Source organism: Dermochelys coriacea, chromosome 8, assembly GCF_009764565.3.
Source record: "Dermochelys coriacea isolate rDerCor1 chromosome 8, rDerCor1.pri.v4, whole genome shotgun sequence".
In the NCBI taxonomy this organism is placed as follows: Eukaryota; Metazoa; Chordata; order Testudines; family Dermochelyidae; genus Dermochelys; species Dermochelys coriacea.
Window position 1 is genome coordinate 97,702,029 of NC_050075.1, and position 144,179 is coordinate 97,846,207.

At 41.9% G+C, this 144,179-nt stretch overlaps 4 protein-coding genes and 1 long non-coding RNA gene across 10 annotated transcripts; 3 read left to right on the forward strand and 2 right to left on the reverse strand.

The window, feature by feature from the left end:
* Positions 1-895: 895 nt before the first annotated feature.
* On the forward strand, positions 896-13,995 carry ECHDC2 (enoyl-CoA hydratase domain containing 2). 2 transcript variants are annotated; one of them, XM_043520321.1, is made up of 10 exons: positions 896-1,636; positions 5,085-5,152; positions 6,530-6,617; positions 7,194-7,280; positions 8,550-8,642; positions 10,302-10,358; positions 10,774-10,961; positions 11,875-11,925; positions 12,293-12,340; positions 12,755-13,995. In XM_043520321.1, exons 1-10 carry the CDS (start codon positions 1,498-1,500, stop codon positions 12,770-12,772), a joined length of 837 nt encoding a protein of 278 aa, XP_043376256.1. In that variant the 5' UTR covers positions 896-1,497; the 3' UTR covers positions 12,773-13,995. The 2 variants fall into 2 exon arrangements, with proteins under 2 accessions (XP_043376256.1, XP_038270627.1); XM_038414699.2 differs by having other exon boundaries at positions 904-1,636; positions 13,319-13,995.
* Positions 13,996-15,298: 1,303 nt separating this feature from the next.
* LOC119860682 (protein zyg-11 homolog B-like) lies at positions 15,299-32,015 on the reverse strand. The gene is made up of 14 exons (XM_038414695.2): positions 31,597-32,015; positions 30,513-30,678; positions 27,236-27,990; positions 25,886-26,026; positions 24,713-24,889; positions 22,125-22,189; positions 20,863-20,962; positions 20,718-20,771; positions 20,334-20,495; positions 20,206-20,253; positions 19,353-19,550; positions 19,195-19,256; positions 16,785-16,882; positions 15,299-16,220 (listed from the first exon to the last, which is right to left on the reverse strand). Exons 1-14 carry the CDS (start codon positions 31,669-31,671, stop codon positions 16,030-16,032), a joined length of 2,292 nt encoding a protein of 763 aa, XP_038270623.1. The 5' UTR covers positions 31,672-32,015; the 3' UTR covers positions 15,299-16,029.
* A 6,877-nt stretch (positions 32,016-38,892) lies between these two features.
* Positions 38,893-81,437, reverse strand: LOC119860684 (protein zyg-11 homolog B). Of its 3 annotated transcripts, none has more exons than XM_043520322.1 (14): positions 81,348-81,437; positions 64,383-64,548; positions 61,499-62,253; positions 56,012-56,152; positions 54,391-54,567; positions 51,843-51,907; positions 50,748-50,847; positions 50,608-50,658; positions 48,626-48,787; positions 48,477-48,524; positions 46,882-47,079; positions 46,727-46,779; positions 45,552-45,649; positions 38,893-39,895 (listed from the first exon to the last, which is right to left on the reverse strand). In XM_043520322.1, exons 1-14 carry the CDS (start codon positions 81,420-81,422, stop codon positions 39,699-39,701), a joined length of 2,286 nt encoding a protein of 761 aa, XP_043376257.1. In that variant the 5' UTR covers positions 81,423-81,437; the 3' UTR covers positions 38,893-39,698. The 3 variants fall into 3 exon arrangements, with proteins under 3 accessions (XP_043376257.1, XP_038270630.1, XP_043376258.1); XM_038414702.2 differs by lacking the exon at positions 81,348-81,437 and adding an exon at positions 77,310-77,600; XM_043520323.1 differs by lacking the exon at positions 81,348-81,437 and adding an exon at positions 63,677-63,791 and having other exon boundaries at positions 64,383-64,542.
* Positions 77,312-78,967, forward strand: LOC122461273. Its single transcript, XR_006283158.1, has 3 exons — positions 77,312-77,782; positions 78,642-78,755; positions 78,956-78,967. It is a non-coding gene; the product is annotated as an uncharacterized LOC122461273 (long non-coding RNA).
* Positions 81,438-83,527: 2,090 nt separating the features above from the next.
* LOC119860686 (cytochrome c oxidase assembly factor 7) lies at positions 83,528-88,458 on the forward strand. Of its 3 annotated transcripts, XM_043520325.1 has the most exons (4): positions 83,528-84,046; positions 84,306-84,583; positions 85,156-85,296; positions 85,599-87,088. In XM_043520325.1, the coding sequence occupies exons 2-4, from the start codon at positions 84,364-84,366 to the stop codon at positions 85,832-85,834; spliced, it is 597 nt and encodes a 198-aa protein (XP_043376260.1). In that variant the 5' UTR covers positions 83,528-84,046; positions 84,306-84,363; the 3' UTR covers positions 85,835-87,088. The 3 variants fall into 3 exon arrangements, with proteins under 3 accessions (XP_043376260.1, XP_043376259.1, XP_038270638.1); XM_043520324.1 differs by lacking the exon at positions 83,528-84,046 and having other exon boundaries at positions 84,349-84,583; positions 87,037-88,458; XM_038414710.2 differs by lacking the exon at positions 83,528-84,046 and having other exon boundaries at positions 84,399-84,653; positions 87,037-88,458.
* Positions 88,459-144,179: the final 55,721 nt, after the last annotated feature.

The window sequence follows — 144,179 nt, forward strand, 5'->3', positions numbered from 1 at the left end:
GCACAAAGAGATTAAGTCTCAGACCCTTTGGGAGTTAGGTGCCTAAATACCGTTAAACAACTTGCCCAATGCCATTTGGAAAGTCTGTGGTAGAACGAGGAAACAAAGCCCCAATTCTTGTGTTATAGTCAGCAAAACCTTTCTTCTGCTCATACATTTCCCCGCCCCACTGAACTGGGCATGTCCCCCTCATTTTCCCATCACAGAAACTACATTTTTTAAAAATGAGAATTTATTTGTATACCATGGCTGGAGAACAGGGCCCATTCTCCCATGAATATATCACTTTTTATTTTTTCAGTAATAGCTATACCATGTCTATTGTCTGTCACAGTAAATATAATATTTTGGGATCAGATTCTTATAACACAAAATTACTATTTTATTTATAGCATTTTTTCAGATAAATCTTTTTGTTTCTCGTGTCAGCTAATCACTCCTTCCACCAAAAAAGTAATTAGTAGTTTAAGAATCGGGGGCCTTGCCTTGCTCAACGTTCTCAAAGTCCAGCCAAAAAAAAAAAAGCAACACATTGTCTGTAGAATATTAACATACAGCTTCTCCCTGTGTCATGCTGTTCTTGAAAGAAAACCGGCCTCAGAAGTGAGGTGCTGTAGCAAAGCCATTTCCAAAGTTTTCACTGGTGCAGAGCAGAAAGGGGACATGGGTTCTATTTCCAATACCCTATGCATTCTGTGAGGATGGGCATTAATTACTTCCCCATTTATTTACAGGCATTTCTATTGTGCTCATCACCTTCTCTGAGCTTCTCTTGAGTGAGAATGAATAGGTGTCCCATCATCACAGGATGTTGTGAAGTACCATTATCCCCATTTTACAGCTAGGGAAAACGAGGCAGAGAGGTGAATAGACTAAAATATATTTATAAAAATGTATAGATACAGTGGGGTTTTCCTTCTGGATTAACTTTCATAGCCTTTCTAAAATAAATTAATTCTGATCCCAAATGAGTTTTTTAGTACTTAATGACAAATGAGTTATTCAGTCCTTAATGAACCCCTGCAATGCTTAAAATTAAAGGGTTGGCAGGATCAAAGCCATAGATTGTGTAGATGGCAACTGCCTCTCATATAACCTGAGAGACAAGATGGGTGAGATGATATCTTTTAATAGATTAGTCTCTGTTGGTGAGAGAAAAGCTTTTGGGCTACATAACCTGTCACCTCTCCTTGCAGTCCCTCAGTATTTCCTGCCATTTCTGATCGTAGCTTCCCACCGTCATTTAAATAAATCAGCAACGTTTTCTGAGCCCCCTTTCTCCCAGCAGGACAGTGGGGTCTTGCCGCCTATTAAATCAGAACCAAGGCCAGTAGCAATTTTGCCGGAATGGTGGGTCCTACTTTCCCCAGCCCTCTGGAGGCTGCAGGGAGCGTTTCCGACCGTGGGTGGCGCAGCAGAGCTTCTCCCCAAACCTGGAGGTAGGTGGAGGAGGAAGCAGCCGCCGCTGTCGCTTTGAAAGCCTAGAAAGACAGCACAATGCTTCGGCTGGGGAGAGCTGCAGCTGGGTGCAGGGCGCTCGCTGCGCCGCACCCCGGCGGGGCCGGGGGCCACAGCAAGAGATCCTCGTCCGGGGGGAAGGAGATCCTGGTCAACGTGCACGGCGGGGAAAGCAGCGGTGAGTCCAGACCCGCCCCTCCCGTCCCATGGGAGGGAGAAGTAGAAAGTCCGGTGCTGGCCAGGCAACTTCCTCCTCTTGAATGGAGGTAGCGGCAGGGGGGAATCAGCTCTCATCCCCTCCCTTTCCCCCTGCTCTACTCAAGTCTTGGCCCACAAAAATGACTCCGTTTTCCGAGCTACACGAAATAACTCTGGAGAGGTGCTTTCTCTCCTCCCTACTCCAAAATCGCAGCTGGCAAATACCTTCCTGAAATGTGCAGACTGTGAAACTGCGGCTAACCTCCAGGGAAGTTGCAACAACCCGGAAACAGAGAAAGCCCCCGCCTACGCTACAGAGCACACAGTCCAGTTTACCAGCTGCTAATAATTATGTGCCCAATCATGATCTGACCCCGCTAGGTCAGGAGTAAACTGTACAACAGCCAGATAATAACAACGAGCATTAGGCCAGCTAGAGACTTGAGCCCTGGAATTTATTTTAAACCCACTTCTAATGCACTCTGGGCCTATCCACACCGTTCATATGGGCAGTATGTTGTTCTGTAACAAAGCAGAACCAGGAATATTGCACCAGAACTGTTCTCAAACTGTATGTATGTATGTAGTTATAGATAGCAGAGATGGGGCAAAAAACAACTCCTATCTACTGCCTGAAAAGCAACCATGTTGGAGGATCTCGTTACAGCTCTGATAGTGTGGCTGACGCATCGTCAAGGATCTACAATTATCCTGAAGGACGACCCATCACTCTCACAGATCTTGGGAGACAGGCCAGTCCTTGCTTACAGACAGCAACCTGTAAGCAAATACTCATCAGCAACCACACACCGCACAACAAAAGCACTACCCAGGAACCTATCCTTGCAACAAAGCCTGTTGCCAACTGTGTCCACGTATCTATTCAGGGGACACCATCATAGGCCCTAATCACATCAGCCACACAATCAGAGGCTCATTCCCCTGCGCATCTACCAATGTGATATATGCCAGCAATGCCCCTCTGCCATGTACATTGGCCAAACTGGACAGTCTCTACGTAAAAGAATAAATGGACACAAATCAGACATCAAGAATTATAACATTCAAAAACCAGTTGGAGAACACCTCAATCTCTTTGGTCACTCGATTACAGACCTAAAAGTGGCAATTCTTCAACAAAAAAAAAAAACTTCAAAAACAGATTTCAAAGAGAGACTGCTGAATTGGAATTAATTTGCAAACTGGATACAATTAACTTAGGCTTGAATAAAGACTGGGAGTGGATGTGTCATTACACAAAGTAAAACTATTTCCCCACGTTCATTTCCTCCCGCCCCCCTCACTGTTCGTCACACGTTCTTGTCAACTGCTGGAAACGGCCCACCTTGATTATCACTACAAAAGGTTCCCCTCCCCCACCCCTACTCTCCTGCTGGTAATAGCTCACCTTACCTGATCACTCTTGTTACAGTGTGTATGGTAACACCCATTGTTTCATGTTCTCTGTGTATATAAATCTCCCCACTGTATTTTCCACTGCATGCATCCGATGAAGTGAGCTATAGCTCACGAAAGCTTATGCTCAAATAAATGTTAGTCTCTAAGGTGCCACAAGTACTCCTGTTCTTTTTGCGGATACAGACTAACACGGCTGCTACTCTGAAACATGATAGGTTAGTTTTTCCATAGTGCAGCTGCAACACTAATGATTTGTGCTTGGGCTGAAACACCCTGCTAGGTGATTACTTAGGTTGCAAATTTCATAAAGTTTTCTATAATCTTTTTGTCCTACATGATGTCCTTTATTTGGTCCACATCTGGCTGACAGGTACAACTATAAAGACCCAAAACAGATGGGCACTAGGAAAAAGCTTTGCGGGAAGCATGCAATGAACTTGAATATAAATAATCTGTTCCCTAAATTCACTCTAATTTTTTTTCTGATGTCAGTAATGTACAGTAATAAAGGCAGGATAACCTTAGGGTTGGAGGAGAAGAGTTGCAGGTCAATTTGAGGATAAGGTAAGATTTCCACACAAGCTTTCAAGGAGGTTAACTTATTCTGGGATTTGCAAAACAGGTTCTCTAGCTTCTTCTGCAATTTTTTTTGGTTTTGTACAATTGTGCTAGTGCTAGCTCCCATTGTAGCCCTATGCCAGCTGTTGCATAAGTCTTTATTGCTAGTTGACTTTTCTCTTCCATTTGGTCGATGGTGATCCCTCACCAGCTAGCCAGTCACAAACCAGTGGTTTAAATGTAAAGATCTTCTAGCAGTAATAGAAAATACTAACATTGTATATTTTGTTGTGCATCTTCATGTACAACAGCAACAGGATCATAGAGCAAATTTGGAGCTGGACAGGACTAGAGAAATTAGGAGTAAGAGTCCAACCAGGAAAAAAGGAATTGTACATTCACAACTGTCAGTCACTGGGAACAGGAGATCTGGGTTCCATTTTTTGCTCTGCTACAAGTTTCCTGTATGACCTTGGGCAAGTCAATTCACCTCTCTGCCTCACTTTCCCTAGCTGTAAAATGGGAATACTTCACAACATCCTGTGATGACGGGACACCTATTCATTCTCACTCAAGAGAAGCTCAGAGAAGGTGATGAGCACAATAGAAATGCCTCTAAATAAATGGGGAAGTAATTAATACCCATCCTCACAGAATGCGTGGGGTATTGGAAATAGAATCCATGTCCCCTTTCTGCTCTGCACCAGTGAAAACTTTGGAAATGGCTTCACTACAGCACATTACTTCTGAGGCTGGTTTTCTTTCAAGAACAGCATGACACAGGGAGAAGCTGTATGTTAATATTCTACAGACAATATGTTTTTCTTTTTTTTTTTTTTGGCTGGACTTTGAGAACCTTGAGCAAGGCAAGGCCCCTGATTCTTAAACTAGTGATTACACAAAAGGCTTAGTTGTGAGAAATGGATTTGCAGTTTCCAGATGGCTCTAAACAGTGAATCATTACTGATGTTGTCCAGTTTGCACTGTTCTTCTCCTGTAAGCAGTCGGTATGGGAAGAAAGTTTTCTCCATTAAGGAAAATACCTGAACAGCTAATCCAAGCAGGAAGACCGTATGAGGAAAGCAAAACAGCATGCAAAATGGAACTGTTACATGGATCCATTCTGTTCTTAGGTTTAAAAAAATGCAAAGAACACCTGGAACTGCCAAGTTGGACAAGAGGTCCGCTTTTAAGTTAAAGGATTATTTATCTACATTTTTGCCGTGTTATGTAACCTCGCAATGACTTTCACAAATGTGGTCTGGTGTGTTCCATTTAAAACTCACTCACTTAAGCAGCCTAGTTTATATTTTAAAAAAATCTTTATACAAAGTCTCAAGAGAGAAGAGTTACAGTATTTGGGGCTATTGTTCCAAGAAGACTGGCCATGTCAAATATAAATTGTATCCTTAAACAAAATGTAACTGAAATTCTCTCTTTTTTTACTAAAGGAATTGCTGAAATCCTGATGAACAGAGCCCATGCCAAAAATTCACTGGGAAAAGTACTTGTTAATGAAGTAAGTATATCTGCTTCTCTAGGTCTAGACTGTAAACATTGTTTAGAATTGTGATCAGTATATAAATGTATCCTGTAGAAGTAAAATGGCCATAGTAATTGCAGAAGAGAAATCTTAAGCACCCAATCACTTTTATTTTGGCTTTATTTTATTTTTTTTAATGTGTTAGACTTTACACATACAAACTAATTCTCACCACCCTAAAGAGGCTGGAAAATAGGTTAAGTATAGTTGCTTCCATTTTAAAGATGGGGACACTGCTACATTTTTGTTGGATGTACCTTCCAGAGCTGCACTATCTCCTTTTCCCCTATCTTGGGGCACTAGTAGCTCCTGGCCATTCAAAATCTCAGATTTTCACTATCAAAGAGGAAAAACTTAGAGCATATTGTGTTGTCAGCTCGGGAAAATGAACTCACAGATCAGAGATGCACCAAAGAAAGAAGCAAGAATTTATTGTTGTTAATCTCCTAACAGAGGAGATCTTTGAACAATCAAAAATATTCTGGATAGGGAGCATGATTTGACTGGCTTTTATAACAACACTAAATGATTCCACTTAAAGAGATGCTGCTATGATTGTTACACACAAAAAATACATGCACCTTGAGAATGGTCCCATCTTGCTTACTTTCAGAAATCTCCCTGCTATTTACTTTTGGCAATCTAATCCTTGTTGTATCCAGTACATGATTTTAATCAAATTTATAATTTACTGTTAGTGAATGAACCTGTGTAAATTCATTGTTAGACTAACAAATGTGTTTGGTTTGCTTAATGTCCACCCTGCAGTAGGACTGGGTTTCAAAATCAACAAATGGAAGGGGTCTGGAAGGTATCAGATCTTCACCCCAAAGCAACTCTCCATGTAGATCCATCGTTTGGGCCTAACAACTTGGGCTGGGTTCAGCTTGATGGTCTAGGCCTACTGCAATGAGGTGCCATGTGTGAGATCCAAGTCTGAGACTAGAGCTATGTCCTTTGTTCCTAGGCCAGCAGGGGCTGGGAGTTGTCAAAAAGCAGCTTAGTCCCTGGGAAAGGGAGACTTTGTGTTGGGCATAAGCAGCCTCTATGGTTAAATTGGGGACTGACCTGCTCAATTCTGAAGAGGAAGGACAGTCGGGGATGCAGAAAAACCTCTGTGGATGGGATTGAGAAGAGGGGAATCCTAAGGGTTTCAGGAGGGGGTTGTAGAAACCATGTGTGGAGCATGGGCCATCCTTGAGGCTGGCTTTCTAAGAGATCCCTATGCCCACAGAGAAGGAAATGAAACTTTTACCAAAATATAGGAGTCTTCAGTCATTTAAACATGCATAGTAATTTATATTCTTGACACATTCAGTTTTTCTTAACTCCTCTTCTTGATTAAACTCTTAGCTATTCAGAGCTCTAGAAAGTCTCCGTTGTGATGAAAGGATCCGTGTGGTAGTTTTTAAAAGTGAAGTAAAAGGCGTGTTTTGTGCAGGTATGTAACAAATGTTCTGTCATTTGATATTAAAAATAGATACCTTCAAATTATGTTGTACAGATTAGACTATGCTGAGCAATAGATGTAAAAACAAACTTAAGAAACCAGTTTGACTTTGCAGGGGTAATAAGGAACAAACCATTCCCTTGTCCTGGCTAGGCATATGTAACTCCCTGCTTTAGAAATTGAGACCTCAGCAGGCAGAGCAAGCTACACCTGAAGGCTAGCCCTTCTCTCATTTTACCATGTCTTTCCACTTAGACCCATGGGCTGCTCACAGCAGAGTTCCACCCTGCAATTTTGAGATTTAACCTCCTTAGGCACAGAAATTGGTGCTGCTCTATGAACTATCTAACAAAGACCACAACAGAGCAGAGCACTCCACAACCATTCTTAAAGCCTGAATGCTTGAATTCCAGCGATGCTGCACCTAAGCTCTAGTAGTTTAGAGTTGGCATCCCAAGATTGCTTTTGAACTTGACTCTCCTGCATAGCCACGTCAAGCACTGCTGCTCAACTGCCTGTGTTACCTTTCTTCTATCATTGAATTCTTTGTTTTCCTCCACGCTTTAGGTGCTGACTTAAAGGAGCGGGCACAAATGAATGATACTGAAGTTGGACACTTTGTTCACAGGCTGAGAAGTTTAATGGATGAAATTGGTAAATGATGAGTTATAAAACATGTATATCTCTATATATGCCCACACCATGGGGGCAGTCAGTGGTGCTATATCAGGGAAACTTTATAAGGATACCTACCCTAAAAGGGTAAAACTCATCCATGCAAGAGATGGTTCTTGGGACCTGGTCCGAGACTGCGGAATGAACTTCTGTCTAAGGAACTAAGGACCATCACATACCTTCTAAGGACCACCTTCTGCTCCAAGTGCAAGGTGCACTTCTTAGAGCTACCTTGCTCTAGCAGAAATGAGCGCAGCAAATACACTCTTAAAAAAACCCAACACTTCATAGCACACACAATTCTCCCCCCCGGGAGAGGATATGGAAGAATGAACCATACATGATGGATGTTAGTCATGTCACTTAATGCGTGATACTGGAAGGTGCTCAGATACTACAGGGATGGGTGTGATACAAGAACCTATATAGAATAGTAAAGGGGCTTGGATCATTGAGTCAATTTCTAGTTGGACTAGCCTCTGAAGATTTTACCTCTTTTTAGGCAAGAAGTGTGGATTTGCACAATCAATTCTTTTCTTGTATTAATTAACTGTTCTGTTGTTCCTGGAGGGAGATATTTTAGCTAGATGTTTAAAAGACAAATGAAGCTGACTAGAATATCAATCAAAGTAACAGTAAGAAGATAAATGTATTATACAAAGTACGTGTACCCAAATGGGACTTTCTTGTTACAAAGCACCAAAGGATGTTTGAGGAAGTGTTGTTTAGTAGTTAGAGCCAGGAACTTCAAGATAACACTTCTGGATTCTGTTCCCAACTTTTCTATTCACTCAATGTGATTTGTTTGTTTTTTTCTTTGCAAGAGATGCTTGACAACTAGGTGCCTTGGTTTCCCCAACTTTAAAATGGGAGAGATACTCACCTAGCTCACAAGTGTAGGGAGGCTTATGTAATGTTCATAAACATACTAAATGCAGTATGTAATATTCAGCTGAATTGGATAGCAGTGGGGACTGACCATTTGTAGCCATATAAAATGGAACGTGGAGAGTGCCTCAACGTGTAGAATCTGTTCATTGACTGTTTCATTGTAACACATTAAATGTGAACATCCAATTATCTCCATTTTTAAAGAGGAGGAAGGAAAAAAAGCACAACTTTTTTTTATCATTTGAAATCATTGTAGCATCATACCAAACTTGGAACATTTGAGATGTAATTACATGAAACACTCACTGAAAAACCACTTCTGTAATTAAACTTTCAAATCTGTTTTGTCTTTAATAGCTGCACTGCCTGTGCCCACAATAGCTGCAATAGAAGGCTATGCATTGGGTGGGGGATTGGAATTGGCATTAGCATGTGATCTTCGAATAGCAGGTATGTGCACTGCCAAATATGGGATTTTTGAAGTAATCACTGGTTTTAGTTAAATAACATTTGAAAGTAAGCTAAAGGCTGTTTGGTTCCCTTTCTGATAAGCTAAGACAGGAACTTGTGTAATGTAGGAAATGAATAGACATTTGCCTGAAATTTTGGTGACATTTAACTAATTGAGAAAGCTGTATGTCTTTTGTTGAAAAGGGAAAACAATATGAGTGACACTAAAATTCTTTTTGAAGGGGTTAATCTCCGGTTGGTGGTAGGGGTATATGGCTAATGCCCACTAACAGCAGGTTTATTGGGCATTAATCATATACCCCTCATCAGCCCTGGTTTGGTCTAACCTACTTTTGGCAGTGAGGTCCCTGCACATTGATGAGAGAGAACAGACCCTTTAGAAAGTACATCAACAGAGGGACTGGCCATCCCTATGTACTTGTAACTTGCACAAGATCAGAGAGCTATTTCTTTTCAGAACAACTCCATTATCTCAGATCATGTGGCAAGCTGAATTATGACAGTTTTACTTTATCACCTAGTGACCTGGTGTGCACAAGTCTGATCTCAGGCTAATTCCAAGACAAAGTCAGAGAGAACCAAAACCTCCTCCCCACTTGCATCCATTTCAGGGGGAGTAAGAATCTCTTCTAGAGGCTCCCAGCCCAGTGAGGTACTGCAACTTCTTCAGTGCACCCTGCCTTTGGAATAAGTGTCCCCACATAACTCTCATAGTGCTACTGGATTTCCTCCTTATTGCTTAATATGAAAATGCTTAATATCTCTAGTAAACATGGCATATAAATTAATGGGTGAGGTTTTTAAAAAAGTTAGCAAAATGCTTTAATTCCTCCCTCCCTTCTGCATCTTCATATCACGCCCTTAGCTCCCTTTTTCCTGGGAAAATAATGCCAGATTTCCTGGAAGCAGTCAGCTACAAAGGATATTTAAGTCCAGGCTCATCTCCACCTAACTTGTAGTTGGGGTTGGTTGACCGTAGCACCCATCCTCTCTGGCTACCTGAAGATAATGTAGTAACCTGGCCCATTTTATTCCTGAAATCTCCCAAGATGGCAGTTTGCTAACTTAATGCTGCTTTAAAAGAGAAATGTTCTGACTGTACAACAGACACCTCAAAGCAATAAGAAATAATATTTGAGGCTGATCTTCATTTGAAAATGGAGTCTAGCTGCAAGATGCCCAGAATGAGGGAATGCTAAAGATCCACTTTGCACAGAGGTCACTTTCCAGCTGGTGCTAAGGTGGTAGATAAGCAGAAACACTTTTATTCAGCAAAAGCTGGAATCAATTTACCTTCTCTTTTTGTGGAACAAACCTGTGTGTCAGAAAAGCATTTATGCCAAGATCCGTAGCTCTAGTTTGCTTAGCAAATGGTATGCCCCAGTCATAAGCATGTCCACAGAAATCACAGAATGTGACTAATCACTGCAGTCAGACTCATTTTAGTTACATTTTTGATACCTTTCAATACAAAATGATGTATGTTTAGTGTGAAAGGAAGTTAGCCACTTTACACCATTGACTGTAGTGGGATTCATCCACTGGCATTCTTGGAGAGAAAATGATCTTGTAATGTTAACAGCTATCTTCTGTTGTGAGAAAATAACTTTTTTTTAAAAAAAAATTATTTAAAAATAGCTTCATCAGCTAAAATGGGCCTGATTGAGACCACGAGAGGACTTCTTCCTGGTGCAGGTAACCTAGTTTCATTAAATCTTCTAATATTTTTACAGCTAAATGTGAATTTTACTGTAGGGCTGTACTTGATGAAAATCCTTTTATAACAAAGGAAGTGTTATCTAGTAGTCAGAGCAAGGAGCTGGGAGTCTCAATTGCAGTTTGTCTGAGCTCTGCTACTGACTTCCTGTGATCTTAGATAGATTGTTTCACCCTTTTATTTTCCCCTTTATACAATGTGTGAATACTTGTTCACTCCACCAAGGTGCTGTGACCTAATGTGTAAAATCTTGAGCTTCTTAGATGACAGGGGCTATAGTGCATGTTACTACTAAAACACCATGTTTTTCACAAGTATAAACAGGTAAAATATATTTGAGTGGTTTTTGCTATTTGTTTCTCAGAAAAGCATAATGTGGTATATTGTCTTAAGGTGGAACCCAACGCCTGCCCCGCTGTATTGGAATAGGTCTTGCTAAGGAACTCATTTTCACTGGCAGACAGATTGATGGACAACAAGCACTCTCAATAGGATTAGTAAACCACACAGTGCCACAGAATGATGAAGGGGATGCTGCTTACCAGAGAGCATTAACCTTAGCTAAAGAAATTGTTCCTCAGGTCAGTATTGTTTATTTGGCTCATGTGTTTCATGTATAGAAGGTGTTTTGGCTACTTTGTGGGGCATAGCTGGCTTCTTAACTCTTTCCATGAAATATTGAAATCTTGGGGGACTTATTTTTCTTAAAGCATCTTCAGCCCACTCTCTCTCTCTTAGCAGATTCAATTCAGTGCAAGTGCAAATGATGCAATGTAGACATTTACTAGTTGACTTGTGGGCACAATCAGACCTCTAGGTGTCATCGCTTACAGCAGCAAAAAGGAGGCAAGCTTTGAAAATCAGACCTTTGAAATTCAGTGCGAGAAACAGAACTTATTTTTGTTTCCTCTTCATGAATGGGATCTGAATGACTACATCAAAATAGCCTTAATGTTCTCCCACTGCATTAGCTGTTGTATTTTATTTCTATAAGGAATGGTAGGAGATATAGCTAATGGTTCCTTAGCATTAGGACATAGAACAGTATTGTTCTGTGCATCAAACACGTATGACCATCATACACTGTTTTAAATAAGTGTACAGGGACTACTCTCTCTGAAGTGGTGGCACTGTACACATCCAACCCTAAAAGTGATAACTTTCAATCTGCTGATTTTTGTCTTACTAGTTTGTCTTGCAGTGGTACTTAGCACTACTGCTGTTTCAGTGCAAGCTGTGGGTGCTCAGCACCTCTGAAAATCAGGCCATGTATTTAGGCAAGAATGCATATTTAGGCACTCAAGTCTGAAAACTTTGGCTTGAATACTTAAAAGTACATTCTATTATGAACTGTAGACAGTCTTAGCTTTTTTGGCTATATATACTATTAGCTTTACTGCAAACTCCTGAAGACAAGAGACTGCTTTTGGAAAAAGCTGGGTGAATAACTGACTTTTCAGTTTGTTGACTTCAGTTATCTTTTTTGTTTTAAAGGCTCCCATAGCTGTGAAAATGGGTAAACGGGCAATAAACAGAGGGATAGAGGTAACTTTTTTTTTTTGGCCAAGAGAATGTTTATGAAATATTCAATGAAGCAAAAAATTTAAGAGCCATTCATAAAACTGCAATAAAAATGTTTAGAACAGTCGAAGAAAGTTCTGTAAACAGATTCTAATCACTGTTTTCAATAAGGGATCAGTGTCTTTGTAAGATTGGCTCCTGAGGCATGAACAAAATTAACAGTGTGGTAGAGCAGGATTCAGACTCTGTGTTCACTGTAAATACTAGAACAATAATGCTAGGGTTACAGTTAGTAATTTAATACTAACTCTGACATTTAATCATGGAAAATACTCAAAAGTGTACTGCAGTTTGAATGCTGTGTACTTCAGAGATCACTTCTTCCCTTCAGGTGGATATTGCATCGGGGATGGCTATTGAGGGAATGTGTTATGCACAGGTATGTTGTGTTTTTTGTTTTTTTTTTTTTTAAATCACACTGTATGTTTCCTAAGTACTGTAATAGCCTCTCAACTTCCATGAGATAAGAAGTTTAATGGCTAAAACTCATACAAACATTTGAAAACTTATTGAAGTCCTTTAGCGCTTGTCTATATTGTAGCTATTGCAGAATAACTTTCCTGCAATAACCTCATCTATGGACACTCTTACTCTGAATCAGTTCAACTAATTCAGAAGTGGATTAATCTTAAATCACAAAAAGGCACACACTTACTCTGGAATAAGAGTGTCCACACAGTCTTTGCAGAACAACCGTTCTGTTTTAAATTAACACCCTGACTTATTCCACAATAACTTTCTTGTATAGGCAAGACCTTAAACATGGATCTAAGTTTTACCTTCCTATTAACAGGATTCCTATGAATGCTAGATGGACTCCTGCACCTACCTTAGACCCTAACTTGGTCATCTTACTGAATAAGAATTGCATGTTTTACTAAATTTAGCTATATGTACCCACATACGCAAGTTCTAGCATAGGCCCTTGCATTGTGATGGTTTGGGGCTGGTTGAGTTGGACACTAGATTGCTGTTGCGCTGTATGTATTTTCTGGTTAGGTTGAAAAAAATATTTCAGGAGCATGCAAGACCTTCTCTTCCAGTGGAATATTTTCCTTGTATCCTCAGTTATTTTGGGCTTATGGATCTTACTATACGTCATGGAGGACAGGTCCCTTAAATTCAATGGCATTGTCCAGTGGACTGCATCTGGTACTCATGTGCTGGGCCCTACACTGAATGTTATTTAACCTTTTACCTTTTCCTCTCTGTAAGATGTGGCAGTTGACATCCTTACTTCTGAGATGTTGATTTAATATCCATAAAAGCTTTTACATCTAAGTATATTGACAGTGATTTTAATTCAGTATTGGCTGCCTAACTTTACAAAAGAAACTGCTTTTTTATTTTAATGCAGAATATTCCTACAAGAGACCGCCAGGAAGGGATGGCTGCATTCAGAGAGAAACGTCCACCCCAGTTTATTGGGGAATAGCCCTCCAAGGATTTCCTTATTCCAGGGCATGATTCTTTAGGAAGTAAAATGGAGATGCAGAACCGTAAACTTATTGAAATTGTTAAATATTGAATTCTATAAGCTTAATTCTTTGCCATGGTCACTGCTACATTCCTGGACACTCCATAGGAGACAGTTTTACAAGGATAATTAAGGTATTGAATAGTTTCATTAACAAAAAAAACAAGGCTTTTTAGACTGGTAAGGCTATGAATGACTAAAGTCATATGAAAACTGGGATTGTACACTAAGCTGTCAGGAGAGAGAGCCCTTTGCTACAGGTCCAAATCCAAAAACAGGTTCACAGTGAATGAAAGACCAGTACAATGGTCCAGCTGAAAGAATTTGATCTCTGTTCATTTGAAGTGGGCACTATATCTGCTTGTAATTACAACAGAAACTTATTTGGCCTAGTACATGTAGGTGTTCAGGCCTGAAAGGGAAAGCATATACTGTTATTCATCATGGGATCTTGCCTAAATTAATTTCAGAACTCATTATCAATTTTTGGAATGCAAAGTTATTTTATGTTTCCTCTTTTTGTATTGTATGTAAACCACAAATAAACTCTGTGCCTTAATTCTTTGTGTGGTTTGCTGTGACGTACTTGGTGCTGGCAAGGACCAGTAACTTGCTGTAATATTATAACCAGAAGTTTCCATGTAAATACTTCCCTTTTTAAAAAAAACAAAACAAAAACAGAAAATATTTTCACTAACATTTTTCTACTTTAAAAATATTAACTTGGCAGGAACAGGAGTAGTACCTGAAACTACTTTACTCAGTTTGAAGTTGCCAACGAGAAATATAGCGTACACCCATGTCACTAAATTCTAGGAATATGAGATGATCTGGAATACATAGTTAATAATAGGCAGCTAGCTACACTGCTTTAAAAAAAGAGTTCACAAATTGATAGTTCCCTGGTTCCTAGCTAGGTGTTTGAAATTGCTACAGTAGCTTCTAGGAGCAGAGCTCCGGAATTTTAAAAACCGTGCCCCCAAATAAATTTAATTAAAGTCTCTTAACAATTGAAAGACTTAAATCATTTCAATTAAACCAGTTAAAGAATGTCCTATACTACTAATGCTGTAATACTTAGATTTCTAACACTCTGAAAATGAAAGTTGACTCACCTGAAATATAAACAGTGGTACAAGTATATCTGATAAAATTCACTTAACTACCTTGGATAAAGATAAATATGTAGAACATCCAGCATCACCATGTAAGTGTGATGGATTTTTACTGTACTTTGATGTGAATTAAAAAAAAGGGGGGGGAGTGGTGAGTTGATTAAGGGAAGGGAAACCACACTGGAATTCCCAGTACTCAGACAGTGCAGAGCAACCTCTCAGGGGCCCTCACCCACATATTCTTTCCAGAAAGTTGACACTTATGGAACAATGAAACAATAGAAACCTGAATTCATGGCACCATTTACTTCAACAATTACACTTTAATCAAGACTCTTGCATGTTGCACAGTCTCCATTTCTTTCAACATAACTAAGTGCTATTCTTAGACCTGCTTTTTATATTATTATATGAAAACTTAAAGCCTTTGGAAGACTCCCATTATAGTTAAGTTTTAAAATTTACAATTTCATAGCAATGAGATTTACACAGAACGTTGGTGATATTTTGGACTATAATTCTTTGGGGATATAATTCACTGCACAACACAGTCAAATTCTATCCTCCCATGACCTGTATTTCACTCCCACTAAAGTCAGTGGGAAAGTGTGCACTGCTGAAGACAGAATTTGGAAACACTAAAGCAATCGTTAGCCTGCCTGTAAGGAGACCAAATATTCTGTGTACTATATTGGAAACAGGTAGTCTCAGGTATTTTCTTACCACTGAGTTTCATGTTTGGTTTGTTTTTGGTGGGAGTGAAGGTGTGCAGAAGCTCTCTACTCCTAACTTTTGATTAATTTTTAAAGTTTTCTCCTGCCGTTCTTATTGCATACCTCTAGTGGAGCTGATCCAGTTATTCCTTTCTACACCACAAATATCATTTCAAACATTGTTGATGCGGCATGGAAAGAATAGGATAGTGGTCCAGTGTTGGCAAGACTAGAAAAGGGACACAGCTTACAAGAAACAGAACAAGTGACTTCGAAGATTCAGTTGGGGATGGCCCTTGGCACACTTTGGTCACAGTGAGAAGTGAGCACAAAGACTTGAGTGTAAAAATGCTGACTTGCAAGCACATAGCATTCTGTTCAAGCCCTGCCTGACTAACCAAATGGGAGCAGTTTCCAAACAATAACTGAAGGGTGTGAAGGGCCAGATTTACAAATGTATTTAGGTAACTGAGGATGCAGATAAGCATCTGGTGGGATTTTCAGAAGAATCTACACACCTATCTACATCTTTAGGCACCTAAATACCTTTAAAAATCTATCCCAAAGCCTCATGTCCCACCTCAAAAGTCAAGTCACAAAATGAGCCATTCCTAGAGGATTCTGGCAGTACAAGCCCTCCTCAATGCAAGCAGCAGTACTCTTATAGGAATGCCCATCTTAAGCAGTGATCAACAGTACCAGATATTCTCAGTACAGTTTGTGAAGGATTTTAACAAAGGAAAAATTAGATTTATACCTACAGCTATCCATTTGATTTGGTTTGTGGCTTCTTTAAACATTTAGGTCTCCCATAGTACATCATGTGTGTCTCTACAGTGTCTAGTATCTCACTGTTGATTCGCAGGACATCTGGATCAGTCTGATTGTTTTCTTTGATGTCATACAAGTGCTGCAAGCCACCTTCTTCAATTAACATGCTACAGTACCTGGCAGCTGAAATGAAAGAGAGAGTGCATCTTTATTAGGGACTTTGCCAAGAGTGTCAAAATGACAACTTATATTAGGAGAAAGTATTAACTAATCCAGTTATCCTGCCTCTGTCTTCAGCCAATATTTAGACTACATAATTAGTGATGCAGTTAAATTGACATGCACAATATTAGATAGGATTTTAAATAGTACTCAGTATTGGATTGACTGTTCCCATTTATGATGACTTTAATGAGGGCAGAATAATGCTAACACTAAGTGCTTTTGGAAATACCACCCTTAGAGTAATAACATTGTTAAGTATAGAGACAAGCATCAACATTTCTCAGATTACTTGGAACAGGATTTTGAATCAAACTAGTTTTATTAAAAACAGCTTGTTACAATGTTTTGAGTCATTGAATGTAATGGGACTACTGTTTAATATCCAAAATAAACCCTATATGAATAAGAGATCAGCAAAGAATGACTTAAAACTTTGATGTACTTATCCAACAGGCTTATGAGTGAATATGAGAACCATCCAATTTCATATTAAAAGATTAAACTGTAAAGTTGAATACATACGAGTTTTACAGCAGACATGCTGCATGGCCCACACTGCCCACAGCTGAACCCCTGATATCGTGAAGCAGTCAAGTAATGGATAGAAAGGACTAAGGGATCTATGGGTTAAAAAGAGAAATATATTTGGCAAAGTCATGGTGATACTGGATACCTTTATTTCAGAGTAACTATGCTGTCTCTGCACATTAAGCTTCAGGTATTCTCATACACATTGTTGGATTCTGCATTAAATATTAAACACCCCAGAAATCAAGTGTGGCAGTCAAAAAAGTGACTAAAGAGGGAGGCTGTGTATCAAAAGGGATAGGAAAGTACTACTGAAGATACTGTAATACCATTATGGAAGTCAATGGTAGACCCTCCTCTGGAATACTGTGGCTAGTTCTAGTCACTCTCTAATAGCAGCAGCAATAAAAGTATTTCATAAGCAATTATCTTCCAGAACTCATGGAGGATGGGTGAGGACCCAGGGAATTACAGAACAGTTAGCCTAACTTTGACACCTGGAAAGATACTGGAATTAATTATTAAACAATAGATTTGTAAGCACAGAGAGAACAACAGGGTAAGTAAATGCCAACATGGATTTGACAAGAACAAATTGTGCCAAACCAATCTAATTTCCCTGTTTGACATAATTTCTGGTGTAGCGGATGTAGGGGGAAGCAGACGTGATACATCTGATTTTATATTAAGGCTTTTGACACATTCCCATGTGACATTCTCATAAAAAAAGCTAAGGAAATGTGATCTAGATGTGGTCACAGTTGCAAAAAAGACTAATATTCTGGGCTGAATTAATAGAAGTGTCACACAGACTCAGACTTTAAGGCCAGAAGGGATCATCATGATCATCTAGTCTGACCTCCTGCAGGCCACAGAACCTCACCCATTCACTCCTGTAATAGACTTCTAACCTCTGGCTGAGTTACTGAAGTCTTCAAATCATGAGGTAAAGACCGATTTACAAGAACGTAGACCATATGTAGGACACAGGGAGGTAACTGTCCTATTACACTTAGGGTAAGGTAAGGCCTCAGCTGCAGTACTGTGTTCAGTTTTAGGCACCACACTTTAGAAAGATATGGACTATTTGGAGAGTGTCAAGAGAAGAGCAACAAAAATTATGTAAGGTTTAGAAAATCTGACCTATGAGGAAAGGTTAAAAAAAACTGGACATATTTAGTCTTGAGAAAAGAAGACAGAGGAGGGACCTGAGAAGTCTTCAAATATGTTATAATGAGAATGGTGATCAATTGTTCTACATGTCCAAGAAGGTAGGACAATAAGTAATGGACTTAATCTACAGTAAAGGAGATTTAGGTTAGATAGGAAAAACTTGGATAGTTCAAGCTCTGGAATAGGCTTCCAAGGGAGGTTGTAGAATCCCCCCTCATCAGAGGTCTTTAAGAACAGATTAGACAAACACCTGTTGGGGTGGTCTAGTTTACTTGGTCCTACCTCAGCACATGGGGCACGACTAGATGACCACTCAAGGTCCCTTCTAGCCATACATTTATATGGATTCTATAAATAGATAAGAAGCGATGAGAGGCACGGAAAGACTTCCATACAGAAAGAGATTACGATTGTTTAGTTTAGATCATAGATGAACAAGAAGGGATAAAGATATATAAAATAATTAATAGCATATGGGGAAAAAAAATCACGTTCCCATATATACTCTAAATAAGAAAAAAGGGGACAAAACTGAAAGCCATTAAGTTTAATACTAATTCAAGGAAAATTTAAAAAAAAACACCTCAACAAGAGTTACCTATGGAACTCATTCATGAGAGGCTAACGCCTTGGCAGGATTTATAAAGCTTTAAGACAGCCATATGGCTAATGGGAGCAGCCACGATTACATTAGGTTGTGGTTGTTTTTATTATTTTAAAAAGAGAAAGCCACATGCTTCAGCATTTAAGCCAATTTCTAACTGACGGAAGTTAGGCAAAAACATTCTTTAACAGCCCAATTATTCTATAAATTTTCAGCTCTGGGGTATCTTGCAACTTCTTCTAAAACATCTGGAAGTACTGGGCACTCTCACAGAGGATACTAGACTATAAACCACAGAGTAATGCAGCATAGCAATTTATATGCTCCTAAAAAAAGGCTTGGGATGTTGAAGTCATAGGTGCAGGACCCAAATCTGGTTCCAGTGAATGGTATTTGTTATTTTAGCTGGTTAGAACTGCTCAGAACGGTATTTCAGCAGGCTCCAAAATGGCTTTTCTCCCCTACACAAACGTTTCCAAGAGATCTGCTACAAAAGCAGTGTTCCATACAGGAGAACATTTAGGGTGAAGAGGTTGGCGGCAGCAGCAGGAGGAATACAATAAGTACACAAACTTCAGAAACAGTACAAGAGTTAATATCGTCCAGACATTATTTCAAATTCATTACCTGTAGGCAACCAATGCCACCATCTTACATTTTGGTGCTGGCCACTTCAAAATGGTTGAATGCTGTAAAGAGACAAAACTAAATATTATAATATTTACAGTAAACAGCACAAGCACTGTACTAGAATAAAAGTAGGGTATCAGTTTTAGCCAGCGTACCAGTTGTTCAATCAGAGATTTTCTTTGGGTTTGACTCAGTGTCCAGGCCTGCTCTCCTCTAGATAGTAAATTAGCAATAATCCCAGCTGAAAAGAAACTGACTTCTATCTCAGCACTACTCAATAATTCACTAAGACAGTCTATGAAGTCCTTCCACATTAGTTTAGACTGAAGCTCTCTCACTTCTGCTACATTGTTCTGTAAGACAGAATAGGTGAAAAAAATCAGTATGCACAAGATAAACAGCATATACAACGTTAATAAGCATTATGGTAAGTAAATAAATTTTTTCTGAAGGATGATGGGCCTTATACCTCCCATTTTCTATCACAACACAGTTGTTTCTCTGAAAGCTTCAATACCTAAAAATCAATCTGAAGCAAAAAAAAAAAAAAAAAAAACCACATACCACCAAACCCTGACCTACAGTTCATATTTTGTTACATTACTTAATTTTGAGTCCAATCCAGAATTTAACAAGAGTTTTGCCATCAAGTTCAGCAGTAGCAGAATTGGACCTTTATATTCTTTTGAGTACTTGTACTCATTTCACTTGCTCCCCTAACCTCTGAGGAAGTATCGAGGGAAACGCCTTGACTACTAAATGGTTATTCCTATTTTAATTCATGTACTATAAACTGGTTTTCAGAAAATCATCAGTGTAATGTAAAAGTGATGCTGAGAAACTTAGTGCCTAAGGATACAAGCTGATACTCTTAAGTTTTAAGGGAGAAAATCTCTTTTTACTAAACCAAGTTAACATGCCCTCCAGGTATTTCCTAACTATGTTAAATAGAAGAAAGCAATAGAAAACTAATGTTTCTTTTGAAACAGAACTTGATTTTGATCTTACCAGAAGGCCAAGAACTTTATGTTGTATAGCTGAATCAGATGGAAAACACTGTTAAGACAAACAAAGGTAATCATTAAATAGAGTTTCAGTGTATGCTAACAATCTATCACAATCAGTCACACCCTCACCTCCAAAACTCTCATGAAGAGTTCTAACCCTTGGTTGTCAATGAAGTGCCTACACGTGGTAGGTGATTCATCTGTGAGATTCCAAAGCGCACTAAGGGTAAACATGAAAGTAGTATCTACTTCATTCAAATTTGTTTTCTGTTCAACTATTTCAAGAAGTTCCTGTAAAGGAAAAAGCAAAAAATGAGGTGTTAGATTTTGGCTTTGAGTCTCATTGCAGACATTAGTAATAATTCGTTTCGATATTGTGAAAGCACCAAAAGACCTTAAGCCCCATCACGCTCTGTGCTGTACAAACGTGGGTTGCTCAGAACTGAGTCATTTCTCACATGATGTTGGTTTAATACCTGGTAATAAAGAATGTCACAGAGATGTGCAACTCACCCCCACAACGACGTAGAGCTCTGCACTAAGTTGGGCTGTTTGCTCAGATGAAAGCTGCAAGTAAATAATGTCACATGAGTATCTGAAATATCTGTTGGAAATTAGAAAACGGAAGTTTTAACATTTCCAAATTTAAGTCACATACCTTCAAAGCTAGAATAGAGCTTATATTCACCGCCATTCTCTGCATATTTTGATTTTCATGGTTACACAGCCACTGCATAACAAGTTTGGCAGCTTCAAACCTACATTATGACAGCAGAGTGCAAGTTATACAAAATTTAAATTTCATCTTGCATCTCAGACTCTAGGGTTCTCATATTGATCTCTGGAAACCGAAGGAAACATGCTTAGTTTCCAAAGGATAGAAAAGCACAAGCCTGTTTCTTGCATATCCTCCCCCCACCCCCAAAAACGGGAAACAACAAAGACTAATTTAGAGCAGCCTTTGATCAGGCGAGAAGAAAGATGCTAAGAAGGATCCAATAGTTTTAAAAGGTTATCTAAAAAATGAGTAAGTGAGCAACAGTAAATAACTCATTATTAATGCATGAGTGAGGCCTTTTGTTACTAAGAGGAGAACTACCAGCAACCCCCCTCTCCCCATCTGAAGAAAGGTTTCCCTTTCTTCCTGTCAGAGAAAAGAATCCTCCACTTGCACCTTCTGCTTCCTTCACCCATTCCTCCCTCCAGGCAGTCAATTGCCAATGTCATCCATGGAGAGACAAGGTGGATGAAGTAATATCTTTTATAGGACCAACTTTTGTTGGTGAGAGAAAAAAGCTTTCAAGCTTCACAGAACTCTTCTTCAGGAAGACATGAGACAGAGCTCTGTGTAGTTTGAAAGCTAGTCTCTCGCGCCAACAGTTGTTCCAATAAAAGATATTACCTCGCTCACCTCGTCTCTCTACTGTCCTGGGACCGGCACGGCTACCAAAACGCTGCACACAACGTCATCAATAGTGTATTAACACCATTGCCAGATAAGAAAGATCACTGAAGTCAAATACAAGACAACTGCTTATCCCTCCAGCAGATGAACATGTCCAGGGAGCTAGAAACCTTGAAGTGTTGGCCCTTCCAAAGTCAACAGGAGTTTTGCCATTGACGTCAATTGGGCCTAGATTTTACTGCCAGTCTGATCTCCCACCAGCTTTGTACAAATGTAACACCATCAGCTTCAGTGGAGTTACTTGCAGTTTATGAGTCTGTAAGCAAAAATCAGGCCGTTGGAAGCAAATCTAAAATTTCTGAATGACAATTCAGAAGTCTAGTTAATTGAGGAGCCCCAAAAGAAAGTTTAAAGATGAAAGTTATGATAAAAAAAGAAGAGAAAATCGAAGTTTTGTTCCAAATATTTGATATGCTGCTTGACATCCTATTTCAATTTACGGGGTTGTCACTTACCTGTTAAATGGAACATCTTGAAGGATCCTGACACTAGATAGTAGAAGGAGGCAATTCTTCTGCAGCTGTTTGTGGGGGGAGAAAAAGATTCTATGAAGTTAAAGAAGCTCTCTCTTATATTTTATTTTATAATAATTTTGCAGTGCACTAATCGTTAGGGAACCATGTATTGTATTATTAGACACAAATAATTAAACAAGCAAAGGATGGACCTGAGATACCATAAACAAAATCTTAAACAATGTAAAGGTTCTGCAGTACAGATAATCCAATCTCCCCTACAAGTATGATATTAATGAGTCCAGTTTTGTTTCTTAACTTTATAGTATAAGGAGGTTTTTGGAGTGGGGAGGATGTTAATTATATCTTGCTGTGAGGTTTTTTTAATTCATATTCAAAGAAGTCTAAGCATTGGACCTCTTTGTAGAATCTCAATCCAAGTCCCCACTACCAGCCTTAACCTCTCTCCTCAAGGGTCAGGATCAGCTGCATGAATCAGTGTTGCAAGAAAGGCAGACTATTACCATCCTACAAGATTACAGTTGGCTGTATCACAGCTTTGGATCTAAAGCATTTCCTTAACAGCCTTTGCTATCAGCATGGACTGGATTCAAGGAAAGCACATGAATATTGCTGCCACTAACCATTACTTAGTGTGTCCTATCTCATAATAATGTAAGAGGGGCATACAGGTCAGACCAATTATCCATCTAGCCCAGCATCCTGTCTTCTGACAGTGGCCAATGCCAGTGGCTTCAAAGAGACAACAGAAAAAGCAATTATTGCGTGATCCATCCCCTTTCATCCAGTTCCAGCTTCTGGCAGTCAGAGGTTTAGGGATGGCAAGAGCATGAGGGTGTGACCATGATCATCTTGGCTAATAGCCAGTGACAGACTTATCCTCCATGGACTTATCGAATTCTTTTTTAACCCAATCAGACTTTTGGGTTTCACAATGTCCCCTGGCAATGAGTTCCACAGGTTGACCGTGTGTTATGTGAAGAAGTACTTCCATTTCTTTGTTTTAAAACTACTGCCTATTAATTCATTGGTTATGTGAAAGGGTAAATAATTCCCTATTCAAACCATTTATAGACCTCTACCATATCCCCTTTTAGTCATCTCTTTTCCAAGCTGAACAATCTCAGTCTTTTAAATTTCTCCTCATATGGAAGCTGTTTCTTACTCAATCATTTTTGTTCCCCCTTTCCACTTCTAATACAACTTTTTTTGAGATGGGGCAACCAGAACTGCACACAATACTCAAGGTGTGGGTGTACCATCGATTTATATTGTGGCATTATGATATTTGCTCTCTTATTAGCTATCCCTTTCCTAATGGTTACTAGCATTGTTAGCTTTTTTTTTTTTTGACTTCTGAGAGGATAGGAGTAAGTGGGAGATCTCAAGTCACCACCAATTCAGTTACCCACACAGAGTGCACTACCCAACAGTCCTGGATGTGGAATGACAAGTATTGGAAATTGCTATTTCTTGTCTCTGAATAGAAACTAAAAAAAAAATCAAATTGCTGTGGAGGAAATAATGACTGAATTTGTGCCAGACCAATTTCACCCGCTTGCTCAAAGACAAGCTTCTAATAATTCTCTTTAAGTTATGCCAATACTAAAATGCATCTCAGGCCTCATGACAGCAAGAATACTGCAAGACTCTTTATACAGCAAGAGAGATTTCTACATTGTACAGAGGACAGCTAACTTGAAAAGTAACTTCGATGAGTAAATATCTACTAATTATACCTGTTTCCAGTACAGTACTTAAAATGCCTGTCACGGCTTCAATATTTCCCTAGCTGTGAATGATGCCCATGTCTCAGTGAGAATTGAGATTTTAGTTATGATGTAGCTCCACATTTGATTGCATAGAAAAGCAGAAGACTTTCAGCGGTGATAAAAGCAGAGTTTTTTGTTGTTTGTTCTTCTTTAAAATTCAGGAGTAATTTTACGGCACTTTAGCATTTACACCAATTCACAAATATTGGTTAAGAATAATAGAACATCCTTTATAACACATCTGTCAGTATTCTGACTTTCCTAGGAGTCCAACCTGCATTTCCTGTATTTTCATACAAGCAAGGTGACAGTTTTCTATGCATTTCAGACTCCTTATTCTCGATTTACTCTTCTGTGTAATTAAGTGTACTCATTATACTATATTAAGTGACATATAAGAAGTCTGCTAATACAGAGCAAAGATGAAACATGACAAGGCAAGATTAACACTGTAGAAGAAAAATGTTAAAATTAATGGCATACATAATTTATAAATAGTAAAACAAAAAAGAAAATTGTTAAGCTGCACGAGAATAGAGAGAGCACCAGTCGTCCAACCTTAGTGTTGGCCTCTACTGATGCAAACCAGAAGAGAGAAATTAGGGGAAAAACCCCACAGATTCTACAAATCTGGTCTTTTCTGCTAATCATGGCATTTCATTTCATTTGAACAAAACCTTAGTTCATCAATACTGATGAAGCCCTCTCAGAGCAGAAACGTACTTGTTCTGTCTTTATATTATAGCTCTCCTTGTTAGGAAAAGCGAATTAAAATTGTGCTCCCTGCCCTTTTACCTGTTGTTGTTCAGGAAAGTTTTCCACAGCTTTGAGTAATAAATGGATCACATCGGACAGCAGACGAACAGGCATGCCAGCAGACAGACCCTGTCTAGTTAAGTTAAGAGAACACGCACTAGCAGTTAACTGCACTGCCAAGTCCAAGGGGTGATTTCTCATTCCAATAATCACAAGCTGAAATAGAAAAATTATGTTGATGTAATAAGATCTCATATTTCTAATTTTGTAAGCCAGTCACAATACTGCATTGTACAAGTTATGATGCACTTTTGATTCTGATTACTGAATCTTTTAAATGGCTTTTAACCAAAAGCAACAAGTATACGCAGCAGTGCACCCTCTTACCAGCACAGTAGGATTGTAATAGCAATCAACAATTTTATTCTGTAATCATACCATCTAGAGAAGAGTGTGAGTTTTTCCTATTTCATGATATGTCCTACTATCCACAGGATGTGAAAGGACAGTGACCCAAACTAAATTTGGGAGGGAGATGGAGGTGATATTATTGTGAACAGGGGGAACACTTTGGAGAAGAGGCAGAATCTATGACTGCACCTGATGGCATCTGACCTCCAATAGCCAATAGAGAATGAGTATTGGGGATGGCAAGAGGGCAGTCCTTCACTGCTTCTCCAGGACACCTAAGAAGTGGCCAGGAATGTCTTCTGTGATCTTTGATTAACCACAAAATTGCACCAGATGCAATCCCACCCATACTTTCATAGCTACCAGGCTGGACTAGTCAACATGTTCTATTTAGAATTGACTGAAAAAGCTACAGCCAGTCCATCATGTTGCAGTCACAATCCTAAATGGAGGAAACACACAAAGCGTGTCTTCATCAACTCCCCATTTAAATCCAAATCCACGTAAGGGTATTAGCCCTAATCTCTGAAGTTCTGGAAGGGAGAAGCGTGAACTCTCTTCAAATCCATCTCTTCCTTTGTTCCCTGCTGCGACAGTTATGATCAACAAGAAAGGAGATTATGGTACCTGGGTTACTCCTGCAAGTGTACTTCTGAAATAACCCCACTCAGCATACTAGCTAACTCAAGGGAAGGGAGAAGAGTCTGGGATGTGTACCTGATGAGTTACAGATTTTTATACACATATACCTAGATACAACAAATATGTTGATATTTACTCTCACCAGCAATTCATTTTTACCTTTAAGATTTCAGGCTTAGTTATTCTCATAAAACACGTCTGGGTGAAGAGACGAAAGAAAGCCTCCTTCACAAAGTATGACCGTTCACTGTAACGCTTCAAAGCTTCAGAAATCTGAATCTCATTTGCTCCTCCCGATACCTGGGGGCATAAAACAGTTAATACACTGATGTTTAATTGGAAAATTTCAAGTTACCTTTGACAAGTTGGATTTTTTGAAATGGTGCAAATAAATTAGTCTTATCCAAAACCCTTCAAAATATAATGTTACATTGAGCAAGCTGTCATCTAGCTATAACAGTGGTGGGCAAACTTTTTTGCCTGAGGGCCACATCTGGGTTCGGAGTGCGGGAGGGGGCTCCAGGCTGGATCAGGGGTTGAGGTGGAGAGGGGTGCAAGCTCTGGCTGGGGGTGCAGGCTCTGGGATGGGGATAGGGATGAGGGGTTTGGGGTGCATGAGGGTTTTCTGGGCTGGGACTGAGGGGTTCGGAGTGTGGGAGAGGGATCAGGGCTGGGGCAGGGGATTGAAACGCAGGCTCCGCGTGGCGCTTATCTCAAGCAGCTGGCACTTGGGGCAGGGGCAGCGTATGGAGTCCCTGGTTGCCCCTACACGTAGGAGATGGAGGGGGGACATGCCACTGCATCCAGGAGCTGTACAGAGCCTGGCTTCTGGGAGCCGCCCGGCGGGAGCTTGAAGGCCGGATTAAAAGATCCAATAGGCCATAGTTTGCCCACCCCCGAGCTATAACTCAAATGTAGTAATCTAAAAATATACTTCGAAAATTATCCAGATAAATTCTTTGCATTGTGACAATGCCTTCTGTTCAAAGCTCTGTCCAGAGCAAAGAAATAGTTCAGATACAACACAGCAGTTTGTTAGTGCTCCATATCAGTGATAAATGCATCTAGGCAAGACCACTAAATAAAACTGATCCCACCTCACCTCAGTTATCTGTCTCAATTGAATTTTTTGCTCATTTTAACTTCGGGTGGCAGAACAGAGCTGGGCAAACATTAGTAATATTAAACTACAACTTCTTTTGTCTTTTTCATTGAATTAATCAACTTTATTTTAATTTTTTTTCCCATCCCTGATATTCAACAAGCTCAACTGTTAACTGCACAAACTGTTTTGACCTTTATTAGATTTAGTCTCAAAGTTACTTTCATTAGGAGGACAGGATTAGTCAGAGAGAAGTGGGGCAAAGAAGAGCCAAATAACGTAACTTTTTCTTCACCCCAATGGGAGTAGGATTCAGAGTTCCTGGCTCTACTTCTTACACTCAACACAGTAGATCACAGTCCTTTTGCATGCAAATGTGTAATATATATATTTTTTTAAACTCAAACCTTCAAGTTTCCTTCTCCCGAAAGGAAATCAGAGTAGCCAGCATCAGTAGCAAGTAGTCCCACAAACTGCATTGCAGGTCGCTGTTTGACAAATGCTTCTACAGCTTCATCAGTAATGTATTTACTGCCAGAAATGTCCAAAGACACTAGGTGAGGTAGGATGTCTTTCTGCTCTAGTAGAGAGATTGGTATGTCAGATGTAAATTGCTGATCGTCCGAAATATCAAGGTGGTTCAAATACTTTAGTTCTCTAATGACATCCAAGACTTGGGGTGTAGTCATTGTTAAACACTTCAAATAGTGCATAGAGAGAGACTTAAGTCGATCCTTACAGGCAAGGAGTGGAGTTATGTCAGTGACAGAAGTGTTGGATATATCCAAACTTTCCAGCCTTGGAAGTGAAGCAATCTCCACTAAATCCTCATTGTGGAAGCGAACATTGGTAATGCTCAAAGTACGAAGACCAGACAAGCGATTGAAGCACCTTTCATATGGATTTGTCAGGGAAAGTCTTAAGGAGTCCAGTACAAGGCACTGAAGATTTTGCTGGATCCACTTATTGCTACCGAGTCCACTTACAATATCCGCAATAGAAATGTCTGCATTCATCCCTGTAGCATCAAGTTCTATTAGCTTATGATGGCAGAATGCTTTTCTGAAAGATAGTGCAGATATTTTTGCTTTCCGGATGCAAGCTTGTTTCAAGCGCATTTGGTTACCTCGGAAAATGCCCACAGTTCCATCATTCAGCAGCTCTATTGGGAAACAGCAATAAGTCTGTTACAGCAGACAGCAACATAATGGAACAATAGAAAGTGCTCCTATTTCATCCCTCATGTTCAGTACACTTTAGCCAGGAGGCGTACTCATACATGAGGAAATTGTAAGGATTATTCTTAGAGGGTTAGGAAACAATCTAGGAGAAGCTAACTGAGAAGAAAAAAGGGAAGAAATTGAGAACGTAAAACAATTTTGGAATCCCCACATACTGTACATACGAGCCTCAATTTAAAATTATGCAGCAAGTCCGTCACTACTGCCAGGACACTAGTGAGAACTGACCCAGCCTGTCCTAAATATAAAGCTGCAGTTGCCAGCTGTGCCCACTGCTGGTGGACTCTTTCTGCATTAGGATTTTGAAAGGAGTTGTTTCTCCTTCCTCACGTTTTTAATCCTCAAACAGGCTTATGGCGGTGAACTGATAAAGTGTTATAGCATTCCTCACAATAAACACACGTATTACATCCTGAACACGTATGTGGCAAGGAATACATTCTTTTACATTGGACGCAGGGCAGCTCACCTTTGTGGGCTTGGTGAAAACACTGTTATTAAATATATTAAAATGTGCTAAACTCTCTATTCTGACTAAAAATCTTCATTATGTTCTATACTGTTCATTATACAATAAGTATTTCAGAGTAAAAACATAATATAAACTTAAAGTACAAACTCCGTAATGCTCTACTTTCCCGTTAAATGGTATTTATATACACACTGATATTTCACCTTATTAGAGACCTAACAGAACCATAAAAATTCCCCCTTATAGGTCACAACTGCGTTACTTGTGAGAAGAGCAAGAGAAAGAGGAAAGAATAAGATAATGGTCCTTTAGCTGTCCCTCAAATTCAAGCATCCACTGGTGGTTAGCTTTTCAATCACATCTTTCCAAGAGTTCCTTTACAAATACAGCATATATAGATTTTCAACCCTATACTTATATCGTAGTAAATCAGGACACCATTTCTACAGGAAAACAGATTATGGGTACAGTCAGGACTATGTTAAAAATGTGAGAATCATCACGTGTGGTACATATTTTAACATGACCATTTTAAAACGATCAGGCAGCATTTAAATCCACAAGCCTCAATTATTTGTGAAAGGGGGGAAAGGTTTGTTAAGACTACTTTAAGTTGTTCTTTAAATTAGGAAGTATAGTATAACATTTAAACATTTGTTGGAATGCGTTTCTTATCATTTCAGCCATGGTGTGCACTTTATCCATGATGTTAACCAATGAAACATCAAGAAAAAACACAACCAGCAAGCAGAAGCAAAGATGAGACAGAATTCTCAGGGTTAGTCTGGAAGAGATGATGTTGGAATTTTTAGTTAGATTTGTTACGCAAATCCTACTTGATTAGAGTATAAACAGCTAAATACCAGAATGTTTTGTGCACTACTTTTTCCTAGTGCTTTCCTCAATCTAGCTTTAATTGTCCCAACTGAAGGGCCTTCCACCCTTAAGAGATGATTCCACATCCTATGTTTTCATTTTCTAATTTCATCCTATTACTTCTAAAGTATTTAATGTCAGAAAACCTATGACAAGAAGTACCTGGGAACTGTATGAAGGTTATTAAAGCATACAAAAAAAATCCCCGCATTGTCCTCCTTTTGTAAGATAATTGTCTTTCCTAAAACATCTAAACCAAAAATAATTTAACAGTCAAAAATCTCTATCTCAACCAGCAGGCTGACATACACTTTGAACAACGATGACAAGACTGAACCCTGTCGTACATTACACTTTTGTGCTACCTTAAGTAATTCCCTTCTATCCTTGGTAGCTGCTGTCTTTAGATGTGTACTGTGTCAGTCTGGGAGATAAAATGGAATGTACAATTTGACACAAACTTGTTTTGTAAACCCCAACTTGATTATAACCTCACAATAGCATTGTACATTGATAGGCCCAAAACCAAGGAGTATGGTTGAGAGACCCAGAGCTAGGAACAATGATCAGTTCCTACCCAAACCCAGAAGCCTTAGAAGCACATGGGACTCACTGGCTGGCTCCAGACACCATACACAGAGGTCTGTTCAGAGAGGAGGACTAGGCTAGCTTGTGACATATTTTACCTGAACTTTGCCAACAGGGAAAAATATACAAGCGTAACTATAAATTAGTTAACCTGAAATGAATCAGTTTACCAGTAAATCACAGAGTGACAACATAACTTGCTTTCCTTACTGTAGTCAATATATGATACTTAAATATACCAAATCTGGTAATTATTCCCAAGCTTTTATACATAAATCCTATTCCCACGACTTCTCATTCAAGAGAAATGAGTTCGGGGCAAGGTAAAAAGAACAAATTTTCTGAAGGTGGTGGTGATTAAATTGCCAGATGAAATATGAGGTGAAAAAGAAAGGGTGAGGTGGTATTATTCCAAGATTTCAGACGTTAAAAATACAACTTAAATGACTAAAGTGCCCGACATCCAGCTTTTCCACCAGATCTACACTTGCTGATCCCAAGTCTTACCATGAAATGCCATAGTCTGCAGCAATCGATCAGCTACTTCTTGGGGAAGTCTTTCAGATTCTTTCAAGCATAGTGTTCCATCTTGCCTCTCAGTACAAAACTTCTCTAGGTCAGCAGTCAGCGCTTTCAAAGAGATGTCAAGTAAAGAGTATGGAGATGCCTCAGCCTGTTATAAGCAAATAAAAAACCCTGCACACATTAATAAGACATTAATCAAATTACAACCAACCAAAACACTTTCACAATGATTAATTCAGGTTAAAGCAAAGTATTCCAGCCCCACTGTCAACTTGATATAGCTCAACACATATCAAAAGGGGTGAGCATTACAGAGATTGGGACAGCAACAAAAGCTTATGCTCTAATAAATTTGTTAGTCTCCCAGGTGCCACAAGTACTGCTTTTCTTTTTGCAACCTATTATGGTTAACCTCAGACTTCAAGGAACCAAACTGCAAGCCCTCCACACCTTGACATCAATAGAAATTTTATGAAAAGGTCCTGCAGCCTCAGACTCAAACAAAATTCTTTTGCTGCGTAACCATGAAAGCATCCGGTTAGGAGTACATTGTGATTATGGATGCTCCTCCAGATAAGTTGTCAGACAGAATAAACTGCATATTAATACAGGCCAGAGACATCCTCATTCCACCCCTATTTCAAATGCGTTGATCTCCCACCCTGAACAGTCTACTTCAACTTAGTTTTGTTTGATATGAATGTATAACATGCAGAAGTCAGGATTTAAAGGGACGGCTACCATGGGCACACGTGTAACAGCTCAAACTCACCCAACACTTTAAAAAAGGGAATCATTTACTCTGCTAAAGGGTGGCGATCAGTGCGGGGGTTTTAGTCCAGCTACGCCTCCGAATCTCTCAGAGGCCTGACTCCCAGGAGAGGAGTTTGATTCAGACGGAAACGGACCAGCCTTGACTCCCGGGCACGCCCATGCTCCAGAGCCCTACCCAGAGCGACGCCCGCGGGGATCCCTGGCCCCCTCTCCCCTCAGCGGCGGGACACGGACCCGAAGGGAGAGCGGCCCCCTCCCGCGGTGCCCCCCCGGCTCCAGGGCAGCCCCGCACCTGGACAGCGGGGCAGTCGCTGCAGATGGGCGGCGGCGCCCGCTGCCGGTTCTGGACGTGCAGGAACCGCACCATGGCGGGGCGGGGCGGGGCGGACCGGGCCGGGCCAGGCCAGGCAGGCGCCGCCCGCGAGGCGCTCGGGCCTGCGCAGCAGAGACACCCCCTCCCCCCAGCCCTCTTCGCGCCTCTTCCTCTGCCTAGCGGGGCGCTCGGGGCCGCCAGCCTCGCTACCGGGAAAGCCGGGAGCCCAGGCCGGCCACAGCGCAGGCGCCGGCCCGCTCGCTTCCGGGGCGGGGCTGCCCGAGCTCGGGCCAGGGAACAGGGGCGAGCTCAGAGCTACGGATGGGGCGAGCCCAGAATGGGCTGCGTGGCCCTAGGAACTCGCCTCTGCCGGGCCCTTCCCTTCCCCTGCCCACGCTGTTACGGGCCTTCTTGTGGGAGGAAGCAGGAGGGTTATGGGCTCCTTGAGTCCTAAGGCCCCGGGGCCTGTCTGCTCACTTACAGATGCAGAGAGGTTTCAGAGGAGCAGCCGTGTTAGTCTGTATTCGCAAAAAGAAAAGGAGGACTTGGGGCACCTTAGAGACTAACACATTTATTAGAGCATAAGCTTTCGTGAGCTACAGCTCACTTCATCGGATGCATTTACATCAGATGCAGAGAGGGGTCTTTACTGAGGGATAACTTCAAACCCCTAATGCCACAGTGTGCTAAAATACACCCTCCAAGCCTGTTAACTTTAGGACAGGTTTCAGAGTAGCAGCCCTGGCCGTCAGTATCCGCAAAAAGAAAAGGAGTACGGGGTAGCCTCTAAGGTGCCCCACGTACTCCTTTGCTTTGTGTTAACTTTATATTTCTTTCTCCGTGAGTTCTGTTTTTCCAACCTAATGAGCTCAACCTTGCCTACGCTCAGGATTTTGTCTTGATGCTCGTAATTACCATTTTCCTTAAAATGCCTCAGCGCCTAAAGCCAAGTAGATAGGTGAGGAGTTCAACTTTTAGTGTTAAAGAAAAGTAAGTTTTGAGCCTGTGTGACTGTAGAGAAAGCTTCAAAATGTGACCCTAGGGGCACAAGGACTCAAAAAGCAGAAGACAAATAAAAAGCACACACTATTTTACATAATCTTATGATTTTTAAAGCCCATTTCATGATTTTGGAGAGCTTGACTCATGATTTTTTAACATACGAAGAGCTTAATTTAAAATATAGTTTTATAACTACCACATCTACAAGGGAAGATGGATTCTGTACCTATAACACCTGCCCCATAAAAAGATTTTACAGATAAAATTATGCTCTTAGTGACTCATACATCCTCATTGCCTTGACGGGGTCTGGACTGGTACAAAGATAGAATTGTTTAGGAAGTTCTGTTGATAAAGCACATGAGGGAATAGAATTGAGCTCACTCTACCTTAGCTGTATCAGGTCTAGAGGGCTAAATAGGAATAAAAAGAAAAACTTAAAGTGACTAGATAAAAGTTTGATTACACACAAACAGTAGATGTAGTGGGCTCAAATTCTCCTCCCTCATCGGCTGGTGTAAAACAAAAGGTTACCATAAGCCCTTAGAATTAACAGTTTACAAAAAGGAAAAACTCCATTATAAAGAAGTAGAATCAAATCCACAGAATAAGAAATTCATAATCACTTACCACAGAGTCACACTTTAAATAAGCATACCTTTGGGCACCAGACTAAAAGCTAAGTATTTTGGGCATCTGAGAAGGGCGTATATGAAAACCACACAATCTAGAGCAGGGGTGGTTCTCAAACTTATTTGATTGGGGCCCCCTCTTCATGTCATCACTTTTCATAGCAAACAACACCCCATTGCCACCCTTATTTCTGCACTGCTGCTGCCACCCCAGGGCTGATAGCCAGAGCCCCACCACCTCCAAGTGAGGGATTGAGGGCAGGGAAGGAGAGCCTGAGCAGCAGGTCTCCAGCTGTCCCCATCTCCCAGCTGTGCGTGGCCTTTCTACACAAGCCCCAGCCACACAGGGCTGACAGCCAGAGCTCTTTAAAAAAAACCAAACAAAAAAACCCTACACAGCTCAGACCTCCCTTGACACATTCCCGCTCCTCCCTTGGAAACCACCCCCTAGTTTGAGAACCAGTGATCTAGAGCATATGGTTATTGTACTTGAAAAACAATTGTTGCAACATTTGGTTTAGGCTTTTATGGCATCAGCCCTCAGGGCACCTGGATGCAGAGGATAAACCAACAGATTCCAATCTGAGGTCCATATTAACATAGATTCTAAATGACTTTATGAAAATTGAAGACCAGCTGAAATTAGGCTTGCACAGGAAGTACGACCAGTCTCTTTACAATGATTCTGTTAAAAGAAAAGGAGTACTTGTGACACCTTAGAGACTAACAAATTTATTTGAGCATAAGCTTTCGCGAGCTACAGCTCACTTCATCGGATGCATGAAGAGAGCTGTAGCTCACGAAAGCTTATGCTCAAATAAATTTGTTAGTCTCTAAGGTGCCACAAGTACTCCTTTCCTTTTTGCGAATACAGACCAACACAGCTGCTACTCTGAAACCTGTCATAATGATTCTGTTGTGTCTGTCATCATCATCGTATTTAAGCACTATGAAAACCAAAGAGCATGACTTTGCTGTCACCCTAAGGTAAGTGAGTAGCCCCTCTGAAATCAGTCTGCCTATCACTGTACAAAGCTACTGAAAGATTAGAATCAGGCCCAAAGTGAGGAATACTGAGAAGGACTCAGTTCTCCATCATTCTTTAGGTATCACTGAAGTTTGAGTGTGAAGGAGGCTGTCCTTTTAGACCATTTCCCCTACATCAGAGCAGTTCTTCATTCAGTCTCCCGACAGTTGAGTCTCAGTAGAGAAGCTGAAGTTTTAAGTTGCTATTTAGTACAAATTGCAATGGCTTTTGGTAATGGACAAACTGGGGTGTAAGTTGTTCTGAGACCACAAAATTAATTACTCAAAGGCCATGGAGCCAGCCACCACATAGCAATACTTTGATTGCTATCAACCATACAAGTCAAGCTGTGAAAGGCTGGCTATATGTTCCATTGCCAAATACAAACCATCCACTGGGCTTACTCTGTTCATTAGTGTTTGTAAAGTATCTGTTTCTTAATCTGTATCAATTATTTTTTCCCCACCTCCTTTCCATATTCTATTTTATATATTACCACAGTGAGAACAAAAGAAACATGTTTTTTCATTTCTGCTTTAACCGATTTTTAAAAAGTTGGAAACTGAGCAATCTCCAGTTTAGATACACCTCTACCCCGATATATCGCGACCTGATATAACACGAATTTGGATATAACGCGGTAAAGCAATGCTCTGGGGGGGCAGGGCTGTATGCTCCGGTGGATCAAAGCAAGTTTGATATAAGGCAGTTTCACCTATAATGTGGTAAGATTTTTTGGCTCTCGAGGACAGCATTATATCGGGGTAGAGGTGTACTTCAATGTTCATAAGAAAACATGGAAAGAACTGTTACAGAAAGTTTTACTTGTCTAGAATCATTTTCCTGAAGAATCAAATTTAGTAAAATCAGAAAAAAAAAATCACAAAAGCAAGAGAAACATTAGTTAAAATTCCCCCTATGGAAGGAAATGGGTCAGGTAGCACATTTCTGGTCTAGTCCAAAGATTTGACAAGGATTATTATTCTGTTAATGGAAACAAAAAAGTTGTTGCCTCACATCATAATGTAAGATTGTAATGCACTTTGTTTTTCATTTTAAGACAGTCACACTGTCAAAGGGAAAAAAAGTGTTTTGCTACATTCATAGATGGTGGCAGCTTGTTTATCATTTTACTAGTAAATAATAATACACCTTTAAACAGATATATAGTCCATTTTGTACGGACTTGTTTTGGCTCAATGCAGCCTCTCCCATTTCTGTCAAACAGAATGGAACATATTCATTATTCTAAAAGAAAAAAAAAGTGTACATACACATTTATTTAGGCAAAGCCTATAGTTAACATACAACATTAATACCCAAATAAAGCATTGGTTAGAAATTTGTGTTACAATCCATATGCAGCATGCCCCACTCATCTGGACCCTGTGGGGAAATAGTGTTTTGAGTCTGGATAATTGAAAGTATCTTAAAAACACAACCATTACATTTACTGAACAATTTCTCACATTTTACAGAACAACTATGCTGCTGTATCACAGTTTAAACAGAAGAAAGGCGGATGATATTTGACACTTAGCATGTAGTTTAAAAAAAAACTATTTTCTGTTTAAAAGGTTGTAATACATGTAGGGAAACAATTATGGTTTCTTGGTAAACCTTGCCTAAGCTTTTGTGCAAGTAGTGTTGTCCTACTCTTTTCACTGTCCCACAGAATGCATGTTGCAATCTTATGTCCCCCTTTTCTACAGAAATTCAGACCATTGTGGCATAAGGACCTGTTGCTCTGTTACTTTGTCCATTACATAAGCCACCTGCTAACACAAATGCCAGATTTTAACAATAAAAATAATCACCTTTGTTCATAATTTGAATGAGAACTCAATTTTCCACAAATTAATTCTCATACAATAATCATCTGAGCTGCTGATCCCTATGGTTTGGTTTCGTTTTTTGTTATCAATCCATCAATGGATTTAGTGCACTGTCATTTAAGTCAGATTGTGCTATATGGCAACAATATATTTGCTTTGCAAAAAGGTGCCAAAAAACTAAACAGAAAGGCTTTGTAACAGGTTATTTGTGAAGAAGTTGAGTGGTCTCCCTCTTTTTAAAAACTACTGACAATCATTTCTCATTGCCTAACTTTGATCCAATAATTTAAGAATGCTTAAGAAGGAATGAATAGCATCATATAAATACACAAGTCTAAATGTACATAATTCATTTAATGAATATTAAAGGAAGTTTTCCTATATAAAACTCAACTCTGAATGAATACAGATCTGACACCATTCCCACATGGAACAGTTTTCCTGTTTAAGTACATTTAATCTTGAAAATTATAATAGTTGGTAAGTGTTGCTGGGGTAACATTCTGAAATTGTTCAGAAAGCTCTTAGGGACAAAGCTGTGCAATTAAAAGGTTACCTCTGTTTGTATACCATCCTAACAGCCCAGAACCGTCACACAGCAGGAGCCCAGCTGAAATACTGATAGCAAAGGAAAAGCCATGGAAATCATCATAGCTACAGGAAAAGATGGTTTTTAAAAACACAGCTCTTTGCATTCTACTCTTCAACTTAAACTTGGACATTTCAAAAAGAAAAAAAACAAACCAACAAAAAAACCTCACAAACAATAGTGACAGAAAATAAGTTTTGACTCACCAGTGATGTGAACTCCAGGCAGAATTTGGCCCAGGAGTTTCACAGACTAAACAAGGTAAATGTATAGCATGAGCTGTATCATTTCATTTAAAACAGAATACAGCAGAATATTTAAGTTATATAGCTTTCAAAACCTTTTTTAAAACAGTTAGAAAGCCTCATCTCACATGTTAGAGTAGGCATTAGTGATAAATGCTAAGTATAACTATCACCTTCCCATCACAGCAGTTTCAGATTATTATGAAATCCTATTAGATAGGCAGAGAAGCTAATGATTTGTCCTTTAGCTTCTAATAAAGGGTACTTAAAACAGTTGAATGCTGTCAGCTAAACCAGAAGTGGTTCCTCTATTAGAAGGAATGTATTTTTTGGTAAACACATTTTTATTTTGTTTTATGAATGTAGTTTATAAACTAATAAAACATCTATACTGGAATAAGGAGACACTTCCTCAGGAACAATCAGTCTGGGCAAAAAAACTCAGTTTCACTATTCTTTAGATTGCTTGAACTACTTAATTCTAAATCATCTCATTTAATTTCAATCAAGGTAACCTCACCAGTTCATACATTTACAGAAACATTTAAGTTAGAGTAGAGGCATTAACAGATTATTCATTCATAATATGGCAAATATCACAAGTGAAATAGACATCTTAGTGTTGTAATCACCTCCACAATCAATATACCATCAGTGACTTCTGAAGAGTAGCCTGGAATGGGCTATGTTAAAGATCATGAAAGACTGCATTAGTGGCAGCTCTGTGTGGCTGCATTATCCTTGTTCCATAATCTCATGAAGTGGTGTCCTAGCTAGCCAAACTGGTGCCCCAGTTTCCATTTTGGGTCATATACCGTTATAGACTTTGTATAGTTTAATCTAATGTGTTTAGAATAGCCATCTTACTGGGAGAAAACAGCATTCCAGATGGTTAAAATGTTCATTTAAAAACCTCTCAGTACCAAGTGATACAAAGTTTCCATAAACTCTGATATTGGTAGATTGTGTGTTCCATTTCCTGCAATGGACTTTTCACAGCAGAAGTCAAGACTTCTCTAGTCTAAAACGTAAAAATAACTGCCCATAAAACACAATTATTCTGAACTTTTTAAAAAAATAAATCCCATAATTTTACATTTCTGACAATTTTCACTTCTTTTTGGGTCAAGGAAACTATATACATTCAGATGTATGTAGAGGAATGAAGCTACCCCGATGATACCTCGAGTACAAAACAAAGCCTTATGCAATGTGGTAATGATAACATTACTGAAGCAGTCTGTTAATGTTTCTAACACACACACTGTAATGAAACTATTCCAGATTGTAGGTGGTGTGTTAACTCTATTATAGTGAAGTAAAGTGGTGTTGTGTCAGCAATCCCTTTCCCATAAGGTAAACAGTACAGTGATTTTCTCTTCAGGAATTGGAACTAAAATGCCAATAAAGTTCAACAATAGTCGAATCCTGTTCCATTGTTTGGCAGGAAGATGTGAAGACAGCCATTTGACAGTACAAGAAGGATTAGTAAACAATGCTTTGAAATAAAGGGAATTTGAGCTCACGTTGTAGCTTGCTTCCATCACTTGTATTTAATCAAGCATCTGTATGCTGTGGAATCTCCATTTCATTCAACACCTCTTTTAAACTCAAACAACAGGAAGAAATACGTTTTTACCACTGACAGCTTTATGTAAAATTTCACACTCCGCACAACAATGCAATTTACAAAGGACCTTATATATGATGGGTGATATTTTGTACTGTAATGCATTGTGAATACAAATCACTGCACAATACTGACAAAATATATACAAGAAATGGCAAGGCAATCAATAATCGGTTATAAAAAGATGACCAAATATCTTGGTTCTCCCATCAAGACGTGCACCTCCATGTGATGGGAAGGGCTACTCTACTTCAACTAACATTTTGAGCTCTGATGTGGAGCTCCCTCCTTCTCCTACCACTTCTTTTTAAAAAAAAACAAAAACAATTTAGTTTTAAGTTTTGAACCTCAAACTCAGTTTATCCTTTTAGTATTTCAAGCTTTCCCCTGCCCCCACTTCCACCTGTACCTATACTGCTTTCCTCCAGAGCAGCCAATTCAGCGTTTCTCATTTGCACCCAAGCAGTGCTGATCCTAACCTTGCTGAGGCGGCATAGATGAGTCAAGGGAAGTCAACAGCTGGAAAAGACAACAGTCTAGCGCTGGAGAGACAAAGGACAGAGGTTGCAGGTCCCAAGACGAGGTGTTTTGAAGACTCAGTTGGGCTTATGGAGGGCCCATAAACAATGGGACATTCTGGTTACCTTAGTTACAAGTGGTACAGTGTTTTTAATGTGTGCATGCGTGAATTTTTGTTTAAAGCTGTGATTGTGAGATTCACCACTCTTGCAGACAGTTCTATTCAAACACTGAGTTGGTAAACAGTTCTATATTCAACAATGACATGGATGAAACAAGCTTTCTGTCCCACAATTAAGTCACAAAACAAGATATTCCTAGAGGTTTGTTTTTGGATTTGCATTCCAAACTACCCAAGTCCCACCTTGCTGTAGTCATCAGTAATCCTATAGGTATGACTAGATCAAGCACTGATCATAGATCCCCTTAGAAGTTGTCATTAAAGTAGACGTTTGCCCAAGAGTTACCACAAGTGGTATCCAGTACCACAATTGTTAACAAATAACTTCACTGGTGACCGCTGTAGTACAAGTCACTCCAACTACACGTGTGATAAAGGATTATTACAGAGAGGATGGTTTACACACTTATACCTTCAGCTTTCAGTTTGGCTTGGCTTGGCTTGTGGCTGCTTTTTTACATGGAGGCGGTCTCCCATGACGTACAATATGTTTTTCTAAGCTATCTAGAATGGCAATCGCAATTCGCTGGACATCTGGATCAGTTTGGCCATTTTCCTTGATGTTGTATAAGTGCTGCAATCCACCTTCTTCAATTAACATGTTGCAATACCTGGCAGCTGAAATGAGATACAAGAAAAAAGTTAACTGTCTATAGAGAAGAAAACCAGTTGTGAAATACACTCAGGTGCTGGAGTTAACTCTGATCTATCCATTATTCCAGTCAACATTTAGGACATTTGAAAAAGTGTCTATAAAATTGCATTGTCATTCCATAACATTTTATTGTAATAGGAAAGAAGGTTCTTGTGGTTAAGATCTTTGACTAGGCCTCATATCATCTGGGTTCAATTCCCAGCTCTGCCGCTGACCTCCTGTGACACCCTATAAAATGTGGATAATACTTTTTTTCTCTCTCTTATTTGTGTGCAATGATACACTCTAATATTTTTGGCACTCACATGCCAATGTGATCTAAGTACATACCTAAACAGAAAAACTGCTGTAATTGGTGACTGCAGTATGTATCAGTTAGCATGACATGGTATCAGAGATATCACAATATTAATATTGCCCCATTCAGTGAACAGGAAAAAATTTCACAGAAACCCAATGCACTGACCATTGATAAATGTGACTTTTAAAAATGGTACATACTGTAAGTTGCCAGGAATGCACCCCTCCTCTTGATACAAAACTTCATATTTCTGAGCATTTGTATTATTGATTTAAAAAGATATGTAACACATATTTCAACTATACATGACTTCAGCACTCTTACATACAGGAGCACTGATCATATCTGGAGCCACATGTATAATGCAAAAATGCACAAATTAAACTGGAGCACAGCTTAGCTTGAGAATCTAAGTTTTCATTTTTAGAAAATTAAGTCTCTCATGGTTGTAAAGAAAGATTTCAAATCATGAGCCTAATGTAACTTAATGGAGTGATAGTTGTCTACAAATATCTGTCAACAAATCTATCCACAAATAACAGCTTGGAGACATTTGAACTGTCCCCATTTACCTCAGTGGGGGGACACTGAGGTTAACAATTTAAGCACGGACATTAAATATTTCACTGCTGATCAAATTTAGCAGAATGAAGTCAATATACTTAGTAGTCAATTTCGGATGTTGTGTGGGATATTGGAGCATGGTTCAGAGGGGCAGCTAGTTCTTATCAAGGGTTGTCAATGTGTGTGAGGGGGGAATGACAAAAGGAGAACACCTCCCACTCACAGGAATTTAAACCCTGCTCCTCCCAACCTTAAAGTTCTCTGTCTTTGCCCAACAGAGAGTTGGCGAGGAAATAAATGCCTCCCCTCCCTTGTACCAAGAGGCCGAACCCCTCCTGCATATCAATAACCAAAAGCTCCCCAACTGAACCGTCATGCTTAAGGGCACAGGGAAATCTCTAAATAATGTGGTAGGAAGATTCCCCTAAAAGAAGGTTACTCTATAGTGATCTACAATGGGGTTTCCTCACACCTTCCTCTGGGAGCATTTGATACTGGACACTGTTGGAGACAGCATAGAGGAACAGGTGGACCACTGGTCTGATCCTGTATGGTAATTCGAAGGTTTGTTACCTAGGTACCAATTTCTCTAGCTTTCCCCTATGCTGACAATTTCTATCAGGCCATTACTCATTGTCAATTCAAATATCTGCAGCACGTGTAACATTTAGAATTTAGGTCAGTATAACATATATACCAAAATTAATAAATTATATAACAGGCACTATACTGATCTGACAGTGGGGGGGGTCAGGTGAGGGAGAGGGAATACACAAAGGAGAAAAGGGCTTGGGATAGGCTGGAGTCCCTGCTGTGCAATTTCAGTTTAATGTTGCCACATAGTGGAGTGTATAACTAGGACACTGTAACCTATCTTTAGGCTGGTCAATAATACAGCTTTGTCAGCTCATCTCTCAATTTGGGAATGGTCACCGTGGACCTAGGACCAGTATACCCCTAGAAGAAAATCCCTGCAGAACATTTATACAGCACTACGCATATGCCCAAAAAGCTAAGAAATGGAGTGTTCCCTTCCTGTGGTAATCTGTTATGCACTGTTACTGCGTGCTGTTGTATACATGCATTTCTGTTGTGGAAGAAGTGATTTTGGCCCCGATATAAGCAGGCACAAAACCATTGCTGTCAATGGCATGACATACCAGCACTGAAAGTAACTCTTTGATCTCTGGAGGAAAGCTGCTATACACATACACTGTGGAGAGCAGTGAGGGCACTTGCACTTAAATCACGTGAGAAATAAGACACAATGAGCATTGAAAGTAGTGAATTTGTTCAGTCATGTTACATTTAGGTACTCTAAAAGGGAATTAATACTTTTCACTTACCGCACCTTTCATCAGATCTCAAAGGGGGCATTGAGATTAAGAAACCCACTTCATGTTACATAGCAAGTCATTGCAGAATGGAGATTAGAATAAAATGTTTAGCTATCTTTCATAATTTTTGTTCTTTGAGATGTGTTGCTGATGTCCGTTCTATTCTAGATGTGCGTGCACCCACGTGCACAGTCGGAGACTTTTGCCTTAGCAATATCCGTAGGGTCAGCTGCAGCACCCCTTTGAGTGCTGTGCTCATGAGTTGGTATTTCAGGAACTGCCAACCCTATGCTCTCAGTTCTTTCTTGCCGGCAACTCTGACAGGGGGCAGAAGGGCGGTAATGGAATGGGCATGAGCAACACATCTCGAAGAACAACCATTACAAAAGGGAGGTAACAGTTTTTTCTTCTTCGAGTGCTTGCTCATGTTGATTCCATTCTAGGTGAATCACAAATATCCTCAGACGTGAGCTTGGAGTTCACAGCCTACGGTACTGTTACAGTACTACTTGCAGTACTGTTCTACCGAAGCCAGCATCATCTCGGGCCTGCTGGGTAAGTGCGTAATAGGATGTGAACGTGCGGACAGACAACCAGGTGGCCGCCCTACAGATGTCCTGGATAGGCACTTGGGCTAGGAAAGCTGCTGAAGAGGCTTGCGCCCTGGTTGAGTAGGTGGCAACAATCACCGGAGGTGGCACCTTTGCCTGGTCTTAGCAGTAGCAAAGAAGGTGGTGATTCAAGAAGAAATTATTTGAGCAGAAACCAGATGACCTTTCATTCTGTCGGCCACTGCGACGAACAGCTGCGTAGATTTGCAGAATGGCTTGGTCTGTTCAATGTAGAAGGCTAGCACCCTTCTAACATCTAGGGAATGCAGCCAACACTGCTCCTCCAACTTATGGGGTTCCGAAAAAAGGCGGGCAGATAAATGTCCTGGCCCACATGAAACTGGGAGACCACGTTGAGCAGGAAGGCTGGGTGTAGACACAGTCGGACCTTTTCCTCATAAAAGCTGTATAGGGTGGGTCCGAAGTAAGTACCCTAATCTCAGAGACCCTGCGGGCCAAGGTTATTGCAACCAAGGACACGACCTTCCATGAAAGGAGGAGGAGAGAACAGGAAGCCAGAGGCTCGAAGGGCAGGGTAGGGTGCCATGAGCTGGGATAACATGAGATTTAGGTCCCACGGTGGTACTGGGTCCCTGATGTGCAGTTAGAGGCACTCAAGGCCCTTGACAGTCATGCCATAGGTGAAAACCAACCTGCCTTCTAATGGCAGGTGGAAAGCCGAAATAGCAGTCAGATGGACCTTAATGGATGACAGGGACAGGCCTTGGAGCTTGAGGTGCAGAAGGTAGTCCAGGATTAACTGCAGTGAAGCCTGATCAGGCCAAATGCCTTTATTAGAGGACCAGCACATAAACCACCTCCACTTGGCTGTGTAGGTCACTCTAGTGGAGGGCTTTCTGCTGCCCAGCAAGACTTACTGGACTCCAGCCAAGCACTCCTGCTCCTCCGCATTTAGCCATGCAGCAGCAAGCCATCAGGCGCAATGTTATCAGGTTTGGGTGCAGGAGAGTGCCAAGGTTTTGTGACAGCAAATCCATCCCGGAGCAGTAGCCGAAATGGAGCAGCCACCTAGGTGAGGGGCTGAACTCTCCCTCCATCTCGAGGACGACTGCCCTTCTGGCTACCAGGGCAGAGCCGTAGATGCCAGAGTCTGTCAGCTGACCCTTGTCAGCGACCGGTAAGGAAAGGGCGAGGAACAGTGTCTGCCTGAATAGTGGTATCGGGGAGTCGGAAATTGGTACCATGACTGGGAACGATCCTGCACCAAGAGGGATCAATACCATGAGGACTGCCTAGGTGATGAGGATCTGCACCGCAGTGATCTCTGGCCAGAGGCCTGGTGGTACCGCAGGTACAGGGATAGGCGTCGCAACTCGGAGATCACATGAGCTGGGATAACATGCTGCAGCACCGGGGCACTACTCCGTGGTGACAGGGATCAATGTCTGCAGTCCGGGGACCAGGGATGCTCCATTGCTTTGGAGGGAGGTCCCATAACTGGCTTGCCTTTAGAGGTCTGGACCTTAACTGGGTCCATCGCCTGGCTTAGCATCTGAGGTGCTGGCCGGCCTACTTGGTCCTTGACTGCCAGGGCTGCCTCAGGCACAGGTGGCACTACGAGGGGCCGGGATCCCCTGCTGCTCCCAGGAGTTGGAGGCGGATCCCTAGCTGGGCTTGGGGGTCCGACCACAGCAGCTCCGAGGCTGGCATGTGGCCTAGCACAGATCCTTTGCCCAAAGCCCCCTTGTCCTGCGATGCTGATGGGCCTTTGGGCTTCAGCCACTTCTTGGGCACTGGTGAAGGGGAATGGTGCCAGGCAGGTTCTGGTGCCGGCAGTGTGCTGCGCCCTGACACTGAAGTACTCGGCGTGGACTCCAACCAGGAGGGCTCCAAGCCAGGATGAAGTGCAGCCTCCATGAGGAGGTGCATCAAGCGGCTATCCCACTCCTTTTGAGTTCAAAGGTGAAAGTTCTTGCAGATCCTGCACTTGTCTTTTCTGTGCGATTCCCTCCAGCGCTTCAAACAGCTATCGTGGGGGTCACTGATAGGCATCGGCTTGGTACACGATGAACCTGGCTAAAAGCCTGGGGAACAGGACACGCCCTGCTCTGCAGCGAAGTCCCAGTCGGGACTCTAACTACTGGAACTATCTATCACTTAACTTAATGGTCAAACTAAAGTAACTAAAAAGGAGACAGAATAATGGGCTGAAAAAACCGCTAACACTCTTGCAATGCAAGACAAGGCACTCCGACCAACCATCATCGGCAGTAAGAAGGATCTGAGAGGACGTAGGGTCGGCGGCGCCTGACATACCACCACATGAGCGCGGCACTCAAGGGGGCACCACAGCCGACCCTCCGGATACCGCTAAGGCAAAAGACTCCAATGACTGTGCACATGGGCGTGCACACACTTAGAATGGAATTGACATGAACAAGCACTCGAAGAACCACCAGGATGACCCCAAAACCCCAGGAGATTACTGCTTGCTATACTCTTTGTTCTTCTTTAAATATAATGAGTATTTATGTTGTCCATAACTTTGTATTTTATTTATTGCTGAAATTTCTGAACAAAATGCATTTCTAGAAAGCCCAATACAGTATCTGTTTAACATGCATCTGTTTTTAATTAATGTGCATATCAAAAATAAAATCCATGTAGATAAAATAGTATAGTTTAAAAAAGAGTTTCTGCCCCTATTTTAAGCAAAACCTTAACATGCCTTTTCCCATCAGAATTAAGGATGAAGACCATGAGAACTTCCTAGATTCTTTTAGTTATCCTGGTAGACTATAGGTTGAGAGGTGAATTTAAATGTAGTTTTAATCTGAGTACATACGGTTTTTGCTGCAGACATGCTGCATGGCCCACACTGCCCATAGCTGAACCCCAGGTGTCATGAAGCAGCCAAGCAGGGGGAAAAAAGGATTGAAAGACCTACAGATAAACAGAAACAGATGCTCAGCAATTCATTTGGATACTGGATACCATAACTACTGAGACCATACCTTCACTACATATTTAGTTAAGGATATAGATAAGAAAAACAATTGTGATATGTTAGAGCAGGGGTTCTCAAACTTCATTGCACCACAACCCCCATCTGACAACAAAAATTACTATATGACCCCAGGAAGGGACACCAAAGCCTGAGCCCACCCAAACCCCACTGCCTGGGATGGGGAGCCAAAGTCCAAGCTCCACTGCCCAGGCGGGGGGCCAAAGCCTGAGCTTTGCTATGCAGGGCTGAAGCCCTCAGGCTTTGGCTTTGGCCCTGAGCAGTGGGGGTCAGGCCCTGGGCAGTGGGGCTCGGGCTTGGGATCCAGGTGTTGGGGCTCAGGCTTTGGCCCTGGGTCCCATCAAGTCTAACGCCAGCCTTGGCAACCCCATTAAAATGGGGTCCCAACCCACAGTTTGAGAACTGCTGTATTAGAGTCTTGGATGCAGTATTTGACTTTTGTTCCCAGTGCTTAAGATAGTTTACATATGTTATTTACCAGTAAATCACTCCTCTAAGCCATAGCATCTGGTGTCTCATATTACTTACAGGCAGGTGTACCTGGCCTGTGTTACAGAATAGGTCATATAAGATGATCTAATGGTCCCTTCCAGCCTTAAAACCCAGGAATCTATGGCATACAATACCACCCTATATTTCTGTAGTTCAATAACTAATATGCTGTTTAGTTTCTTCATATGATCTTTGAACATTAATCTGAAAGTCTACCTAAAGAGGTAAGGCTGGCTGTAGGAGGAGACAGGAAAAGAACAGCCCTATATCAGTCTCTGAAAGGAGACCCAGGCTGACTCGTTTCTCCCATCACTCCCAAAGGCCAATCCACCTTGTCCAAGGTAAGATACTAGAGGTTACAGTCCAGAAGCATGGTTTTGTTCATAGGGACAATGTTTGGCAAGCAGCCTACAATGCTTCAGGCAGAGACTTGTAATTTTTAGAGCAAGCTGAAGGGTGCTAGAGTTAGTATTTTCCAAACTTTAAATCAAGACAGTAGTTACCTGTAGGCAACCATCTCGCATTCTGGCGTTGGCCAATTCAAAATGGCTGAGTGCTGCAAGATAGAGAACCAAGTGCTGTAATTCTTAATGCTAATTACAGGCAATTAAAATTAATATAACACAAAAGCAGGGAATAAATTTAGCTATTTCTGTACCAGTTGTTCAAGAAGAGATGTCCTCTGAGTATGACTCAATGTCCAGGCCTGCTCTCCTCGAGATATCAAATGAGCAATTATCCCAGCTGCAAAGTAACTGACTTCTACCTCAGCACTGTGCAATAGTTTACTGATGTGGTCTATGAAGTCCTTCCACATTAGCTCAGAATGTAGCTCTTTCACTTCTGCTATGTTGTTCTGTAGAAAAACAGAATTGAGAAAATATCAATAGAAATAATGATGTATTAATGGGCATATAACTTCAACTCAGTCATATGTATGGATATTAGAGGCAAATTTCAAAGTCATAGATGGGAGCTAGGCATCTATTTTGCCTTTGAAAATTTCCCCGTTTTACTCTGAATTTGTCTAAAAGTTAACAGCGTTCACTTCCTACCTCAGCACATTCCCTTCCATGAAAGACTCCCTCAAACCATTAAGACATATATCACTAAGTTATTTACGCTCTTTTTTTAAAAAGAATAAAAACTTCTAAACAGATCCTTTTGAGAATTTACCCAGCGTGATGTAGGACCCTAAAGTCCCATTGACTTTTAACCTTTAACCTTCTTTTGAGTCCTTGAAGTCATTTGAGGACTTACTCCCTGCTCTTTCCTGAAGGCTCAGACTGTCCATAATAACTATTAAATAGCCACGCCTACATAAGGTCATGCTTTGGGAACACTGGCAATGTAGTTTAAAAATCATGTCGTCAAACGCATAGCTCCCAAGAACCCAATATGTAAGATTAAAGGTTAAGAAAATAAAGAATAATTCACAGTGTACCATCTAAGCAAGGGGTGGGCAAACTTTTTGGCCCAAGGGCCACATCTGGGTAGGGAAATTGTATGCAGGGCCATGAATGTAGGGCTGGAGGGCATGTGGGGAGGGGTGCAGTGTGCAGGAAGGGACTCAGGGCAAGGGGTTGCGGTGCAGGAGGGGTGCGGAATGCAGCAGGGGGCTCAGGGCAGGGCATTAGGGTGCAGGAGGGGGCTCAGAGCAGGGGGTTGAGGTGCAGGGGGGATTCGGGGTCCAGGCTCCAGCCTCGCACTGCTTACCTCAAGCGGCTCTGGGGTGGCAGCAGCACACAGTGGGGCTAGGCAGGCTCCCTGCCTGCCCTGGCCCTGCGCCACTCCTGGAAGTGGCCAGCATGTCCGGCAGTGGCTCCTGGGGGTGGGGTAGGGCAGGCAGCTCCACCACGTGCTGCCCTCGCCTGGGGGTACCAGCCCAGAAGCTCCCATTGGCCGTGGTTCCCCTTTCCCGGCCAATGGGAGCTCCAGGGGGTGGTGCCAGCAGGTGAGGGCGGTGCATGGAGTCCTCTGCTCTCCCACCCCCTCGGACTGCTGGGACATGGTGCCAGTCGCTTCCGGGAGCAGAGTGGGGCCAGGGCACGCAGGGAGCCTGCCTTAGCCCCACTGCGCCAGAGGCTGGCAATCCCGCGGGCCGAACTGAAAGCCCTGATGGGCCAGATCCAGACCGCGGGCATAGTTTGCCCTCCCCTGATCTAAGCCAATTCTCAAACAGAAATTAAATATGGACACAATTAAGAACAACTGGTATTTCTGTAAAAATTATAATTTTTCTATTCTTCTTACCAGAAGGCCAAGAACTTTCTGTTGGATAGATGACTCAGATGGGAAGGACTGTAAAGTGAAGTATAGCTTATGTAAGACACAAAATAATTGTTAATGATGAAATTTTAGAACCAAGGAATCAAATCCACTGCATAAACCATAGTTCTCACCTCTAAGACTCTCATGAAGAGTTCTAGCCCTTGATTTTCAATAAAGTGCCTACATGTGGTTGGAGATTCATCAGTGAGATTCCAAAGCGCACTCAGTGTAAACTTGAGTGTAGTATCCACTAGATTCTGATTTGTTTTCTGCTTAACTATTTGTAGAAGTTGCTGAAAAAGGAAGAACAAAAAGGAAAATTAACTTTGAAGTTGTGTGCACTATTCCTATATCATCTTCTTTGTTTACTTATGCACAGACTAGGACAATAAGTAACTGCATCTCTGATTAGAATGGAGATTAATATACTTAGCAATTAACACAGTCAGTTTTTCAGTACATTTCCACTAATTATTTTTCTATACACCCTCATGCTTGTATTCTTTTATAAGAGAGCAAGTATATTCATAGCATCATAGAAATGTAGGACTGAAAGATTTTGATAGGTCATCTAGTCCAGTTCCCTGTACTGAGACATGACTAAGTATTATCTAGACCATCACTGACATGTGTCTGTCCAACATGTTCTTAAATGAAAGAACATGTTAGATGATGAAAGAACATCTCCAATGATGGACATTCCACAACCTCTTAGGTAATTTTTTCCAGTGCTCAACTATCCTATCCTATTACTGTTAGAAGTTTTTCCTAATGTCTAACCTAAATTTCCTTTGCTGCAATTTAAGCCCATTGCTTCTTGTCCTGTCATCACTGGATAAGGAGAACAATTTATCACCCTCCTCTTTGTAACAACCTTTTACATACTCGAAGACTTATGTCCCCCCTCAATCTTCTTTTCTCCAGACTAAACAAACCTACTTTTTTTCCAATCTTTCCTTGTAGATCATGTTTTCTACACCTTTAATGATTTTCGTTGCTCTTCTCTGGACTTTTTCAAATTTGTTCAGATCTTTCCTAAAGTGTGGTCATAACTGGACATAATACTCCAGAGGAAGCCTTAGCAGTGCTGAGTAGAGTGGAAGAATTCCTTTCATGTCTTGCTTACAACACTTCTGCTAATATATCCCAAAATGAAGTTAGCGTTTTTGGCAATAGTATTACATTGTTGATTCTCATTTAGTTTGTGATCCACTATAACCCCCAGATCCTTTTCTACAATACTCCATCCTACGCAGTCATTTACCATTTTGTATTTATGCAATTGATTATTCCTTCCTAAAAGTAGTACTTTGGATTTGTCCTTATTGAATTCATCCTATTTCAGATCATTTTTCCAGTTTGCCAAGATCATTTTGAATTCTAATCCTGTCCTCCAAAGTGCTTGCAACCCCTCCCCACTTGGTATTGTCCGCAAACTTTGTAAGTGTACTTTCTATGCCATTATCCAAATCATTTATGAAGATATTGAATAGTACCAGACTCAGGACAGATCCCTGTGGGATCCCCACTCAATATGCCCTTCCAGCTTGACTATGGACCATTAATAACTACTCTGAGTTCACTTTTCCAACCACTTGTGCATCCACCTTATAGTAGGTTCATCTAGGGTATATATTTCCCTAGTTTGCTTATGAGACAGTATCAAAAAACCTTACTGAAGTAGAGATTCACATGTACTGCTTTCCTCCCCCATCCACCAGGCTTGCTACCCTGTCAAAAGTAGTATGTTAGGTTGGTTAGACATGATTTTTTTTTTTTTTTGACAAATCTATGTTGACCGTCACTTATCACCTTATTATCTTCTAGGTGCTTACAAGATAATTGTTTGATTATTTGCTCTATTATCTTTTCTGATACCAAAGATAAGATGACTGATCTATAATTCTATGGGTTGTCCTTATTTCCTTTTTTATAGTTAGGTACTATATGTTCCCTTTTCCAGTCTTCTGAATACAATAGCAGTACTGATGGAAGGTAAAATGTAACTGCTTATTTTTAGTTTGATAGAATACACCTAACTGTAGCCAATTTCAAAATGATTTAAAATAGGAGATCCAGGATAGCAATTTGTAACAGACAGCACTGGACTTACCCTAACAATGAAGAGCTCTGCACCAAGTTGAGCTGTTTGCTCAGTTGAAAGCTATAAACAAAAATATTAGGGAATATCAGAAAAATCATCAGGACCCAGGAAATTATACTTCAGCACTTCTACATTTATAAGTCTTGTACCTTTGCAGCTAGAATGGAGATTATAGCCACTGCCATCCTCTGCATATTTTGATCTTCATGGTTACACAGCCACTGCATAACAAGCTTGGCTGCTTCAAACCTGAAAGTTAACAGTTTTTATTTTTAGAACAGAAGTCACATAAGCCTTTAAAAAGGAAAATACACACCACACATCAGACCAGGATGCCCCCAGGCAGTCGAAATTGGAAGCACTGTGCTTTGTCCAAGATGGTGGAAGTGAACAGTGGAATTAAAAGCAGGCAAAGCTAGTCTCAAGCCCATTCAATGAGTGAAATTTACGGAGCAACACTCAGAAAAGTTTCAACATCAGATCTTACAACAACCGTTAGGTAAGCACAGGAGAACCACCAACAGAAATCTGTCTACTGAAAACATGAAGAGCTTATAGTCTGCCAGCCTGCTACAGAAAATATAAAATCTTCAGTCAGGCCAAGATCACAGGGATTACTCAGATTTCAGGATCTGCTCCCCCAGTGTCTTTTTTACTAGAGGTTTAATATATAAGCACAAGGTCCTCTTCTGTAAAGAGCTGAAGGAGAATTGGCCTAAAACCAGAGATAACCCTTCACTTTCTCTACCCTTCATCATCTAACCTAGGCATGTTGGATGCAAACCCTCCAAAGCCTTCCAAAGTTTTTAAATAAAGGGACCACTGCAAAATGACAAAACTCACTTCCACAATTCCAGAGAAACTCACTTCCACAATTCCTCAGCAAACTGGGGATTAAATTCTGATCTCTGTTACACCAGTGTAGAGCTAGAGTAATTTAACTGACGTCAATTGCCTTGTCTAGACAAGGATTTTTTCAGACCCATAAACCATATAATTGTGAATTATAGGCCCAAAAAATTCTCACGTATACACAAGTGAGTTACTATGGGATCCGAGATCAGAATCTAACCCTATGAATCAAAATCAGGTCTCCAAAATAGCAGAGTTCTTTTCCTGAGACTAGGCCAACAATTAGCATATTTCAAAGATAAACGCTACAATCCAGGAGATTAAAAAACAACAACCAAAACCCATCGATACATTATTCTACATCCCATTTTAATTAATAGGATTAAATTTACCGGTTAAATGGAACATCCTGAAGGATCCTGTCACTGCATAGTGAAAGAAGGCAGTTCTTCTGCAGCTGTAGGAGATCAAAAAAGTGTTCAGCAGAAAAATACAAAAATTTCAAAGTGTTTCCTTGTTACACCAGAATTGTTGAAGTCTGGTGGATCATGTACTGTACAATAAACGGTTATATTTCTAAACAAGAGAAGGGTCAAATCAAAAACACAAATAATTTTTCTAGAACAAAGCGAAGTCCTTTACATAAACAATAACACCCTCTTCACTACAGAACGTGCCATACCGTACAGGGGAGTCAAGTTTCACATGGTCTCTTTACCCAATACAAAGTATAAAGGCTTTTTTGGGGGAAAAGTGGTGTCAAGTTGTACAATGCCAATTTCTTATTGTTAATTAAGGTTTCTAGAATGACTATTAATAAATTGACCTTCAAATGGGTAGGGTCAACAACTTAATAAGAGCTGGTAGACATGGCTAAAAATATATAATTGGCTGGACTATAGTCTTGCACCTAGAACATTTCTTCCTCTTATTATTAAACTTAATGGTCCAATGAAGTGGGAGAAAGTTTTTAAAAATCCACAACCTTCTTCAAAGCTATATCCCAAAACACAGAGCACTCTAGGCCAGTTAGCCTATCACAATTAATGAAATCTGCAAATCATTCAGGATCTCTGAAATCCAGACTACAAAAATGATTAATTTGTTGCCAACAGAGGAAAATACTAGAAAACCTTTGGAAGTGGAGTTGGGTAAAGAAATACCCAAATATTTGGAATATTTGGAAAAACAGGTCTGAATCAAAACTGTCTAGACCTCAGTGGTTCAGGAGCCAAATTAGTGATCAACATTACGCAAAAGAGCCACAGTAGTGTGAATGACAGGAGAAATATATACATCAACTAAATATTATTCTGACAACAAATAAGTTAATAACTTAGTGCAAATTGATATTTTAATTAGTTAATAACATAGTAAAAGAATCCTGACTGAGTAATAATTAAATCAGAGAGTGTTTTAATATCATGTGCTACAAAGAGCCGCAGGAGACACATTAAAGAGCCAGTTGCGGCTTGAAAGCCAGCCTGATTATCACTGCTCTAGACCCATGGTGGAAGAGAAATACTGTACCAGATATAAAAAACAGGACTTATTTGCCCCCAGTACACAGTCTTTAAAGTTGACATTTTAGACTGAGAATTGCCCAAAATATACTGCTGAGAATGGCAGCCTCTTTCATTATATCAGGCATTTGCTAACTTTTGGGAAAAGGTAGGCATTCATTCCTCAGAGCCTGTGAAACGTGATATAACCCCCAAACCTTTCAACTAGCTTGACTTCTTTGAAACAACTCACAAGCTAATCCTGCCAGGCCTGCTGCTACTTTGCTGCTTTTCATCCAAAAGGAGTTTTGTAATTAGGGACTACACAAGAAGTTTCCACATTCCTCTTTGGAGGGAAGCTTTCCTCTAATACATTACATTAGTCATGTTTTACTGAGCAATAACCCAGACAACATGTAGAGAGACGTTGCACCCATATATCCAAAATTCTCTACCATAAACTTTAGGGCTGTTTTTGTAAAGGACAACATAATCAGTTCTGTACTTTTACTTAACTCAATCCTGCCTGGATAATGATAATATCATGGTGATAATCATTGGGACATAGCTGTCAGATATCTAATGGTGGTATCTCTCCTGTTTTGTGTCTCTTGTTTCTATTCTGGTTCTTTGTTTTTTGCTGTGAGAGGAAATGTTTAGCACAGTTACTGAGTTTTGTGCATACAATGGTTGATAGAGATGACAATAGGCATTATTCTTTTATTTACCTCTTATTGTCCTAGTTTGTTGATTAGTTTGATTTCAGTAAAATAAAGGCCTCAAAAAAAGCCATGTTAGAGGAACATTGCTTCTACAAACTGCACTCCTATGAGGCAAAGAGTTTAACAGGGAAGTGACTCCAGGGAATGCATAAATCAAGGACAGAAAGGCAACAGACATTCCTTGCCCATGTGTTTATCAGTAGGAAAATGCAGCTACTATTAGTGCTTGTTAGGTGGAATCTCACTATACAGTGATGCAGTTCATAGCAATAGTACAACCACAGATCCTTAACTCTACTAAGTTAACTATCAAACTGCATCTCTAAAAGTTTTGTCATGCATCATGATTATATTAATGTACTGCAATATAAGAATAAAACTATCACAAAGATGAGCCTTTCAAGTTACAATATATCAAGCGTGCATACTGTACACAACATATTTGGGTATATCTGTTCAAAGCCAACGTTGAGGTGGAGTCAAGACCTTGCCTCTTCTCTGTTAAATTCATATTGTTTTGCAATATCTACAGGGATGGTTAGATCCCCAGCAAGCTTACAAGACAGCTGAGGTTCTATTTAGCTTACAGTCAATACTTCATAACATTAAAATATTCTGAAAACAGAAGCACATCACAGCACCTGGGCTGTATTTCTATTATTAGGCCTCCTGTTAGGATGAGAAATCCATAGAAAAACAAAACCTAATAGTTTTACCTGTTGATGGTTCGGAAAATGTTCCATGGCCTTAAGGAGTAAGTGAGTGACACCAGCCAGTAGTCGAACAGGCATGCCTGCTGCTAAATCTTGCTTGGTTAAGTTAAATACACACGCACTTGCTGCTAACTGCACAGGCAAGTTCAGAGGGTGATTTCGCATTCCAATAACCACAAGCTGAAAGATAAAAAAAAAAAAAAATCATATTCACATTATGTATAAATCCACATACTGAAGAGCAACCCTGGATCCACTGGTGCCAGAAGCAGACGTGATTTGGTGCACCACAGTACCTCTCTACCTCTCACTCAATTCAGCAACCCAGTGAGTGACATTTCAGTATCCCGAAAGAGCCTCTCTGCTTTTGGAGTAGCAGCCGTGTTAGTCTGTATTCGCAAAAAGAAAAGGAGTACTTGTGGCACCTTAGAGACTAACAAATTTATTAGAGCATAAGCTTTGGTGAGCTACAGCTCACTTCATCGGATGCATTTGGTGGAAAAAACAGAGGAGAGATTTATATATACACACACACACACACACACACACACACACACACACACAGAGAACATGAAACAAAGCATTGTTTCCAGCAGTTAACAAGAATATCAGAGGAACAGTGGGGGGTGGGGGGGGGGGAGAAATACCATGGGGAAATAGTTTTACTTTGTGTAATGACTCATCCATTCCCAGTCTCTATTCAAGCCTAAGTTAATTGTATCCAGTTTGCAAATTAATTCCAGTTCAGCAGTCTCTTGTTGGAGTCTGTTTTTGAAGCTTTTTGGTAGAAGGATCGCCACTCTTAGGTCTGTGATCGAGTGACCAGAGAGATTGAAGTGTTCTCCAACTGGTTTTTGAATGTTATAATTCTTGACGTCTGATTTGTGTCCATTCATTCTTTTACGTAGAGACTGTCCAGTTTGGCCAATGTACATGGCAGAGGAGCACATGTGCCAGCAATGCCCCATGGTATTTCTCCCCCCCACCCCACCCCCCACTGTTCCTCTGATATTCTTGTTAACTGCTGGAATTAGCCTACCTTGCTTATCACCATGAAAGGTTTTCCTCCTTTTCCCCCCCCTGCTGCTGGTGATGGCTTATCTTAAGTGATCACTCTCCTTACAATTTTCAGAGTAGCAGCCGTGTTAGTCTGTATTCGCAAAAAGAAAAGGAGTACTTGTGGCACCTTAGAGACTAACAAATTTATTAGAGCATAAGCTTTCGTGAGATGAAGTGAGCTGTAGCTCACGAAAGCTTATGCTCTAATAAATTTGTTAGTCTCTAAGGTGCCACAAGTACTCCTTTTCTTTTCTCCTTACAATGTGTATGATAAACCTATTGTTTCATGTTCTCTGTGTGCGTGTATATAAATCTCTCCTCTGTTTTTTCCACCAAATGCATCCGATGAAGTGAGCTGTAGCTCACGAAAGCTTATGCTCTAATAAATGTGTTAGTCTCTAAGGTGCCACAAGTACTCCTTTTCTTTTTGTGAATACAGACTAACACGGCTGCTACTCTGAAACTAAGTTTTCAGTATATTATAAGCTTTCCAGATGTTCATCTGAAGTTAAATTTACAGAACAGAGCAAGATTTTCTCATCTGAAGTGTATTTTTTTTTTTTACCTTTAAAATTTCAGGCTTTGTTTTTTCCATAATGTGTGTAAGGCTGAATAGATGAAAGAGTGCTTCCCTCACAAAGAATGCCCGCTCACTGTACCGCTTCAGTGCTTCAGAAATTTGAGTTTCATTTGCTTCTCCAGACACCTTTGAACAGACAAAGAAGTTTATATTACCATTTTTTAAAAGCTGTCATTACTGTATTTCAGAATTTGATTTTTCTTAATTGTGCAAAACTGTTGTTCCAAAGCTAGCGGCATTTTATCCAAATCCCTGGTTTTTAACATTTCATCTACCTCATACATGATCTGCCTGCAGTAGCCGAGGACTAGACACAATTTAACATTCCCCATCGAAATAAAGTAACATTGTACAGTATAAATAGGGTCCTACCAAATTCACAGTCCATTTTGGTCAATTTCAGTCATAGGATTTTTAAAAATCATAAATTTCATTATTTCAGATATTTAAATCTGAAATTTCATGGTGTTGTAACTTTAGGGGTCCTGACCCAACTCTGAAGGCAGCAACGTGGAAGTAAGGGTGGCATTGTATGGTACTTTTTTCAGAGTAGCAGCCGTGTTAGTCTGTATTCACAAAAAGAAAAGGAGTACTCGTGGCACCTTAGAGATTAACAAATTTATTTGAGCATAAGCTTTCGTGAGCTACAGCTCACTTCATCGGATGCCACCCTTACTTCTACACTGCTTCTGGCGGCGTGCTTCCTTCAGAGCTGGGTGCCTGGCCAGGAGTCACCACTCTCCGGCCACCCAGCTCTGAAGGCGGCACAGAAATAAGGGTGGCAATACTGCATCCACCCTACAATAACCTTGTGACCCCACTCCACAGCCCTCTTTTGGGTCAGGACCCCAGTTTGAGAAACGCTGGTTTCCCCTGTGAAATCTGCATAGTACAGGGTAAAAGCACACAAGACCAGATTTCAAGGGGGAGACCAGATTTCACGATCTATGATGCATTTTTCATGGCTGTGAATTTGGTAAGGCCCTCAGTATAAACCAAAACTCAGCTTCAATCCAATCTTTGACCAGAGCTCCCTGTAACCAATCAGGCAGGAGGAGTGTCACTCCATAACCAATTAACGTTGCTTGTGTCAATTTTTGCCTTATAAGCAAGATTCGCAGCTGCATGATCCATCACAAATGGGCACACAGTGCTGCTGAAAGCAATATACTTGATGCAACATTCTCAGCTGGAGGAGGTGCTTTGATTTAGCCACACCCATGAGAGAAAGCTTCCCTGTTTTTTGCAAGTTACTAATTAGTTCAATCAGTAGCTCTAGCTTCCCAGAACTCTATTAACGAGAAGTATCATAGGTCCTATATTCACTTAAAAAAATGTATTCTTAAAGCCTAGACTAACTCAACTTGCTAACTCGTGTGAAAAATTAGGGTGGATAAAAATCAATGATTAAAAAAAAATCAGATGTTTTTATTTAAATTGGATTTTTTGGATAAAATGCTTTTTGAAGGAAAAAACCTATTAAGATACATTATAGCTCAAAGATATCTCATCATGGAATAGGGATTATAAATTCTAATTCTATAGTACGAGACAATATATTCATGTAATGTTTAAGAAAAGTTTAGTAAATGAGTTCCAAGAGTTCATGGATTAGGGACCCAATTTTATGGGGTTCCACAGGCTTCCGTACAGATTATTTAGGTTAATCTCTCTATCTACCCAATGGGACTCAGTGCTCAGCCTAGGAGATACCATCAGAGATGCTTAGTTTTTCAGTTCTCAAACTGTGGATTTGTGTCTCCAGAGGTAACGTGCTCGTTAACAGCAACAATATTTTTAAATAAATAAATATTTAGAGGTGAGAAATAACAGACCTCAACTCTATTGTCCCTCTGCAAATTTGTGTACACAGAGTCAATCCCTTACCTCTCTCTAAAAGTGCAAAGTTTCAAAAAGTTCAATGAATAGAAGATAGTTGGGGGCGGAATAGATCCGGACAAAGAAAAGTGTGGAGATAAATGTGAGAAGCTGGGTACATATGCTTTTTTGTTAAAATATTGTACGTTTGCTGTTGAAGAAAACAAATCCAGAATACCTAAAGTTGTTATTTTAGTTAAATAAAACAATTTAAATGTCTGTCTGATGATGTTCTCCTCCTAATACAGCATGGCAAGGAAATCCTCCAAATATTAATGATTAACCTGTTGAATTAGAGATAGTTCACCTCCCAATGATTTCATAAATATCTGCTACACCTCTACCCCGATATAACGCTATCCTCGGGAACCAAAAAATCTTACCGCGTTATATCGAATTTGCTTTGATCCACCAGAGCACACAGTCCCGCTCCCGCAGCGCTGCTTTACCGCGTTATATCCGAATTCATGTTATATTGGGTCGCGTTATATCGGGGTAGAGGTGTAGCTATAAAACTAATCTGAAAAGTTTTCAAAATAAATCACTGTTTAAAAATGTATCGTGTGTACCTTCTAAAAATGAAACCTTCATCTATCACTGAGTTGTGAAGAATATGTATTAAGGTTATAACAACCAAAAAGAATGCATTTTTATGTAGAAAACCATGATTAAATCAAGTCTTCCTGACTAGTGATTTAAATCATGATTTAAATCAATTTGATTTCAATCAAAGCCACTGTGTGAAAAATCACAATTGCCTTCACTAGAATTTACCTTGAGTTAATTAACTTAAGTACAGGAACAAATTGCCTCAGAAGGTTGTGGAATCTCTGTCATTGGAGGTTTTAAGAGCAGATTAGAAAAATATCTGTCAGGAATGGTTTAGTTCAGCCGTTCTCAAACTGTGGGTCGGGACCCCAAAGTGGGTTGTGATCCCATTTAATGGGATCACCAGGGCTAAAGTTAGACTTGCTGGGGCCGAGGGATGAAGCTCAGGATCCACCACCCAGGGCAGAAACCAAAGCCTGAGCCTCACTGCCCAGGGCCGAAGCCTGAGACCCAGCGCACAGGGCCAAAACTAAAGCCCAAGGGCTTCAGCCTGGATGACGGGGCTCAGGCTTTTGGTGGTGGAGCTCGGGCGGGCTCAGGCTTCGGTCCCCCTCCTGGGTTGTGTAGTAATTTTTGTTGTCAGAAGGGGGCTGCAGTGCAATGAAGTTTGAGAACCCCTGGTCTAGTTATTACTAAGTCCTACCTTGAGGGAAGGGGACTGGACTAGATGACCTGCTGAGATCCCTTCCAGTCCTACACTTCTATGAGTTCATAAAACTCAGGTTAAGAACACACTTTCTTCCCCCCCCCCCCCCAAGTCAAGACAAAAGAACTTAGGCTTTGGAGAGTACCTTTAAAAACTTACCCTTGCTCACGTGATATCTTTTTCACCCCTGTTACAGTGAGCACTCCCATTATCTAATGCCATTGCTTTTTAAATCTCTTTATTCGTAAGCAATATGCTATGGTACTTCATGTGTTTCCTAGGGGCAAGTAAATGGTTCACTGACTGCAGTTGGTGAATTGTTATACACATAAAAAAAAGTTAAGTTAATTCACCTCAGAATATCTGAAGGGATACATGTTGCCCAGAGACTTTGCATTTAATGTGTTTATCTAAAATAGTTTACAGCGAACAAGTCCACAGTCAATCAATGTTCTGCATACCGTATTGCTTGGGCCAAACTAATCTCTCATATCTTGCTGCCAGACCAGGAAATAATCTTTCATACTACACTGTTCTGAGAGATTCAGTTGTCATGTTTTTACTTGCCCTATTGATAAAATACAGTGTTGATTATCACTAAACTATGATGCATTTTGCGAGTAAAAAAACCCACACCATTTGGAACTCTTATGTCCAGCTTCACGTCTGTTTCACATGCTATATTACCTAGGGTTATCAGTTTATCTTCACAAGATATTTCATAGAGAAGTTTTGCTGGACTGTTATACAACTGTTCTGATCTCACAGGAAATTACTGTGGGTGCCTACTGTCAGCTGCTCACACATATTAGCAGACATTTCAATATAACTGAATTTGTATCTAAATTCATGGCAGAGCTAAAACCATTATGGAGCTGGTACAGCATAATATTGAAGAAAGCCAAGCTACACAAAAAGCATGGTATGACAAGAAGACAAGTGAAAGAGCTTTAATCTAGGTGTTTTGGTATTTGCCCCTACAAAAAGCATGAAATACTCTCATGGGAAGGTCCCTTTGAGGCGATAGAGAAACTAAATGAACTCACTTATCAAGTACGGAAACTCTATAGTCAGGATTTACCACAACTGTACATATTAACAGAGTGAAAGCTTACCATAACGGAGAGGCTATAGTAAACATGATATGCTATGCAGATGAGGAATGCAAAGTATTGCCTCTCTTAGACTTAATGTCTGAAAGTAATGGAAAGAACCCTTTAGAGAGCATTAATTAAGTTAAGAGCTAATCCCCGTAAAAAAAATAAAGGGAGAGAAGTAATGGCTGTGTTACAAAGTCAAAAAATGGTATTTTCTAAACAAACCTGGTTTCACCTACCAGAGAGACCACCACATTAACACCAGTGATGCACACCTAGTAAACAGAAGGGCTTACAGGACTATAGGGACAATGAGGAAAGAGATCAAGGGGGAGATGCACACCCATTTTGGCCAGTCCAGATTTTAATAAAGTATTTGAATTGAATTATCCAACATAGGCCTAGGAGATGTACTGATGCAGACCAGGAAGAAACACCCCATTGCAGTTCTGAGCAAAAACCTGTCTCTCACTGAACAGAATTACCCAGTAATAGAAAAGGAATGTTACGCTATTGTGTGGGGTGTAAAGCAGCTCAGATCCTTCCAACAGGTGGTTCAGGCTGTTAACGGATCACTCACCATTAATATGGTTCCAGAGAACAAAATGAACCAACTCCAGATTCTACACTGCAGCTTTGCAGGAGTATTAAACATATTCAGGGGTTTGAGATCAAGGTAGCCGATGCCCTATCCAGAAAAGAGGGGGCCGAGGTGAGGCTCACATCTGATGTAATAAAAGGGCTGGGTGACAGGCAGAAACATCAATCTGAAAAACAGATGTTGAGCTGGAGTACAAAATCAGTTCCTGAATATAAAGTTTTATTGCATCTACTGTGTTAAGTAGAACTGCTCAAAGTTGTATTCAAATGCCAATGCATCAATATGAATGAGGCTTTGAAATACTGATGCTTTATGCTAGAGGTCATGCCGAGGAACCAGAGTTTATTATGCCAATAAATAGTTTCAGACTATCCATTGCTAACATCCTGTTCCCATATGTTTGATATCTCAAAGCAGTGCTTCAAGACTCATTGACTGGTATGGAAAAATAGACAATTTTACACTAAATATGACCCAAATTTCGGCTCCAGGACAGTTACATGAAGGCCTAAGCCACAGTTATTAGCAATTGCCATTAATGGATAAAAATACTATGATGGGAGGTGAACCTATAATTTCATTCTGGAAGAACCACATTTGTTGTGACAACCTTAAATAGACTTAAACTTAAGAAGTCGAACCTTTAAGTTTCCTTCTCCTGTAAGGAATTCTGAGTAGCCAGCATCAGTAGCTAGCAGTCCCACAAACTGCATTGTTGGCCGTTGCTGAATAAATGCTTCTACAGCTTCATCTGTAACATGTTTTCTTCCAGAAACGTCCAAAGACACAAGGTTAGGTAGGATATCTTTCTGTTCTAGTAAACGAAGTGCTATATCTGATGTGAATTGTTTGTCATCTGAAATATCAAGATGATTCAGATATTTTAGTTCTCTTAGAACATCCAAAATCTGTGTGGTCGTCATTTTCAAGCACTTCAGGTGGTGCATGGTCAGAGACTTAAGTTGATCCTTGCAGGTGAGGAGTGCAGTTATGTCAGTGACAGAGGTATTGGATATATCTAGACTTTCTAACCTTGGAAGTGATGCAACATCTGCTAAGTCTTCATTGTAGAACAGAACATTGGTAATGCTCAAAGCACGAAGACCAGACAACTGACTGAAGCATCTTTCATATGGGTCTTCCAAGGAGAGAGTTAATGAGTTCAATACAAGGCATTGAAGGTTTTGTTGGATCCATTTATTGCTGCCAAGTCCACTTATGATGTCTGTGATTGTAATATCTGCATTCACCCCTGTAGCATCAAGTTCTACCAGCTTGTGATGGCAAAATGCTTTCCGGAAAGCCACTGCAGAGATTTTTGCTTTCCGAATACAAGCTCGTTTCAAGCGCATCTGGTTGTCTCGGAAGATGCCCACAGTTCCATCATTCAGCAGCCCTGTTGAAAAACAGCAATAAGTTTATGTTATATTACAGATTTTTTTGAAACCTATGGGGGAAAAACAACAAGGGTTAACAAGAATAACTGGTTAAGTTTACTGTTTGCAGTCAATGTAGTTATAATTAGGGATTTACCAAATGCACAGCCATGAAAATTGTCTCACGCACCTTGAAATCTGGTCTCCCCCATGAAATCTGGTCTCCGGCTGCCCACCTCTTAAGGCAGTGCTGTCGCAGCACAGAAGGAAGGATGGCATGCCACCCTTCTTTCTTCACTGTTGCTGGCAGGCAGCATTACCTTCAGAGCTGGACACCCGGCTAGCAGCCACCACTCTGCACTCTGCCTTCAGAGCTGGGTGGCGGGAGAGTGGCAGCTGCTGGCCAGGTGGCCAGCTCTGAAGGCAATGCTGCCTACCAGCAGCAACGGAGAAGTAAGAGTGGCATGGTATTTCCATCTCGCCACTCAGCTTCAGGAAGCACTGCTGCCAGCAGTAGTGAAGAAGTAAGAGTGGCAAAACTGCGACACCCTAACAGGCTTGTGACTGACCCCCTTTTGGGTCTGGGCCCCTAGTTTGAGAAACACTGCAGAGAAATCACATATTTTTCACGGATTGATCACGGCATAAATAGCAAATTTCACAGATGTGTAATGCGTAATTTTGCCGCAATTTAAGCAGACCCCTAGTTATAATACAACATATACAAAACCTAGTCTGCTTCGTATAAAGCTGAAAATTTCAACTGGTAATTAACCCGTCTTTAAAAAAACCTTGAATTATGTTTGAGGTGGACATTTTAGATTAAAACCTGCATTTACATGGACCTTTATATATATATATATATATATACACACACACACACACACACACACACACACACCACAAACTTATGAGAACTGGTTAGAAATTTGACAAAAATTCAAAACGTTTTGCTGAGATTCCCCCACCCTCCATTTCCTGGCCGGTCCATATTGAAGGCCTGGGGTCTGATTTTAGAAATTAAGAACCAGTTTCCAACCTGCTTTAACTATTTAAACAAAATAAAAAAACAAAACAGAAAAGCAGAACTTTGTTATTTTTGTAAGTGGGACCAATACACTAAACAAAGCAAACGAAGCTCTTTTATGCATTCCTCATGCTCAGAATGTAGCAGTTGCTCAGAAAGAGATTCAATGTGAAAAAGACATTAAAGAGACCTGTGGGAAATGAAGGGGGATATGGTGGGAGATGAGGAAGCGAAAGAACAACAAATTTGGTAGCATGTGCAGCGTAACATGGCAGTAAAAAGAATACATAAATAAAAAGGAAGAGGACAATCCAGTTTTGGACTACATATGCAGACATCGGAAGGCCACAGTCGCCTGCAACACCCTGGTGAGACCATAACCAAAATATCATGTTTACTTCAAGGGCCCTTATTACCTGAAATATATTGACTGATTGGAAGGAGTTCAGAGATTTCTTATTTGTATAATTCCAGAAGCATGCTTATTGCTTTACAGGAAGCTTTCAAGAGCTCAGTTCCATTCCATTAGACCTGCACTTAATATATAGTTAGAAGAAGAAAATAATGGTTTTGACAGTTTTTCGTAGTGCATTCCCTGGTTTGGTTTGTCTTTTCAGCAAGGAAATACATTTTACGTACATTGCTTACTGTGTAAAATGAAATAAATGAAGGTGTTATAGCCAGGTGATTTTAGATGCAATTATGCAGATGCAGGGTGGAACAGACAGACTTCAGTTAATTACTCCATGAAAGATTCTATTAACTTTCTAATTAAATATCTGAGTATCTCCAGAAAGAGAGAAGATTAAAGGAATCTGATGAACTGACAGAAATAAGAACCCCAGCGAAAAGTTCTGACATCTAATTGAAAAGAAACATTAAAATGAGGTCATAAACATGGGACAAAGGACATTTTATCCATGAGGGCAGCTATCTATCCATCCATGATGCATTCAGCAGAAGTTGTAACAAAGCCAGAAGAGCAAAAATCCTTCATGGAAGATTAAGGAAGAGGGTTCATGTGACTCCAGTGCCAGATTCTACTAGATTATAAAGTAGGGGCTGCAATGTAATATTCTAGTGGAAAACCTACAGCTACTGCCTTCAAAATAAAGCTTTTACCATGAAATGCCATAGTCTGCAGCAGTCGATCAGCCACTTCTTGTGGAAATATTCCAGGCTCCTGCAAGCACAGTGTTCCATCTTGCCTTTCTGTACAAAACTTCTCTAGGTCAGCAGTCAGAAAATTCAAGCAGATATCAAGTAAAGTATATGGAGATGCTTCCTCCTGTCATAAACAAAACACAACCAAATTACTGAGACATTAGAGTTAGATCAAAAATATTGGCCATGAATGATCAAGCCCATTTATAAACATAGTATTTTGGTACCAGTCAGTGTTTTGTTAGCACAATCCTCATCACTAAAGGAAAGTGTAGCATTATAAAATCTGCTGAGGGGACACCCTATTACAAGGGTGGCCAACCTGTGGCTCTGGAGTCACATGTGGCTCTTCAGAAGTTAATATGCGGCTCCTTGTATAGGCACCGACTCTGGGGCTGGAGCTACTGACACCAACTTTCCAATGTGCCTGGGGGTGCTCACTGCTTGACCCCTAGCTCTGCCACAGGCCCTGCCCCCATTCCACCCCTTTCTAACCCCTCCTCTGAACCTGTCGTGCCCTTGCTCCTCCCCCTCTCCCCCATAGCACACCACAAAACAGCTGATCAGGAGGTGGGGGAAGGGAGGGGGAGGTGTTGATCCGTGGGACTGCCGGTGGGTGGGAGGCACTGGGAGCGGGGGAGCTGATGGGGGGCTGCTGACGTATTATTGTGGCTCTTTGGCAATGTACATTGGTAAATTCTGGCTCCTTCTGAGGCTCAGGGTGGCCACCCCTGCCTTATCATCATACATTCAGTTTTAACTATTAAATCTCTCACTTTGCATCCAAAGAAAAACATCCTTTTAAATATAGTTAATATATTAAATATGATCCTACAGTAATTTAATGGAACAGCAACATCATCATAATGCAGTGTGTTTTCCCTATTCCAAACAAAAGAGAGGCTGTTTAAAAAGCATTATATTCAAAAGATACACCAAGCTCCCACCATGGTGGGAGTCTGGTGTAGAAACTTTGCTTTTGTTGGATACTGGCATATCATCTGCTGAAGTGCAAAGCTGAAGTGCTGATTAGTTTATAGCAAGGTGGATTAAAACAAAATAATTCATTTTTAAAAAATCAGATTTTTAATTTAAATATATTCTTTTTATAAATAAATCTGTTTAAATTTAAAATTTGAAATTATAACAACCAATGTTAATGCCTAAACATCATATAATCTTAAAATCATTTAAATAAGTGACAAAAAGTAATACACTGCAATAATGAGCTCTCTTCAAATTTTTAAAAAAAGAAAAGCAGTACTTGTGGCACCTTAGAGACTAACAAATTTATTAGAGCATAAGCTTTCGTGAGCAGACTAACACGGCTGCTACTATGAAACCGTTCAAATTTTTAATCAGTGTTGCTTTTTTAAAATATATACAAACTCGTGAGGAAAACATCTTTAACTGTGAAGGTCAACTCAAGTTTTATAAATGTGTCACAATTTCATGCACTCCATTAAGTATCGATATTATTCTCAATCTTTATAATGGAGCAAACGCTGACATTTCACAAATGCAAGTACTTTCAATTTCTGTTCTATACAAAAGCTTTTGCCTTCATCACTTAGTTTAGCAGCAGATACAGAGGGAATACTTTGTTAGTTTGGATTAGTTCATTCAAAGCTGAGAAACTACTTGGCATCTGAGAAAGCAGGAAAGCTTGTTTTCCTCTTCCAATATATAAATAAAAACCAGGTAGGAGACAATGAGATCTACTAATTCTAAAATCCGAAGGAGATTAGATGCCAAAATACCTTTGAAAATCTGACCCAAGGATGCAGATAATTCCCTAATTATAGTTAATACTTCTTTTGTTTTATAAGTCAGTTTGTTCTAAAAGAAAAATATGTATTGAGAAACTTGTTTCTTATGTAACCAGCATATTTAAGGCAGTTATATTTAACTAATACAAATAATTTTAAAATGTTTGTTTATTTTTAGTTTAATCCCAATTTCCATCCAAATGCAGCTTGACACAAACTAAGAGTAGAAAATTATCTAGTAAATAAGAAATGCATCATTCACCATTTCCTAATGTGATAAAAAATGTAAAAATTAAGATTCTGAATAATGTATGTGGAGCTAATCTATCTACGCATTAAAGCAGTTCGTGTGTCCTCCTGATTAGCAAAAATTTATTCAAAATTTAGAGTCAAGGCTATATTTAGATGCAAGTCAACATGTTTTAACAGTTTTACCAACCAATGAGGAAAACTACTAAAAAGTACAAATGCAAAACGAGATTAAAATAAATGCTTTAAAACAAGGTTTCCTGATTGCTGATTTAAATCAACCCAAGCTGCTTCAAATTTATGAGAAATGAAGAGCTGCAAGTTTAAAATAATCTCAAAATAAGGGGCAACATTCTATTAAAACTAAAACTGATAAATGACAAACGGTATTTAAGTACAAGATTAAAAAGGACTGAAGAAGATCTGTTCATTACTGTACAAAGCTGGGTCCCCAAGTGACAATTTTTATAGTCTTCTTTTAAATCATAGCCAACATTTTTTCACCTTGTATTGGAATTATTATTATTGCAGAGTATTACCATGACATTAATTTAACCCTAAATTCCTTTATTAAATCCAAAGGCCAAACGGTATTTATTCAATTGCTCTAAACATGCCTAAAAAGCCTAAATAATAAGCAATTTACTACATCCAAACAGTAGCAAAGTTTATAAGCATTTGATCAAGATACTTACAAACAGGCTAAACCTGGAATGCTTAGACCTATACTGGTTGGCTTCAACATGATCAGGCAGGTATTAACAAAGAACCCTTTAAGAGTTTACTTTTTATACCTTTCAACAAACAAGTGATATTATTGCCAGTTACTGACTTCAGCTAAAAACCAATTTAAAACAGTTCACCCTTATTTCCAGTCTTAATCCAGATAAGATTTACAACTGCCTTTCCTTTCAAGGCCTTTGCTCCCCTCCTTCTTGCTGACCAATGGTTTTTCCATTGCACCTTGGTTCCCAGAGGCTTCAATGCTGGTATGTGGGTTGGGAAGGGTCATGGTAACTCATTTTAAGACAGATTCTTTTTGTCTTATTTAAAACTACCCGCAGCCACCCCAGTTGTCAGAGGCTTTAAAAAAAAAAAAAAAAAAAAAAAGGTTTCCCTTATTTCATTAGTTATTCTTTGAACCAGACATTCTTCCTGCTTTATTCCTTCTGTCCTTACAACTCAATATTTTCAAGGTCTTCCTTCTACTCGCTAGTCAAGGCCCTTTTTACAACACACACACACACACACACACACACACCCTCTCTCTCTCTCTCTCTTCCTTAACCAAACTAGCCCTAACTCTTTAATTTTATATTTATCCTGCACGTAGTGCTACGGTATTGCAAAACATATACTTGGATATATCAGATACAAACGGCAAGAAAGGGAATAATCATGAGAAACCTCTGAACTTCTCTTAATACTACATAATCTTAATCTTTTAATATAGTTTTTCTGTTCAGTCTTCCAGTGCCTAATAACTGCCTACTGTTTTTAATCAACCAGATTCCATCATCATAAGGAGTGACTCTCAAACATTATGAATCATTCTCAACACTAACACCAAAAAATGCTGAGTGACTAGTACATGCTCTCCTATTCTATTTTGAAAATAATAGTGTCAATTTTTGATACATCTCAGACTCCAAAAGCAATGTTATTTTGCCTTTAAATTGAATGTTCTGGCTATATTTGTCTTTTATTTCTACTTTATGTGGCTTCCATTCTGTTACTTCATCTGCCTCATGTAATCCTCTTGGTTAAGTCATTAAGATGTATCTTTTTATAAACAAACTGTTCCATGTAACACTGCATACTTTAAGGAACTTCACCATACCTTTGTCCTATCTTTAACCAATCACATGTAGTCAGCTAAAAGATATTTTAGTTTAACACAGCTGAGAGTTGCAAGCACAGGGCTGGGAACCAGAAACTCCAAATTATAATTCCTACTCAGACAAACTTCTGCTACTACCTTTGATTAGTAACTCAAAATTCTCTGCCTCAGTTTCCACATCTGTAAAAGGAAGACAATTCTTACTTGCCTCACAGGGGACTTGCAGTGCTTAGAATTTACAAAAATACTTTGAAGTATTGTTATTGCACTTTATTGCTAATTAACTAGCTTTCTTCTAAGATTTGTTGGACATCACCAGTAAGCAGTAAATTTTGGCTACATCTGTACTCAAAGATATTGGAGGGGCGGGGGGGGAATGGGTTATCTAGACTCTTTTGCTTCTTTATGATATATAAAGGATGTCTGAAAGTCTTCTGAACAGAATTTTGGCTAATCAATTAAAAATCACTTCTCTTTAAAGGTAGAGGGGGAAGAAATTGTCTCTTTATCCTAAAATTACTTAACACATTGAAGAGCATATGAGGATTGTTGATTTTCAATCAAGAATCAGCATATCAACAGCATATGAAATCTACTCCCATTTAATATAATGTCCCTTGCTCATGTCAACTCCAGTGCTTGTAATTTGCTGCTTCAACATCTGACAGAGGCAAAATATTGGTGATATTAATTGCTTTTGGCACCTTTTCATTCTTTTTGCCAGAAAAGCTAAGTACTTCTGTGTATGAGTGATTAAAGTTCAATGATGTTATTAGGCTTTGCTGATGGACCAGTAACTGAAAAATTGGGAAGATAGGGGTGCAGATTAAAAAATAGTCTGTTTGTGATCAGAGATGAGCCCAGACCAATACCCTAGATCTAAACACCCCTGAATTTTAGGGAGGTTCAAATAAAAATATCAAAACTTCAGCCCATCTCTAGTCTGATTCCATTCAAAATGCTTATTCTTCATGCCAGAAGGGCATCCAACAATATCCATTAACTAGGATTAATTATACACACACACACACCAGTAACACCACACATCTTTCATGAACTTCATTGATTCCCGTAGTGGTAGGCATGAGGCTCTGTGCACTGCTTCTGTAAATCTGTGGCAAAAAGCCAGATGGGAGGGAGCGAGCTTGGGAAGGTTTTTGGCATAAACTGTACAGTGAAGCAGAATAGCTAGTAGAGACAATACTGTTTTCAGTGTTCTAATGAAGTTCCTCAATAAGTGTCAGGGGGAAAAAAAGTGACTCTTCCTGGAATTCTCTACTGCTGTAATGTGACAATGGGGACATGCCCTATAACTATTTTATCAGAGCTAGAAGCATTTCTAATCTTATAATATACTGTTCTTTTCCTTAAAAGGGACATGGACATATTCAAGATCTTATGCTAAAAAGTAATAGAGTCTTTACCTGTGTTTACAAACACATGAAGTTAGAAGTAAAAAAATTTTCAAAATTTCACTTTTCTATTTATGCTGTTAAGTTTTTGCATTTCTCTCAACTTGGAAGATGGAAATGAACTAGTTTCCCTTTTGTTGCTAATTAAGTTCACTTTCCAGCTCTCATGCATTAACATAGTGTTGCCATGTTCAAGTTGTAAACACTGCCTAGGACTGTTTAAATCTGAACAAAAGCTGTTTTATATAGAAATATACATAAACATTTTTATTGAAATGTGTGATTAGACTTTTGTATACACCACCTAAATTATCCATCTAAACTACTTGACAGAGTCCCTTCAATCTCAGTACTTTTCCATCCTGTCAAGTTCATATACATAAAAGTCACAAGGCAGGCAGTCAAAGAGATAAGCAGACCTCATCATCTGAAAGACTGATATATTTATTACCCAAGATACACAACAGCATTATACTGATGCAGCGAAGAGTGACTATAGTTTTGCCTTATAAAGTAGAATAGTTTTCTTTAGCTTTTTAAAAGCTTTTGTTTAAAAACAATGAATGACTATTTTAATAGATGTTTTATTAAGCATGAATAATTATGAAAAACTATGAAAAATTAAATTTTAAATAGTAGTATACGTTATAAGTTAATAAAATAAATGGCATAGATTTTAGCATCTAACAGCAACCTAATGAACGTGGCAGCCTGAAGCATAATGCCTCCTTCAATCCAAGTTCCTCTGATTATAAGCATGTAAATGAGTGTCTTGGGCAGGTTTGTCACACGCAGCAAAGAATTCTCTCCCCCACAGATAAAAATAAAAAAATTTTAAAAAGGAATATTTAAAACTTCTGCTTCCCCGCATCCTAATAACTTGTTGATTACAACGAGAAAATGTTTTGCCGCATATAAAATTTCAATATTTAGAGACAGTACAGTTTACAAAGGGCCACTTTGCATTCTTGAACTACAGAATCCTAAATCCAGCAAGTCCTGTATTAGTTTAAAATTAATGAAGAGGATTACTTTATCAAAAGCTTCAACCATGTTTTTCCTGAATTTCTTCTGAAACAGCATAATGTGAACTACAGTCACATACACCTATTTACTGTATACTAAACAAACAAGTATATCCGACATCTTCTGTCAGGCTGGTGTAGCCTACTCCAGCAGAAAAGCTAGCTTCACTATCCTCAATAATGACTTCATCTGCTCCTTTCCAAGGCCTCATATCTCAGACTTATTTAAAAGTAAAATCTTCTGCTCAAATGAAAAGTAGCCTTTGCTTAATTAGCTTTTATTTGATGAACCAGTGTAAAAGCTTTGAAGATTTTTCCAGAATATCGATAGCTCCTTATCTTTTCATTACACTCTTTCTGAGAAACCTATATCAACTTTGACAGCAAAATTTGTTTGTTCTGACCACAAATGCCCTATGACTGCTGCTTCGTTTTGGTCTCCATTACAGAAGGGGATATGCTCCATGTTTGTCATTTGTTATAAATATAAATAGCACAGTGGTTTTTAAAATAGAAGATACAAATGCCAACTTTCCAACACAGCAGAACCACCTTGATTCAGTACCGTTGATCCAAGGACAAAGATTTACTAAAAACCAAGTATTCCCTTCTTTGTTTTCAATGGCCATACTGTCAAAAACTTAAGAGCAGTCACAACTGTAACAGTAAAATTTTTTTCTTCCTAATAAGAGCTATGTACAGAGAACCTTGAGCATCCTATCTAAAAAGAGAAGAAGTTCTTTTCCTCTCCATTTCACATGAAAGGTGACCTTACATTTGGTTTCTTTAGGAGCTCTTGATGTGGGACTTGTGGGAGAGGAGGTGCGCCCTGATACATTCACATCAGAACATAGTTGCACCCGAAAGCAGAGTCTACATGCATAACTAGGTTGATGCAAGTGTACTTATCCAAACCTAACTTTGTAGTGTAGACCAGGCCTAAGTGAGGGCTTAATATCATGTTAATGTGCACTAGGGAACTTTGAGCATGCATCAGCAGGATCCACATGGGCTTGTAAGTGTGCAAAATGCTGGTGTGAACTAGAATCTACACCCCAGCTAATATGCACTAAAGCACCATGTAAACAAGCCCTGAAAGTCACCCAACATTTTAAAACAAGCGTTCTTAACAATCTGTATTTCTAACATAGAAACAAAGGGAAGTAAAGTATAACCATACATCTGAAATTGTGAACTAGAGCTACATTTTAACAGTACATTAGTTCTTTGACCACGGATCTAATTGTATTTTGCAGAGTTGGCAATTTAGGCCTAACACTATAACTAAATTACTCTTTATGAAGATTTAATTAAAAGATATTTAACTGTAAATTACAAGGATATTGGAAGCGGTCTCACTCCCAGTCCCCAAAAACTAGATTTTCATGTAAAAAATGCACTGCATTTTAAAACTCCCCCTACTCCAAATCATTTTAATACTAAGGTGTTTCTTTTAGCCTATAAAAGACTTAAGCTCTCCCAACATGATATACCCAGGCAGCTGAAGAAATGAAGTAGACAGACCTCTGGTATAACTGTAAGTGGACTGCTGGCAGAGTGTTTTCAGTGAATGACCCTCAATTTTGGAACCAATTTCCTACCTTGGTATAACAGAACCTGAATCTGTTAGCTTTCTGGACACTCTGCAAGGCCCATCTGTTTTCCCAGGCTTTCAAGATGATGAGCTAGAGAGAACGTATGGGGGGGGGGGAACCTTTATGCGACAGTTGTATTACTCCTGATGGGTTGGCAGGGAAAGAAGAGTCAGTAACTGGTTAATTTGTAAGATTTGTTATTGGTTTTGAATGTACAGAGCATTTAATAGGTGAATTTCCTCAGAACTACTTAAAAATTACATCTCAGCATGGCCATAAACATCATATGACCTATATTCATTACTTTCCTTAATTAATCCTGTTTATTATCTTCTAAATACATACTCTACCAAGTTAAAAGGCCAACACACACATTTTCCACTCCAGTCTCCAACTCCTGCTCTTAAAGGGCAAAAAGTGTGGTTACTTTATTTTTTTTTTTTAAATCTCAGACCAAACTCTTTGTCTACACTAATTTTTACCTTCAGTTAGTTGATTAACAGTTAATTTGAAGTATTAACGTATTTTTAAAGACTCTCCAAACATTCGTCCCAGTCTATAAACATTTGTATTGAAGGAAAGATCTCCACACAGGACAATTTTACTAATTATATTGGTATAATTCCCTGTGTGGTCACTCTTATTCCAAAATAAGAGGAACTTTTTAGGGGAAGTGGAAATTAATTTTAACCTCTTTCAAATGGATGAACTAAACTGAAAAAGTATACAACTTTCAGTTTAGAGACACCCCTTAGTCCATGACTACACCAGAAGATCTTTACCCATATAGGAATACTGTAATACTATACTTGCAAAGCATTCCTATTGTGGATCCATGTATACTGGCAAAACTGCACTTTTACTAGTAAAAAGAAAAGGAGTACTTGTGGCACCTGAGAGACTAACAAATTTATTTGAGCATAAGCTTTCATGAGCTACAGCTCACTTCATCGGATGCTCACGAAAGCTTATGCTCAAATAAATTTGTTAGTCTCTAAGGTGCCACAAGTACTCCTTTTCTTTTTGCGAATACAGACTAACACGGCTGCTACTCTGAAACTTTTACTAGTGTAACTTATTGCACCACACACCCCCAAGAGCAGAACAAACTATACCAGTAAAACTGCAGTTTTTGTCAATAAACCTGCACCTCCATTAGGGGCTTCTGCCAACTCAGCTATGTCAGTCAGGTGTCACACCTTTTCATACCACTGACCAACATAACTGTGCTGGCAGAAAACATGGCCTTATCTTATGCTGGTGTAACTTCCTTAGATTAATTGTGCACAACAAAACTAGCTCAAACAAGCATTAAGACTGTGATACTAATGATACTAACCAATAAATCTAAAGAATAATGATACTGCAATAGGATAGAAAATTCTTTCCTGGGTATCTGGCTGGTGAATCTTGCCCATATGCTCAGGGTTTAGCTGATTGCCATATTTGGGGTCGGGAAGGAATTTTCCTCCAGGGCAGATTGGAGAGGCCCTGGAGGTTTTTCGCCTTCCTCTGTAGCATGGGGTATGGTTGACTTGAGGGAGGCTTCTCTGCTCCTTGAAGTCTTTGAACCATGATTTAAGGACTTCAATAGCTCAGACATGGGTGAGGTTTTTCATAGGAGTGGGTGGGTGAGATTCTGTGGCCTGCGCTGTGCAGGAGGTCGGACTAGATGATCAGAATGGTCCCTTCTGACCTTAGTATCTATGAATCTATGAATTTAGACTCAGACTATAAAGCAAGAAAGGACCAATCCAGTCTAACCTCCTGCATAATAGCTTAACTCTTCCTGCATAAGAGTTAAGAAACAAAATATATCCAACCCCCTTGCCAGTTAAGATGGATCAATTCCTCCCCCCACCCCATCATGTTTTCACATAACAATGTATGTTTAAACCTTATCAAATATAAGGAGCAAAGCGTACAGTTTGGGGGTTTGTTTTAAAAAAAAACATAGTCATTCCCACCTGCGGGTGAATCATGATTCTTTACAAAGAGACAACAAGGTAACAAACAAAATGTATTTCTTTCCCAACCATCTCTCCCTCTGTAATGCGTTAGTAGTGACAGAGGGAATATGCCTCATCCTACTGTTAAATATCTGTAAAGCACTAATTAAGTGGGTCTCAAACTTTTGTACTGGTGATCCCTTTCACATCGCAAGCCCCCCCATATAAATTAAACACACTATTAAATATATTTATCACCATTATAAATGCTGGAGGCAAGCGGGGTTTGGAGTGGAGACTGACAGCTCATGACTCCCCATGTAATGACCTCATGACCCCCTCAGGGGTCCCAACCCCCAGTTTGAGAACCCTTGCACTAATTATTATTAGTGTAGCTGTTGCTGCTCTACAAAAGCTTGAGTCGGGGGATTCAAGATGCGGGGCTGTAGATGTTTAGGCTCAGGCTGGAGCCCAAGCTCTGAGACTCCACAAGGGGGAAGCGTCCCAGAACCCAAGCTCCAGCGCAAGCACCACAAGCCTTAGTCAGATGACCCAGACCAATCACAGGTCTTTTATTCTAGTGTCAACACCCTCAGAGACTGAGCTCCAACCTAAGCTCCAACCCAAGCTAGCATCGCAGAGCAAGCCAAAGTTAGAGTAGACTGAAGCCCTGAGGGTGTATCTACCCGGCATTCAAATATCAATGGCTGGCCCATGTCAGCTGACTTGGGCTCACCAGGTTAGAGCTGTGGGGCTATAAAAAAAATGCAGTGTAGTCATTTAGGCGCAGACTGGAGCCTGGACTCTAGGACCTGGTGCGTCTTTTTTGCAGTGTAGACATGAGTGACTCAAAAGCACAAGTCCCCCTGATTTTTTGACGGAACTTGTGCTCCTAAATTATATACGCCTATAGCAGCATTTGCCAGATGTTTTTGTAAAGCCCCTTGTTGCCCCTGCAACTGATTGACAGATAGGCACCTCCTACACACCCTAGCATACAACCGCACTATGTCCCTTGCACAATTGAGTTGTACTTTTGTTTTCCGTTCATATTCACTTTGCTACTGCATCCTCTTTTCAATATGGGGTTTCTGTTTCTTTCTGTTTTAGTTCTTCCTTTGCTCCACCAGCACCTGAACACTACATGTTGCAGCTGTGAGGGGGCTGGTGGCTCAATGGGGTCAGAACTGAATGCCACAAGAGGAAAGAAGTGAAGCATGGAATGTTGAGATGCTGCATAAGCCTGCAACCCTCTAAAAGTGAGCTGCTGGCCTTAAGAGTCACCTGGGAGCCAGGTGGCCTTTAAAGTAGCTATGGAAACAAAACACTCAATTTATCTACACCGCAATCTTTTTGCAGTCAGGAACGTCTGAGGTAATACAGCTCCTCTCCCACCCCTTCTACTGCTTCTGTCTTTCACTTCACATACACTCATCTAATACCCCACCAGGGAAAAAGCAGTCTCTAGTCAAATCCCTGCAATTTGCACTTGTTCACTCTTTTCATAGGACAAAAATCAGTTTCTTATCCATTGAGCGTTCCATTTTCAAAAGCATCAGTATGTCTAGGTTGAAAAAACAAAACAAAAACAACAACACAGCAGTGTGTCTCAGAGCCTAGGTCTACAGATTTGGGCTCAAGCTATAAGGCTAAAAATAGCAGTTTAGACATTCCCACTTGAGCTAGTACTTGGGCTATTAATCCCAGCCAGGTGGGTGGGTATCAGGGAACATCTACACAACAATTAAACACCTGCGGGTGGCCCGGGCTCGTGGGACTCAAGATGCGGGGTTGTAGATGTTTAGGCTCAGACTAGAGCCCAAGCTCTGGAACCCCGCAAGGGGGAAGGGTCCCAAAGCCCAGGCTCCAGCCCGAGCATCACAAACGTGAGTCAGATGATCCAGGCCAATCTCAGGAATTTTATTAGTGTCAACACACCCTCAGAACTCAAGCTCCATCCCAAACTCCAACCAAGCTAGCATCACAGAGTGAGACAAAGTCAGCGTAGACTGAAGCCCCGAGGGTGTATCTGTAACCCACACACCTTCTGGGTGTGGTGTTCTATCCCATCTAGTGGCACCAAGACCACTTAAAGAGAAAGATATAATGAGTCTGCTCTATAGCCTTAGCTAACAGCCAGGCCCAGTTGGCTTTCAGCTCATGCTCTTGTAGACGCTTATGCACTAAGCTCCAGAGGTCCCCGGTTCCGTTACATATCTACCCTGCAATCAAACATCAACGGCTAGCCCATGTCAGCTGACTTGGGCTCACTGGGCTAGAGTTGTGGGGCTATAAAAAAATGCAGTGTAGACTTCTGGGCTCAGGGATCTGGTGAATCTTTTTTGCAGTGTAGACAAGAGTGACTCCGAAGCACGAGTCCCCCCCCAGATTTTTTTTTTTTTTTGGCTCCTTAATTAGGTAGGCCTGATCGACACACAGGTTTTGTACCCGTTGAACTATTCCAGTTAAGAGCAGGGGTTTTCTTTCGACTGAAACCAAACTAGTTAAAGATCAGTACAACCCCTACAGCGGACACAGCTGGATTGGTAGAAGAAAGGTGCCTGGTACCAGCCGACCGTATTCCCGGGAAGGCAGGCGAACAGGCGACCCGGATCGAAGGGGCCGGGCCGGGCCGGGCCACCCCCTGTGCCAGCCGGGGACACGACACAGTTCGCCCGCCTAGCTAAGCCCCGGGGGCGGTTCCGAAAGGGGCACCCGACGTGGGTTGGTTTTGAAGCTTCCCACGGCGAGCGGCCGTCAGGGACCACAACTGGCCCTTACACGGCGCGGACCTGCCGCCCGGCTCCTGCAGCCTCGGTCCCTCTTTACGGAACACGCCGCTCAGCAGCCCGCTCCCCAGGCCGCTGGCCGCAGTGAACGCGGACTGTCCCGCCGATCTGCCGCCCGGGCCGCGCCGCGCCGCTGGCAGCGACCCCCCGGGGCCTCACTCCCGCCTCTAACAGCCCCCGAGGGGAATTTACCTCAGCCGGGGCTGTGCCCGGGGGAGGCAGCCCCGGCGCCGCGAGGAGGGAAGAGACGGACTCACCATCTCTGCGCTGGGTCCCCAGGCTCCGTCACCCAGCAGCGAGTCGGGGCACACGGCCGCCCCGTCGACCTGGAAGTGAATCCGCCTCAGCCGGCTAGGGGCGGCCGGGCCCGGTTCCCGCCCCCCTTAAAGGGGCCGCGTTAGCCGTCGGGGCGCAGCCGGCCCGCTGGGGGCCTTTGGAAAATCAGGGCCATTAAACAAAAATCTCCTCACGCTGGCCAAGACAGCTTAATAAACAGGAGCGTCGTGCCGGGTACCGAGCTCCTTCTTCTGTCCCTCTTACAATTGTTCCTGTTTCCCCGGGGGAGGAGCTTGAGTGTCCTTACTGACTTTATTTTATTAACTGCTATTGAAGCCCTGGTGGTATTGAGTGGGGTGTAGAAGCTATGAGGTGACCCTGTGCACGGGTATAACTCGCACACTAATCCCCCCACAACCACACCTGTCCATGGAATGGGGATGACCAGGGCCAGGTAAGCATGTTTTGTTAAAAAGAAACCAAGAATTTAAATAATGGGTTATCTCATTTAAGGTTTCAGAGGAGCAGCCGTGTTAGTCTGTATTCGCAAAAAGAAAAGGAGGACTTGGGGCACCTTAGAGACTAACAAACAAATAACTAATAAATTTGTTAGTCTCTAAGGTGCCCCAAGTCCTCCTTTTCTTTTTATCTCATTAAGTTAAGTGATATAGGAAATTCTCAGTTCTGCATTGCTGGTGGTAGAGCTGGTCACTGATCAAGTTCAGGAACAGGTATTCGTGCAGAGGCTCCAGCACAAAGTAAGGTCAGGGCTCTAGTGTAAAAGGCCTCGTCCTACTTCCACGGAAGTCAATGAGGGCTTCGCCATTGACTTTAATGGGAGCAGATTTGGACCATAGTCGGAGGTGGTAGTGAACACTTCTCTCCCATGGACATACACGACTGTTTCTTGTCAGCACCGAGTGCACCAGTCTCAGCTATTTCAGTTCCAGGATACAATGTAAAGTGTAATAATACCACCCTAAGCAGCTAAAATGAAAACATAAAGAGCTTGAATTTAAGCTTCTTGACTACTCCAGGTACAGCCACATGAACAGTATTTATTCCTAAACCAGAAAAACAAATAATAAATCAGAAGACCCAAATTTCTAAATTAATTTATACTTCCTTTCATTAGAGAATGTCAAATTTACAAACATTGGCCTCCACAATGCAGTCCTTATGCAGGCAAAATCCTAACTGAAGCCAATAGGATTTTTGCTTATATAGAGACTGTAAAAAAGGATCATTAAATTATTAGTTATCACACCACCAGTGTAAAGAAGGTAAATAAGTATTAACCCCATTTTTGAAAGGACAACATTGAGACACAGAAGTTGTCTGGCCTGCCCAGGATCATATGGTGAAGCCAGGAATAGAACCAAGAATTTTGACTCCCAATTTCCTGATAAAAGTCATGGTATTCTATAGTAAATCATGCTATTTAGTCCCCTAAACTAAGATAATTTCTGTTTTAATTTATTAACAAATTAGATTTTATCTATTTATAGTTACTGATTTTAAGTCTATTTTTGTTACTTATGCAACTACTCTGTACAAATTCCTTTCTCTTGTAATAAATAATAAAGTAGCTAATAATAAACCTGTAACACTTTCTCCTGTTTTTCAGGATCAAGAGCTCCATAAATCCTTCCACTTTAGACCTCTAGTCTTTTCTCTTTTATGGAAGAAGAGGGTGGAAAAAACCTGTCCTTTTCCATAGAAAGCTGCAAAAAATCAGTGAGCTTCACAGGGCTTTCCTACCTTCAAAATCATTCTATTGCTTCACTGCAGCTCCTTTCCTCAGTGTTAGCCAATCAGTTTCATGGTTTTCAGATTAAGGCGGGGGTACATAGCTGCCAAGTATTTTGCAGCTCCAGGTGCAAAATTAAGTTCAAATAATTTAATGATCCAGTTTGTGTATTCAAAACTAATCTACATGTTACCATAAACTCCAACTTTATAAAAAAAAGTATCTGGATTTAGAGCTTATGCAGCCCTAGTGAATGAAGCCATCTGTTTATCTACAAAAAGAAAAGGAGTACCTGTGGCACCTTAGAGACTAACAAATTTATTTGAGCATAAGCTTTTGTGAGCTACAGCTCGCTTCATCGGATGCTGTAGCTAACGAAAGCTTATGCTCAAATAAATTTGTTAGTCTCTAAGGTGCCACAAGTACTCCTTTTCTTTTTGCGAATACAGACTAACACGGCTGCTACTCTGAAACCTGTTTATCTACAGAGCAGCAAGGCAAGGTTTCCACAAATACTGAAATATCAGCATGCCTCAATTTTGATTGGGAGCAAGTTTTTGCTAGGGATAACAGGCAATTCAGTTCTTGTGAGCCATGAAGTTCTTGGCCTCTCTGCTGAGTCTGCCAGCTAGTGCAAATTGTGGTGGTGAGTTTGTGATATGGGAGCTGGAAGACAGAGATCCACCAAGCTCATCTCATTGCATTGGCCACCAAACATCCATTAGATGAAAACAACTGCTAATTCCTACCAAATTGTGCTAGATGGAGACTGGTGTCCTGCATGTAAAGAGCTCTTAAGCTCATTAGATATCCTGAGGCATCCAGTCCTCTAATATTAATGTTACACCTCAAGAGAGAAGAGTTTCTGGAGAGAAAAATTTATTAAATTACATTCTGACCTGTTTAGAGCTTACAAAGGCAGAGTCTTCCACTCTATAGAGGCATGCAACATCTCCCACAACCTATTCTCAGGCTTTTTCAAACAAACCCTGTGATACATGCTCCACCCTTTTCTTAACAGGACAGATGTCATTAACTAAAATACAATACAAAAATAAAACAAATATTAACACAGCATCCAAATTCATCTCTGTATCATTTAAACAAAAAAATTCTGTTATAGTTAAGGTTGCTTACAAACACATTTAATACTTTAAAATGACAAAATTAAATGTTAAAGTTTTTCACATCAATGTAATTAGTCATTTAAAAAAAGAATTCTAAGCAATTAAGTAATGGATATTATCACGTTTACCTATTTAGTAGAGAATGTACTTAATTTCTCAAGTAGGATGCTAAAATTGTCCTTCGGTGCCTTAACTGTGACCATGTATTTATTGAAATGCAAAACAAATTTTAATCAATATGTAACAACCTCAACCTTAACCAATATGTTTATGTAACATTACAGATAATGGAAAAATATTATGTGATCATGTAATTAAAGACTTATCATAATGCTAAAATAATCACAACTGTTAACATACAACCTATTTTTTTCATTGTAGTACAAAGGTTAGTTGAGTTTTAACTATACAGAAAGTTTGAAGAGTTTGCATTTTTTATGTTACTGAGATCATTGAGGGGGGAGGAGGAGCTAGAAAATTTGCCAAAAAAATTTAAAAGACCTATTTTAAAATTGATTTAACCTCAAATTTTTTAGTTACTTGTAATTTTTCAGGAAATTCAGTTTGTACTCAGAGTAAAGTGCTGAAATATTGGGGAGGATATGTCATATTCTGCATACGAGACATAGGAACACTCCTTGCTTTAAGTGCAAAATGTAACCATACCTAGAGACCTACAGCTGATGCCTCCATAAGTATGTGTCTCTTTCAGGCATGTCCCTTTTGTATGTGTGTTTTACTGAATTTTATAACTGATATTTTAACAAAAAAATTACTTCATTAATTTTTGTTGTAGTTGTTCCTCAGTCCTCTTTTTCTAGACCCCACACTGGCAGGGCATGATTCTGGGACACATTACTTTGGATTTTTCAAGATCAATTCCAACTGTCTGTAGACCCTTCCCAATTCATTGTTATTTTCTCACCCACTCTCTGTACTTCCGATTTGTCAGTCAATGCAGCCCCTGGGCCCCCAACGATTTAGAATTCACAATTGTTCAGATGGCGTTAAAGATTTGTCTATACTTGGAAAATGAACAGTTGCTGACAGTAGTTATCAATACTCCCTTCTCCCCTTAAAATGGTGTTGAACACTATGTAGCTGTTAGTCCAGATAGACAAAAAGAAGTGTTGCCAACTCACCATTTTATCACAAGTCATGAAATTTGATGTTATTCTTAAAGCCCCAGCTCCTGGAATCACATAATTACACAACATTCTCAGCTTTAATTTTTTTTTAATTAAGTTTCTAGCCCTTATAGCTGTAAAGAACAACTTGAAAACATGATCTCTGTTGGCTCAAAACCCAGAAGGCAAAAAAAACTAAATCCAAATTTATTATTTTTTAAATCTCATAATTTGTAAACCAATCTCTTCTTATTGGGAAGGGGAGGCAGGCTGACTCACTAGTGAACTTTTGGGTTTGGCAATGCCAAAAACATTGACAACATGAGTATGGGAGGTGACCTGGAGCCATGGTGCAACAGGCATCTCTCATGCTTTTGTAACAGTGTTGTAAAGCCATGTTGGTCCCAGGATATTAGAGAGACAAGGTAGGTGAGGTAATATCTTTTATTGGAACAACCTCTGTTGTTACACGAGACAAATTTTCAAGCTACACAGACCTCTTCTTTAGGTCAGGTAAACAGTTTGTTTCAGCTACTAGTAGTTAGGCCATTTTCAAAGCTGGTTGAAGGGAAAGTGAGCTCATTCTCAACAAAGTAAGGGCTCAACTGCATGAGGAAAGTGACCTATTGCTCAAAATGGTTGCCAGCAACATGAGATGTTTGGGTCATTTTCCTTGTGCAGCTGGCCCCTTATTTTGTTGAGACTGTCATGTTGAAAGAAGAAAAGGAGTACTCGTGGCACCTTAGAGACTAACAAATTTATTTGAGCATAAGCTTTCGTGAGCTACAGCTCACTTCATCGGATGCATTTGGTGGAAAATACAGTGGGGAGATTTATATACACACACAGAGAACATGAAACAATGGGTTTTATCATACACACTGTAAGGAGAGTGATCACTTAAGATGAGCCATCACCAGCAGCGGGGGGGGGGGGGAAAAGAGGAAAACCTTTCATGGTGACAAGCAAGGTAGGCTATTTCCAGCAGTTAACAAGAACATCTGAGGAACAGTGTGGGGTGGGGTGGGGTGAGGTGGGGGGGAGAAATACCATGGGGAAATAGTTTTACTTTGTGTAATGACTCATCCATTCCCAGTCTCTATTCAAGCCTAAGTTAATTGTATCCAGTTTGCAAATTAATTCCAATTCAGCAGTCTCTCATTGGAGTCTGTTTTTGAAGTTTTTTTGTTGAAGGATAGCCATCCTCAGGTCTGTAATCGAGTGACCGGAGGATCATCAAGGATCTACAACCTATCCTGAAGGACGACCCATCACTCTCACAGATCTTGGAGACAGGTCAGTCCTTGCTTACAGACAGCCCCCCAACCTGAAGCAAATACTCACCAGCAACCGCACACCACACAACTGAACCACTAACCCAGGAATCTATCCTTGCAACAAAGCCCGTTGCCAACTGTGTCCACATATCTATTCAGGGGACACCATCATAGGGCCTAATCACATCAGCCATACTATCAGAGGCTCGTTCACCTGCGCATCTACCAATGTGATATATGCCATCATGTGCCAGCAATGCCCCTCTGCCATGTACATTGGTCAAACTGGACAGTCTCTACGTAAAAGAATGAATGGACACAAATCAGACGTCAAGAATTATAACATTCAAAAACCAGTCGGAGAACACTTCAGTCTCTCCGGTCACTCGATTACAGACCTAAGAGTGGCTATCCTTCAACAAAAAAGCTTCAGAAACAAACTCCAATGAGAGACTGCTGAATTGGAATTAATTTGCAAACTAGATACAATTAATTTAGGCTTGAATAGAGACTGGGAATGGATGAGTCATTACACAAAGTAAAACTATTTCCCCATGTTATTCCTCCCCCCCCACCCCACACTATTCCTCAGATGTTCTTGTTAACTGCTGGAAATAGCTTACCTTGCTTGTCACCATGAAAGGTTTTCCTCTTTTCCCCCCTCCTCCGCTGCTGGTGATGGCTCATCTTAAGTGATCACTCTCCTTACAGTGTGTATGATAAAACCCATTGTTTCATGTTCTCTGTGTGTGTATATAAATCTCCCCACTGTATTTTCCACCAAATGCATCCGATGAAGTGAGCTGTAGCTCATGAAAGCTTATGCTCAAATAAATTTGTTAGTCTCTCAGGTGCCACAAGTTCTCCTTTTCTTTTTGCGAATACAGACTAACACGGCTGCTACTCTGAAACCTGTCATGTTGAAGCACCTCAGAGCAAGCACAGTATCTCAAAAATAGATTTTACCCAAAGAAACAGGAGAAGCAGAAAGAAAAAGAAGCAGGAGAACAGAAAGTAAAATAAGCTCTTTTGCTTTTCAATGGAAAGATTCCCCATTTTCATATAACCAGTTTTTGAGGCATATTTAACATCTGTAAAGTGCTTGGGTAACTTTGGATGCAAAATATTATTGTGCTTGTAAGTATATTCGGAGGTGTAATTCAGTAAGATCAATTCAATAGCTCTTGGGCAAAGAGCACCAGAAGGCATAATAACCTATTGAACCAACTTACTGGATGCATCTAGATCCAAGGCTGGTTTCAGAAGAGGTGGAATGGGGAAAAAAAAGGTTAGAGAAAAAGAGAAAGTGATCAGACAAAAGGAGAGCGAAAGAGAATAGCCTAGAAAGCCCCGCTGCCAGAGCCCCCTGTCCCTGGCTTGCCCTCCTGTCCTGGGGCCTGGCCAGGGTGGGTAGCCTGCAAGGGATACCATCCAGGAGTAAAAAGAAAAGGAGTACTTGTAGCACCTTAGAGACTAACAAATTTATTAGAGCATAAGCTTTCGTGAGCTACAGCTCACTTCATCGGATGCATTTGGTGGGAAAAACAGAGGGGAGATTTGCATCCGATGAAGTGAGCTGTAGCTCACGAAAGCTTATGCTCTAATAAATTTGTTAGTCTCCAAGGTGCCACAAGTCCTCCTTTTCTTTTTGCGAATACAGACTAACACGGCTGCTACTCTGAAACCTGTCATCCAGGAGTAGCTGCTCCGACCACAGCTTCCACGTTCCTCGCCCGCCCGCTCCGCTTCTGCAAATGGGCAGGTGCCGCGCATCGATTCTTCGACGCTCTGCTCCGCCCACTGGCCGTCTGCGGTACCTATTCCCTTCCGGGGGCGGGCGGGCCCTGCGGGGGGAACAGGCGCTTCCGCTGGCGGCCGGGTCACCTTGCAGCGCGGACCCAGGTGCGGTTCTCCCGGCGCCCCTCCCGTGGAAGGGCGATGGCCGGGCTGGTCAACCTGGAGGACGAGGAGGAGGTGAAGGGCTACCTGGAGAACCTGGGCATCGAGTACAGCTACCAGTGCTACAAGGAGGGCGATCCGGACGGTAAGTGGGCAACGCGGCGCAGCGCCCGGCTGCAGGCTGCACCTGGCTCCCAGGCAGGGCGGCTGGTCCCTGGCCTCTCCTAGCCGCTGCCTTCATGCACGAGTGGTGAGATGCTTCCGAGGTCACTGGGCCCCACCGCTCTGGGAAGAGCCTGTAGCTCGGGGGCCTGATGCTGTCTTTTAAGCCAGCCCTACTTGCAGAAAGGGAGCTGTGAGGTTTCTCTCGCAAAGCAGCGCTGCCAGGTCTAGGGTGTTGGTTTTAGTCCGCGCCTGCAGCGTAGTCCCGGGGTGCAGCCCTGCACAGACGAAACTGGGATGGGGGGAATTCAGAGCTGACGTTGAAGCTTCCACTGGTTTTGTAGGATGGAAAGATGAGACTAAAAATGGATAAGCAAGCTAGATTAGAAAGACCAATCGCCTTCCGTTCTTGTGTTGTGGTGAAACACCCAAATGGCCTAGCTGAGCCTAGTTTGTAAACCGTTTAATCCCTGTCTTCCTTGCAGGTTGCCATCGATTGGCTGATTATTTGGAGGGGGTGAAGAAGGACTTTGAAGCAGCTGCCAAGGTGCTAAAAGAAAATTGTGAAAAGAATGAGAACAGTGAGAGTTGCTATAAACTTGGAGCTTATTATGCAACTGGGAAAGGTGAGACATAGCTGTTGGTCCTGTCCCTCCTTCTGCCTGTTGGAAGAAAGGGTAGTGTTGAGCATGAGCAGGGGTGAACCCCTGGCTTGGGGGAGGCTAGCCCTCCAGGCCTGCCCCTTTTGACCCATTGGAGCCCAGCCCCCACTGGTATTGAGGCTGTTCTTGTGAGCTAGTTTTCTTCTTGTAACAAGGTGCTTCAGGATTTCTAGCTAACATTTCATTATGGGTTAACCTTTCAGTGCAAGAAGGCACAGATTTCTTGTCATTCTTATTGCTGTTCGTGTTTTTGGTGGCCTGTCTAGGTATGTCTACACTGCAAAGTAAGCTAAAGATTAGTAGAACTCAGGTTAGCAGACCCTGGGTTTGTTACCTTGGGCTTGAATGTCAACACTTGTCTGTAACCCTCATGTTAAGAATTGTTGAACCCTGGGTCCCAACCTGGGGCTCTAGCATCTGCACTGAATTATGTAGGCCTGAGACTAGTGACCGATATCCCAGACTTCCTAGTATTCCCCCCCAAAAAATATGGCTGCTATAGCCCTTTGTTCATGGTGCAGTGTGGGAAAACTTGGCTGTCCAGAGAACAAAGAAAATCTGCCTGTGACATCGTGGGTTACTTTTGCCAGACTCCCAGATCATGAGCACAGTGGGGCTGCGTCTACACTGCAAAGCAATAGAACTTGAACTCTGGGTTCTGTCTTGACTCAAGCTCAGGGTATGTCTACACAGCAAAGAAAAACCTGTGGCTAGCTTGTGCCAGCCAACTTGGGCATAGGTGCTGGAACAAGGGGTGCTGCTGCAAACCCCTGGCCACTTCAGTACAGGGTTTACAGTGTGTTTCAATGGCTCACATCTCCATTATCACTGCAGGGGAGATCTTGTATTAGGAATTCTAAGTAAGAAAACTTTTTTTTTGTAGATCAAATTTTGGTTACTCTTCCAACTAACCAGATAGTCTCTTTAAGAGTTGTATACATTTCCTTTGGGTATATTATTTGGAGATATGCTTGAAACCCATTTTGTTGAGAAATTAAGGGCTCTATGCTGCTGTAGTTGACTTGAGTAGGGCAGGATGAGGCCTTAAGCAATAGTTGGAATTATTTATGCTAATACCAATTGGCGACAAAACAGGAGGAGTTGGAGGATTTAAATTTTTATATAAAAAATTTATATATATTAAAAAAATAAAATAAAATGGAAGACACCCCTCTTCAGCAAACTAATAGTTTTACCTATTATAGTCAACCATGGTCGCATTTTCTGCCTTGCATCAAATGCTTAGGCTAAGTCTTCCTTTTACCTGAAACCCATTTTGTTTAAATTACGTTGTCTTTAGATAAACCCGGTTTGGCTATATATGGAAAGAATAAATTTGGTTAGATTTCTTCATTTAGTGTAGACAGTTATACTGACAAAAAAATGCTTTGGCTGATATAGCTCATTTCTTTCAGGGAACTAGTATAAACTATAACAACAATAGAGGTCTTTAGCTGGGAAAAGCTGCATCTATACTAGGAGGGCTTGCTGGTATAGCTATACTGGCAAATCTTCTTCAATGTAGACTAGGTCTTGTCTCTCTGAAGTATAGTCCACATTTACAACTATCTTTGTATTGAGTTATATTCTTCCAAAATAGTATTCAAAAATTTGTGAAAGAAAACGTTCTTCTCACTACCTCACAATTATAGTATGTTCTTCACACAAACTAGTATTTGATTGTGTTTTTTGGGGGGGCTGCAGGTGGACTCACCCAAGATTTGAAAGCTGCCTACAACTGTTTTCTGAAGTCTTGCGAAAAAGGTGGGAAGAAATCAATAAATGCTTGCCACAACGTTGGACTTTTAGCACACGATGGGCAAGTAAATGATGACAAACCTGACCCAGTCCTTGCCAGGGACTACTACACTAAAGCATGTGATGGCAGTTTTGCCCCTAGTTGCTTCAATCTTAGTGCGATATATCTTCAAGGAGCACCTGGGATACCAAAGGACATGGACCTGGCTTTGAAGTACTCTTTGAAAGCATGTGACATGGGTCATGTGTGGGCATGTGCCAATGCCAGTCGAATGTACAAACTAGGAGATGGAATTGATAAGAATGATGCCAAGGCAGAGGCTCTGAAAAATAGGGCAAGAGACCTACATAAAGAACAGCAGGAAGCTTCTAGAGCCTTAACATTTGGGGAGTAAACCCACTTAAATTGTTCACAGACTTCTAGGACAGCACTTCTAAATGGTGCATAAACTTTAGCTGCAAACAAAAAACCCATACCTGTTGCACTCACAAAAGAGGCATCTGTGTGTATGTGTTTGCATGTGCAAATTTTTGGATGTGCAACTGATGCATGTAGAACTTTGGTGTGTCATTATCTGAAAACTTGGCCCCGTAGAACAGTTGTTCAGGCGAACAAACGTTTAGGGCCAAATTTTCAAAGGCCCAGAAGACCCAGCTTTTAAAGTTGAAGGCACAGTTTTATGTGCTGATTTGTGGCTGCAATCTTCCACATCCACACAAAATTGTATGTGCCTAATTACTCCAACCTGAGTATGCAAAACTGTCTGTAATTTTAGAGACTACTTTGGATAATATTACTGGGACCTTAAGGGATGCTATATAGAAGAACGTATATACTCTTGAGCATTCTTTTCCAAAGACAAGCACTCTCAAGTTTAGGTTTTCAGTGTATCACAGGACATGCTCCTTCCATTGATGCTGAAATACTCTGATCACTGAAGGTGGTATTTATTTTGTCTTCTAAATGTAGTTTCTTTAGTTGCACTTCTCTGTTTACCAAGGTTCCAAAAGGGATATAACTTAGCTGACATGGTGATGAGTGAAGTTTTAAAACTCAGATGCACATATATAAATCTTGATTTCTTGAAAGTCCAGTAAATCTTATCTAGATACTTCTGAATGTCATTAAGTATCCTATTTGTGTGCAAATTGTTTTTAGCCTATTTCAGATGAGTTCAATATTTTATTGAACAATTCAATTCTTGGACATAATTTGACTGATTTTAAAAATGAATGTGTGTGCACATGAGCCCAAATCAAGAAATCCTTACACAGACTAAACTTGAATATTAGTCATTGGGCATTTTTGACTGAGCAAAGACTTCAGGATGTGATGTTTTTAATTATAAACAACAAACCTACAGTAAACTATGGTGGACTGTTTCTGTAACTTACCACTAAGGGGCGCTTGTGTTCAAAAAGCCACACAATGCTTTCTTCATTTTAACTTAAGAAAAGAGGCAGAATTAAAGCAGAAAAAATTTTAGCAACCTGTTTAACTCTCAAAGTATGCATAGTATGTACAAATTATATTGTGTATATCCATATTCATGCTCTCTCCATCAATTTTTCACAATTTACAAAGCAAGAGATTGCTGGACTAGCAATTAAAACAGTTCCAATTTGAGACCTGAAAATCAAGCTGTGTTCAGTTCTCGCCAGCAGTAGAGTCTTCAGTAAGATAGCTGTCAGTTTGGTAGATGAACCAAATGGACTAGGATCCAACTCATTCCCAGAGCTCTACTGGGAACTGCAGTTCTGACATGGGACCTTATTGTTGCTTTTAGCCAGGGCCCCATAGTAAAAGTGGTGTAGGTCTGCACCTTCCCATTTGGAACACTAGGAAACACTGGAAAATTTGTGCAGTGTTTTGAAAATGAAAAATGTGCTAAGGGCTAGCTCCACAAGGGGACTGAGGGATCTAAATGCCTCTTTAGGCACCTACATCAAACATTTAGCTACCAGTGGCATTTACAAAACTCCTGCTCAGCTGCCACCTAACCCTATGGGTGTCTAAAGTTCCTAGGTGCCTGTTTCTGCATGTGAGTATACACAAAGCACCTCAGTGCTGATGTCACTCAGATGATCAGTGTGCTAGCTCCAGTGAGATTCTCAAGCTAGACATTCCCCTGCCGATCTTGCCTGCAGGGCCTGAGCTAGTAGGCAAGTCCAGTGCATGCATAACTGCCCCAAGAGATAACCAGGGATGAGACTTTGGAGGGAGGTGTCCAATTATACCCAGTATCCAACTGGTTAGAGCAATCACCCAGGATGTGGAAGACCTAGGTGAGTGCCCTAGCCATCAGGCTTTTGGGGTATTCTGGGGTGGGCCTCTCTCTCTCTCTCTCTCTCCTGATGAAGCTGTTTCACTTTGTATAATTAATGAAATATTTCTTGGAGCAGGGATGTGACCCTGACTAACTACTGGGCTACAGAGTCAGTCTCACCTTTTCCTCTCTCATTCTGGTATTTCCTACTGGCTAGTTTAACAGTTAATCCACTCAGCTTGATGTCTTTTGTGAATCCTTTTCTTAGGTGCCTAACTCTCCTCCTATCATGCATGGCTGCCTAATTTAGGACTGTGAATTCCACAAATTAAGCTCTGCAACACTTAAGCGCCAACTGCCTGATTTGTCTGCATAAGCTTTACACCATTGTGACTCCTGATTTAAACTGCTATGAGAATTAGGGCCCCACGTATTATTTCCTGTTCTTTGAATAGAGGACTTTAGTCACAAGGGCTAATGCCATTCATCAGCTAGAAGTGTGCATATACATACACATGTGCACACAATTTAAATTTCTCTCTCTGATCAGCCAACTTGATAAGCCTCAACTGTCATTTTCAAAGGCTCTGCAGCAAGAGGCAGATTTGTGGATGTACAACCATTGGCTTCCTGATTGAAGTTATAGAACTGAAGTTCTGATCCATTTCTAAAGAATAGAACTGTTGAACAAAAATATGAAGGAAAAAAAACTACACTAAGGGAGTCATCCAAGTTTTGAAAGTCAAAGTAATTCCAGTATTTGTCACACAAGGAAATAACTTAATTTGTTTCATGGTGGGTTGTAGCACTTTGCTCACCATGGTTTTACAGAAACCAGTTAATTACAGACAAATTTGAGGGAAAGCATTTGGTGAGAATCACTGTTTTCTGAACATCAACTCATTATATGGAATTAGCAGCTCTGGGGTTATGAAATAGTAAGCGTAATTATCTCAAAATGGACTCCTATTCTGAAGCTGTTTCAGTTTACCTACAGACCAGTCATATTGTTACAATATGCTTTTTTTTTTTTTTTTAAAGCTGGTAGTTAAGCACACAGTCATTGGGAAATCTAGAAAAGGACATGAATGTATTTTTGTGTTAAACAGAAATTAGAAACAGACAGCTCTTACGCTGGTGTAAATTATGAGTAAATCAGTGGAGTTCCATTAGTGCAGAAGCAGTGTGGGATTAGAATTTTGCCCATACATTCTATACTAACACTTTTACCTCTCAGATCGAAATGCCAAGATTTTCAAAAGTGAATAGATACACTGAGTGCCTCAATATTTGGGCACCCAACTTTAGATCTCCCCATTTTAAAGGGGCTTGATTTTCAGAGGGTTGGTGCTCAATATTTTCTGAAGACCCCTTTAAGGTGTCTCATATTGGGCACTTGGAAATTGAGGGACACAAAATTTAGTCATTTTTGAAAATTGTGGCCAAAGTGTTTTCTTTAGTGCATCCTGTGGCGGGGGGGAACACGACAGCCACTTTCTCACAAGAAATCTGAATAAGTCACATTTGGCAAAATGGTTCCTGATGCTCCTGCCTAGTTTAGACAATGGCTGGTAGATCTACAAGCCCCACCTCATTGCCTGCCCAGCCCTGCAAAGCTTACTGCATACGGACAAGCTGGAAGGCCATGCCCTGTGCAGTGCACAACCACACTAGTTGTGCTGTCTGGGGATTGAGGAATTTTGTACTTTACCTGTACTGTATTTTCAGGAGGCTTTGATTTACTAACCAAAACAGTCAAGCTATTATCATTATTATTTGTACTGCTGTAGTATCTAGAGGTCCCAATGAGGACTAAGGCCCCATTGTATGAGGTGCTGTACATACATGAAGTCAGAGAGGGCCTCTTCCTTGAAGAGCTTGCAATCTAAATCGGCAAGACAGACAAAGAATGAGAATAGTAGGAGTATCCCCACTGTATAGACAGAGAATGGGGGTGCAAAGAGATTGAGTGATTTGACCAAGATTACACAGGAAGGCAGTGTAGAGGCAGAAATTGAACCCAGCTCTCCTTAGTATAAATCTAGTGCCTTATATACCTGACCATCCTTTCTCTCAGCCATAGGTCATTGTTTTATTTTTATACTGTTTGTAATCAAAGATGTTATTTTGCCACTTTTCCATCCTTCATCATGTATGCACTGGTTACTATAAGGTTCTCATGCACGCACAAGCAGAAATCACCCCTCCGGGTAGAAAACAACCACCTATTAGCAATAGATTTCCTGCTTTTCTGTCAGCTTCTGAACCAGGACTTTATTCACAAAGATTTAAGAGAAAGTGGCCCAAGCTAATTTAACTCATTGAGTTCTAATTAAGCAACAAAAAAAATCTCCTTATCCTGCCTCATTTATTTTGCTGATTCAGAGCCTTAAGGCTTGGTTAAAGACACTGAATCAAATTCATCCCTAGAGTAAATTGCATGGATGTCAGTAGATTAACACCAAAAGTGAATGTAGCTTATTGCCATCATTACAAATGTGTGCAATGAAATCAGTTCTTGCGATAATTCACGGTGTTCTAAATCAGCTAGAGAATTTATTGATTAAAACGGTCTGTCACCAGGCTCATTGAACTTTTAAGTGAATGGCCCATATTACAAACTCCTTTCAAGGGGGATATTTAGTACAGGAATAAAAAAGCCACACAGGCACATAATAGAGATGCAGATAAAATGTGCATGTTGTGACAATAGATGGCAGCGCAAGTAAAAAATTCTTATTTACGCTGGAGTAGGGAAATGTTATGCCTCCTAGGCCTGATCTACACTTCGAGTTTGTCGAATTTAGCAGCGTTAAATCGAATTAACCCTGCACCTGTCCACACAATGAAGCCATTTTTGTCAGCATAAAGAGCTCTTAAAATTGATTTCTGTATTCCTCCCCAACAAGGGGATTAGCATTGAAATAGACATCACCGTTTCAAATTAGGGTTAGTGTGGACGCAATTCAATGGTATTGGCCTCTGGGAGCTATCCCACAGTGCACCATTGTGACCACTCTGGACAGCACTCTGAACTCGGATGCACTGGCCAGGTATACAGGAAAAGCCCAGGGAACTTTTGAATCTCATTTCCTGTTTGGCCAGGCGAGCTTATCAGCACAGGTAGCCATGCAGTTCCAGAATCGAAAAAGAGCTTCAGCATGGATCGAACAGGAGGTACTGGATCTGATTGCTGTATGGGGAGATGAATCCGTGCTATCAGAACTACATTCCAAAGATGAAATGCCAAAACATTTCAAAAAAAATCTCCAAGGCCATGATGGACAGAGGCTACAGCAGGAACACAACACAGTGCCATGTGAAACTTAAAGAGCTCAGACAAGCGTACCAAAAACCCAAAGAGTCAAATGGATGCTCCGGGACAGAGCCCCAGATATGCCATTTCTACGCTGAGCCGCATGCAATTCTTGGTGGGGGGGGGGGGCCCCCACCACCACTACCGCACCTCTGTCCGTGGACTCCTATGATGGGTTACTCTCCGCCATGCCTGAGGATTTTGTGGACAGGGAAGATGAGGACGAGTTTGAGGAGAGCACACAGCACATCATTCTCCCCGACAGCCAGGATCTTTTTATCACCCTGACTGAAATAACCTCCCAACCGAACCAAGCCAGAGAAGGGACCTCTGGTGAGTGTACCTTTTTAAATATAATACATGTTCTAAAAGCAAGTGTTTAATGATTCCCTGAGGACTTGGCATGCATTCATGGCCAATACAGCTACTGGAAAAATCTGTTAACATGTCTGGGGATGGAGCAGAAATCCTCTAGGTACATCTCCATGAAGCTCTCCTGGAGGTACTCTAAAAGCCTTTGCAGAAGGTTTCTGGGGAGAGCAGCCTTATTCTGTCCTCTTTGGTAGGACACTTTCCTATGCCATGCTAGTAGCAAATAATCTGCTATCATTGCATGACAAAGCCTGGCAGCATATGGTCCTGGTGTTTGCTGGCATTCAAGCAATATCCATTCTTATTTCTCTGTGTTTATCCTCAGGAGAGGGATATCATTCCTGGTAATCTGGTTGAAATAGGGGAATTTAATTAAGGGGACATTCAGAGATGGCCGTTCCTACTGGGCTGTTTGCCTGTGGCTGAAAAGAAATCCTCCCTGCAGAGCTCAGCGGAATGTGTGGAGGGACACAGTAGCACAGTACAGGAAAGCGACCAATGAATGTGAGGACAAGAGGGACAATCGAGATGAGAGGTGGTGGCAGGATGATCAGAGGAGGCAGGATGCAATGCTGGGGCTACTGTGGGATCAAACTGACATGCTCCGGCATCTGGTGGAGGTTCAGGAATGGCAGTAGGATCACAGACTGCCGCTGCAGCCCCTGTTTAACCGCCCTCCTTCCTCACCCAGATGCCCAAGAACTTGGGGGTGGTGGGAGGCTCTGGGCACCCAACCACTCCACCCCAGCGGACAGCCCAAGCAACAGAAGGTTTTGAAGTGGCCTTTTCCTTCCCTCCTACCACACTCCACCTGGGCTACCTTGTGATTATCTCCCTATTTTTATAATCCATTATTAAAGAATACATTTTTTTAAACGATAGTGACTTTATTTCCTTTGCAAACAAGCTGTGATGGAAGGGGGGAGGGTGGGTAGCTTACAGGGAATTAGAGTCAACCAAGGGGGTGGATTTTCATCAAGGATAAACAAACAGAAGTGTCACACGGTACCCTGGTCAGTCATGAAACTGGTTTTCAAAGCTTCTCTGATGTGCAGTGCTTCCTGCTGTGCTCTTCTAACCGCCCTGGGGTCTGGCTGTGTGTATTCAGTGGCCAGGCGATTTGCCTCAACCTCCCACCCCTCCATAAGCGTCTCTCCCTTACTCTCAGAGATTGTGGAGCACACAGCAAGCAGCAATAACAGTGGGAATACTGGTTTTGCTGAGGTCTGAGTGAGTCAGTAAACTCGCTCAGTAAACTGCGCCAGTGACCCTTTAAACGTCCAAATGCACACTACGACCATTCTGCACTTGCTCAGCCTATAGTTGAACAGCTCCTTACTACTGTTCAGGGTGCCTGTGTACGGCTTCATGAGCTAGGGCATTAAGGGATAGGCTGGGTCCCCAAGGATAACTATAGGCATTTCAACATCCCCAACAGTTATTTTCTGTTCTGGGAAGTAAATCCCTTCCTGCAGCCGTTTAAACTGACCAGAGTTCCTGAAGACGCGAGCATCATGAACCTTTCCTAGCCATCCCACATTGATGTTGGTGAAACATCCCTTGTGATCCAGCAGTGCTTGCAGCACTATTGAAAAGTACTTCTTGTGGTTTATATACTGGCTGCCCTGGTGGTCCGGTCCCAAGATAGGGATATGGGTTCTGTCTATAGCCCACCACAGTTAGGGAATCCCATTGCAGCAAAACCATCTACTGTGACCTGCACGTTTCCCAGAGTCACTACCTTTGATAGCAGCAGTGCAATGATTGTGTTGGCTACTTGCATCACAGCAGCCCCCACAGTAGATTTGCCCACTCCAAACTGATTCCCAACTGACCGGTAGCTGTCTGGCGTTGCAAGCTTCCACAGGGCTATTGCCACTCGCTTCTCAACTGTGAGGGCTGCTCTCATCTTGGTATTCTTGCGCTTCAGGGCAGGGGAAAGCAAGTCAAAGTTCCATGAAAGTGCCCTTACGCATGCAAAAGTTTCGGAGCCACTGGGAATCATCCCAAACTTGCAACACTATGCGGTCCCACCACTCTGTGCTTGTTTCCTGGGCCCAGAATTGGCGTTCCATGGCATGAGCCTGCCCCATTAACGCCATGATCTCCAAATTGCCAGGGACCACAGTTTTAGAGATGGCCCATGTCCTCATCACTCTTCTCACTGCGCTGCCATCGCTTCCTTGCCTGGTTTTTCAGGTTCTGCATAAACTGCACGATAATGCACGAGGTGTTTACAATGGTCATAACTGCTGCGGTGAGCTGAATGGGCTCCATGTTTGCCGTGCTATGGCATCTGCTCGGGCAATCCAGGGAAAAGGGTGCAAAATGATTGTCTACCATTGCTTTCAGAGGGAGGGAGGGTTGACTGATGACATTTACCCATAACCACCCGTGACAAATTTTTGGCCCCATCAGGCTTTGGGAGCTCAGCCCAGAATTCCAATGGGCAGTGGGGACTGCAGGAACTGTGGGATAGCTACCCATAGTACACTGTTTGGAATGTCGACACTTGCCACGCTACTGTGGATGCACACTACTAAATTAATGTTCTTAGCATGGACGAATGCACTCTACTTCATACAATCTGTACCCAAAAATCGACTTCTGTAAAATCGGAGCAATTTCATAGTGTAGACATACAGTCCAGTTTCCAGCAATTTGCAATGTATTATTGTTAACAAAAATGAAAGATTTGTGTTACTGTAATTAGTATTTTAAGGGTCAGCTATAGAAAATAAAAGCAAGCCCTCTTTCAGGATAAGCAGAGCAAAAGCTTCGTGGCCAAATTCTTCACTGGCTTGCACCTCAATCATTTATGCACAGACAAAATAGGTGTAAAATCCTACCTCTGGTGTAAGAGTAGAATGATCTGGTAAAGTTTTACACCCATGTGTACAGGATAAGGGACTATATGAGGTTCAAGGCAGAATCAAGCCATCAAAAAAATGTTGGCCCTGATCATCGCCTTCACTTGTATGAGCAGGTTGGCCCTGCTCGTTTAAAATGGGCTGCTCAGACCTTTTATTTATCCATCAACCATATACTGAAGCTGCCTCACGGATATACACTTCTAGCAGAAACAGTGGCTAAAGTAGTTACTCCTCAAGGCACACAAGCAACTAAAAAACAGATGAACATCTGTGTGAAATTTACATGGAACATCCCTGGGATAACATCAGAATGGTTCAGTCCATTTTTTATTTCAGCAGCACAGGAGTTTTATGTATAGTCAGTGTATCAATAAGAATCAACCTTCAACCTAGCTTTTAGGATCAGGAATCCCCTTGATGGATTTCACAATTGCACTACATCTTAGCTTATATTAACAACCATGCTTTGATACTAGGAGTACTTATTGTACTGCTGCAAGACTAATTTCTGCATCTTTCCTTTTTATCTGACACTACAAAGACATAATGTAGCATTTCTGGGACAGAAATGGTCTCAAAGGCCATTAAGATTTTGTACAGGTAGAGCAACTGACAGATATCCAGAGCACAGTCCATAGAAATGTGGAAGAATTAGTAAGTTTTTTTTAGGTTGGAGGATTGTGCAGAGAACTAGCTATAGCACCCTGTGATCCCTGACATTACTGCAGCACAGAAAAGGCTGCAGGCTCAGGTGGGAGCAATTAAACACTTTCTGATGGGGATTATGAGCACTTGAGTAGTAATTACTAAGATATTAATACAATTGGGAGGATATAAGTGGGAGGAGCTTTAAGGGTGACCTATGTGGAAAGCACTTGCTGCAATATGCCTGTGTCTTGTTCTGTTTGTAAAAGAACTATAGAATAAAAGGTCTGTGTGGTGAAGAGAAAACAGCCTGGGTGTACTTAGGATTGTGAGAGGGTGGAAACAGGCAAGGTACTGCAGCACTACACGTGGTAGCTGATAGAACACCCTGTGAGATCGGTGAATAAAGGGATCCATTTACAAAACTTGGCAATTTACTGAAGTGCTTTCTTTTTCTCTTAACTAATTTGTGTTTCTCTCAGCAGGCAGCCAAAGTTTTTTTGTGACACAGTAATCTACTTTAAAGGGAGAGCTGATAAAGATTAATTAATGAAATCAACATGTGACTATCTGGCTGTAGATGCTGAAAGTGCTGATTGGAAGTATTATTTCCCCATCTCCAGCAACTGTGACAGGATTCAGAGTAGCAGCCGAGTTAGTCTGTATTCGCAAAAAGAAAAGGAGTACTTGTGGCACCTTAGAGACTAACAAATTTATTAGAGCATAAGCTTTCGTGAGCTACACTTGAAGTGAGCTGTAGCTCACGAAAGCTTATGCTCTAATAAATTTGTTAGTCTCTAAGGTGCCACAAGTACTCCTTTTCTTTTTGTGACAGGATTGTTAATGGAGCACTGCTCTTGATCTGAAATGTAAAATGCTTTGGCACTGTGTTAAGCCCTGTAGTAAAGTCTCCTGGATTCATTTAAAACAGAATATGGTCTTGGGGAAAACTGCACTAACTACTGTAACAATGTTTTTAAAAACAAAACAAAAGCCGCCACCACCAAAACCTCTGCTGAGGATATTTTAGTTTCTTACCATATCATGATGGGAGGTGGTAGGGAAATCACCTACGATATTTATTTTATCATCTTGGGATTTAAGGATGATGCATCCCTACTGAAGGTACACATGAAAGGTATGAGGCTGTATGTGCTTTTTTTTTTAAGCTGGAGCACAAATCCACATAAGAGGTTGTGGAAAATGTTCTAAGCAGAAGATCTACAATGAGGCCGCAAGAGAGTTTAGAAATTATACTGTTTTGGTTGTTCTAATAAAGCGTCTTAATCAGTGTTTGAAGACCGAGTCTTTTCATTTTCAAATGACAGAGGGCACTTGCCTTGACAGATCTTTTTCTGCCTTTGTGGAAGAGTAGGGAAAATGCCACCTCCTCCACGGGGCCCTATACAGAAAGGGTTCAGTTAGGCTTGCTCAGATCAAAACCAGGTGACAAACCACTATCTGTGGTAGTGTTATTTCTATAGCAGATGTTCCAAGGATTCAAGTAGGGCCCCTTGCACTAGGCAGTGTACAAACACACACACTGATAGTAATTATGCCAGAGAGCTCACAAACTAAGATTTGCAAAAGTTTCTAAATGACTTAAGTGCCTCATTCATTTTTGAAAAGGGGGTTTAGACTCTTAGAAGTCCAAGTCTTACAGGGATGTAGGTTACCAAGTCACTTAGGTGCTTTTGAGACTATTGCCCTTAGACAAAATGCAACAGCTGAGAAAACAAAATGAGAGGGAGCAGGGTCTGTTGCCTGCAGATCACTGGATTTTCATATAGCTATCTGGCCAGGAGTTAAATGAGTGTAGATGCATATCTCAACAGTCATAGAAGAACCTAACCACTAGCAGCATAACATGTTCTGTTACTGGGAAGTAGAGGGCATGGGGCAGCAGAGCAGGGCGGAAGGCAGCTGTTCCTTTACAAAATAGCTTGTGGAAAATAAGACTTTATTTAGAACATAGGACTTTTCAAATTTGACAGTAAGAAACTTATTTTTAATGAGTTATAAAAGAAACTTTGAAGACAAGAAGTCTTCAGTCTTCTGACAGGATTCAGTCACAAATAGCCTGACTTTTAGTTGTGATCTATCTACTGGCTTTATCAAGGAATTGAAAATTAGATTAGACAGATAGATATCCTTGCAGAAGAACACACCAATATCTTAATTCCTAACTGCAGTGACGGGCCTGATGCTCCAGGCTTTGCACCCTGTGTGGTAGTTTACATCTGTGGAAAGAGGCTGTAAAACACCCAGAGCTGAACTTCCCATTTGTTTATGTAGATTGTACCATTTTACAACCACTTCGCACAGATGTAAATTACTACAAAGGAGTACGACAATCTAGAATCAGGTCCTTTGTAATCAAGAATTATGTACCAATCCCATATGTTAAGACTTAGTATTCTTCTGATTAATTTTAGTGACCTTGGAAGGAATAAAGGGACTAAAGATTTTATGGACAGCTTCTGAAGCCATGAATTGTCAGAAGCATTTAACTCTGGAAAATACAATACATTTTATATTCTCAGTTGATACCCTTTGAAGTTCTTTTCAAAATTTTGATTGACAATAGATTTCTCTAGTATCTGGTGGTGTCTGGCTTAACACTATTACTAATGTTCCTAGAATCAATAGAATATGGATTTTTCAAAGATTTTAAAGACTTAATGGTCTAATTCTAAGTCAGAATTTAGAAGCCTAAGTCATGTCTCAGCTTTAATTCTCCAGTACTTTGATTTTTTCCATATCTGCTCTTTAAACAAACACAGTACTATACAGTAATTATATTAACATTCAGAATGTATCTGGTGTCTAATTTGTCATTCCCTTCCATTATAGCCGCATTAGAATTACCAAGTGCTCACCACTTCCAAATACTACATTTTATTCACCACACAGTGTTTCATATCCTTTCCCCCCTCCCCCCCCACAAATCAACTGGGAAGAAATCTTTGAGATATGGAGTGAGGGACTGTAGGTGGTCATGGCTGTCCCTCCACATCCACCTCTGAGGGAGGTCAGACTTCCTCACAGTTTGGCCTGCTGGAGTATGCTCAATAAGACAAGAAACAGCCATATAAACAATGTGGAAAATGGGATCCCTGCAATGACCAATCTGAATGTTCTATAAATGTTTTTCCCTATTCTAAAAATATCCCAATGTATGTGTCAAACTAATGTCCTTGGGATAGAAATAATTTTGTGTTGTATTTGTTGGCGTTGCACACTCATCTCTCACAAGCACCCCCTTGGTTGAGTGTGTGCCTGCACTGTCTCTCCAGCATTTGTGGTGAGTCTTCAGAGACCCAGCCCCCGAGCAAAGTCACACAGTCTGTACTGGAGATAAAAATCAAACTGCTTCAGGCATACAAGTCCAATCGGGCTTATGTCTCTTTCTGCAGCCCTATCCCTGGGCTCACTCCTCGATCAGTCCAACAGGGCCTATTGCTGTACCCTGGTCTGAATTGCCTCTCAGCCCCTTCTGGGTTCCCTTGAATTGTGCCTGCTCATCAAGCAGTCCTAGCCCTGGTGTAGGGCCGCATCCCCACAGCTCCCTTCCTGGAGACTCTTCACATCTCTGGCATCAGCTGGGCCACTGAAAGAGTTCAGTTCCCTTTCTGGAATGTATCAAAATCTAGGCCACTTTCCAGGTGGAGGGAACCCAGGTCCACCCTCTACTCCAGGTCCCAGCCTATGGACCCTATAGATAGCAGCCATCTGCCACATGCCTTTACATAAACTACATCACTGCTACAATTCCCTGGGCCACTTCCCCATGGCTCCAGCACATTCTTCACCCCTTATTTCAGGGCCTTGTCCTGGTTGAGTCCCAGCAACCAGCCCACAATGCCTCCACGTTCCCCCAGCCTCTGCCAGCACCACTCTGTCTGAGGTCCTGAAACTCCCTCAGCCAGCCAGGCACATCATCCACTCTCTTACAACTCTAGCAAGGAACTGATCTCACACTAGCTCTACAGTTCTTCTTATATTAGCATGCTGGACCCTGATTGGCTGCTCCCTGCACCCCTTTCTGATTGGCTGGGTCCCATACAGCCACTCTAAGCAGCTTGGAGGACCTCTCTATTGCCCTTTTTGGAGGCAGGGTGTGACAGGGTCATGAGACCTCCAGCAGGGGGCCTCTGGACCTAGTCCACCCCATCACAATGGATGATAAACGTTCAAATTATTTTAAAAACTGTTTTTATTTGTTGACATTTACACACAATGCATTTGCCAACAATACCAAGTGCAGTCCCTCAAGCACCAGAGCACCACACCAATTTATAAAACAATCTAGATGCAATGATCCTTGGCTGTAGAGAACACCTGTACTTTAAGAAGCTCCTCTTCCCAAGCTCAAAGATGCACCCCCTGACTCACCTCAGCAGGTGGTCTGCAAAGAAAGCAGTGGGAAACACTTGAGACTCCAGCAGCAGGGAAGAAGATGCCACCCCATGGAGCAGGGTGGGGGAACTCAGCCCACAGCCAGCACCCTGCTGCTTCCTCCCTCCCCACACTGCATGAACACACAATGAGTGCCGCTGCCATGGGGAGCTGCTGCCTCCTCGCTGTTGGACATCTTGGCAAGAGGTGGCCCAAGAAATCTGGGGTGGTACGTGACCCTGTGTGCTCCCGCCATGGTCACCTCCATTGCAGTGGATTCTCCACTGCTGGGAATTTTAAAATCAAGACTGGATGTTTTTCTAAAAGATATGCTCCAGTTCCAATAGGAATTAAATTCGGGGGAAGTCCTAAGGTCTGCATTAGGCAAGAATCCAACTAGATTATCATAATGATCCCTTCTGGCTTTATCATTTATAAATCATGCAGGTTTGGGCCTTTAAGGCTGTAGAAATATCAGCCTTCCCAGAACTTCATAGTGAAAACGGGTTTGTGGTGATGGAAGTGGAGAACTGAATTAATATTAGAGGGAAGATTCAAGCGTTTATATCCATCCTATAAGCAGCAGCTGAAAGCATTTAAAGAAAAAAGAATATAAAATAATAGGTATGTTCTAGTTATAAATCATGTCCATTTTTTTCTGAAATATGCGTACATGGTGTAAATATTTGGACTTGCTGTGCCACAGAATTTATAGGTCACCATTAGGGAACTGACCAGCAAACAGGAATCATCACTGTGGTATTAGTGGTCCAACTTTCAGCATTCCGTCATCTTGCCAAATGTTCTGGCATGTATTCTGAGCATTCTCCTCAGATCCTATGATTGCTCAGTATATGGGCCTGCCCTCATGCTTCTGTGTCAGTCCTTTCGACATGCTGTTATTAGGTTTCCATGAAAATTGTAAACCCCGCTTAGCCCTCTGAATCAGGGTCCCTTTGTTGTGTTTCATGAATGTGGGAGGACATTACTTTGCTGCAGACATTTGACTAGAGAAAGAGAACTGCACTCAGTTTCCTCAATGCAATATTAATTTAAACTGTCCCTGACTCAGGCTCTATGGCAGGACTGCAAAGAGCAGGGCAAACAAATGTCATTTTGAAAAGACTTTCCTGAAATGGTGCTTCATGGGACATTTGACAGCAAATGAAAAAGGTCTCAAGAGGAGACCAAACCATTCTCATTCCAAAAATGAAAAAAATTATTGAAATTCCTTAATACAAAAAGAAGTGGGATGCTCTGATCTGGCAGCCAAAAGGATTATTGAGAGATACTGATTATATCTAACAAATATCTGCAGAGTGTGCTGTGACCTGCCCTTCATGTTAGCACTAGATTGACCTTTCACTGGTATGACTGAAGGGACAGCTGTTGGGCTTGATCCATACGGATAGAAAAAAAAACACATTTGTCTTGATCATTTGGAGGCAAAGCGTGTTATTTTAATGTGTTAGAGGGCAGGAGAGTATATCCAGAAACCAGGGTGCTGTCATGATCCCATGAAAGGTTAGGGGCATTCAGGAGCAGAAATTCAGGTGGCACATAAGTAGAAAGGCCATAAGAAAAGATGACATGGTGAAAGGAAAGGGAGACATATTTAGAGCAAACATGGTCCTACTAAAAATATGCATAAGAAAAGACAGTAAAGAGAGCACAGAATCAAACAAGCCATGGTGGGCAAAGCAGGTGCAGCTCTCTTGACTCAGCAGTTCTAACTTGTTCTGTTCTCCATGGGCCCATATATACACTGGTCCCACGGTTGAAATGAATTGGATGGTGATTACCGATGAATCAAGCACCTTTGAGGGGGGAGGGATAGCTCAGTGTGTTTGAGCATTGGCTTACTAAACCAGGGTTGTGAGTTCAATCCTTGAGGGGACGATTTAGGGATATGGGGCTGTCATAAATATAAAGGGAAGGGTAACCACCTTTCTGTATACATTGCTATAAAATCTCTCCTGGCCAGAAGCAAAACCCTTTCATCTGTAAAGGGTTAAGAAGCTAAGGTAACCTAGCTGGCACCTGACCCAAAATGACCAACAAGAGGACAAGATACTTTCAAATCTGGAGGAGGGGAACAAAGGGTTGGTCTCTTAGTGGGATGCTTTTGCTGGGAACAGATCAGGAATGCAGACTTACAACTTCTGTTAAGTTAGTAAGTAAATCTAGCTAGAAATGCGTTAGATTTCCTTTTATTTAATGGCTGGTAAAATAAGCTGTGCTGGATGGAATGTATATTCCTGTTTTTGTGTCTTTGTGTAACTGAAGGTTTTGCCTAGAGGGATTCTCTATGTTTTGAATCTGATTACCCTGTAAGGTATTTACCATCCTGATTTTACAGAGGTGATTCTTTTACCTTTTCTTTAATTAAAATTCTTCTTTTAAGAACCTGATTGATTTTTCATTGTTCTTAAGATCCAAGGGTTTGGGTCTGTTCACCTGTACAATTTGGTGAGGATTCTTATCAAGCCTTCCCCAGGAAAGGGGGTGTAGGGCTTGGGGGGATATTTTGGGGGAAGACATCTCCAAGTGGGCTCTTTCCCTGTTCTTTGTTTAAAATGCTTGGTGGTGGTAGCATACGGTTCAAGGACAAGGCAAAGTTTGTACCTTGGGGAAGTTTTTAATCTAAGCTGGTAAGAATAAGTTTAGGGGGTCTTTCCCGCAGGTCCCCATATCTGTACCCTAGAGTTCAGAGTAGAGAAGGAACCTTGACAGGGCCAAAAATAGGGCATTGGTCCTGCTTTGAGCAGGGGGTTGAACTAGATAATCTCCTGAGGTCCCTTCCAACCCTGATATTCTATGATTCTATGAGGCTGGGGAACAAACAGCAAAGTTGACCACCTTGTTACCATAGCGTAAGAGTATCAGCAGTACTCACATTTCAAGACAAAGCCTGAAATTGGCACCAAATGCAAGTTTGTGTCATTGGACTGGATATCCCTTTTTTACCCCTTTTTACTGGAGCAGTTAGCCAATGTTGGGGCTCTGCAAGTTGTTTCTGTTAGGAGGAGAGATTGAAGGAGTCAGTATCTTTGGTGTAATCCTGTTTATTCTCAAAGAATGTAAGAAGTCCTGTTCAGCTGAACACAGCAGGAATCAAACCTTAGGAGACAGTTTCTTTACTCACAGCTCCAAGCCTCTTTTAGCCAGCACTCTGCCTAAAGACTCTCTCTAGACTTCTCTCAGGGCCACGCTCCTGATGCTTGTTCAGGCTCTGTCTGGCGTTCAGTTGTCTTCCATGTGTTTTCTCTGTGGTGTTCCTTCTACTCTCTCTTTCATATACATTCTCTATTCAAAACGGTACCCAGTAAAACTTTCCAGAAGACAGGGAGAAGGCTAGGTTGATTGGGACACCTGAAGCGAATCAGGGGCTGGCTGAAACTAGTTAAAAACCTCCCAGTCAGTCAGGTGGGTGTGCATGTCAGGAGCTGTGGGAAAAAGTTGCGTGGTTGGAGAGGCTGAGTAGTACACACCATATCAGGCACAAGGAAGGAGGTCCTGAGGTAAGGGTGATGTGGAGCTTGAGGAAGTGAGGGCTACTGTGGAGGAAGTAGCCCAGGGAATCGTATATGTCATGTTTCTAAAAGATCAGCTACCATAGCTGATACTATTAGGGTCCCTGGGCTGGAGCCCGGAGTAGAGGGTGGGTCCGGGCGCCCCCTCCACCTTTGCCCCTGATTAATCACTGAGATTGGGAGACAACAGAGACTGTGCAAGGAAGAATAACTTGTCCTTACCTCCCTTGCTGGCTTATGATGAAAATGGCTCAGTAGACTGTGACCCTTGTCTCTAGAGAAAGAAGGGTTACGTGGAGGGTCACAGTGAGCCTCTGAGGCTAGCGAAATCTGCCAGGAAACGCGGGACCCACGGAGGCAAGGACAGAGCTTTGTCACAGCATATATGGCAATTATCATATTTTACGCAAAACAGCACTCTGGCAGTGAACAGCTTTCTCTCTTGCTTCACATTTTAATGGAGCATGAAGTGGTGAACATATAACTTACTATGAGCTCCAAGTTTCCTCTCTAAAGGTGAAGCTCATATTCCAGTCAATCAGAAATGAGGAGTGCTGTATCTAACTGAAATTGCAGAGGGAATGTAGTTAGGTTGAATGTAATTGCACAAAATAACCATTTGGCCAGGACTGTGTGGGTATCATCCTTAGTTTTGTAAACAACACCCTGCGATCTTTAATGGCCTTTCCACAGCTTCTGAACAATGCCCCTCCCTCAACCCCCCCACATACATCAACTAAAGGAAATCTAAATTATACTAAAATTAAAAAAAACAAGACCAAAAATGAGAAAGTAAGCCCAGGCTTCACTCCTCTCACTCCTGTGATGTCATCTCTCTCTGCATCATGTTGTATACAACCTAAAGAAGAGTTCTTTGGAGCTGTGACTTTATCATCTCTGGAAAGCACCAGTATAGATATTAAATAACAGCAATAATGAGCCATCAGGACATTGGTTTCAATGCTGGTCTTATATATATTTTAAAGGACATGCAAGAATTGCCAGTGGGTGCATTTCTTCAATCCCTCCTCCCCTCTTCCCAATAAGGAATTTATTGTTGCTCATCTCTCTCTTCACAATGCTCTCATCCCTGCTGTCTTATTGTTTAAAAAAAGAAAAATGTATTTTATTGTTGATGCTCCCAGCTCTGACACTTTGGTCACCATGGGGTCTCTACAAGCAGGTAGGGTCCATAGGTGACCACACTGTTCTCACACGCATCCCTAAGCTGGCCCTGGCTGATTTAATACTCGACAGAAAGACAGAACTTCCACTTGCACATACCTCTTCACATCTATGCCAGTGGATCAGTTCAGTACTAAATCAGAGAAAGTGAGTTACCACCTACTCAGATTCTTGGTGGACTCCAGTAGATCAGAACCAAGATTTATTCTTCTGAGGTAGTCTTAAAAATTAATCTTAATCTAATCTAAGAGGCTATGTTGGGTAGAGGCTTCAAGATTAAACTGGATGTGAGGGCTATGAAGAAGAATAGGGATGAATGTATTAAAAAAGCATCTCTATGTGTGTGCAGAGAGGCACACTGACTGCACCAAAAAATTATTATTCTGCTTCACTGGATCCATTCTAGGATGTATATAGTAGAGCTGACAGATGCTAGTATGTGCGGGTGTTGCCAATTTCATCAGGAGACCCCCCCCAAGGTTGTGTTTAGGGAATGCTCATCTCTCAGGTCAGAAAAGAGGCATCACAATTGACAGGGTATTTAAAACTGCTGTTGAACTGAAACCAGATGACTTTATCTTAATGATTATAACTGTATGCCCAAATAAACTAGGTACAATGGAGCACAGCCTAATGACCAAGGATATGCTCCCCACATGCTAGAAGTCATAAAAAACTGCTAGAATGGTAGAGCAGCATGTCAAAAGGGCAGCATATATAAGGCTTCCTGGACTATAAAGTCAGGAGAATATTTGGTCTTTATTGTTGAACACATATGGATAACTCTAACCTTTTATCCATTCTGAGCACTTTACCTTAGACAGCCTTCAACCCAATGTACCTGTCAGCCTGTAATGGATTCTGGGAATGCTTCAGACAACTACAACAACCCTGTCAGATAATAGTACAGTCAGGGGTGAAAGTAAGTCGAGTGACTTACTGGTAATCTGGGGCCAGCTCTGGTGCCAGAAGGGGCAGGGCCTAGGGCAGAAGGGGTGGGGTTGAGGGGGTCAGAGCCAGCCCCAGCCCACCCTGTAAGGTAAGTGCCTCCCCCCCTCCACCGGGGTAGTAGCAGCAGCCCGGGGCTCCGGGGGCTATTTAAAGGGCCTGGGCCTCCCCTCTTCTACCGCTCTGGCCCTTTAAATAGCCGCCAGAGCCCTGGAGAAGCGGCGGGGCTCCAGCAGCTATTTAAAGGACCGGGATGGCAGAGGCAGCTGGAGCCCCGACCCTTTAAATAGCCCCTGGAGCCCCCACTACCCGAGGGCTCCGGGGGCTATTTAAAGGACCCGTGGCTCCCCTGCTTCTACCGCCCCGGTCCTTTAAATAGCCCCCGGAGTCCTGGAGTAGTGGTGATGGGTCTCCGGGGGCTATTTAAAGGGCTGGGGCTGTAGAAGCAGGGGAGCCCCAAGCCCTTTAAACAGCCACCAGAGCCCCACAGCCACTACCCCAGGGCTCCAGCAGCGAAGCTCTGGAGACAATTTAAAGGGCCTGGGGTTCCAGCCACTGCTGAGAGCCCCAGGCCCTTTAAATTGCCCCCTGGGAAAGCCGGGATGCCCCACTACAGTGCACCGGCTCTTACCGGTACGCCATACCGGGGCGTACCAGCTTACTTTCACCTCTGAGTACAGTTGAGCCTGAGTTGCAAAACTTGGATCCAGATGATAAACTTAGATGGCGAGGGTTGGTTCAGCACCTTATCCAGCTAGGTGATAGCAGTGAAATTTGGATTTGAGTTTGGATTCCAGTTCCAGTCCCCTTATCCCAAAAATCTGGGATATTCAGAACTAGGTTTTTAGTACAAGCCCATCACTAATTAATAATTAATATCCTTATAGTTAAAAATAATGGCCCAAATCCTGAGGCCCTCGCTCCTGTTGATAGGAGTTTGCCTGCAGAAGGAATATGCATAAGCAGCTCATCATGTAAGAGTGTGAACTTTTATGGTTACTTCCATCTGAGGATCTCCAAACACTTTATGAGCATTAATGAATTAATTTTCCACATCTGGTTGGGATATGGCCTAAGAAAGGAAAGATCTCACAAGAACAGCTGACCTTGTGATATTGCCATGAATCAGTTCTAGTCTCTTAATCAATATGTAATAGACTTCTCAAGCCTACTGCTTTTCTACAGTAGCACATACAGTCAGGAGACAAGTTGGATAAGTTATTATAGGCTGTGTTAAACCTTACTGTTGAAACTGTTGAATGTTGCAGCTGCCCTTCCTCAAGATAAATATCAGAAACAAAAGGGGCCTCAAACTAAAACACAGGCACATGTCACCCCCCAAAAGAAAGACATGTGTGAGTCCATTCAGAAATTAGAACTCTTCAGGTGAAGGTTTTTGCTGTATATTGTTTGATGGAAGTGTGCGTGTCTATGTGGGAGAAAGAAGTTAAAAATAAACCTGAACATCTTGACACAGCCTAAACAGGAACTGGGAGAATGGCCCTGAGAAAAGCTTGGAGAGAGAACTTTTTGGGTCAAGCGCTGATTGAAAGAAGTTTTGAGCTGTGGGCAAAGAAACCTTCTCCTGCTGTTTGATTCCTGCAGTGTTGAGAGGACCGGGACTTGGTACACTCTTTACAAATTAACAGGATTGAATCAAAGATGCCAGACTCCATCCTCAATTTCTCCCCCCAATGGAAATAACCCAAACTTTGGCTAACCACTTTGATCAAAAGAGGTAACAGTATTTTTAAACAACTCAACAGATGTCAAACCCTTCTAGATACAATATTTTTCATTTGGATTCAAGATTATTATAGGCTCCTGTTTAGTTTTATGCTGCAAACATTATTGCATTAATTCTTCTGCAGTCTAGGGGAAGTAGAGGTGAAGCTCAGTTTGATTGAATGTCTCTCTGGGAACAGGAGATCTTTGCTGTGACAAACAATCACTTGCCCATTCCTTTTACCTTTTGAATAAAGACTTTCTAGAACTGTGCGTGAAAATGTCAAGGATAAACATTACTTCTTCACTTCTCTGATCTTAAACTACAGCAAGATTTATGATAACTTTGCAAACCAGTGGTTGTTTTTCATTTTTAATTCTTTAACTTCAATACTTATGAAAATACATATGTCAAGCTCCAAAAATCAATTGCAAAGGAAAATACAAAAGTCCACTCAAACTTCTTCCATCCAATTTCAATACCCAAAGTAAGAGTTATGTAGAGTGACTGACTGAATTTAACTGTTGCTCTTAGAAACTGTCTTCCTTTTGTAGCAATTCATTAAAAAATACCTCTCACAGACAGGCATAGACAGAGTGAGCAAAGTCTTAATAGAAAATGCTGGCTAATGGAAGAGATGGGCTGGTGAGAAATGAGTGCTTGAAGAACTGGCGGAAATCAGAGACACAAAGGAAAGAGCAGTTACAGAAAAATGGAGTAATCTCTGTTGTATCCTTGAGGGCAGCAATTTTAGGAAGAAATCACTTGAGACACAGAGAACTGTAATCAGGGCTGGCTGTACGTTTTTGCCACCCCAAGCAGCAAAAAAAAAAAAAAATCTGCCGAATACGCCACCGCGGGAAACAACAGAGAGGTGCTGCTGCCAAATTGCCACCAGGGCTGCTGCTGGAGTGCCACCCCAAGAACAGCCAGAGTGCCACCCCTTCAACAGCACCACCCCAGGCACCAGCTTCCTTAGCTGGTGCCTAGAGCCGGCCCTGGCTGTAATCCTTAAAAGCAGCCATTTATTGCCACACACTGAACTAACCAAAACCAGCCAAAACTGGCTAGGCTATCCCCTAATAATCTAACTCAGTTGCCATAGCAACAACAAGGTTCTATTACCTCGACAACCAAATACACAACAACCTCCCCTCCCTCCACAAAATCCCACGGGTAAGGAAGAAAAGGTGCACTCTATTTAAGATCCATATAAACCAGGGGCAATCAGAATGGAAACTAGTGTTCAAAAGAACAGTTTGCAAATGTCTGTCCTCCAAAGATCCATTGATGATACCAAGTATTTTACATCAGAAAGCAAGAAATACCCTGAAAATTATTAAAGTCACTAATTATTTCTTCTTAGTTAAATCCAAGGGACATTTCTCTATCCTCTGTCTGCTACCTGGAAAATGCTGACTACCTTTCCTTTCACTTTCTTACTTCTCTGGTTTACATACATGATATTATTTATCCTCACAGTATGTTAAGAGCGAAGGTTTTGTTTGTTTGCATTGACTTTTGTTTCTACACCTGTACTCATTTTCTTTTCATCGAATGAATTAAAAAAAAAAAAAGTCCAACAGCCATTCTACGGATGCATCTCATACTGGCAAATGTAATAAGATTACGTGCATGTTGCCAGGATGTCTGAAATTAATGCATGAAACTAGGCATGATCTTTGCATTAAACTACACTGGACCCTCACTAGAACGCACATCTATACAAAATGAATTCGGATATAACGCGGTCGCAGCCATGGATCCCAAATTTAAGTACAGTACAGTACAAATTTTTTTAGCATAGACGTGATAAATCGACCGCCTAGCGCTCTCCTGTTGACTCTAGTATGCCACCAGAATGAGGAGCACAAGCACAATTGATGAGTGTCAGCTATTCAAGTAGCTGAAGTTGCGTATCTTAGATCGACCCCGTGCGGTAGTGCAGACAAGCCCTAAGACGATTCCTATAGGCCTAGAACGCCATACAAATGTAATGTAATAAAAATTTACAGGTACAGTACTGTATTTATCTTTAGAAAGATGTCAAAAAGGTCGGGCAAAAGGAAGGCTTACTCGGTGCAGGAGAAATTGGACGCTATCGAACGACTTCTGTCTGTTGTGGGGACAGTTTGACAGGTTGATCATGTGCTTGATTGGTTGTTTGAAAAGTGTGAATTGGGAGTGCTTTGTTCCAAGTGAGCCTTGAGTGGGCCTGACTGTTAGAAAAAGCCAGTCAGCTGCGAACCAGCTGAGTGGCGAACAGCAGAGAGGCTAACAGAGGGAGTTTGCCTGGGAGTTCGCCCGGGGAGAGCCCACTGAGGCTTACATCTTGCTGGCTTCTCTGAGTAGTTACTACAACTCCTGAGGAAGCTCGAAGAAGGAAGGTAATATGGATGGGGAGCATTCAGCTGTTGTGACCTGCAGCGGATGTGCCATGTTTGTCTTTCTTCCACAGGACAGAAGTGGCTTTGTCAGTACAAAGTGCAAGCTGGTCTCCATATTGGAAGAGAAGGTTCAAGGTCTGGAGAAACAAGTATCGTCCCTGCTTTGCATAAGAGAAACTGAAGATTTCCTGTCGGAGACGTCAGGATATGCTTCTACGGGCACAATGTTCTGAAGATTCAGAGCAGGCTGCGCAGCGGGGACAGGAGGACGGTGAAGAAATTTGGCAGCATGTGACCTCCAGAAGAAGAAGGGGGAGCATCCATGTACCAGCAGTGCAGATACAGGTAAGCAACCGTTTTCATGTTCTCTCCACAGGTACTAATGCAGAGAGTGGACTAGATGATACATCTGAGGGAAGGGAACAGAAGGAGACTCCGCCAATTAGAAGGCATGAGATGCACTGTCCTAGGGATGGGAGTTCCACGACCACCGCCCCCAAGAGGATGAGGCGGGTGGTGGTGGTCGGGGACTCTCTCCTCGGGGGGACTGAGTCATCTATCTGCTGCCCCGACCGGGAAAACCAAGAAGTCTGCTGCTTGTCAGGAGCTAGGATTCATGATGTGACGGAGAGACTGCCAAGACTCATCAAGCCACTCATCAAGTGACTTTATCCTCTCTGGAAAGCACCAGTATAGATATTAAATAACAGCAATAATGAGCCATCAGGACATTGGTTTCAATGCTGGTCTTATATATATTTTAAAGGACATGCAAGAATTGCCCAGTGGGTGCATTTCTTCAATCCCTCCTCCCCTCTTCCCAATAAGGAATTTATTGTTGCTCATCTCTCTCTTCACAATGCTCTCATCCCTGCTGTCTTATTGTTTAAAAAAAGAAAAATGTATTTTATTGTTGATGCTCCCAGCTCTGACACTTTGGTCACCATGGGGTCTCTACAAGCAGGTAGGGTCCATAGGTGACCACACTGTTCTCACACGCATCCCTAAGCTGGCCCTGGCTGATTTAATACTCGACAGAAAGACAGAACTTCCACTTGCACATACCTCTTCACATCTATGCCAGTGGATCAGTTCAGTACTAAATCAGAGAAAGTGAGTTACCACCTACTCAGATTCTTGGTGGACTCCAGTAGATCAGAACCAAGATTTATTCTTCTGAGGTAGGCTTAAAAATTAATCTTAATCTAATCTAAGAGGCTATGTTGGGTAGAGGCTTCAAGATTAAACTGGATGTGAGGGCTATGAAGAAGAAAAGGGATGAATGTATTAAAAAAGCATCTCTATGTGTGTGCAGAGAGGCACACTGACTGCACCAAAAAATTATTATTCTGCTTCACTGGATCCATTCTAGGATGTATATAGTAGAGCTGACAGATGCTAGTATGTGCGGGTGTTGCCAATTTCATCAGGAGAACCCCCCCAGGGTTGTGTTTAGGGAATGCTCATCTCTCAGGTCAGAAAAGAGGCATCACAATTGACAGGGTATTTAAAACTGCTGTTGAACTGAAACCAGATGACTTTATCTTAATGATTATAACTGTATGCCCAAATAAACTAGGTACAATGGAGCACAGCCTAAAGACCAAGGATATGCTCCCCACATGCTAGAAGTCATAAAAAACTGCTAGAATGGTAGAGCAGCATGTCAAAAGGGCAGCATATATAAGGCTTCCTGGACTATAAAGTCAGGAGAATATTTGGTCTTTATTGTTGAACACATATGGATAACTCTAACCTTTTATCCATTCTGAGCACTTTACCTTAGACAGCCTTCAACCCAATGTACCTGTCAGCCTTTAATGGATTCTGGGAATGCTTCAGACAACTACAACAACCCTGTCAGATAATAGTACAGTCAGGGGTGAAAGTAAGTCGAGTGACTTACTGGTAATCTGGGGCCAGCTCTGGTGCCAGAAGGGGCAGGGCCTAGGGCAGAAGGGGTGGGGTTGAGGGGGTCAGAGCCAGCCCCAGCCCACCCTGTAAGGTAAGTGCCTCCCCCCCTCCACCGGGGTAGTAGCAGCAGCCCGGGGCTCCGGGGGCTATTTAAAGGGCCTGGGCCTCCCCTCTTCTACCGCTCTGGCCCTTTAAATAGCCGCCAGAGCCCTGGAGAAGCGGCGGGGCTCCAGCAGCTATTTAAAGGACCGGGATGGCAGAGGCAGCTGGAGCCCCGACCCTTTAAATAGCCCCTGGAGCCCCCACTACCCGAGGGCTCCGGGGGCTATTTAAAGGACCCGTGGCTCCCCTGCTTCTACCGCCCCGGTCCTTTAAATAGCCCCCGGAGTCCTGGAGTAGTGGTGATGGGTCTCCGGGGGCTATTTAAAGGGCTGGGGCTGTAGAAGCAGGGGAGCCCCAAGCCCTTTAAACAGCCACCAGAGCCCCACAGCCACTACCCCAGGGCTCCAGCAGCGAAGCTCTGGAGACAATTTAAAGGGCCTGGGGTTCCAGCCACTGCTGAGAGCCCCAGGCCCTTTAAATTGCCCCCTGGGAAAGCCGGGATGCCCCACTACAGTGCACCGGCTCTTACCGGTACGCCATACCGGGGCGTACCAGCTTACTTTCACCTCTGAGTACAGTTGAGCCTGAGTTGCAAAACTTGGATCCAGATGATAAACTTAGATGGCGAGGGTTGGTTCAGCACCTTATCCAGCTAGGTGATAGCAGTGAAATTTGGATTTGAGTTTGGATTCCAGTTCCAGTCCCCTTATCCCAAAAATCTGGGATATTCAGAACTAGGTTTTTAGTACAAGCCCATCACTAATTAATAATTAATATCCTTATAGTTAAAAATAATGGCCCAAATCCTGAGGCCCTCGCTCCTGTTGATAGGAGTTTGCCTGCAGAAGGAATATGCATAAGCAGCTCATCATGTAAGAGTGTGAACTTTTATGGTTACTTCCATCTGAGGATCTCCAAACACTTTATGAGCATTAATGAATTAATTTTCCACATCTGGTTGGGATATGGCCTAAGAAAGGAAAGATCTCACAAGAACAGCTGACCTTGTGATATTGCCATGAATCAGTTCTAGTCTCTTAATCAATATGTAATAGACTTCTCAAGCCTACTGCTTTTCTACAGTAGCACATACAGTCAGGAGACAAGTTGGATAAGTTATTATAGGCTGTGTTAAACCTTACTGTTGAAACTGTTGAATGTTGCAGCTGCCCTTCCTCAAGATAAATATCAGAAACAAAAGGGGCCTCAAACTAAAACACAGGCACATGTCACCCCCCAAAAGAAAGACATGTGTGAGTCCATTCAGAAATTAGAACTCTTCAGGTGAAGGTTTTTGCTGTATATTGTTTGATGGAAGTGTGCGTGTCTATGTGGGAGAAAGAAGTTAAAAATAAACCTGAACATCTTGACACAGCCTAAACAGGAACTGGGAGAATGGCCCTGAGAAAAGCTTGGAGAGAGAACTTTTTGGGTCAAGCGCTGATTGAAAGAAGTTTTGAGCTGTGGGCAAAGAAACCTTCTCCTGCTGTTTGATTCCTGCAGTGTTGAGAGGACCGGGACTTGGTACACTCTTTACAAATTAACAGGATTGAATCAAAGATGCCAGACTCCATCCTCAATTTCTCCCCCCAATGGAAATAACCCAAACTTTGGCTAACCACTTTGATCAAAAGAGGTAACAGTATTTTTAAACAACTCAACAGATGTCAAACCCTTCTAGATACAATATTTTTCATTTGGATTCAAGATTATTATAGGCTCCTGTTAGTTTTATGCTGCAAACATTATTGCATTAATTCTTCTGCAGTCTAGGGGAAGTAGAGGTGAAGCTCAGTTTGATTGAATGTCTCTCTGGGAACAGGAGATCTTTGCTGTGACAAACAATCACTTGCCCATTCCTTTTACCTTTTGAATAAAGACTTTCTAGAACTGTGCGTGAAAATGTCAAGGATAAACATTACTTCTTCACTTCTCTGATCTTAAACTACAGCAAGATTTATGATAACTTTGCAAACCAGTGGTTGTTTTTCATTTTTAATTCTTTAACTTCAATACTTATGAAAATACATATGTCAAGCTCCAAAAATCAATTGCAAAGGAAAATACAAAAGTCCACTCAAACTTCTTCCATCCAATTTCAATACCCAAAGTAAGAGTTATGTAGAGTGACTGACTGAATTTAACTGTTGCTCTTAGAAACTGTCTTCCTTTTGTAGCAATTCATTAAAAAATACCTCTCACAGACAGGCATAGACAGAGTGAGCAAAGTCTTAATAGAAAATGCTGGCTAATGGAAGAGATGGGCTGGTGAGAAATGAGTGCTTGAAGAACTGGCGGAAATCAGAGACACAAAGGAAAGAGCAGTTACAGAAAAATGGAGTAATCTCTGTTGTATCCTTGAGGGCAGCAATTTTAGGAAGAAATCACTTGAGACACAGAGAACTGTAATCAGGGCTGGCTGTACGTTTTTTGCCACCCCAAGCAGCAAAAAAAAAAAAAAATCTGCCGAATACGCCACCGCGGGAAACAACAGAGAGGTGCTGCTGCCAAATTGCCACCAGGGCTGCTGCTGGAGTGCCACCCCAAGAACAGCCAGAGTGCCACCCCTTCAACAGCACCACCCCAGGCACCAGCTTCCTTAGCTGGTGCCTAGAGCCGGCCCTGGCTGTAATCCTTAAAAGCAGCCATTTATTGCCACACACTGAACTAACCAAAACCAGCCAAAACTGGCTAGGCTATCCCCTAATAATCTAACTCAGTTGCCATAGCAACAACAAGGTTCTATTACCTCGACAACCAAATACACAACAACCTCCCCTCCCTCCACAAAATCCCACGGGTAAGGAAGAAAAGGTGCACTCTATTTAAGATCCATATAAACCAGGGGCAATCAGAATGGAAACTAGTGTTCAAAAGAACAGTTTGCAAATGTCTGTCCTCCAAAGATCCATTGATGATACCAAGTATTTTACATCAGAAAGCAAGAAATACCCTGAAAATTATTAAAGTCACTAATTATTTCTTCTTAGTTAAATCCAAGGGACATTTCTCTATCCTCTGTCTGCTACCTGGAAAATGCTGACTACCTTTCCTTTCACTTTCTTACTTCTCTGGTTTACATACATGATATTATTTATCCTCACAGTATGTTAAGAGCGAAGGTTTTGTTTGTTTGCATTGACTTTTGTTTCTACACCTGTACTCATTTTCTTTTCATCGAATGAATTAAAAAAAAAAAAAGTCCAACAGCCATTCTACGGATGCATCTCATACTGGCAAATGTAATAAGATTACGTGCATGTTGCCAGGATGTCTGAAATTAATGCATGAAACTAGGCATGATCTTTGCATTAAACTACACTGGACCCTCACTAGAACGCACATCTATACAAAATGAATTCGGATATAACGCGGTCGCAGCCATGGATCCCAAATTTAAGTACAGTACAGTACAAATTTTTTTAGCATAGACGTGATAAATCGACCGCCTAGCGCTCTCCTGTTGACTCTAGTACGCCACCAGAATGAGGAGCACAAGCACAATTGATGAGTGTCAGCTATTCAAGTAGCTGAAGTTGCGTATCTTAGATCGACCCCGTGCGGTAGTGCAGACAAGCCCTAAGACGATTCCTATAGGCCTAGAACGCCATACAAATGTAATGTAATAAAAATTTACAGGTACAGTACTGTATTTATCTTTAGAAAGATGTCAAAAAGGTCGGGCAAAAGGAAGGCTTACTCGGTGCAGGAGAAATTGGACGCTATCGAACGACTTCTGTCTGTTGTGGGGACAGTTTGACAGGTTGATCATGTGCTTGATTGGTTGTTTGAAAAGTGTGAATTGGGAGTGCTTTGTTCCAAGTGAGCCTTGAGTGGGCCTGACTGTTAGAAAAAGCCAGTCAGCTGCGAACCAGCTGAGTGGCGAACAGCAGAGAGGCTAACAGAGGGAGTTTGCCTGGGAGTTCGCCCGGGGAGAGCCCACTGAGGCTTACATCTTGCTGGCTTCTCTGAGTAGTTACTACAACTCCTGAGGAAGCTCGAAGAAGGAAGGTAATATGGATGGGGAGCATTCAGCTGTTGTGACCTGCAGCGGATGTGCCATGTTTGTCTTTCTTCCACAGGACAGAAGTGGCTTTGTCAGTACAAAGTGCAAGCTGGTCTCCATATTGGAAGAGAAGGTTCAAGGTCTGGAGAAACAAGTATCGTCCCTGCTTTGCATAAGAGAAACTGAAGATTTCCTGTCGGAGACGTCAGGATATGCTTCTACGGGCACAATGTTCTGAAGATTCAGAGCAGGCTGCGCAGCGGGGACAGGAGGACGGTGAAGAAATTTGGCAGCATGTGACCTCCAGAAGAAGAAGGGGGAGCATCCATGTACCAGCAGTGCAGATACAGGTAAGCAACCGTTTTCATGTTCTCTCCACAGGTACTAATGCAGAGAGTGGACTAGATGATACATCTGAGGGAAGGGAACAGAAGGAGACTCCGCCAATTAGAAGGCATGAGATGCACTGTCCTAGGGATGGGAGTTCCACGACCACCGCCCCCAAGAGGATGAGGCGGGTGGTGGTGGTCGGGGACTCTCTCCTCGGGGGGACTGAGTCATCTATCTGCTGCCCCGACCGGGAAAACCAAGAAGTCTGCTGCTTGCCAGGAGCTAGGATTCATGATGTGACGGAGAGACTGCCAAGACTCATCAAGCCCTCGGATCACTACCCCTTCCTGCTCTTCCACGTGGGCACCAATGATACTGCCAAAAATGACCTTGAGCGGATCACTGTGGACTACGTGGCTCTGGGAAGAAGAATAAAGGAATTTGAGGCGCAAGTGGTGTTTTCGTCCATCCTCCCCATAGAAGGAAAAGGCCTGGGTAGAGACTATCGAATCGTGGAAGTCAACGAATGGCTACTCCAATGGTGTCAGAAAGAAGACTTTGGATTCTTTGACCATGGGATGGTGTTTCAAGAAGGAGGAATGTTAGGCAGAGATAGGCTCCACCTAACAAAGAGAGGGAAGAGCATCTTTGGAAGCAGGCTGGTTAACCTAGTGAGGAGGTGTCAAGGTTCCTTCCCCACTCTGAAATCTAGGATACAGATGTGGGGACCTGCATGAAAAACCCACTGAGCTTATTTTTATCAGCTTAGGTTAAAATTTCCCCAAGGTACAAACTATTTTACCTTGTGCCCTTGGATTTTATTGCTGCCACCACCAAGCGTCTAATAAATATACAACAGGGAAAGAGCCCGCTTGGAAATTTCTTTTCTCCCCCCCCCCCATGCTCCCTAAGCCTACACCCCTTTTTCTGGGGAAGGCTTGATAAAAATCCTCACCAATTTGCATAGGTGAACACAGACCCAAACCCTTGGATCTTAAGAACCGGAAAAAGCAATCAGGTTCTTAAAAGAAGAATTTTAATTAAAGAAAAAGTAAAAGAATCACCTCTGTAAAATCAGGATGGTAAATACCTTACAGGGTAATCAGATTCAAAACATAGAGAATCCCTCTAGGCAAAACCTTAAGTTACAAAAAGACACAAAAACAGGAATATACATTTCATTCAGCACAACTTATTTTATCAGCCGTTTAAACAAAACAGAATCTAACGCATATCTAACTAGATTGCTTATTAGCCCTTTACAGGAGTTCTAACCTGCATTCCTGCTCTGGTCCAGGCAAAAAAAAAAACACAGACAGAGAGAACCCTTTGTTCCCCCCCCTCCAGCTTTGAAAGTATCTTGTCTCCTTATTGGTCATTTTGATCAGGTGCCAGTGAGGTTATCTTTAGCTTCTTAACCCTTTACAGGTGAAATTTTTTTTCCTCTGGCCAGGAGGGATTTAAAGGTGGTTAGCCTTCCCTTTATATTTATGACAGGAGGGCTTTAAACTAGGTTCACTGGGGGAAGGAGACCAAAGCCCTGAGGTAAGTGGGGACTTGGGGTACCCGGAGGAAGCACGAGCAGGAGAACATGAAAGGGGAGGGCTCCTGCCTCATACTAAGAAAGCAGGACAAACAGCAAGTTGTCTCAAGTGACTATACACAAATGCAAGAAGCTTGGGAAACAAGCAGGGAGAACTGGAAGTCCTGGCACAGTCAAGGAATTATGATGTGATTGGAATAACAGAGACTTGGTGGGATAACTCACATGACTGGAGTACTGTCATGGATGGATATAAACTGTTCAGGAAGGACAGGCAGGGCAGAAAAGGTGGGGGAGTTGCATTGTATGTAAGACAACAGTATGACTGTTCAAAGCTCTGGTATGAAACTGCAGGAAAACCTGAGTGTCTCTGGATTAAGTTTAGGAGCGTGAACAACAAGAGTGATGTCATGGTGGGAGTCTACTATTTACCACCGGATCAGGGGGATGAGGTGGATGAGGCTTTCTTCTGGCAACTAATGGAAGTTACTAGATCACAGGCTCTGGTTCTTATGGGAGACTTCAATCGCCCTGATATCTGCTGGGAGAGCAATACAGCAGTGCACAGACAATCCAGGAAGTTTTTGGAAAGTGTAGGGGACAATTTCCTGGTGCAAGTGCTGGAGGAACCAACTAGTGGCAGAGCTCTTCTTGACCTGCTGCTCACAAACTGGGAAGAATTAGTAGGGGAAGCAAAAGTGGATAGGAACCTGGGAGGCAGTGACCATGAGATGGTCGAGTTCAGGATCCTGACACAGGGAAGAAAGGAGAGCAGCAGAATATGGACCCTGGACTTCAGAAAAGCAGACTTTAACAACCTCAGGTAACTGATGGGCAGGATCCCCTGGGAGAATAACATGAGGGGGAAAGGAGTCCAGGAGAGCTGGCTGTATTTTAAAGAATCCTTATTGAGGTTAAAGGGACAAACCATTCCAATGTGTAGAAAGAATAGTAAATATGGCAGGTGACCAGCTTGGCTTAACAGTGAAATCCTTGCTGATCTTAAACACAAAAAAGAAGCTTACAAGAAGTGGAAGATTGGACAAATGACCAGGGAAGAGTATAAAAATATTGCTCGGGCATGCAGGAGTGAAATCAGGAAGGCCAAATCACACCTGGAGGTGCACTAGCAAGAGATGTTAAGAGTAACAAGGAGGGTTTCTTCAGGTATGTTAGCAACAAGAAGAAAGTCAAGGAAAGTGTGGGCCCCTAACTGAATGAGGGAGGCAACCTAGTGACAGAGGATGTGGAAAAAGCTAAGGTTTTTTTTGCCTCTGTCTTCACGAACAAGGTCGGCTCCCAGACTGGTGCACTGGGCAGCACAGCATGGGGAGGAGGTGACCAGCCCTCTGTGAAGAAAGAAGTGGTTTGGGCCTATTTAGAAAATCTGGATGAGCACAAGTCCATGGGGCCAGATGTGCTGCATCCGAGAGTGTTAAAGGAGTTGGCGGATGTGATTGCAGAGCCATTGGCCATTATCTTTGAAAACTCATGGCGATCAGGGGAGGTCCCGGACGACTGGAAAAAGGCTAATGTAGTGCCCATCTTTAAAAAAGAGAAGAAGGAGGATCCTGGGAACTACAGGCCAGTCAGCCTCACCTCAGTCCCTGGAAAAATCATGGAGCAGGTCCTCAAGGAATCAATTCTGAAGCACTTAGAGGAGAGGAAAGTGATCAGGAACAGGCAGCATGGATTCACCAAGAGCAAGTCATGCCTGACTAATCTAACTGCCTTCTATGATGAGATAACTGGCTCTGTGGATGAGGGGAAAGCAGTGGACATGTTGTTCCTTGACTTTAGCAAAGCTTTTGACACGGTCTCCCACAGTATTCTTGCTAGTAAGTTCAAAAAGTATGGGCTGGATGAATGGACGATAAGGTGGATAGAAAGCTGGCTATATTATCGGGCTCAATGGGTAGTGATCAATGGCTCCATGTCTAGTTGGCAGCCGGTATCAAGTCGAGTGCCCCAAGGGTCGGTTCTCGGGCCGGTTTTGTTCAATATCTTCATTAATGATCTGGAGGATGGTGTGGATTGCACCTTCAGCAAGTTTGCAGATGACACTAAACTGGAAGGAGAGGTAGATATGCTGGAGGGTAGGGATAGGATACAGAGGGATCTAGACAAATTAGAGGATTGGGCCAAAAGAAATCTGATGAGGTTCAACAAAGACAAGTGCAGAGTCCTGCACTTAGGACGGAAGAATCCCATGCACCGCTACAGACTAGGGACCAAATGGCTAGGCAGCAGTTCTGCAGAAAAGGACCTAGGGGTTACAGTGGACGAGAAGCTGGATATGGGTCAACCGTTGTTGCCAAGAAGGCCAATGGCATTTTGGGATGTATAAGTAGGGGCACTGCCAGCAGATCGAGGGATGTGATCGTTCCCCTCTATTCGACATTGGGGAATGTGTACTGTGTCCAGTTTTGGGCCCCACACTACAAGAAGGATGTGGAAAAATTGGAAAACGTCCAGCAGAGGGCAACAAAAATGATTAGGGGACTGGAACACATGACTTACGAGGAGAGGCTGAGGGAACTGGGATTGTTTAGTCTGCGGAAGAGAAGAATGAGGGGGGATTTGATAGCTGCTTTCAACTACCTGAAAGGGGGTTCCAAAGAGGATAGATCTAGACTGTTCTCTGTGGTAGCAGATGACAGAGCGAGGAGTAATGGTCTCAAGTTGCAGTGGGGGAGGTTTAGGTTGGATATTAGGAAAATCTTTTTCACTAGGAGGGTGGTGAAACACTGGAATTCGCTACCTAGAGAGTTGATGGAATCTCCTTCCTTAGAAGTTTTTAAGGTCAGGCTTGACAAAGCCCTGGCTGGGATGATTTAGTTGGGGGTTGGACCTGCTTTGAGCACGGGATTAGACTAGATGACCTCCTGAGGTCCCTTCCAACCCTGATATTCTATGATTCTAAAACTTAGAAATGGCGAAACCCAGGCAAAGATTAGCCGCGATATTGGCATTAACGAGTCCACCTTTCGTGGATGGGTAAAGAATGCTGACAAGCTCGGAACTTACATTCATAAACTGGATGAAGAGCATGGCCTTCAAAGAAAATGAGCCTGTTTAGCGAATGATGCCGATCTGTGGTGTACACATGGTTTATGCAAGAACAGCAGAAAGGCATTCCGATCTCTGTTCTGCTTATAGCCATGCAAGTGGAAACATTTGACCGGGAACTTAATGGCGAATTCAGCAATTTTAAGGCAACTTCGGGTTGGCTATGGCGATTTCAGAAAAGACATGGAATCTCTCAGATTGCAGTTTCGGGAGAAAAACGCTCTGCTGACGCCAATGCCGTGCAATCGTACCCTGTGAAGCTGAGGGAAATTTTACAGGCAGAGGTTTACTCAGAGGAACAGGTTTACAATGCAGACGAAACAGGAATTTATTATAAAATGTTGCCTGATAAAACCCTGGCTGTCAGAACGTAAGAAAGAAGGATATAAACAGGCAAAAGATCACTTTACTTTACTGTTTTGTGTGAATGCAACAGGCAAGCATAAATTAAAACCATTGTGCATTGGAAAGTCTCGCATGCTTCAGTGCTTTCATCACGTAAATGTGAATTGCCTGCCGTTTTCGTACAAGAACTCCAAAAATTCCTGGATGACGAGAGATTTTTGAACAATGGTTCTTCACCAAATTTGCTTCTGTGCGAAAGCGTTTGCGGGCAAAACGCTTAGAAAAAAACGCCGTTCTTTTGCTAGACAACTGTCCAGTGCATCCTCCAGCCGAAATACTCAGAACCCATGACGGTGAAATGTGGGTTGAATACTTACCTAAACACACGACTTCCAAAATCCAGCCACTTGATCAAGGTGTTATTGCCATTTTTAAGCAGCACTATCGACGGAACTTGGTACAACAAATGATAGAAAGCGAGTTTTCTGTCACCAATTTTCTGAAGAAGTTTGACTATAAAAGACTTCTCTTACATTGGCGGCGATTCCTGGAATTTATTATGCGCTTAAACGATAAACCGCTGTTGGATGGTCAGACAGAGAGAGTCGTTTGGCCACCCGCTCCTGGAAGAAAATGAAGAAAGCAGATCATAGTCTGACGAGGAATTTGATTTTGAGGGATTTACAGAGGAGGAAGTTGAAAGAACAGACATGGAGTGGATGCAGGAGCTGTGCCAGCAACTGTCCGGGCTCAGGGTAACTGTTCTGCCACAAAATACTGAATCCTGGATAAGAGGCGACAATGAAGCAGAAGAATTTTGTCCCATTGCTGAAAGTCTAATGGATAACCAAATTCTTCAGGCAGTACGACCAAACAACATTCCAGAAGCTGAAGAATTGGCCTTCGCTGTGGAAGAAGAGGAAGATGAAGTGGACGTCATTCCAACGTCAACTGCGACCGTAGCCGGCTTAGAGACTGCGTTGAGATGGTTTGAGACGCAAGACATTGACCCTATAAAAATTATGCAGCTACCTAGCCTTTTGCAGTTTGCTAAGCAGAAGCAGCACAGCAGCAAGAAGCAAAAGCAACTCACCGACTTTTTAAAGAAAAACTAGACTAGTTTATTGTAATGTAATTAAATCTTGAATAAAGCAACACTTTTTTTCTTGTTTATTGTTTCCTTCAAGGAATTTATTTTCTAAGGTTTTCTATACTTTATGGATGTGACATTTACTGTATATAGTAATTTCATTTTAACGTGGTCCCCACTATAACACGGTACTTGGCATGGATCCCAAATCCCGCGTTCTAGCGAGGGTCCGGTGTAGGACTAATTGACCTTTGCACACTGTGCATCATCCAGGGATAACCCTTACATTTTTGCTGAAAGTGGATGGATGGACTCTAAGGACACAGGATGAGTGACTTGCATGGTCTGTTGAAGGGGTTTCAGTGAAAGTGAGGGTGGGGTAAAAAGAGATTAAAAGAATGAACACAAAAAGCACTTTAAAGAGATTTGGGTATTTTAGAGACAAATCACTAAAGACAATTTCTCAGATTTTGACCTCATGGGAAGAGGATGATGTCTGTATGTTGGGAGGATATGTGAAATAAAGAATAGTTATCCATACACATAATTGATTTTGTGAATAGTTTTCTGTATCATCTTTGCTTGCAAGTTATGGTGTTGTAATGGGAGCTTTCTCCTTCTGAGCATTCCACCAGTTGGGGTCTGGGCAAATTCAGCTCTGTGAATTCACACAGCAGACTCAAGAAGAGGCCTCTGGGGTGGAGGGACCACACCCATTTCTCTTTAATCATTTAGCCTGTGTTGCAAGGAATGTTGTAGGACAAGGTAAGGAAGAGTGAGGTAAACTAATTTCTGTCCCTGATACACCTGAAAATTCTATCCAGCTTGAAAGTCACTCTATGCCTCTTAATTGTTCCAGGGACAAAGCAGTGCGTTTTCAGAAGTCAGGTAGGAGGCCCTGCTTTGTCTTTCATTTACTGTTCTTGGATTGGTGTCTGTCTAATTTTAAACCAGTATCTAGATGAAAGTGAGTGTCACCTAGCAAATGTGGGGATCTGCCTAAGAGCTGCATAGTGTTTAATGGCATTGGCGTTCCAATTTATCAGCTTCTGCAAATGAGGAAACAAGAACCTAAGAGCCCTCAGATGGGCTAGGAGAGATATAACTTTAATGAGCTGAGTATTTGTGTAGACACTTCATTCATTACACTTTGCAAATAAGAGTATCTCTCGGTTAGAATGGTATAATTGGTATAATTGTCTCCCTCCATGAGAGGCTTTCTGGCCTCTCATGTGGCTCTAGAGAAGGGGAGTGTAGCATTATGATTACTGATGAAACCTGTAGCTGACTGGATCAATGAGGGGAAGTTATTACATATTGAGTTATTAGAATTTTCTGTGTGAATATATTGATCTAATTTATAGTGGAGGCAGTGGAATATTTATGATATGCCTATAATACTTGTATTCAATGTGTCTGTCCATGAATGTGATGATGGCTTCCCAGATAAGAACACCTACGTGCACACGTGAAAGACAACATGGCAGGATGTTCGATGCAAGGATCCTCCTGTCTCCAATCAGATGCTAACTTTGTTTTGCCAGAGTTTTGAGATACCAAATCGAAGGACTATAAACAGTTTAAAAGTGGCTTGATTCCTGTGAAGGAGAGTGAGTTGCCAGGGTCTGTCAGGATGTTGTCCATGAGTTCTGACGGGAAAAATATGACATTGAGAGAGGCTCTGAGGAACAGCCTACAGGGAGTTAGTTCATCCAGGGTCTCCTCATGGATGATGGTTAAACACTTGTTAAGTTATACGTGCATATAGTCTGTTGTTGTTTTTAAGATATGTTTTCTCTGAAATGCTTTTGTTCTATATAAATGATACTTTGCTTTAAGGAGGATGTTTGGTCACCAATTACCACTCTCATTGCCCTGAATGGAACAGAATTGCAGGGTCTGGATGTAAATGACACCTGCTGTGGCAAATCACAGTTAATATACAGGCATCTGCAACCCAGGGCCCAATCTGAGTGTTGGAGAATCATGTGATTCCTCCCCAAGAGACAGGTGACAGCTAGATGTTTGATGCCTAGAGGGGCTGTGCTCAGGAACTAGAAGGGATGAGAGGTGCAGTTCACCCAATAACGGTGACAATGAGTCTTGGATAACAACTTGAAGTATTAGCTATTATTTAGCTAAATAATGACCTGCAGCTGGAATTTAAGATACCTGATTCCCCTCCAGGGAAATTCTTTACACAACAAAAAATAACCAGCCCTGTTGTGAATGTGGAAGTGCCTGGCCTTGATATGCAGAATTTCCTCTTCTCAAATGAAGTCAGTGCTTCCCTGGTAATCGGTTCCATAGGAAACAGATGCTCCCTTTTTGGCGTGTACAATAAGGCCAGGTTTATGCTCAATTTATTTGAGCATAAGCTTTCGTGAGCTACAGCTCACTTCATCGGATTCATTCAGTGTTCAAAAGGTCAGCTGTCGAGGGTGATACACAGAAATATAGAGAACCTGCCTGGAATCTTGATGCACTTTCCTGTTCTGACAGCAAAACAAACAAACAAACAAAAAAATAGGTGTGTTTGAAAATTTGAGGCCAAGAAGATTGCTCAGATTTTTACCAAAGTATTAGAAATCACCTCATCAGGAATCACTTTATTCAAATTAAACTAATTTGTAACGCCAAAGTCCTCCTGTACGTTTAGTTTGGGTACTTTGGATGGAAGAATGAACAGACATGAATCCCTCCTACAGTATTAGGATTTGAGGGTCATGTCATTTGTCACACTGGTTAGGTAGTGTCCCAGTGACTTCCAATTATATCTCAAGTTTCATCTATAGTGTCAAAGCAACAAAGAATTAACAATTTCTGTACAATTTATATAAAAATGATTCTTAGCACATTTGTTAATTTACAAGGATACAGTCAAATCATCAGAAGCCATTAATTTTTAATATTAAACTTACCTCAGGTTCTCAAATCTTTGATTGGGTAATTGCATTGGTTTGGAGTTTTGTGCATGGTATGTCTTTTAGCAGAAATCATATAGTGGTATTCTTTCATAGCCAATGACCAAAATGTGGGAAGCAGAGAAGAGCAGGGGATTATGTAATTTACCCCATTTCTCACTATGGCTGGGTGCATACCATCCCTTTTTTTTTCCTAGTTCAAATGCTATTTATGGCACTAAGACAGGCTCTGTGATTATGTTAATTCAGTTCTGACTTGGAATAGAATAGATTTTTTTGAGGAGGAGAGAGGAAGTTATTGGAAAGATAATCTCTTGAATATTAACAGGATACAGGGCACAATAGAGTCTTATTTAAGGCCTTGTCTTTACTAGGGGAAATAAAGGGTGTTTTCTTCATTCATGTTAGCTCATATGATAACTGACATAAGGGCTGCTCGGAGCACAAAAACACACATTAATTACAGTACTGCAGGCTGGGAACATGCTGCTTTATTAAGCTACATAACAGACAAAATAGGGGAAGTACACAAGAAAGGAGGGGTGGCACATGGCTCCAACCCATAATACTCTGAGTAACTCAGTTAACTTCTTAATGGCCACTTTAGAGCATAAGGCAAAATCCTTATGAAGACAAGGTAGCAGAATTGCCAACCTCAAGAGATCAAAAATCATGAGTCAAAACATCTAAAAATCATGAGATTAAAAAAAATCAAATCATGTTTGTAGTCCATCTTTTAACTGTTTAATTCTCCTTTTTTCCTCTGCCAATGTGTGTGTGTGTGTGTGATAATTTCAGGTTGAAAAGCGAACCTTTAATGCACACAAAAATTCATGTTTTTCCCTGGCTGCTCAAATGGAGACTCCACTTCCCCTCCCCTCATCCTTAAAACAGGAGAACTACCATCCATTTCTTATTACTATCTTGACCCAGAAACAACACTTCTCTGCCTCTATCCTGCTGCCCAGGGCTTCTCTACCTAGGTCTCAGAAGCACTACTTCCCCAACTCCCCCCCTTTCATGGCCTGGGGTTTCTTTTCTGCCCAGGTCCCAGGAACACCACTTCCTTGACTCCTCCCTCTCCTGCCTTCTGCTGCTGCAGGATCCTCTCTCTGCTCTAGGGCCATTTATGAAGGCAGTGCTCAGTGTCAAGTAAGGCCTGTACCTTTAGCCCCGAGGCTCTCACACAGATCAATGCCCACATGAACATCCCTGAAAATTGCAGCATAGGAGGAGATGGAGGGGATGGTACGATGGGACTGCCTACAATGGCATGTGGCCCATCGGTGACCGGTAGCAAAAATACCCAGTGGCTGCTGATGAGGCATTAAATGGGGAGGCTCTGAGTTACTACAGAGAATTCTTTGCCAGATATCTGCCTGGTGGGTTTTGCTCACATGCTCAGGGTCTAACTGATCACCATATTTGGGCCAGGAAAGAATTTTCCCCCAGGTCAGATTGGCAGAGACCGTAGGGGTTTTTCCACCTTCCCCTGCAGCATGGGTCACAGGCCACTTGCAGGTTAAAACTAGTGTGAATGGTGAATTCTCTGCAACTTAAAGTCCTTAAAACATGATTTGAGGGCTTCAGTAACTCAGCCAGAGGTTAGGGGTCTACTACAGGAGTTTGTGGATGAGGTTCTGTGGTCTGCAATGTGCAGGAGGTCAGACTAGATGATCACAATGGTCCCTTCTGACCTTAAAGTCTATGAGTCTATGAGCTCCTCCTGCAGGAGCCAAAATCCCATAATTCAAGATCAGTTTGTGAAAGCTGGCAACACTACCTTCCCCTTGCTGTTCAAAGAGGCTCCCCATACCCACCACCATCCCCAGGCTCAGCCTCCCTTCTGCCCCCACATCCCCCTGCACCCTACTTCCCCTCACTCTCTCAATCCACCTTTCACAGTATCTCTGCTGTTCCTCATAGTTCCTGTGTCCTGTCCAGCCCTCTCAACCACAGAGTGGCAGCCATTTTGCCGGTGGGCCTGGCTTTAATCTAATTGAAAATAGTGGAAGATGGCAGCCAACTTTATTAGGCGAGACAAGGTAGGCAAGATAATATCTTTTTTGGACCAGCTTCTGAAGTTGGACCACTAAAAGATATTACCTCACTCACCTTGTGTCTTGCATATCCTGGACCAACATGGCTACAAGACTGCAAACAACCTTTATTAAGAGCAGCCTCCCTTCCATAAGCAATAGAGTTGCCAACTTTCTAATTGCACAAAACCGAACACCCTTGCCCTGCCCCTTCCCTGAGGCCCTGCTCCTTCCCCGCCCTTTCTCGGAGACCCTGCCTCCACTCACTCTAGCCCCCTCCTTCTGTCACTTGCTCTCCCCCACCCTTGCTACCTTCACTGGGCTGTGGCAGGGGGTTGTGATATGGGAGCGGGTGAGAGCTCCGGCTGGGGGTGTGGGCTCTAGGGTGGGGCTGAGGAGTTTGGGGTGCAGTAGGGAGCTCCAGGAGGTGGCTGAGGGGTTTGGAGTGCAGGAAGGGGTGCAGGCTCTGAAAGGGAGTTTGGGTATGGGAGGGGGCTCAGGGCTGAGGTGCGGAAGGGGGTGCGGGTTGTGGGCTCTGGGAAGGGCTCAGGGCCGGGATAGGACTCCCGATTGGGGGTGCAGTGCGGCTAAGGTAGGCACCCTACCTGACCTGACTCCTTGCTGCTCCCAGAGCAGCCAGCATGTCCTGCCCCTAGGTGGAGGCGTGGACAAGTGGCTCTGTGCGGTGCACACTGCCCATGCCTGCAGGTGACACCTCTGCAGCTCCCATTGGTCGTGGTTCCCAGCCAATGGGAGCTGTGGAGCTGGTGCTGGGGGCAGGGGCAGCGTGTGGAGCTTCCCTGATCGCCCTGTACCTAGGGGCCACAGGAACATGCTGGTTACTTCCATAAACTGTGCAGAGCCAAGGCAGGCAGGGAGCCTGCCTTAGCCTCACTGCGCTGTGGACCGGATTTTTAATGGCCTGGTCAGCAGTGCTGACTGGAGCCACCAGGGTCCCTTTTCAACTGGGCATTCTGGTCAAAAACTGGATGCCTGGTAGCCCTACAAGCCAAGAGACCATATGGAAATTGCAGCCATTGTGCTGGGTTCAGCCCCTTTGACAGTAATAGGAGATGGTGGCCATTTTGAGTAAGGGAAAATTCATGATTTGGCAGCTTTTCAACCTGTTTTCATGATACAGGTAAAAAGTCACCCCAGAATCGCTAAAGTCATGATAAAATTGTGTGACTTGGCAGTACTGAGGCAGTTTGTAGCTTTAACAAAAGCCAGCAGGTCAAGGTAAACCCTATGTTCTCTTATAACCTTTAACTCCACCTGCTAACTTGTGTGAATACTACTGATTGCCTAGTCTTCACTAGGCTTTTACCTCAAGTCAGCGACCATGAGTTAAGAATGCATCTTTCTTCCTAGTGAAGATGAGCCTTAAGAATCTCTTACTGCCTCTGAACATCAGTTCCTGAGACTGAGTGTTGCTCCAAAGCTGAGTTGCCATCCCAATAAAGGGGTAAATCCTGCAGTCTTCAGTCAGTTTTTACCCAGTCTTTACCCCGGGATTTGGCCTTGCAATAGGAGTTTGTATGGGTAAGGACTTCCTGATTTGGCCCCACAACAATATTAAAAACTTGATGGGAATAATAATCATGCTCAGCGCTTCACAGAAAACAGAAAGAAATGATAGCACCCAAAAGTGTTAACAGTGTAAACTATAGGAAAGACACAATAGGTGGGGGTGACTAACAATAGGGAGAGAATAGTTTGAGGAAAGATGAGGACTACAGTAATAAGATCATGAGGAGTAGGTGTGTAGACATCTTGGTGATTCAGTTAAGTTTTGCATGTGTATGGATGGATACATAGATGAATGAAATGACTTTTCTATTCTGGTCTATTAAGCCACTCTTCTCATTTAAACCCTTTCCAAAAATACAGTTCTACTGCAGTACCCTAAATAAATTAGTCAATAATATCCATTCTCCTTATCTTCTTTACTTTCTGTACATAGAGGCAGAGTGGCAATCACAGAAGCACTCCCCATGGCCCCTTATCCAAGCAAAGTCAAGTAGACAGCACTGGATAGATTGTCAATATGGGAGCCTTATCTGCTACACACAGAGCAGGAGGAGAGAGAGAAGAAGCTTCCTCTTACACCCATCTTTCAACAGCAATGGGGGTAGGGGAGAAAAGGCCCCTCGAGTAGCATTTGGCCTGTCATACCCAGGATACTCATACAGCTGTGAAAATGAACCCTGTGATGGGATGTAAACCCTGTGATGGGATGTAAATCTGCTGTGCTCCCCACACAGAGGAGGAAGGGGCCAGAGGAAAAGTTAACCCTATTCCTCTGACCCTGTCAATCATGTGTAACCGGGGGAATAGTCCTGCTATTGTGGGGAACTTTCCTGGCTTCTGCACTACCCCGGTGAAGTGGGCTAGCGAAAGGATCCGAGTCCTCGCTCCCACTTCCTTTACCCAGTGGCCTCCCTGCCCTATAGGACTCCCCTTTCACTCTCCTGTCTGGCGGACTCCTCGTAACCCCAACAAGGCTGGGCCCAGGATTCCTGGGGGGCTTGACCCCCAACTCTGCTGTGGTCACCTAGGACAGGGGCTAGGGTGTCCCCACTCCGGGGCACTCTCTCTGCACTGGGCATTTCTCTGACCCACTGATTATTATATACAATTTGAAGCAAATGCAAATTATTTAATCAACAATTTTTTTTAAAAAGAATAAGGGGAAATGGGAAAGGTTAAAGGAAACATCACCCCGCTCTGTGGCGGGGATCACCACAAACTGTCTCTGGAATGTCCGGGCAGTTCACAGGCTGTTCCTGGTAAGTCCCAGGCCTTCTTCTCAGGCTCTGGCTGTGCTGCAGGGTTGAACACTTGCTCTGGTGGTGGCCACAGGCTCTAGGTGGCAGGGCCTTTCTTCCCAGCGTTGCCCCCGCCCTGTCAGGGTTACCAATCCCCCTTCGAGTCTGGCCTGCAGAGTCTCCTGGCTGAGGCGTCTCCCTGTGCCCAGGGACCCCCTCGCTCTCCCCAGCTGCTCACGACACCCGGCTCCGGACTGCTCCAGCTCCAGCTCCAGCTCCCTGGGCTGCTTCTCTGGCCCCTCTGGCTCTGGTTGATACAGCTCTGCTCCCAGGACAGGTCTGCTCTGCAGGCTGCTTCTGTGACTCTGTTCCCAGCACTGACCTGCTTCCTGGGCTGCTTTTCTGGCCCTTCTGGCTCTGGTTGCTGCAGCTCTCCCTCACCAGTGCAAGTCTGCTCTCTCTGGGCTGTGCCTCTGGCTTTGGGGCTGTAGCTCTGCTCCAAGCGCAGGGTCTGCTCTCTCTGGGCTGCTTTTCTGGTCCCTCTGGATCTGGCACAGCTCTGCCCTCCAGCTTAGCTCAGGCCCCTGCTTTCACCTTAGCTCGGCCCCACTCTGTCTGACCCAGGCAAATCCAGCTCACATGGAGAACAGGACCTCCCTGGCTTCCTGACTCCCTGATTAGCCCGCCCGCCCTATCATTCAGGCTGACCTGGAGCATTGGCCTCTCTCCATTGTACCTGGGGACTGTCAGTCTCAGGGTCCTATTCCCCATCGACCCTTCCCCTTTGAGTACTAGGAGCTAGCAACAAGAACACCCCCACTGAATGTTAGTAAGGGGACAACAGTCCCTTTACACATGCATGATAGGGAGGAGACCTTTAAAAGGGGGGAAACCCCAGTCACTAGGGGTGGGAGAGATTGTCCTAGTTCTAAACAGCAGATGGCAGGAGTGACTCCTGATGCCATGGAGGGAACGCCTCGGCGGCAGACCTTCACCCTGATGCTGAGGCGAACACAGCAGATTCCCAGGTTAAGACAGACAGGCTGAGCCTGTCTCAGAGACCCAGCCAGTGTGATTTTCCCCAAACCCAGGATGTTGTAGCTGGATTGTTGGCAGCACTGTAGACTTTTTGCTAGTACCACAAGGAGGGTACAAGCAAAAAGTACATTGCATCCGATGAAGTGAGCTGTTGCTCACGAAAGCTTATGCTCAAATAAATTTGTTAGTCTAAGGTGCCACAAGTACTCCTTTTCTTTTTTTTCCACAAGGATGGAGTATCCCTGAAGGTGTGGGGGTTTATGACTTACTTTGATTCCCCAGCTAGAGAGACTTAAGGAGGTCCACAAAGGGCAGAGTTCCCTTGGAAATAGTAGGGAAGTGGGGCTCGTGGCTTGACCATCCAGTGTACATAACTGGGTATGGTCAGGTTCCCCCCACTCCCTGTGGGAGCAACCACCAAGGACTCAGTTACAAAACCTAAAAGTTACATTTTTTTGACCTTCAAGAAAGGCCCAAACTTTGGTGCAACCAGCCTGAACCTAGGACTTGCCCTACGGAGGTACCAAGTGTTCATCTGTAGAGGGTATGGCTTTTCTGGAAAACTTGCAAAAAGAAAAGGAGTACTTGTGGCACCTTAGAGATTAACAAATTTATTAGAGCATAAGCTTTCGTGAGCTACAGCTCACTTCATCGGATGCATTTGGTGGAAAAAACAGAGGAGAGATTTATATACACACACACAGAGAACACAAAACAATGGGTTTATCATACACACTGTAAGGAGAGTGATCACTTAAGATAAGCCATCACCAACAGCAGGGGGGGGAAAGGAGGAAAACCTTCCATGGTGACAAGCAGGTAGGCTAATTCCAGCAGTTAACAAGAATATCAGAGGAACAGTGGGGGGTGGGGTGGGGGGGAGAAATACCATGGGGAAATAGTTTTACTTTCTGTAATGACTCATCCATTCCCAGTCTCTATTCAAGCCTAAGTTAATTGTATCCAGTTTGCAAATTAATTCCAATTCAGCAGTCTCTCGTTGGAGTCTGTTTTTGAAGCTTTTTTGTTGAAGGATAGCCACTCTTAGGTCTGTGATCGAGTGACCAGAGAGATTGAAGTGTTCTCCAACTGGTTTTTGAATGTTATAATTCTTGACGTCTGATTTGTGTCCATTCATTCTTTTACGTAGAGACTGTCCAGTTTGGCCAATGTACATGGCAGAGGGGCATTGCTGGCACATGATGGCATATATCACATTGGTAGATGCGCAGGTGAACGAGCCTCTGATAGTGTGGCTGATGTGATTAGGCCCTATGATGGTATCCCCTGAATAGATATGTGGACAGAGTTGGCAACGGGCTTTGTTGCAAGGATAGGTTCCTGGGTTAGTGGTTCTGTTGTGTGGTGTGTGGTTGCTGGTGAGTATTTGCTTCAGATTGGGGGGCTGTCTGTAAGCAAGGACTGGTCTATCTCCCAAGATCTGAGAGAGCGATGGCTCGTCCTTCAGGATAGGTTGTAGATCCTTGATGATGCGTTGGAGAGGTTTTAGTTGGGGGCTGAAGGTGATGGCTAGTGGCGTTCTGTTGTTGTCTTTGTTGGGCCTGTCCTGTAGTAGGTGACTTCTGGGTACTCTTCTGGCTCTGTCAATCTGTTTCTTCACTTCAGCAGGTGGGTATTGTAGTTGTAGGAATGCATGATAGAGATCTTGTAGGTGTTTGTCTCTGTCTGAGGGGTTGGAGCAAATGCGGTTATATCGTAGCGCTTGGCTGTAGACAATGGATCGAGTGGTATGATCTGGATGAAAGCTAGAGGCATGTAGGTAGGAATAGCGATCAGTAGGTTTCCGATATAGGGTGGTGTTTATGTGACCATCGCTTATTAGCACCGTAGTGTCCAGGAAGTGGATCTCTTGTGTGGACTGGTCCAGGCTGAGGTTGATGGTGGGATGGAAATTGTTGAAATCATGGTGGAATTCCTCAAGGGCTTCTTTTCCATGGGTCCAGATGATGAAGATGTCATCAATGTAGCACAAGTAGAGTAGGGGCATTAGGGGACGAGAGCTGAGGAAGCGTTGTTCTAAGTCAGCCATAAAAATGTTGGCATACTGTGGGGCCATGCGGGTACCCATCGCAGTGCCGCTGATTTGAAGGTATACATTGTCACCAAATGTGAAATAGTTATGGGTCAGGACAAAGTCACAAAGTTCTGCCACCATGTTAGCCGTGACAGTATTGGGGATACTGTTCCTGACGGCTTGTAGTCCATCTTTGTGTGGAATGTTGGTGTAGAGGGCTTCTACATCCATAGTGGCTAGGATGGTGTTTTTAGGAAGATCACCAATGGACTGTAGTTTCCTCAGGAAATCGGTGGTGTCTCGAAGATAGCTGGGAGTGCTGGTAATGAAGGGCCTGAGGAGGGAGTCTACATAGCCAGACAATCCTGCTGTCAGGGTGCCAATGCCTGAGATGATGGGGCGTCCAGGATTTCCAGGTTTATGGATCTTGGGTAGCAGATAGAATACCCCAGGTCGGGGCTCCAGGGGTGTGTCTGTGCGGATTTGTTCTTGTGCTTTTTCAGGGAGTTTCTTGAGCAAATGCTGTAGTTTCTTTTGGTAACTCTCAGTGGGATCAGAGGGTAATGGCTTGTAGAAAGTGGTGTTGGAGAGCTGCCTAGTAGCCTCTTGTTCATACTCCGACCTATTCATGATGACGACAGCACCTCCTTTGTCAGCCTTTTTGATTATGATGTCAGAGTTGTTTCTGAGGCTGTGGATGGCACTGTGTTCTGCATGGCTGAGGTTATGGGATAAGCGATGCTGCTTTTCCACAATTTCAGCTCGTGCACGTCGGCGGAAGCAGTCTATGTAGAAATCCAGGCTGCTGTTTCGACCTTCAGGAGGAGTCCACCCAGAATCCTTCTTTTTGTAGTGTTGGCAGGAAGGTCTCTGTGGGTTAATATGTTGGTCAGAGGTGTGTTGGAAATATTCCTTGAGTCTGAGACGTCGAAAATAGGATTCTAGGTCACCACAGAACTGTATCATGTTCGTGGGGGTGGAGGGGCAAAAGGAGAGGCCCCGAGATAGGACAGATTCTTCCGCTGGGCTAAGAGTATAGTTGGATAGATTAACAATATTGCTGGGTGGGTTACAGGAACCATTGTTGTGGCCCCTTGTGGCATATAGTAGTTTAGATAGCTTAGTGTCCTTTTTCTTTTGTAGAGAATCAAAGTGTGTTTTGTAAATGGCTTGTCTAGTTTTTGTAAAGTCCAGCCACGAGGAAGTTTGTGTGGAAGGTTGGTTCTTTATGAGAGTATCCAGTTTTGAGAGCTCATTCTTAATCTTTCCCTGTTTGCTGTAGAGGATGTTGATCAGGTGGTTCTGCAGTTTCCTTGAGAGTGTGTGGCACAAGCTGTCCGCATAGTCTGTGTGGTATGTAGATTGTAATGGATTTTTTACCTTCAGTCCTTTCGGTATGATGTCCATCTGTTTGCATTTGGAGAGGAAGATGATGTCTGTCTGTATCTGTGCGAGTTTTTTCATGAAGTTGACAGATTTCCACTCTATACGGCTAAATTCAGTGCCTTGCATAATCACAGGTTTCAGAGTAGCAGCCGTGTTAGTCTGTATTCGCAAAAAGAAAAGGAGTACTTGTGGCACCTTAGAGACTAACAAATTTATTAGAGCATAAGCTTTTGTGAGCTACAGCTCACTTCATCGGATGCATTTGGTGATACCATCATAGGGCCTAATCACATCAGCCACACTATCAGAGGCTCGTTCACCTGCGCATCTACCAATGTGATATATGCCATCATGTGCCAGCAATGCCCCTCTGCCATGTACATTGGCCAAACTGGACAGTCTCTACGTAAAAGAATGAATGGACACAAATCAGACGTCAAGAATTATAACATTCAAAAACCAGTTGGAGAACACTTCAATCTCTCTGGTCACTCGATCACAGACCTAAGAGTGGCTATCCTTCAACAAAAAAGCTTCAAAAACAGACTCCAACGAGAGACTGCTGAATTGGAATTAATTTGCAAACTGGATACAATTAACTTAGGCTTGAATAGAGACTGGGAATGGATGAGTCATTACACAAAGTAAAACTATTTCCCCATGGTATTTCTCCCTCCCACCCCACCCCCCACTGTTCCTCTGATATTCTTGTTAACTGCTGGAATTAGCCTACCTGCTTGTCACCATGGAAGGTTTTCCTCCTTTCCCCCCCTGCTGTTGGTGATGGCTTATCTTAAGTGATCACTCTCCTTACAGTGTGTATGATAAACCCATTGTTTCATGTTCTCTGTGTGTGTATATAAATCTCTCCTCTGTTTTTTCCACCAAATGCATCCGATGAAGTGAGCTGTAGCTCACGAAAGCTTATGCTCTAATAAATTTGTTAGTCTCTAAGGTGCCACAAGTACTCCTTTTCTTTTTGCGAATACAGACTAACACGGCTGCTACTCTGAAACCTGGAAAACTTGGTGTGTCAGCTCCCTTCCCAGCACATACCCACAGCCTCTCTGTGCCTGGTCTCTCACCAGGTCCCCACCATCCTTTCCACACTTGGGGGCCCTGCTGTCTCTGTGGGAGCTCTGCAATAGCCTCTGCCTTTGAAATTCTACACACTATGCTTCTAACACCTCATTAGCACCAAGCCCTGACACTCTCATGTTATCCAAATCCTCCCAAATCTCATAAGGAAAAGTTCACCTCAATTTGCCAAACCTTCCTATTCCCCAAGATGTGCTACTGTGTTATGGAGTCTGCCTGACATATCTCAGTTCTTATTTTGGAAAACCTAGGGCTGTCCCTGTTCAAGTCATTTCTGACTTTATCAGCCCTCCCAAGGAGGCTTGATATAACACTGATAACTTACCATTCATTTAATTCCCCTGTTTCCAAGGCTCTTAACCTAGGATCCAAACCGTATTGTACGCTTTAGCAAATAATTGGGAAGGAGTTCCAGTATTTATTGCTGCTTGGTTGCTTTGAAATCCTATTTGCTTTTTGCTTTTGACCTTTCAAGTAAAGATTACAGAGGTATTCCTGGTGAGTGTATTAGATCTCTGGTTATGTTCAAAGAATGTAATAGACTGATGTCCCATAAGCATCCTCAAAATTAACAAACATCATCTAGACAATGGCTTTTGTTTAGCTCAACACCATGACTGAATGACGCAAGTAGCCAATATTGCTTAATTAGAAGAAAAGCAGCAGGGATAGATCTTAATATTAACAAAGAACAGAAATCAATATATGCACATATAGTGTAGGGAAAAAGGAAAGGTGTTCTTGTGGCACCTTAGAGACTAACAAGTTTATTTGAGCATAAGCTTTCGTGAGCTACACGAAAACTTATGCTCAAATAAACTTGTTAGTCTCTAAGGTGCCACAAGAACTCCTTTCCTTTTTGAGAATACAGACTAACATGGCTGCTACTCTGAAACCTGTCATAATGTAGGGAAAAAATCTCTATTGAAAGGAAGAGGGACAGAATTACTTAGTCTTTTCCACCATGTTATGACTGATTTAAAAGATGCTTTTGTGGTTATCAGATTTCAGAGGAGCAGCCATGTTAGTCTGTATTCACAAAAAGAAAAGGAGTACTTGTGGCACCTTAGAGACTATCAAATTTATTTGAGCATAAGCTTTCGTGAGCTACAGCTCACTTCATCGGATGCATTCAGTGGAAAATACAGTGAGGAGGTTATAGCACAGGACTGAATGTCAGAAGACTGGGTTCTATTACTGATTTTGCCCCAAACTTCCTCTGTGACCTTGGAATAGTCCTTAGATCTCTGTGCCTCAGTTTCCCTATCTGTAAAATGGAGATCATATTATTTACATGCTTCCCATTGGTATTTTGAGACTTAATTCATTAATGTTTACAAAATGCTTTGAGATTCTGACGTTGAAGGAGTTATAGAAATAAAAAGTATCATTAACAAAATATGTTTTTGCAACTTTTTTCAAGACAAGAAATTTAGTGGAGTTAGTGGTTCCTCTGATTACAGCTCAATGTTTCTGAACTGATCCAAGTCAAATGGACAATTTAACAAATGGCAGCACACAAGCCTTGAGAAATCAAAGGAAATACTGTGCTGTATTAACAGGATGTGTCTTTTATGAAGACTGTCTTATTTTACTGAAACTCCTGCTGACATCATTTAAGTGATTACTCTGTTTTCTGCCTGGAGGATACAGTAGGAAGCACTTAATAGAAGTAAACAAAAACTCCATCAAATGAGAAAACAGATATTGTAGATATTGTATTTATCTAAAAGATAAAGGCAACTTGTAGTGTGTTCTAAGTTTGATAGGGTCCAGGGATGGATTAGACTCATACTGCTTACTAGTGTAATGGACCTGGGGTTTCTATTCCTTTTTCAAACTAAATAGTTGTTGTTCTGAGAAGCTGATTTTAACAAAACTCCATGCCAAATTTTTGCTTATCAGGGGAATTTGGAACTTTCCTCTAAACTTCTGTAAACGTGCAATGAGCTCTATGGTGTTTTGGAATAATTCCTAGGCTAGTTTACTCAGCTCTGAATCCATCCTTTTGCAAGAGCTCTCAGATAGGCTTTCAGAAACAGTTTCCAGGCCTAGGGGAAACGATCATTTTCATTGTGCATTTTTTCATTTCTCTCACTCTTCATAGGATTTTATCATTCATTTGTGATAGTGCATCTTAAATGTGTATATTTTATGGACTAGTTTATGCAAATAAAATAGTATTTCAAACACAATAACAAAATCGACTGCATGACTAATGCTACAATCCCGTCTGACTTGTTGGCAGAAAACCTGGGCCAATGCAGCACACATTTTTCCACAAATTTTCTTACAGATTTGAAGATTCCCTGTGGCTGTGTTCATGCCCCTTTTCTGTTTGTTTCCATTCAGACAGCATTTTTTTTGACACTTGACAGCCTAAAATATCATGGTCTATCCAAATTGTTTCAACTTTTCCTGCCAAAGGATATCTGGTCTTATCAATATCTGCTGTTGCCAAAATACCAGTAGGTTTTGCATCTTATTCTCCCTACTACCCCTAGTCCTCTTCAGAATTACTTTAGTTTCTGTGTTAGTGTCACTGCTTCACACAGCCTCTGTCTGAGTGTCTCCCATGCTACCTGTGAGTAACTACTATTTTCCCAAAATCAGTTTGTCTACACTGAGATTTTGGCCACTGGTGCAGCTGCACCCATGCAAACCCCTAGTGCAGACAATGTACAATGTTGCAGCATGATTTCCACTACTGCAGCTTATTCTGACTTGGAAAATTGCACTGATGCAAATTACATTCACAGATATAAATTGTGTTCACACTAGGTACAGGTATACCATTGGCTAAAATCCTGGAGTAGACAAGGCCTTAAGACTTCAGGACAACGCTGTCCTTCGGTCCAAGAGGCCATGGACCAAAATCAGCCTTTACTTACTGTCTGCAACCCCACTGAAGTCAAGACAAGTCCTTCTATCCTGACTCTCCTAACACTGGTGTTTCCTCCACTTTTTCCTGAATAATAGTTAGTCATGTTCTTCCAATATTAGAAAGTTTCCAAATACTCCTGCAGCTGTAGCAGTACAGTAAGAAAAATGTCCCTACCAGTAGGTGGCCAGCACTAGGTTTGTAGTTTAAAAATTGATTTTTTTTTGTAACATAATGCCTGTGTCAAAAGAACAAATGTGTCCATCAAGGCCCATAGATTAACGTTTGTTTACGGAATGATTGTTTCTCAAGGATAAGTATGCTATAGAAAAATTGGGTATTTTAATTGTTGCATGGATTTTGAAATAAACTTAGACATTTTCTGTAAAGAAATCCTAAGGTTTTGGAGGGCAAGAACAATAAAACAGACAGTGTTTATCATCTGCTGAGAAAAATAGGTCAATTTTTCTTGTTTCAATAGCACAAGAAATTGAAAGGCAGCCTTGATTAACCCTTAACCACACTGAATGGGCTTCAGTTGATTTTCTGCTTGTGATAGGATGTTCACCCCACACCAGCCCCTGAAGGGGTTAAGGTAGCTACATGAGCCAATTAACTGCCTAAGCTGCATCTGGAGGAGGAGCCAGGAACAGTGAGGACTAATTAAAGGATGAAGCTTAGTTGGACAGGAGCAGATGGGGCTTGTGTAAGGCCAGATAGCTGAGGGCAGAAAGAGGCTGTATGGAGGAGGCTTGCAGCCTGCCTCTTTGAGGCTAGGGAGAGAAGGGAGGTTGGGCTGGAGGGAAAGGCCTACCTGGAGTAGGCTAGAGAAGGGGATTGATAGAGATAGCATTGGAAGCTGTCCAGGGAAACAGCAGCAAGGTGTGCTCCATTGAGGGGGAATAAATTGCAAGGCTGCCTGGAACAGTTGGTACAGAGACACTTTGGTTCTACTCCATGCCCGGGAAAGAGAAAACTACAATGACCTGGTCAGAGGGCCAAGCCACGAAGAGGGAGCCATTGAGTCCTGAGAGACGCAGAATGAACACCCGCAGGAAAAGGTGTCAGACTGGCAGAGCTAATCTCCAGACCTGACCACAAGGAGGCGCTCCAGTGGTGAGCAGAGCACCCTGTGACACTACTCCTGCCAGCAGTGGAACTCTCTGAAATATATGACTTCAGTAGATTCATTGTACCATACTAGCTTTAGTGACTGGATGAGGTACCTACTAGAAACTACAGACCTAAGAGTAGCTATCCTTCAACAAAAAAGCTTCAAAAATAGACTCCAATGAGAGACTGCTGAATTGGAATTAATTTGCAAACTGGATACAATTAATTTAGGCTTGAATAGAGACTGGGAATGGATGAGTCATTACACAAAGTAAAACTATTTCCCCATGTTATTTCTCCCCCCACCCTATCCCACCCCCCACTGTTCCTCAGATATTCTTGTTAACTGCTGGAATTAGCCTACCTTGCTTGTCACCATGAAAGGTTTTCCTCCTTCCCCCCCCCCCGCCGCTGCTGGTGATGGCTTATCTTAAGTGATCACTCTCCTTACAGTGTGTATGATAAACCCATTGTTTCATGTTCTCTCTCTCTGTGTGTGTGTGTCTATCAATCTCCCCTCTTTTTTCCACCAAATGCATCGGATGAAGTGAGCTGTAGCTCACGAAAGCTTATGCTCTAATAAATTTGTTAGTCTCTAAGGTGCCACAAGTACTCCTTTTTGCAAATACAGACTAACACGGCTGCTACTCTGAAACCTACTAGAAACTGTGATACTAATAGCAAAGGAATACTCATGTTAACTGCACTTATATAGCATCTTAAAGCTGAGACTCTTGACACACTTTCCAAACATTACACAACATTTTCAAGCAGAGTTAAGTACCTGAATTCATATTTAGGCATCAAATCGGCCTGATTTTCAGAGGTGTTGGGCTCCCACAGCTCCCAGTGATTAATTCTTTTTGAAGATTTTTGATACATACAAAATTGGGTGGGACTGGGAGGGGAGGGGAGAGGAGAGCATGTGTGAACTGACTTAAAAACTGGAGTAGGAAACCAGTTGGGGAAGGTTTTAGGCAGAAGCTCTGCACAAAGCAGATAGTTCTAATAGCTTTAGGAAAACTGCTGCTTCTTACTCTAATAAAATTTCTTGTTCAGTACTAGAAGAAAGTGACTCTGAGGGCTTGTCTACACTGTCACGATAAATTGGTGCTAGTGTGATAGATGCAGCGGTGTCAATTTAGCGGGTCTGGTGAAGACATGATAAGTTGATGGCAGAGCACTCTCCCATCGACTTCAGTACTCCACCTTCCCAAGAGGTGGAATCTAAGTCGGCAGAGAGCGTCTCCCGCTGACATAGCACAGTGTAGACACCACATTAGATCGATGTAATCTAGGTCAGTCAGGGGGGTAATTTTTTTTCCACACCTTTGAGCGACGTAACTTACATCGTCTTAAGCAGAAGTGTAGACCAGGCCTCAGTCTTTATGAGCTGACAGCACCATTTTATGTTTTAGTTTAGTTTGCTAGAGGAGGATCAGCTGTGATGAGTACAACTGAGATAACTGAAGAACTTGATAAGAACTCAGACACTTTCATTTTAGAAACATATGGTACTAGGTGAATCATTTCTTTTGTAATGACTCCAGGAAAAAATGAAGAAAGCTTACCTAAATGATTATTATATTAGAAAAAAACAAAAAACAAGGAGTCCTTTTGGCACCTTAGAGACTAACACATTTATTTGGGCATAAGCTTTCATGGGCTAAAACCCACTTCATTGGATACATGCAGTGGAAAATACAGTAGGAATACACACACACACAGAACATGAAAAAATGGGTGTTGCCTTACCAACTGACCAATTAATTAAGGTGGGCTATTATCAGCAGGAGAAAAAAAAAAACTTTTAGTGATAATCAGAATGGACCATTTAAAACAGTTGACAAGAAGGTGTGAGTAACAGTGGTGGGGGACTGGGAATTAGCATGGGGAAATAGTTTTTACTTTGTGTAATGACCCTGACACCACCTACTACAGCAGTGGTCTCCAAACTTTTTGGATCGGGCAACCCCAGGGCCAGCTCTAGGGAAGCGAAAAAAAAAAAAAGAAAGAAAGAAGAGCTGCCGCCGGCGTGCTGCCGAAGACAGAGCGGGGGGGAGCTTGAGCTGAGCTGCCACTGGCGTGCCAGCAGCGCTTCTTCAGTGGGGCTCCTCCTGCTGCGCACCCCCAGGGATGGTCTTGCGCTCCCCACTTTGGAGATGACTGTACTACAGTACATTACATTTCTTTTTGCCAGGGAGTAAATGGACCCTTGGAATGCTAATCTTGGCTCTTCCACTGACTCACCATATGAGTTTAGCCAGAGCACTTAGGGCTGATTCTGCTCTCTCCACTGAGAGTTTTGCCCATTGATGTCAATGTTAGGGAGACTGAGCCCTTAATGGTCATCTGGAAAGGGGGAAAAAAAAAATGGAGTTGTGCCCTTTCACGCTTCTTTATGATGCACAAAGAAGGCCTGAAAGCTTGTTTAAAAATAAAGTGGAGGGACGGGGGCCATGATGGAGGGAATATTAGAAATTGAGCTCTTTTCTATCCAGGAAGGCTGTATGGATGAATAGAGAACCAGCAGGATTATTTATGACATCTAAAGTAGTGACACCTGATTAACTGCGAAAGGAAATGAATTTTTTATTCATAATGTGGTGAATCGGCTAATCAGGACTCTCCCATTCCCATCAACCACCTCCCCACTGACCTAGGACACTCTCGAGTGCACACACAGCAGGCATGGCCCCTCCCCCTGGCCAGTAGGGAAAGGGGTCAGAAATCCAACAAAAGACCCTGGCCCAGGGAAGTGACCTGGTACTTGAGGAAAGAGTGGCCACATGGCAAGCCAGGAGCAGACAGGACCCTGAATGAAGAGGAACTGCCAGGGCACTATGTGCAGAACCAGGTGGAGCCAGGGAACCATATGTGAACACGGTATGGCGGTCAATGTTGCAGCTGGGTTGAAGTCTTAGGGTGGCCATCATAGGTGACTGAAAAAGGAGGACAAATCCTTTTTTAACTACTTCTAAAAATGAGGACAAAACTCAATTAATTAAAAAGATATTTTCTAGAAAGCCTGTATGATCCTTAACTTATAGTCTACTTTTTGGGGTGGTGGGGAGGGGGGCTGGCAGCTTCTAATTGAAGAATTCTGGAATCATGTCCTTGCACTTAGTCTCTTCAAAAATTCCAGTCAATTTTTAGTTCTGCTTTCATTGTGTCCATTTCCAGCTGAGTTTTCATCTCGTCATATGATGTACATTAATGGAAATATTTTTTCCGTGTATGCGTTGCTATATGAAATGGAAAGTATGTAAGAATCTTGTTTCTCTCAAATTCTTGAAGCTTCTGCTTCCACTTGAATTTGTTAGCTTGAAAATTTTGGGGTATCTCCAACACGTGTACAGTTTTGGAATTCAGGAGACAAAAATGACTTCTTTTGATTGTACAAAATTATTCATATAACTGTACATGTCAATAACTTTATCAAGTTTGCACAGTTCAACAGCTTCTGTAAATTTTTCAGAAGAACACTTTTTCCAATGATAAAACAGACAGTTTATTGGGCATATTATTTTCGGTTAGGTTATATCCATTTTGTAAATGCTTTTGAGCTCACTGATAAAGGAGAAAACCTGTTGCATGCTGTAAAGGAGCAGACTCACCTCTGCGGCACCTCCTGCTGGTTGTTGGGAATTAGCTCTTTTCCAGCCTGGAGCACCCTCTGCAGGCCAGTGATCCATCCTTTCTCTAGGGTTCTGCCCCCTGGCAGTACCCCCACACTCTGCCTCTGGGTCTCCCCTTCC

What these genes read in the sequence shown, in the direction of transcription:
- ECHDC2 (XM_038414699.2), top strand. Translation starts at nt 1,498, where the DNA reads ATGCTTCGGCTGGGGAGAGCTGCAGCTGGGTGCAGGGCGCTCGCTGCG. An exon ending in GAAAAGTACTTGTTAATGAA is followed by an intron (nt 5,153 to 6,529) that starts GTAAGTATATCT and finishes TTAAACTCTTAG; the next exon opens with CTATTCAGAGCTCTAGAAAG. An exon ending in ATGTGATCTTCGAATAGCAG is followed by an intron (nt 8,643 to 10,301) that starts GTATGTGCACTG and finishes ATTTAAAAATAG; the next exon opens with CTTCATCAGCTAAAATGGGC.
- LOC119860682 (XM_038414695.2), bottom strand. Translation starts at nt 31,671, where the DNA reads ATGGTGCGGTTCCTGCACGTCCAGAACCGGCAGCGGGCGCCGCCGCCC. An exon ending in TCTTCATGAGAGTTTTGGAG is followed by an intron (nt 20,254 to 20,333) that starts GTGAGGGTGTGA and finishes TTGTCTTAACAG; the next exon opens with TGTTTTCCATCTGATTCAGC. An exon ending in AATCTCTGATTGAACAACTG is followed by an intron (nt 19,257 to 19,352) that starts GTACGCTGGCTA and finishes GTCTCTTTACAG; the next exon opens with CATTCAACCATTTTGAAGTG.
- LOC119860684 (XM_043520322.1), bottom strand. Translation starts at nt 81,422, where the DNA reads ATGTTGTGTAATTATGTGATTCCAGGAGCTGGGGCTTTAAGAATAACA. An exon ending in CAGAGCTCTTCATTGTTAGG is followed by an intron (nt 48,788 to 50,607) that starts GTAAGTCCAGTG and finishes TTCCTTTTTCAG; the next exon opens with CAACTTCTACAAATAGTTAA. An exon ending in GCATGTCTGCAGCAAAAACC is followed by an intron (nt 39,896 to 45,551) that starts GTATGTACTCAG and finishes ATCTCATTTCAG; the next exon opens with CTGCCAGGTATTGCAACATG.
- LOC119860686 (XM_043520324.1), top strand. Translation starts at nt 84,364, where the DNA reads ATGGGCAGGTGCCGCGCATCGATTCTTCGACGCTCTGCTCCGCCCACT. An exon ending in ACCTGGAGGACGAGGAGGAG is followed by an intron (nt 84,584 to 85,155) that starts GTGAAGGGCTAC and finishes TCTTCCTTGCAG; the next exon opens with GTTGCCATCGATTGGCTGAT. An exon ending in TTATTATGCAACTGGGAAAG is followed by an intron (nt 85,297 to 87,036) that starts GTGAGACATAGC and finishes GGGGGGCTGCAG; the next exon opens with GTGGACTCACCCAAGATTTG.